The sequence below is a fragment of the Python bivittatus genome, unplaced genomic scaffold (genome assembly GCF_059951505.1).
Source record: "Python bivittatus isolate LINGU-HERP-01145 unplaced genomic scaffold, Pbiv_v1 ctg000700_np1212, whole genome shotgun sequence".
In the NCBI taxonomy this organism is placed as follows: domain Eukaryota; kingdom Metazoa; phylum Chordata; class Lepidosauria; order Squamata; family Pythonidae; genus Python; species Python bivittatus.
Window position 1 is genome coordinate 26,040,045 of NW_028277098.1, and position 135,098 is coordinate 26,175,142.

The 135,098-nt window shown below is 37.8% G+C and overlaps 1 protein-coding gene and 1 pseudogene across 1 annotated transcript; both read left to right on the forward strand.

Moving 5' to 3' along the window:
• Positions 1-26,264: 26,264 nt before the first annotated feature.
• Positions 26,265-110,786, forward strand: HFM1 (helicase for meiosis 1). The gene is made up of 36 exons (XM_088153365.1): positions 26,265-26,326; positions 26,935-27,062; positions 34,966-35,056; positions 36,117-36,364; positions 38,140-38,187; positions 38,688-38,758; positions 41,643-41,775; positions 42,818-42,969; positions 43,440-43,517; positions 43,598-43,759; positions 48,979-49,179; positions 49,268-49,356; positions 50,411-50,454; positions 50,543-50,644; positions 52,416-52,561; positions 53,718-53,812; positions 56,334-56,467; positions 68,758-68,805; positions 70,918-70,998; positions 72,320-72,411; positions 75,250-75,356; positions 78,428-78,475; positions 82,735-82,832; positions 83,271-83,402; positions 91,813-91,898; positions 94,152-94,235; positions 95,856-96,013; positions 96,103-96,206; positions 99,915-100,010; positions 101,106-101,224; positions 102,437-102,519; positions 105,296-105,588; positions 107,786-107,891; positions 108,421-108,532; positions 109,844-109,995; positions 110,711-110,786. The coding sequence occupies exons 1-36, from the start codon at positions 26,265-26,267 to the stop codon at positions 110,784-110,786; spliced, it is 4,059 nt and encodes a 1,352-aa protein (XP_088009491.1).
• LOC112542081 (hsc70-interacting protein-like) lies at positions 33,009-33,750 on the forward strand (annotated as a pseudogene).
• Positions 110,787-135,098: the final 24,312 nt, after the last annotated feature.

The window sequence follows — 135,098 nt, forward strand, 5'->3', positions numbered from 1 at the left end:
GGTCATTAACTATTGGCCTTCTAAAAATCATTTCCAGCAGTTTATGAACCATCTATAACACAACTGTAGGCATACTGTTGGAACTTTAGTTTATTACAGCTAGCAGCTACTCTTCTATTTGAATGCAATTATGCTCTCCAGCATTCGAAGCCCTGGAGGCATAATAAGCAGGCTTGTCCTCCCACATAAGTATATCCTCCAACCTATCTTTGAGTTTGCACCACCATTAATTTAGATGCATCACCATATTGCAAAACTGATGCTTGGCTTAGTTTTATTTTTATCTTCTTGACTGATGTTCTGGAATCTACTAAAACACTGTGTCCTTCCTTACTAATTTCTCAAAGGGCAGTTAATTTTGTCCCCACGAATATATAATGTAAAGGATTCTGGGCTGATCAAAACAAGTTCAAAACCTATCAACTGGAGGATCCTTACTTCGTCTAATATGTACTTTGTCTTAATCAGGAACAACCTGACCAGTGTACTTTGCAAGGAAGCTTTGAATTGGATCTTATCCTTATTGAACTTAACATTATTCTATCTAGCCGTAACCACTATGTAAAATTATATAATGCTGTTCTGATGTTTCTGTTGCTTCCATTGTATCATTGGCTATAAATGTGTACCCTTTCTATGTGACTAAAAGTAACCCGCTTCTTCTGTTGAAAAACTTCACCTGCTGATTTAATTCCAAATGGAAGCCAATGAAATTATATTTAATACTTGGTGTATTCAGAGTACAAAGCAATGGGGATGATTCATCCAGTTTTATTTGCCAGTACCTGCTTCTTTCATCTAAGATGGTAAATAACTTCTTATCTGCTAGCCCACCTGAAACCTCATTTGTGGTTGGTATCATACAACTTATCTGCAAATTGCCCTATTAAGATCTTGAGGGTCTAAACAAATGTGCATATTGCCATTATTCTTTTGAGTAATAACAAAGCTATTGACCCCCCTCTGTGGGTCATTCCATCTTAGAAAACACCCCACCATTTTCCAAATGTAGCAATGTCTCCTTAAGTTTTTTAAATACAACAAATAGCCTTTTTATATACCCATGAATTCCTGACATTATTGCAAGGTCTGTATGTGTGCGATCCTTTTCTTTAAACTCTCCCAGTCCTTGAAAACATCCACTTTTGAATTCAATAAAATATTCTGTGTCATTACTTCATATACTTCAGTAATATCCAGCAAGCAAACTAAGTCTAATTGTTAATATGCTGTTCTACCTAACGTAGAACATCTACCTAATGTAGGCCATGCAGAGATATCTACTAATGCATTCTGAATTAATTACTCCCAGTGGTACTATCAGGTTACTAAATTGGTTCGAGTTCTTGACAATAACTTTTTACAAGGTAATTGCTAAAATGTTTCTATGGGTAATACATTCACTTCTGCACCTGTATCTACCTTAAACTTTACTATCATTTTGTCAATACTTAACAAAAGCATGCCATCTCTTCCTATTTTCTGAACAATGGAAAGCCGATTTCACCCATGAATAAACTATCCATGTTTTTATTACGCAATTAACAGGATTCATATTCCTTGCTGCTTCTAGCAATATAAACTTACCTGCCTTTGCAAAGCTGTATTTATTTCCACATTTATAACCAAGTTTTTCAAATGGGGGACAATTCTGAGAAGTGTGAAACCAATGATATTGGGGACAAATTTATACCTTTTGTTGGGTATCAGCTTGATTTTCTATTTTTTTTCCTTGTAAATTCTTGATTTCCATATCATGGACACACTAGCACCAGAGCCATTGTTTGCCATGATTATCAAAGCAGTCCTATAAATGCTATGAATGGTACACCTCTTTCTTGTTCATTTGACCTCTCAGACTAGGAAGGTATACCCTGAGTTCCAACAAGAGCAAAAGTGGGCATACAGTGCCTCCTAGTGGAGGTGCTGAATATAACCACTGTAATGTTTATCAGGTTTACTGTTTTTTTTCCTGTTTTGTATGACCGTTCTTTGTCAATCTTGCAAGGTTTTGTCTAAAATTAGAATTTCCATTCAAACCATGGAATATTTGATTATTGTACGCCACCCAGAGTCACTTCTCATGAGATGGGTGGCTACATAAATTTGATTAATAAATATAAATAAACAAACAAACATTCATTTTAGATAATATATTCATTTCTACTGTCACAATGTGTCCTAGCCAAGAAAGTTTTAAATTCTTCTACCTTTCTAGGTTTTGTAATTCCCCCCCCCATAATTTATTGTAATTGTTTTGAAATATGTCTTTGTTGCATCCTGTTGAGCCAGAGATTTAGAATGGGAAATTATTTCATAACTCTCTCAATTCCTTTGCTTAGGAAAGCTTTTTCATTTGCAAAATTTGATGCATTCCCATTGGCAGTTTTAGAAAGAAGATAGTCCTGAATGTAAGTGTCTCTGTGGTGTTGGTGCTATCAAATTAATGGGGCATATATTTTTATACTGCCATTTTTACTACAACTCAGAGAGAAAGTTAATATCTTGTCTCCTGGGGAAGTTTCTGGGCACACAGATGAATTCTATGTCACCTGGCTGTTAAGTCCTTTCGCCTGCTTACATCACATATCCAGAATATGTGAATTTCTGATTGCTGAACATCATCTTAGTGGAACAGCCACTCTTTGTTTCTTCCAGAATTGATTATGTCAGACCCTTAAGAAAGCTATATTCTCACAACATTATATTAGTCAGGTTTATTGCAAGATAAAAAGGAGAAAACTGCATATGTGTACCATAGTTCTCATTTATTAGTTAGTATGTTAAAGCAGGGCCTTCTGGATGTATTTGATCCTCTTTCTGTTTCTTAATGGGGGTGGGTGGGTTGTGACTTGTTTAACAGATGTAAAAGGAATGTCTATCTGTTCTTGTTCTGTAATATTTTGGAAATACCCATTCCATGACTCAGAAAATTCCATTACATCATCTCCCTCTTCATGGCTCCCATCTTCCATATAGTCCAGAAAGAGAACCCACAGAGAGAGGGTACCTCATTTTGGAATGAGGAGCCAGGCAATTTGTTGAAGGCCCTTACTCAGCTGGAGAAGGGGCACCCCCGCCACTGTAGTTTCAAAGAAAGGCAATTTGTCAGCATCCAAGATGGGGGTGAGGCAGATATTCCCTCCCTCCAAGCAGTCTTTGCTTCTGAAAATGCAGATTGAAGTGGGGTGGGGGGTGGGGAATACACATAGAAGTCATCATTGATTTATTCGACTCCCATTCAGGGTCAGATGATTCTGTAGGAGGGAGGGTTGGTTTATGTGAATTTTGTAGATGAAATTGTGGAGAAAATGGTGTGCATGAAGATCAGCAGCCGCCTCCCAGGACCTATTTGCTCAAGGTAGCCTTTCCAGTGACATGTATTCCAAACTATTCTTTATACATCTGGAATCCCAAATACTTTCCATCTCAAATCCTGCCTTCCCCCAATAGAAGGAGGGAGGAGAAGGGGTTCCACAGAATGCAGAGCAAGATTGAAGAAAGAGTAGGGAGGAGTAAAACACTGGGTGGAGCTTCATTGAGCCTGTCAGTTGTAACTGAAAGGCAACTGAGCTCATCTGAGCTACTGTTGGAAAGTGATCAATAAATTTTTAATTCAGTTTCTTGGAGGGGTGTGAGAAAGGCAAAAATTTAGTGGAAAGGCAGACACAATCCCTTCCTGATGATGATCCACATTTACAAGCAGCCTTGGCAATAACCAGCAATTCCTTGAAAAGGACTTGTGCTGCTTGTCGCTCTTGTAGTAAGTTAGAATCCTGAGGAATAGAAGAAGAGGGGGTCTTAGACCAGGGGCAGGGCTTAAGGAGTCTGAAAAGGAGATATGCCAGTAGAAGAATGCACAGAATTGTTTTATGCAAATTCAGCTAGAGGTAAGAAGTCAGGCCAATTGTACTGCTAGCTGTTGACACAGCAACACAGGTATTGCTCTAGGGTTGCATTAGTCCAGTCCATCTCATTCAACTGGATGATGGGTAGGTGATAAATAAATCTGAACGCTGAGTAACTGGAACAAAGCTTTTCAGAAACATGATGTAAGTCAAATGCCACAATCTCAAATATTAACCAGTCTTCTGTATCAGTAAAAAAGCTTGGCATTATCTGGTACTTATGGAAGGCCTTTTTATTAAGATGGCTCACTTTGTTTGTTATAAAGTGAGTCATCTTAATCATAATATCCACAACAACCAAAATTGTGGTCAGTCTTTTAACACTTGGGGACAGTAGTGAAATTAGAGAAAAGTATGCCAAATTGATTTGACATTATTGAGTTTCTGTGCAGTCTGTAGATGATCTAGGTTCTTATGATCAGTCCAGACTGGATGTAGTATGTTGAACCCTGTAAAAGATCTTTCCATTATTGGAAAATATATGTTATGGCTAATAGTTCCTTGTTAAAAACATCATAGTTCAGTTCAACTGGTGAAAACAGCATGGAATAAATGGCAGAAGGCAAGGGATCTTTTCCCCTCTCAGTAGCATCTTAAAGGAGAATAGCACCTAAGGCAAAGTCTGAAGCATCGACTTGCACAATGAAAGAATGAGGGTAGTCCAGATGGTGCAGCAAAGGCTGGGAGGTAAAGATTTGTTTCAAATCCTGGAATGCTTCTTGAGCCAGCAATCCACTTAAACAGAATCCCCTTCTTAGTAAGGTTGAGTTAGAACTCTGGTACCTTTAGCAAAATCAGGTATAAACACCTATAAAAATTACAAAAGCCTAAGCACCATTGCACATCCCTGACAGTCTTTGGAGAATAGCAGGATAGAATGGAGTCCACTTTAGTAGAATCCATCTGTATACTTTCTGTAGAGATCCAGGTAGGGAGGTTAAAAGCACATTTTTTAAACTTAGCATATAGCCTGTATGTACACATTCTTTCCAAAACATTTCTGACATGATTGGTGTGGACAGCCAAATTTTTTTGGGGGGCGGGGAGGAATAAAAAATGTCATCTATATATACCATGATATAAGTGTCCAGGACTCAGAAAATACATTGTTCATGAATCTCATGAATACAGAGGGGTAATTAGACAGTCCATAGGGCAACCCCATGCATTAAAATCTCCGACAGCATGTGTCAAAGCCAGTTAACTATTCATGGTTCTCCTTCATACAGAACAAATTGCAAATCCCTCACAAGTGAAGTTTAGTAAAAAAAAATTGCCTTTGGAGATGTTCCAGAAGACCAGAGATAAATTACAGTGGGTAATGATGGTTACAGTTTTCAAAATTCTGAAATTGTGAACCACCTTCTATTGTCACTTTAGCATTTTTGGGTCAGATAGCAAAGAAGGAATACATAAGGGAAGACACCAGGACAATTACAATTAATTAAGATTTATTAAAAAGGTCCCAATACTTACAGCGCTGGAGAACTCCATCCCCAGACAACCACGGTGAGCCTGGGTGGCAAGGACAGCCTTCTATGGAAACAACTCACAAAAGGGTTGCTTTCATTGGGCATGTTTTATAGCCCTTCAACTTCTCTCTCTCCTCCCCACCCCTAGAGTTGCTTAGTTTAGGCATCAGCATAGAGAGCCAGATTGGTGTAATGGTTAAGGCATCAGGCTAGAAATCCGGAAGCTGTGAGTTCTAGTCCTGCCCTAGGCAAGAATCCAACTGGATGATTTTGGGCCAGTCTCTCTCTCTCAGCCCTAGGAAGGAAGCAATGGCAAACCACTTCTGAAAAACCTTGCCAAGAAACCTGCAAGGAATAGATCAAGCAGGCACTAGGAGTCAAAAAACTGACTCGAAGGTACAAAAAAAACCAAAAGGTGGGAAGGTTACATATTAGTGAGGATTAGCTGCATTGTTAAGTGTCTAACAGATATTGTTCGGCAAAAGGGGGAAATAATGTAACTTGGGTTAGTGCTGGGAGTTTGTTATCTCACAGTTCAGGCCTGGCAAAGCACAGCTGTTCAGAAAAGTAAATAGGAAGACTAGCTTGTTTAAGCAGCCTCTCTTCCTAGGGTTAATTTAAAAATGTGGGTCAATCACAAGACACGCTCAAAAAGCATCTTTCTACTTGACAAGGTAGGAGCAGAGGCAGGAGACAAAGAATTTCTAATAAATCCTTTCTTAACGTTGTCATCAAGAAATTTCTTTAAAGAAGCCAACTCTTGTATAGACAAGATATTGGCCTGAAACAGCTGCAGAAACCAGTGATAACAAAGTCACAGGAATAGGTTTGAAAGAATGCTTTTGAGACATTTCCAAAGCAGCAGTTAGTGTATATTTCCAGTAACACAGGTTGACTGCACTATAAAGCAACAGCAATGGGGGAATGGGGCTTTAGCACCTGCAACTAGTGATCTTAACACTTTTTAAATGTAAAAGACACAATTCTTGATCTTAATAAATGTCAACATTAAGAGTTTCTAGCCAATCTATCCCCAAGATAATCAGAACGTACAAGACATTAAAAACTAAGGTTTTCATACGATCATTGATGAGATAAAGGGGAGAAGTACATTCAACAGTATTCTTGAGTGGATGAGACAAATTGCTGTACAGTATTATTAATAAAATTAGCCATTGCTCCTGAGACCAATAGTGCAAAAAGATACACGACAAAGGTCATTTGAAAGTTTTGAATCGGATGCAAATGTTGTTTCTTAGTGTTGGATGTCTGAGTTTTATTTAGTTACTGGGTGGCTCCTTTCTGAATTTTTGAAAGGAGGTCTGTTTTTTCCCCCCCAAATTCTGAGGCATAGGGCACTTATTGGCAATGTAGGCTTTAATTCCACAAGTGTGGTATTTCACAGCTGATTCAGGGCAAGCAAATTTAGCAGGCTAAGCAAGGGAGAAGTGACCTGAGGCGGCACAATAAACTGAGAGCCCACCTCTGTTGCTTCTCTGGAACCAAACAAGGAGTTTCTAATTACTCTTAATGACATAGATGCAACAACAGAAGCATCCAAAGAGTCAGGAAAAAGAGGGAGCAAGTATAGAAAGAGTATATTTTTTTTTCTCAGCTCTCATAGCCTTCCATCTGTAATTACACAGTGTTGTGAATTCCTCTAAATTATATGGCTTGCCCTGTCAAACTGGTTCAGCCTGGAGCTCATTAGATAGGCCTTCCTGAAATTGATCTGCTCAACTTAATTCATTCCAACCCACATGCTGAGCATACGGGTAAAATTCTGTTATATATTCCTACACTCACCTTGATATAATCTGCAAATTTCCCAGTTAGCGGTAGCTTTTCTTACAGAGTTATCAAAGTTAGCCATAAAGCTCTGCAAAAAATTACACAGCTACTAACCATTTCTGACTCTTCTCTGCTAAATTCTTTAATAATTGTACTGAATTGAGAATTGAAGTTGATTTAATCTTGGGGAGTGGTATTACCTCTGTGCTAGATTGCTAGGTGTATTCATCTGTTTCTTAAGATGTAAAAAGGGAAGCTTTGGTAGAGAGGCCTGACCTTTTCTAGAAGTTGCTGTGTTCTGACTGGGCTTAGTAATTGTAAATCACATGACTAGTATCTATCTAACATCTGTCTATCGGAAATATATAACCAAAGAAGTATGGTTGCCTGTCCTACCTTACAAAGTTGGAGGTTCAGACCTGCTCCTACCCCAGGATTGTCACATATGCTTCACACAGATGGTTTGTTGATCAGATTTTTGCGTCCTGCATTTTATTTTATTTAGCCTACTGGTGGTTGCTTCCCGTCTTCTTACTGGAGTCCGGTGATAAAGGAACTTGTTACATTAGTAACAGTCCTCCACTGGAGAAAACTTCTATTTGTAGAATCTGATCCCTGTATTCAACCAGTTTTCAGCAAGCAACCATTTTATATCGTCATTTGCCTTTGAAAGTGTTAGCCTTATGAGGTAGACCAGACAGAAAACACAACCAGATGAACTAATTTTACTTTATTGTAAGGTTACATTAGCAGAATCTTGTAAGTCTGAAAGTACTTCTCTCCCCCATCCCCTTTACACCCCAAGAAACTACAGAGGGTCTCTTCTGAGCCTCTTGCCCCATCCACATTCCTGCTGTGGGTTAAGCTGCCTTTTATCTAACCGTTCTCTTGGCTGCATGTCATTGCCCTGTCTCCCAAGGTCATCCCCACATACCATTACAGAAAGTGAAAGGAGCTGGATTTGGGATAATTATAGATTATAACAATTGAAGTTGTAATTCTCCCACTAAGTGGTTGTAGCTCTTGCAGCTGTTTCTTTCTTATTAAGCACTGAAATGTCTTAGATTGTTTCTACATGTGATATATGTTTGCTCCTTATTTGTAATATTTTTTTTTAATGATTATGTAATCCTATACTAGTTTCCCTAGAAATAAATCTCTTGGCTTGTGTGTAGGACCTCAGGTTTAAAAGGATTATATTTCTGAATAGAACCTACAGTTCAACAAATTGTTTATTCTGCCATAATTGGATCAGATATGGCAGAAGGTTTCAGGTCAATCTGTAGGATAGTCTGTATGTCTCAACTGCACCTCGCCATGCATGTGATTATAACTGATCTGAAATACAACTAATTGGATGTGCACCTTTGTTAAGCAAATGTAAATATGACAAGATTTATGCCAGTGTAGATATTCCCAAGGATACTGTGAAACTGGGAGAGAACAAGAACCTTGAAAACAGTATACAAGATGAAATCAGCTTAAATAACAAATGATTGTTAAAAGCACTTCAATCTTTGGATTAAGCTGTTAGTTTACTTATTTTATCTCCCTTCTTATCTGCCCCCCCTCATTATAAACCTCAGTAGAAGCTAAAAATTCAAATTCTAATGTGAACTGTCTGGTGAATTTCATCTACAATGAATAAATATTCTATGAAAGTGGTAGCTGGAAGGAATGGCTTGGCATCATGATTTTTCTGAAGGGAATAATTCTAACAGTATGTTTTTGTTTCTCTTGCTATCTCTACTTCTGTTGCCCAAGGAGACATACTTATCTTAAATCCTTTCACTATTGAAATTTCAGCACCTACTTAGAATATAGGCTTAAAGTTAACCTATAGATAACAGAAGATAGGGAAGATAGGGCAGAATTTAGACAATAGGAATTCCAAGAACAGTGGAAAAGCTTGTAGAGGCAAAACAAACATCAGAGGTAAAAAAATAGCAAAGAAAGAAGAAAGAAAGAAAGAAAAAGTGGTAAAAACACAAATTACAAATAAAAAAAGAACAATTTTAAGGCCACAGTGTAATATTATATCCACAAAGTGCACTGCTGATAAATAATAGGTGCAACACAGCAGAATTGGGAAATGACTTTTCCATATGAAGTTTGGAATAAGAACTTGAAATTTCAGTAGATGAGGATCATATTAGCATTCCAAGCTAAACTCAACAAATTGGATACAGCAATTAATCCCAATGCTTTTATATCCCAAAATAGAAACACAAGTCTGCTGTTATGGGCCCAGACTGCATACTTTCAAAGCCACAAGATGGTTTACGATATTGCAAGAATAAAAACAAGGACAAACTACTATGGAAAAAAGATAATTAATGAAATAGCCCAGGTCTGCTGTCTACGCTGAAAGCTTGTCAGAACAGTATGGTCTTTACTGCTTTGCAAAAAGGAAGCAAGGTTGGGGCTCTCCATAACTCAGAGGATAACAAGTTCTATACTGGGGGGGGGCACTATCAAGAAGATATACTTCTGGTCCCTATTGCTTTCATCTCATAAGGGGTGGGAATCATCAGCAACTCTCCTTGGGTGAATGCACAGGATGGGCTGATTCTGGTCAAGAGACAGGATGTTGTAGGTACACAGTTGCTGATTCATGCATAGGTTTATAGGTTAAAGCCAGCATTTTGAATTAGACCAGAAGCCAAATGAGATGCAGCTGACAGAGAAAAAAGGCTTTTTTGGGGGGGGGGTGATCTTTTGTAAAACAGGTTTGTCTGATTATACTGCAATCAGTGAATAAATTTTCCCAGTTTTTTTCAGCTCAATTTGTTTTTCTGTGTTTTATGTTATTGTTTACTTTATTCTGTCCTTTTTTAATTATAAACCACCCAGATAGCTTGGCTACTAGGTATACATAAATATTGTAAGTATGTAATTAAATAAATAAATGTATGGATGTAAATTCTTTCTAATTTACTTTATCAAAGCTATATCTGCCAAGTACCGAAGAGAATGGCACAGAAGTAATGACCTTTTTTCATCCTAGATAATGCATTGTTTCCATTGCATACCTATAATCTACAATTACGTGCTCCTTAAATCTTTGTATTTTGTTATTGTTCTAAGAAAGGCTTGATATATATTCTTTCTGTTGGCCATTATCAACTGAGTGAAAAGACTGCATTTATGAAGCTTTGTTAATAAGATGTGAATAATTCAAACTGCTTTGACGGTGAAGAAATTGCAGGGTATCTTATTTGCATATAAATAAAATGATGCTTTAGTGTCAGAATTGGATGTTAAAGTTTTACAATGATATCCTCAAACTGATATAAATAGTAAGGTCGGAAGTCAACAATTTCTAACATCTTATCTTTTGCAAAAATGTGACTGAGAGGCTAAATCCTGCTTTGTCATATTGATATGAACTGTTCCAGAGACCAATACATGAATTAACATGTATAATACAAACAAATTCAGAATGACATTGGATTGGGGAAGACAGATACTACTCCACCAAAATTTAGAGAAATTGAGGTTGCAGAAGGGAAAAAAATGTTGAAAAAGAAACAAGTATTAGATTGTGGATGCATGACAGAATAGCTTATTTTTAAAAAGAAAAATTGTATAAAGAGTTATATCCTATGCAACTAGTTTAACTTCTGCTTGACATCTAAAATAGGTGTCTCTCATTTTTTCTTCACCTGGGCATGCCCCATATCTTCTGCAGAGGCTCTCCCAACCTCTAGAATAGTTCTAGAGTAGATGGTGAACAGTGGTAAAAGATACTATGTATCCATTCCATTAGTGGAAAGACACAATGGGATCAAATCCATAACATTGCTATGAGTTGTGTTTGAGGAACTCCATGACCAAGCAGAAGTTACTAGGACTGTCCTGGTTAAAAATTGCTCCCAAATAACTCATGCAGTTCCTAATGTATTTATGGCAGGAGTAATACTGAACCTTGGATTTGTATCATAGAACTCTATACAGTGATTTCCAATCTGTGTAGGCCAAATCCAAAGACTTTCAGTGCTTAGCTAAGGCTACCAGAACTAGGCTGCAAAAATCTAGGCAGCCATTAGATGGAGCCAAGTGATACAGAAAACTCAAACTCTTTTCTGCAGTTTAGTGGTCATGCAGCTTTATGCAGCCCTGTTCTAGTAGCTCTAGGCCAGGTCTCCACAGGAACCTATCTGGACCTAGGTTATATTCATTGAATGGTCTCCCTTAGTGAACATGGTGTGATGGAGGGTCACCACGTCTTCCTTTCAATACTAAGTGCAGACTTATTTTCCCAGGTGTTTGTTTATGTCTTAACTTTATTCTAAAACTTTATTCTAAAACATTTCTAATGTAATTGTCTAAGAGTTGTGTTGTTGGATGGTACAGAAATATTGTTAGCAAACCAACATTACTAAGTCTGTAGTTTCACTGCCTCTTGGTTCATGTTGACAATAATATCCATATTACTATTTTAATAGTCTTGGTCAATATTTCACTATGTTTTAAGAAAGTAATGTAACATTTATTTAAAAATAAGCCCTACTGAGTGAGTTCAGTGGGCAGAGTTACTCCCAGTTAAAATGAGTTCTGAAGTGCAGTTTAACTTACAATTTCCAAAATGTATAAGCAATAGTGGAGTTGGGGAAGGGCAATTTCAAAGACACAGATTTTGTTGTTACTGGGAAGGAATTGATCATTAGTTTTGATTGACTAGTACTGACTCTAAACCACTATTGCTCACAATGTTTTTTAACAGAACTAATGTGGTTTCTTTTGTATGTAGCACTTGAGATAAGTGTTATTTGAGAAACTGTTTTCTTTTCAATATTTCTCACAACCTGAATTTCACTGCATTAATCGTTTGTCTGAACAGTTTATATAGGTATTGTTGTTGAAGTATGAAATGATTTCATAGTTAGTTTTCACTGCTTTCATGTCGAGCCCCAATAGCTTGCAAACTCAAGAAGTGAGAACCACACAGATTTCAGAAAGGAATCTTTAATTCTAGTCAGGGGTAAAAACATAATCTTAAAAACTGTTAAAGTAAGTTTTCTGGCAGACTTTTAGCTAAGGCAGAGTCTCTTTGAAATGTTTCTTTCCCACAGCCCCCACATCTGGACTCAGCTGCTTATTCTCATACTTACTGAATTCCTCTGCCTGCTTCCCACACTCTCTCACATTTTGCTGTGAAGTGAAATGTTAAATGCTCTGTGTAGCAGCAGTGTAGTTACAGTAAATAAATAATTCTGCATAGGAATTAAGACCTATTGCAAAATGGGGGGAAAGCCTGTCATTTATATCAAGTCTGTAGCTTTTATTTTGCCAGTGACCTTATGTTTGAAATGGGTATTGGTTGACTTGATCCCAAAAACTAATCAGAGTAAGATTTAATAGTATTTGGATGGGAGATTACCAGAAATCTCATAGCTAAACTGGTAACTTGGGGAAAAGCTCCTAGAAGAAGGCAGTGACAAATCATTCTCTTACTGCTGCCAAGAAAACGATACGGACTTGTCGATGAAGTAACTAGAAATTACACTGAACACAAGGGAGTCTTTACTACAATATGAAGACACTTATATTTCTGGAGTGTACAGTTTTCAAAGGTGGCATTTATTTTTGATATAGTGTACAGTGCACATTTTTACTACATTTGCATTTTCAAATCATTGTGCATTGTAATTAGTGCTAGAAACTCTCTATAGGCTTATAGGGAGTATGACTAAAGCTATTTTACATCTGTTTAAAGTATGGCAAACACATAATAAAAGGGATTAACTGATTTACTTCAATGAAATTATTTTAGTGGCAAAATAAGTTGTTACTCTTGGGCATGTCAGTTATGCTTTCTCCTGCATATCTTTGTGCATTGTTTGAGTAACACAATGGATTCTGTTAAGACAAATTAATACACCATTGCTTTTGTTCAATACTTATAAGTAGAACCACCAAGTTTCCTAGCATCTCCCCCCACCTCCTCATTTCTCAAATGTCACAAAATTCTTCCCACAGGAATATACTTTGAAATGAATATACTTTCATTTAGAATATACTTTCTAAAATGAAGCTTTTTTCATACTTAATTGCTGCAATTGCAGGGATCTTAGTATGTATCTGTATCTATGTAGTTATGTATGTCTATGATTCCTTTCAGCTAAAAGTCTCTATCATATCACAAACTCATTCTGTTGAGAACAAATGCAGTGTGTCATATGTAGTGACCATATTTTCTTGGAAAAAATAAAGGACTAACCTGAAAAAGAGGCAAATCTGAAAGAGGTTCATAAAGGTTAAAAAAATTGTTTATAACTTTGCTTTACAAAAAACCAAGAAAATAAACAATTAATTTAAATAAATCTAAAGGATAGCTTTCTGAAATAAAGGGCTGTCCTTTATAATAAAGGATGTATGGTCACTATAGTTATATGGTATTTGGTCACATATTAAAAAGGAGCCCAAATTCCAGTTAAGTGCCTGAAGCTAAAGTTGTTATTTATTTATCAAATTTATATGGTCACCCATCTCACAAAAAGTGACTCTGGGCAGCGTTCAACAGTCCAATAAAACAATAAATTACATAAAACCCTTATATAGTAACTATTAAAAACTATAAACACAGAATTAAAACAGAAAAGGAAAATAATAAGTGAAGGGATGTTAATAATAGAGTCACCTCACTAGTTCTTTGGCCTGCAGCTGTAATAGCCCAAGCCTATAGATGACTAATTAGAAATAAATCTCACTGAGATGGAAAGAGGACAACGCTGTTACACAAATGAAGCAGAAGAAAACAAAGCCTAAGGGGGCAAACCCAGCTGGGCAGTAGTGATGGATGTGTGTCTTTTAGGCATTCTGAACAGAGATTTGAAGTAGGCAAGATTGAACAGTTTTACATACAACGACAGGTACAAAGAAGGTTAATTTAAAAGTGGTCAAATACCCTGTCATTGAATACTGTATACCATCATTGGGGCATCCACATAACCATGTTTTCCATCTCTGTCAAAGCTGGGAAGAAATTATGTTGATTTAAAATAGGCAACATATCCCTCCCAGGAAGATCCCCCCCACAAGTGCTCCTGTGCTGCCTCATCATGGTGGGGGAGGGACTTCCCGGGAGGGATAAACGAAGAATACTGGGAGTGTACACCAAGAATATATACTCCCAGCAGTGTCACCCAAGTGGTAAAGGTAATCCCAGCTGCCCAGATAAAACAAGCAGGCACCTATATTGGGCAGCAGTGATAGAGGAAGATGCTGAAGATGGATGATTACTTTAGTGAGGACAGCAAAGTCATCATTTCATACCACACAAGAGAAGACAATGATAAAACATTTCTGTATTTTACCAAAAGCACATCTAGAAGCAAGATAAAATGACTGATGATATAGTGCTAGATGATAAGTTCCTTGGGTCAGAAAGTACTCAACTTGCTACTGAGAAATTGCTAAGGATCTTTTTGAGTCCTAATGATGTTTATGATGCTGCTAAATTAAAACTTTCTGGATGTCTAGTTGTTGATGTTGCCATGCAGGAAAAGATAATCCAAAGCTGCAGACAGAATTACAGTGGGAATGTAAGAAGCATAAATATGGGAAGGCTCAACTCAGTGAAAAATAAATGACTTATCTCTTGACTCTTTAAGTTCACAATTATGTTGTGTAAAATAACCTCTAATAAAACTCTTACTTGCATCCCAAACCATTCTTAAATCAGTGGCTTAACCTAAATTATTTTTAAAAAATTCTTTTAATTTCTTTTTATAATCCTCCACTGTTGCTTCTTTTTGTAGCAATGTTTTGTTTAGTCTTCATCTAAAAGAATTAGATTTTCTTTTATAAGAAAAGATTATGATCCAAAATGTATTTGGTAATATCTCTACTTTAGAAACCTTAGTAGTCAAGTTCTTTGAAATCCAAATCATGTCTATTCTTGAAAAGGATCTATGTCTTTCAGAAAAGTAGGTATACTCTCTTGAATTGCCATTTTTCTCTCTCCATATATCAACCAGCCCTAAATTGCCCATCAACTCAAAGAAAAAATTTGGTAATTTGCCTTGAGTGATTTTAATATTTTTCTTAGAAGTTCTATCCAGTTGTGGGGAGGTCACTCCATTCCAACCCCCCATCAAGTACCAATTTTCATAAGAGAAACCTATTAATCTCTCCAAAAGTCATTTATAAAATAATACTTTGTCCTCATTTGGGGCATTAATTTCTTTTATGTATCAAAGTCTTAGTTCCATGCAAATTAACTTCCATCCCAACAAACAAAACATTTCTTTCTTTTTTGTTTCTGCTGAAATAAATTCTTCACCCAAATTTTTATCAATCAAATATTTTATGTCCTTTTTTGTATTATGTCTATTGTAAGCAAATTATATCTTTAATTTTTTCAGATAATGATTTTTTTTTTCTCCTTTTAGGAGCATTTGCTCCATTTATATTCCACATTAAGCATTTGTAATCCATAGTCAAGTTAAAAATGTAGAAAAATCAATACCTGTAGCGCCTAGTTCAGTATCATCCCATTCAGTTTCCTGTTGCACCTGTTGGAATTTTGTGTAGTTTCCTCTGACACCTCCATTTGAATCTCCTCCAATTCTTCTTTGAATTTTTTGAGAAATTCCCTCGCCTTCTGGACAGAATTCAACTGAAACCTCTGCTGTTTAAAAGTAAAAATCACACTTACCAATTTTTCTGCTTTAATATCTCAGTCAGAAAAGAATACTCTTTTCTCTTAGGCAAGATTCTAATAGGAATTTCTTTAAGAACAATTATATCTATATTATCAATCTTCAGTCTTATATTAAAATGCTGCTGCAAATCTTGATCCCTCTTCTTTCTGATGAAGTGCACCAAAATATCCCTTGGAACATTTCTTATTCTTGCAAATCTTGTATTTATTCGATATACTTTATCAATTTCTGCCTCTGTATCCTCCTCCAATCCAAAAAATTTGCTAAGATTTTAATAATCTTTAATATCTTCACCAGAATCCTCTGGGATTGCTCTAAATCTCAAGCAAAATTCCTTCTCTCTCAATTCCAATAGAACCGGATTATCTAGTTCTTTTTCCAACGCTCTGTTTTACTCTCCAAGATTTCCACTTCGTCATTAATTTGTTTTACATCTCCAGACAATTGTTTTATGGAGCTTTCCATCTTCTTAACAATATTATTCCAATTTGTATAAAGGAAGTGACATCTCTCTAGAGAAAATAGATGAATATCTAAAGAAACAAAATTTACCAAAGATTCAGAGGAACAGAGACAGATTATGAATGGACCTATAACAATAAGAGAAGTTTTTTAAACTATAAAAAAGATTAAACCAGGAAAGGTGTCTGGACCAGATGGATTATCAGATTCTTATTATAAATTTTTTGAGGATGAACTTTTACAACCTTTATAAAATGCAATAAACTCTATCCTACAGGGAGGAAAGCTACCAGAAAGTTGGAAAGAGGCCAATATAACATTGATACCTAGCATTGATACCTAAAGAGGGAGAAGATTTGACTTTAACAAGAAATTATAGATCAGTATCATTATTGAATAATAACTACAAGTTGTTCACAATGATTCTAGCTGAAAGACTGAAAATAATTTTGCAAAAATCTATTCATGAGGATCAATGTGGGTTTTTACCTAAAAGACAGTTAAATGACAATGTTAGAAATGTGTTGGACATTTTGGAATATTTGGAGTGACATAATGAAAAACAAGCCACATTGATTTTCTTAGATGCAGAGAAGGTCTTTGAACTGGGCTTTCTTGTTCAAGGTTTTGGAAGATATGAATTTTGGAGAGAACTTTATAAAATGGGTAAGATCGATTTATACTTCACAGAAAGCACAAATAATCGTTAATGGAGATCTAACAAAGCCTTATGAGATACAAAAAGGAATAAGACAGGGACGCCCACTGTCTTCTCTCTTGTTTATTTTGGTTCTTGAAATACTGTAAGAGATATAAGACAAGATGAGAGGATTGTGGGAGTAAAGATTAAAAAATAAACTTAAGGGCTTTTTCAATGACTTGGTGTTGGTTCTGGAAGATCCTTTAAAGGGAATTGAAGTATTAATGGGCAAATTAAAAGAATTTGGTGCATTAGCAGGTTTCAAGATTAATAAACAGAAGACAAAGGTGTTAACAAAAAATATGAAAATAGAAGATCAAACAGAATTGATGAATAAAATGGGCTTTAAGATTGAGAAGAAGGTAAATATCTGGATATCACTATGACAAATATGAATTGTATCTTATTTCAAAATAACTGTTAAGACATGGAGTGAAGTTAAAAAAGACATGTTAAGATGGGAGAAACTACAACTGTCATTGTCGGGGAGAATTTCTGTGATAAAAATGAAAGTCTTGCCTAGAATGATATTTTTGTTTTAGACAATACCTATTTTGACAACTGATGCACCATCTAAACAGTAGCATAAGGATATCTACATTTGTGTGGTGTGGGAAAAAACCACTAGTTAAATATAAGGTGTTACAAGATGCAAAGGAAAGAGGAGGATTAGGTTTATCTGATTTGAAATTGTATTTTGCAGCTTGCTGTTTGGTTTGGATGAAAGAGTGGGTGTTGCTGAGAAATAGAAGCTTTTGCAGTTAGAAGGACATGACCTGAGATTTGGGTGGCATGGTTATTTGTGGTACGATAAAGTCAAGGTTAATGTGGATTTTAAAAATCATTATGTTGGATGTGCCATATTAAGAATATAGAATAGATACCAACATACATTGGGCCCAAAAACATCTTTGTGACTCTCAGCACAAGAAGCATTTTAGAGATGAGAAATAATAGGAAAACACAAATGGCTAACTTATCGTGAAATACTAGAATTTTGTCAAGGGGGATGTAAAATAAAATCAAGAGAAGAACTAGTGGCAGAAGGATATAGTTGTCAATGGTTCTGAAAGTTAATATGCACAGAATATTCTTTGACTACAGTACTACCAAGTTTGTTTTTTCATCAAATATGAGCTATACTTTTCATTTGTATTTCAAATTTCAAGTAATATTATTTCCTAAATATAAACCAATCAGCCACCACCATCATAATAATCTCCAAACTGCGTCTGGATTTGAGCCTGTGTACCTATCCATTCTAAACATGTATTAGCAAAGAATCTGCATAGTTTAGTGTCAATATATTCTGTACCAAATCCAATACGTTGTGAATTCCAGAAAATCAACATGCTATTTGAGAACAAGGAATTGTTGGAAGGGGGCAGAATCAACCGCATAATGGTGGGTCAGATTGGAAAACAAGAAAGTAATATTCTTTAAATTCTGGCATTGGTTTTGGTGGTACATTCCTCACACAACAGAGTGAGCAACAGAGTTTTGAGGATTCTTTTGCTCATACTATTTGTGTTTCTGGGCTTTTGTGGGACTGCTTAGACAATTGTCAGACAATTGTCAGAAGTGGAGTACAGCATGTTATCACAGAGTGAGGGGGATTGGAGAGGTGCTATTCCTTGTGTTTCACATTTCTTGAAGACACAAGAGCACCAGCTGCTGGGGTTGGTGCCACTGGACTGATTGCCACATATGCAACAAGCAGCTTCAGTTACTGGAAGATAGTGTGGCTGAGGTGAGCAAGCTGGCGAGGTGCTGCCAGACGCTGCTTACCTGATGCAGGAGGACCTAGCATGTAATTCATGCTCTCATCATCACCAATATAGACTACTGCAATGCACGTTATAGTGGATTACAATAAGTCTAGAATGCAGCAGTCAGTATCTTGCTCCCAACATGGGGAGCATATTACAGCTATATTGTGGGCCCTGTATGGTTACCATATACAATTTAAAGTGCTAGTGTTAGCCTATAAAACCCTTCTTGGCTTGGCACCTGGATATCTGCAGGTCTGTCTCCTCCAGTCTGTTAGATCATTAGGGAGGGGCTCCTTGAGGTCCAATATTTCTGGGATGTCAGAGGAACTGAAGCCAGAAGGTGCTGCTTTTCTGTAGCAGGGCCAATGCTATGGAAGAGCTTCCCTCTGAAATCAGACTGGTCAATCCCTGGTAGCTATTGGAAGTTACTGAAAATGGAGCTTTTTTAAAAGGACCTTTTGGTAACATCATCAGTACTTCTTATTGTTCTTATTTCTCTTTCCTACTTTGGTTTTGCTTTTGCAATTTGGGATTGTATATTGTTTAAATTTTGTTGATATTTTTATTGTGACATTGTGACTGCTGAGAGCTGTGAGACTGTAGCAGGATAAAAATCAAATAACTAAATAAAAATAATAAACTACTACAATAAATATTAGGTCTAGTGATTACAATTGTACATAAGAGAATTTTATAGGAGTAAATGAGAGTCTTGTAACTAAGTTGTTAATAATTACAGTATTTGTTGAAAATCTTTTTCTTGATTGTATGGAATAAGAAAAGGAGAACATAGGATTAGCTTTTGATTCTTTTAGTTCAGACTTCTATCACTAATCCATGGTCTGCATTTTAGAAAGTTTCATACATCAGCTCCTGTTGTTTTTGAGAACAAACTATTTTGATTCTATAAACCAGAAATAAAATTTCAACCCCCTTCTTTCTTTCACATTTTGCCTATTGGGATAAAATAGACATCAAGTGTTTTTAAAGTTCTTCAAGCTGTCTGACTCATAGCCACAGATGTATTCCTTAAGGAAGTAGCACATGTGATAAAGCTCAATTATCTTTTCGCAAAGCATTATGTGGCTGAGTAAGTAAATACTCAGGTTTCCAATTTTTCCCTCTGAGCAAATATCCATTGTTATTTCATAGTCCAAGAGTGCAACTCCTGAGTGAATTTGAGGCTTGGCACCTCTTATTTTCAATATTTTCCAAATAAGTAGTGTATGCATGAAATCATGGCTGTAGGTACAGATTGTAGGTATTTCTGTCTGTGGTACAATCTATTGTGGCATTTTGGTAATTAACCATAGTGATTATAATAATGTGGCCCAGACTTCCTTTTATTTATGAATTTACTGACAGTATTTCTTTTGGGGGAGCATTTATTCAGTTGTTAAGACAGCATCTTAGGGGTTATATAAGAATTAGGAGATGAAAACACGTTTGTCAGAGATGGGGCATAGGAGTCAACAGGAGACAAATGGATGGCTTGCTGAGGTTCTGATGGAATCTAACCCTTTATTCCACCCGGTTGTCCCTGATCCAGGACTTGCCATGGGAGAAAATTTTATCAAAAAAGAAACTGCATCAGAAGAAAATGCAGAGACCCAACACCTCAATGTCCTCATTTTGGCCATATCAGCCAGCAATATATTAAGCTTTTAGAAGGACTAATGTCCACAAAAGGCAAATAAATATGTATATGTATTTTTTTCCAAAATGGGAATAGAGGTTAACTGAAAATTACAAGCTTTGGGACTTGAATTTCTTGAACCAGCAGAAGTGAAGCAGTCCTGCATAAAATGTGTTTTAGCCCCTGGAGAGGAGAAGGTTGTTGCTTCACTCCTGGGAGATTCCCTCTGGCGAACATGCAAACAGTATTGGTAGGGTCCAGAGGGAGCTGTGTTTAGTTCTCTTAGGGCCCAATTTGGCAAACACTTACACACTTGGCTAACTTGAAGGAAGTCTTTTGCATGAACAATCTTACTCACGTGTGTAAGTGTTTGCAGGACACAGGAGTCAAATTGATGGGTATTGAGGTCAGTAAACATTCTCAAATCACCCCATCATGATGCCTCATCCAAGCAAACTATCTTGTGTGTATTTGCTTATTGTAAAACCATTAAAAATGCATGGAAGAGGAATATTTTGAATAGTTGTGGCGGCTTGGGGGTATTTTTCATTTAAAAGGGAACAGTATATAAAAATGATCTCTTAGATCTAAGCATTGAAAACAACAGCCAAGGACAGTCGAAAGTCGTCAGGTAGTAATGTTTCATTTGTAATTAATAGACATTATTCTGAAAACTTAAAATAATGTTTAGATAGAACTTGCAGGGTTTTAAAAAGACATGATTCTAAAAGAAAAAAATTCTCTACATAAGGAGGTGGAACCTCTTTCTTTATACAGATTTCTGCTTGTAATTTTTTCTGTTGCCATGGCAATTTAGTCTTGAATACTTTGGGCATTAAAAAAATTTTTTATTTGTTTTTCTCAGTGACAAAGTTCCTCAGAACTTCTTAGTCTTTTCTTCACATTTATTCATAGATGATATAAATCTTATACTATTCTTGAATGGACTTGACTTTCTGGTGGTTGAGATTTTTCTGTTGACATTACTTCAGAAGATACAGGTTTATGACTTGTTATGTGGTCTCTGTGAGGCAAAAAGACTCAAAACATATGGATGATCAGATGTTAGGCTTGGGGGAAATCAAAAATTAAACTGTCTCAGAGCTGTTAAGAGTCTCCTTTGCTATATATTTTATGTGATGTGTGTGTATTTTATGGGTGTTGAGGGAGATGTCATCTTGGGGAAAAAACTCTGAGGAAAAGAATTGCTCTGAAAAATGAACTGTTTATATGGTTGCTTTAAAATCTGGTCAGCTAAAAGCAGATGTTACAAATTAAGATGGAAACTAGCCTGAAGCCAAAAGGATTGGAGAGCATACTTTTTAATCATTAAAAAAGCGGGACTGCTTTTGAAAACTATGATGGATGAAATCCAGTAAAAATTAAACACTTTAAAATTCAAGTGACTTCAGCAGAAACTCTGTTCCTGAAATAAATACTGTAGTTTTAAAAGTGCTTAAATTGGGTTGTGTCAGTTGTATTTGTATTCATTGTAACCAAACTATGACTGTTTGGGTGTTGTGTATTGTATATAAAAGAATTGTTTCTGATAGCTAATGTTTTAGGAGTTTACTAAAAGTGATTCAAATGTTAATTAAAATCTGAACAGACTTCAAATAATCCATGGGCCTGCTACTATGAATCAGTGTTAACGCCTTCACTCTGAGGGACAGTGTTATTCCTGTAATTATTTGTTCTACTGTTTGATCGCTTTGTGGTAAAGAAGACATTTTTATCGCAATAGGAGCACTAGCCAGATCACTGATTAAGAATACATCTAGAACCGTTTGTACAACTTTTTTTCTGTGAAGGTAGTTTGCTTTTTACTGGGTGAAATAGCTCTACATCAAAAGGATGGAGGTACATTTGCCTCAGATCCTACATGATGAATCTGGGGTCAGTGTTCATGTATGATTAAACTGTAATTGCTTCAGTGTTAATTTCTGTTGATATACGGAATCAACTATTAGAATAACAATGTTGAGAGATCATTGTTGTTTTTCCTAAAACACTAAACATATATAAAAGTTCCCAATTTAAATTATGCAAATGATTCTTAATTACTCAAACCCAAAACCAAAGAATTAATCAAAATAAATCCATTTTATTTATTTTATTTTAAGCCATCCACCTAAAAAAATCTGGTTAGATTACAAGAAGTTAAAATCATGTGAGAAATTCAGTATTACTTCAGCTACTTTTCTCTCACTCCCAGTTAAAATTGCCAGATCACAGAGCTGCAGTTGTGGTTGAATCAACAACATGCTCCCTATCTCTAAATGTAACCATCTTCAGGCCTAGACTTAGTAATCTAGTGTTTTTTGTTGGCTACCTGGACCACAGTCTTAAAGATTTTCCTTCAGAGAACAATCTTTCGCACATGTTTTCCCTCATGCTGAGGTATATTACAACATTGCTTGTTTGGTTTTTCTTTAGTCCCTTTGGGGTCTCTGATATTTGCTGTTTAGTTTTTAGCTCTCACATTTCTTGGGTATCTTCCCAGTCAGCCCCTCCCTCCCTCCCATCCATCCATCCATCCATCCAGAAATAAAACAGGCCATGATGGCTACTAATTCTACTCTTGATAATACATCATGTTGTGACTTGCCCTGTCCTTTGGCATCTACCAGCATGAACGTGTGAACCAAGAAAACAAATATGTGTGACACTGGGGTATATTAGTGTTTCCCAACATGGGCAACTACCAGAAGTGGGGACTTCAACCACCTGAATTTGCCAGCCAAGATGACCATTGCTGAAAATTCTGGAAGTTGGCCCTATTGGGAAACTGGGCATTGGGCTAGACCCCTGTTTCGTGGGTTCCACATGTGAGTGGTTCTGAGGAGATGTGCCTGTTCCACACCATGATAATAGCTCACTGAGTCAGTGTTACGCCTCACTGCCGCATGTAGTGTAACCTAAGATTTAGGGGAAGATCATTGGTCATGCACTGATAACTTTCCATCCAGACTATCACAGTGCTCTGTGTGTAGAGCTGCTCTGGAGTTTTGAAAACTGCACACAAAGGAGTATGTAGTGCCTAAACCGCTGCCAGAATATAAAAACTTATGTCCATGTCTGGAGAGTCCTGTGTTTTTTCTTCTTTTTTATTATTGTGAGCCGCCCAGAGTCACCCATTGGGGGAGATGGGCAGCATACAAATTTGAAAATAAATAAATAAAAATAAAAATAAACATCAAATTTATAGAAATTAAAGTGGTTGCAAATAGGCTTCTGGTCAGAGTTCAGGTTATTACACTAATTACACTAAGCTCTGAACCAGTTTCAGGCCTAAACATCTGAAATGTATATTTCCCTAAATACTTCTGGCCAAATATTGTATTCCACCAAGGTGGGGGGGGGGTCACTGTTGACAACAGTACATTATGACTAGGGTTGCATGTCACACTATGGCAAGCTAAAATGGAGCAGGGTAATTTGTGATTCCCCTTGTTGTGAAATCTAATCATTGTCTTCGCAAATTGTATGGATCAGGCCATCAGGTTAAGCCATATGGTTTGTTGTTTGGGAATAGGTGTTATGTGAACACAGCAACTGTGGGTTTTTGTTTTTTTTAATTTAGGTTTAGGATTTAGTGTGGGTACATGAATCTAACATAGAAGTAAATGTGAGGATGGTCTTTTTCAGTGGTATACAAGGAGAAGGCTATATATTTTTCTCTCCCTTGGAGGCTAGACCGCCACGGACATTACCATTATTTTGGCAGAAAGTTAGCTTAGTGGCTAAAAAAGATTTTCAAAGTTAAAAGGATTCAAATAGCTAAGGAGTCAATTATATTTCTACAGTTTTCCACATGCTGCAATTCAGCTTTTAACTTTCTTGTCCCTGTCCCTCTTCATTTGTTCAGTGATACATTAGAGATAAAGTACTTGAAATGAGACCTGAAGAAGAAACTACACTTCCCAGAATTCCTCCCCAAAGCTTCCTTTAACATGAATATGTTCCTCTCCTCTCCTCTCCTCTCCTCTCCTCTCCTCTCCTCTCCTCTCCTCTCCTCTCCTCCATTCTTTACGCAGGTTCTCTTTTGTCTCTTCACTACTACTAAGTTAGATAAACTGCATAGTACCGTATTTTTCCGACTATAAGACGATAGTTTTTTCTAAAATCCTTACCCTAAAAATTGAAGGGCATCTTATTCAAGGAAGTCAGCCTAGGAGAGAACCGCGCAGTTGCAAAACTGCCCATACTTTGTTTCTGCAAAGAGGCTTCCTCCTATTGCTAGCCTCCAATCACGAGTGAAATAGCTTGTCTCCCAAACAGACTTCCTCCAATCACGAGCCTTATGTAACTGACATCAGCTGATGCTGAACAAACCAATTAGAGGAAGGCTGTTTGCAGAGACAAATTATCAGCAGTTTCACTCGTGCTTGAATGTAATCAGTTATGCAAAAGAGCATGGAAATAGAGATGCAGAGAGACGGTTTGGATCTCCTCCCACCGAGTGTATCAGGTAAATGTTAACTAATTACTAAATAAAAATGTGTTCTGCACTATCTTTAAAATATTGATTTCTTAATTTTGGGTTGGAAAAGTGGGGGTCATCTTGTACATGGGGGTGTCTTATTGATGGAAAAATACGGTATCTATAGGCAAGCCATTTGTAAGGGAAGAATATATATTTGAAAAAGAGAAAAGTTGAGAACTGTTGATTTAAAATACTATCAGCTTGTCTACCCACAGTGCTTAACTGGCTTGTTCATCAGGTTTCAAAATGCCAGTAGAGATTCTGAAAACGACTTGAGGTGGCGTTAGATTTATCTCTTCCCAAATGGGTGAGAAGGAGACTGTATTCTCCAAAGTCACCTAGCTCATCAATCAGCTGTCTCAGATGCATTAATGGACAAAATTGGGACTGTTCTACTTGGAATTAAAGTGACCCCTATGGCACTGCATGCAGCACAAGAACAAGCATTACACCCTTAAATTTACAGAAGGCTTCCCAGTTTTCCTAACAAGCCCTGAAGGCATACATAGTTATTTAAAATGACTAGGGTAGACATTTTAAATGATACTGGATTTAATACTATACTTATTAGATTAGAACATGTACAGCATATTCTTTGGTGAATATGTATATATGGTACAGAGTATGTGGGATTAAAACATACCCAGATTAAAAACAGTCGTGAAACTTTTTATCGCTACCTGCCAGCCTAAACTTCCTCACAAAGTGGCTATGAGAATATTTATTTATTTATTAAATTTATATGCTGCCCATTTCCCCCAGAAGGTGACTCTGGGCAGTTCACAAGTAAAGTAAAACCCGAAAACAGTTAAAAATATAAATATCCATATTAATTTAGTTAAAAAGTCAAACTATATTACAAAAACTATATGCATAAAAAAGACTAAAAACATTCAAGATGATGGGGGAGGGGTAGAATCAATTACCCCACAAGCCAATTCCAATGGTGTGAGCCCCCATCTGGCCCCAGGCCATCTGGCATAGCCAAGATTTCACACTCTTCCTGAAGGCCATGAGAGTGGGGGCACAACGTACTTTGGTGGTAAGTTGTTCCACAGAGCGGGGGTTACAGCAGAAAAGGCCCTCTTCCCAGACCCCACCAGTCGAAATTCCTTGACTGGTGGGGTCCGCAACATGCCCCTTCTGCTGGACCAAGTGGGGCAGGCTGATATAACGGGGGCGAGACAGCTCCTCAGATAACCTGGTCCTGTGCCATAAAGGGCTTTAAAGGTAATAACCAACACCTTGAATTGGACCCGGAATATAGTGGTAGAGGGAGGATTATGAACATAAACTGACATGGAATACAAAGAACATAAATATTATTTATTGTGTTTTTACAGCTTACTGAGAAATCAGATTTCAACAATGACAGAACCTGCCTTTTCTTTAGATAACTTGTTTTTTGAAGGTCCAGGTAGAAAGCAAATGTAAGTTGAACAATATCAATAATTTAAAATATGGTGTCAAAGTTGGCAGCTGAGTAATTAGTGTAGTATTGGCTCAATACTGAGCCAATCATGCATGCTTTCTGTAGAATGAAATACCAATCTCCATTATATTAACTGAACATCTTTATTTAAAAATGGTTCTTTTAGAAATAATTGATACCTTTTACTTTTATCCTTTAGATTCTATAAGCTATAATAATACAACATTGAATATTTATTCCACAATAAATGATTTATTCTATGTTATATTCAATACTTTCTTGAGTTTAATTCTCTTACAAAATTAGTTCTGCTTCTAAAGCTTTTTTCAATGTGCAGTATAGGTTAGCTGTACAAACAGAAAACCCTGGGGTCTTTAGAATCATGGCTGCCCACCTGTAGGCTACTGCATAGCAAATTCATATTTAACTAAGTGCGTTGACAGAAGCCTTAAATGTTAAATATAACACTTTTTTAGTCAAGTGTAATATTAAAAGAGAAAATTTAGAAGTGACACAACAGTCAGTATGTTCTGTGGTTTGTCAGCAATTTGGTTGGAAACTCTTAAAGGTTTTTTTATTTGTGTCATACGCATATGTTCAAAACAGATATCTAGAAAATGAAGAGCCAACAAACTGGGATCTTGCACCTGTTCCATCTGTTTCTGAAATTCCACCTACTCAGGAGCTACAAATGTATTTTGCAAAATGTAACCAAAAAGGTAGGATTTGTGGTAGTATTAATATGGTAACATATGAAACTTAAAATAGAAAATAAAATTTAGTATTTTTGCTTTAGAGCTTTAGATTTCTCCTGAAATTCAAGGGAATTAAATCACGGCCAATATAGATGATATGTGATGATGCTTCTCTACATATATTGAATCTGTAACTCCATTTAATACCCCTATTTGCTATTTATCCTAGGAGGACACCTGCTATTGGCATCAGTGGTAATACCTTTCCTTAGACAAATACAGCTAGAAATGGGAAGAATTTTTATTAGAACCACAGCATAGAGATAATCTAGATCCTATACATTGCAGTCCCATTTTTTCCCTACAACTGCTATTTTCCCATCCCCCAATATTATTATTCATAATTATTGCCTATTCATTAATCATTATTATCTAGTTTGGCCCTAAATTTCAATGTCAACATTATGTAAAGTAACCCAATCTAAATGGCAAGTTTCACAAAATGTTTGTTCTACTTTACAACTTTTATTTTATTTATTTATTTTTGTATTTCTAAAATAAATCCATCCATAGGAATAATTACATTTTGCCTTTTTAGTCTCTGTGTGAATTATCAAAAGAAGGCATAAAACTGACCACACTTAGCACAGTATTTGAAATTTGTGGGCTGAAGATCATCACAGGTAGCAGTATAAAGTAAACAGGATCAATACATAAAGAAACCTATGCTAATTCAGACAGCAACAATATTTTTTTTTAATTGTGTGTTATAAATCTTGATACATCGTATTATTTCAGTACAGTGATATACACACACACAGAGTAATTAAAAATGATTGACATTCTGTTACTTAGATAACTTGGAGTATTAAAAGCAGAAGAGAAAAATATATTCTATCAATATTAATCACAATTTTGAGTATAAATATTGCAAGCATTAAAATTATGTGAGTTTTTCATTCAAAGTTGAGTATAACATTAAAAAACCCCCACTGTGACTCACATCAAAGTATTTGTTATATAATAAAGGTTTTGGTTCTAATCTAATTACTTAATATAAAAATCTCTATTGTATTGTTACTTGATACACGCACACATACACACATACATACCTGCACACATGTACACACACATGCACATACATACAGCTAGTCCTCGAGTTACAATGGCAATTGGGACTGGAATTTCCATCGCTAAGTGATGCGGTCATAAAACCTGATGTCATGTGACCTCATCACTTAGCGACGACAATCCTGGCACTCCTGTCATTAACCCAATCCCATCGGTCATTAGCTGAGGACTCACTCCGATCCAAGCCATTCCCAGTTTGGTCCCTCCCAGCCCCGAACCTCGGTTCTTCCAAGGTAAGGGACTATCTCCCCTTCAACTCCCCACAACTGCCTGTCCTCTCCCATCTCTGCCCTTTTGGCTGCCATGCACCCTGCTTTGCAGGGCAGCAAACAGCCTTAGAAGAAGAAGCCCCTGAGCCGCAGCACAAAGAGCCTGAGCTGCAGCACAAAGCTGCAGCCATCCCAGGAAGCCCCAGCCACCCCAGCCTGGCTGCACGAAGCCGTAGCTATCCTGGGAAGCTGCAGCCACACCAATTCAGCCCAACAGCACAGTGCAAAGCCCCAGCCACCCCAACCCAGCCCAGGCTACAGCTGCCCTTGCCACCCTACACTCTGAGGCCCCTGCCACCCTGTGCTCTGCTCCCCGAGCTCACCTTCACCATCTTCTTGCTCCTGCTGCCAACCAAGCATGCATGGCCTGGCCCTTTTTTGAGGTAGTTGCTGGTCACGTAAGGCCTTTTTCCCCAGGTTTCACAAGGAAACCACTGCAGTCAACCTTGGGAATAAAGCCTTGTGTAGCCAGCAACTGCCTCATGAAGGGCCAGGCTGGGTGTGCTTGATCAGCAATGGAAGCAAAAAGACAGTGAAGGTCAGCTGGAGATGACAGAGTGCAGGCGGCCAAAAGGGCTGAGATGGGCGGGGGATAGGCAGGTGGGGGAGGTTGAAGCACCCCTGCAAACATAAGTGCGGACAGGCTACCAAGCACCCAAATTTTGATCATGTGACCTGAGGGTGCTACAGTGGCTATAACTTCAGGCGTATGTACCATTCGTTCAGTGCCGCTATAACTTCAAACGGTCGCTATGAATGGTTGTAACTCAGGGACTTCCTGTATATATGCACATATACACATGCATACATACATACATACATACATACATATTAATGAAAGGAAAAAACAGATGAATGAAGCAAATTTAACAAGAATTAAAATACCAAAAAGTAGAAAAAGAAGGAAAAACTAAAATCATCATCATCATCATCATCATCATCTATTAAGTTTCTGACTTCCCCTCTTTTATGCATCTGCTAATTTGCAATATTGTAGACATTTAGGCCCCCTTAGAAGCCAAACTGTGATTATATTTCCCATGCTACATGATGTGTTGTATGTATGAGAACCATTCTACCTTAAATTTAGTTAAACTTCTAGTTGTGTGTATGTGTGTGTGTGTGTACTGTTAGTTTTGCCATTGCTGCATATTCTCCAAGTTCAAATTCCCAGTCAGATATTGTCAGAATTGTGTCTTTCTTCCAGTGTTGTACAAAATTTATTCTCACTGCTGTAAGCGTATATCTCAATAAATTATGATGTTTCTTATTTATTTTTTTCTGAGATTATACCTAGTAAGAAAAGTTGTGGTTTCATTTTGAATTTAAATTCCAACATTTTCTGCATTATAATACAGGTAGTCCTCACTTAATGACCCTAATTGGGACCAGAATTTCTGTTTCTAAGTGAAACAGTTTTTAGGCAGACCACGTGACTGCACTCACTTAGCGATAGCAGTTCCAGTAGTCTTGGGTGCACTCATTAGGCCAGGGCTGCACTGTTGTTAGGTGTTGTTAGTGTAGGCCAGGGCTGCACTCATGTTTCTCCTGCCCTGTGCAAACTGCCAGCTCTGTCCCATTGCCTCCTCCCCAGCTGGGCCTACAAGCTCCCTTTGGCAGACGAGGCTCCATTGCCCTGCGCTTAAACTCCTCCCACCACCTACCTCTCCCATCTCTGCCCTTTTGGTCACCCTACACTCTGCTGCTGCCTACCCCTGCCACTCCCTGCCCCACCAGCTGACCTTTGCTGTCTTTTTCCTCCCGCTGGTGACAAGGCATGCCCAGCCAAGGCAGCTGTTGACCTTTTGCTATGCCTTGCAAGGCCTTTGTGACAGCTGCCACCCCTGCCACCTGCACTCCACCCTGCACCCCTGCTGCCCTGCACTCTGCCACCCCTGCACCTCATCAGCAGTAGGAGGAAGAAGACAGCAAAGGTCAGCTGGGGGTGGTAGCAGGGGTGGTGGAGTGCAGGGCAGTGGAGGTGCAGAGCAGAGTGCAGGGTGGCCAAAAGGGCAGAAATGGGGGGAGATAGGCAAGTGGGGGTAGTTGAAGCACACACTGAGGTTGTAAATACAGGTGGACTGCCAAACACCCAAATTTTGATCATGTGACCATGGGGGTGCTGCAATGGCTGTAACTTTAAGGACTGGTCACAACTACCATTTCTTCAGCATCATTGTAACTGAACTGTTGCTGAACAAATGGCTGTTAAGTGAGGACTACCTGTATGTATGTCTTTCCAATACTTTTGGGGTTTTTTTACATGTCCACCACTATGTGATAAAATGTTCCTTCTGTTTCATGACATTTCCAATATTTATTACCGTATGATTGATAGAGCTGTATACCATCTGTAAAATATTTTGTACCAATTTTCTTTTAGGTTATAATTTGGTATGAATTTTAATAATACCACTAAAACTCTCATGTCTGTTGGTTTGTAACCTTCAATTGGGTGAAAAGGTGCGTCATAGGCCAACAATTTTTGAAGAAAGGTACCTCAAATGGGCTAACTTATAGAATGCCAGGACCCATTACTCCTGTGGGAATGAAATTTGGGGAAATTGTGGCCACTTCAGCAACGCCACTCTGCTTCTGCTTTTGATTAGCATCGCAACACTGCCACAGTCACATGATCCTCATTTCCAGTGCTCCCTGACAACTTCCCACAAGTCAATGGGGACGCCAGCAGGGAAACTCGCATCTCCTTTCCTGGGCCTCCCTGCGCTCACACACACACGCACACCCTCTAGCACCCTCCTTGCTGACCTTCCTGTGCTTGCACACACCCAATGCCCTCTTTCCCTGCATGCACCACAGCACCCTCCTCCGACAACTTGTATGTGGCTTGCCAGGGCCTCCCCCACCCCCATCCCTTGCCGTACCCCTGCACTCCTTACCTGGGACTTCCTCCGCTTCCCCCCCTGCAGAACCCCTGCAGCAAAGGTATGTGCACATCACACCAAGCCAAACTCAAGTTCAGAATATAAATATGATTTGCGATACAAGTGAGCGTGTGCGCCAGACAGAAAGGAAATGGCATTTGATGGCATATTCTACATATTTATAACAATGATTAAGAAGACAGAAATATTAAAATTGGAAAAATAATGTTTTAGCCTTCATGTTTTCAGTGCTCTACTCTAAACAGCAACTGTTTTTTCAGTCAGAGGAGCTGAAAAAGGTAAAAAGGGGTATGTGGATTAAGCCATTTCAGGAATTTGTAAAAATTAGCATGAATGATAAAAATAAGCAAGATAATATTCAGCAGTGGATTTCACTGAATTTAATGGAATTTATGGAAAAGTGGTTACAAGTTTATTAGATCATACAGACAGCATTTGTAGGAACATTGTATGAATTCTAGCAGTTTATTTCTGCTATTCAGGATTTAAACTTTAAGTATAATGAACATAGTTTTCAAATATGTCACTAATATTGTACCCCAAATCCTACATTCCAATCTGCAAATTTCATATATTTTTTCTTCATTGAACTGGTTAATATATATGCTTCTAATACTTTATACATTACTCAACAACTCTCTCTTTTGGAGGAATAAAGTAGGATTTTTTTTAAAAGTTCCAATTCCAATTTAATTAGAAACATTAGACAAATTACTACCTTTAGCTTTCTGGGTTTTTTTAATGTACACATTTAATTTTAATGCAAATGAATAAAGCTAGTAACATTTTAAAAACAATTTAACATACATATGTCTATCTGTGCATGGGTCCACACTTGCTATCTCAGTCTCTTCCTTTAACTTCAGTATTATATTTAAAGTTTTGCCTCATCAGATATTCTGGATTGTGAGGCCTTGATGAATTCAGATTATATACCTATACCACTTTGTACCTCTGTATGTACAATAGAAGAGGAAAATCAGATGTGCAGAAAAGCTGGATGTGAAATATTTTGGATATAATCCAAGAAAGCAGGAGAAGGGATAGTTATCAAAACTGCAAAACTATATCAATTTTAAAATTGAATTGTCATTTAGTTTACAAAGGTCAAATCCATTTTTCCATTAAAAAAATTCAAAATACACACAAAAAAGCTAATAATTTAAGCATACTCTTTATAATGATAAACAAGTAATTAAAAGCAATAGGGCCCCTAATTTCCATGATAACTCAATTGAAGGGAAGGGAAGGGAAAGGAAGGGAAGAAGTTGTCAGCCTTCTCAAGTAAACCAGACAGGAAACATGACTATATGAGCTAATTCTACTTTATTGTAAGGCTACATTAACAGAATCTTGCAAGTCTGAAAGTACAAATTTCCCATGTTTCCTATTTACCACCTGAATAGTTAGGGCGAGTTCTTCCTAAGTTTCTTTGGCTCTTACTCTGTTGTGGACTCTTTTCTCTTTTATCTGATTGTTCCCTAGGTGGCATCTCTTCTCCCACCCCCCAGCCTCTAAGGTCATCCTCACATTCCATCAGGGAGGGAGGGAGGGAGGGAGGAAGGAAACTCAATGGGGAAGCCAGCACGAAGTCGAAAATCACTCCCACTCCCACTGCTTTTTTGCCTGCCCATGGTAATTCTGTTTCTCTGTTTGGGTAAGGAAATATCTCTGAAATGATGACCCAGTGGGTCACGGGTTGTCTAGTGGATCCTAAAAGTGTTGGTGATCTTCAAGCCTTGCTCAATCTATACAAACAAGACCCAATATTCCTAAGAGCAAAACAGTTAAGTTTCCTAAGAGATTCACTGGAGAGTATGGGGGACACCATTTCAGGTTTCCTATTCACAGAAGCTGTTAAGTTGAATCCACAGTCCTCAGTCTTGTGTATCAACCTAGCCAGTATCTTTGTCAAAATGCAAAAGCCCAATGCTGCCATTAGAGACTGCAACAAAGCCTCAGAGCTCAATGTTGATGATGCACAAGCATACAAATGGAGAGGGAAAGCACATATGCTTCTGGGCCACTGGGAGGAGGCTGCTGAGAACCTTGCTTTAACCTGTATTTGGGACTACGATGAAGATATGAATACCTTGCTCAAGGAAGTACAACCCAAAACCCTGAAGATGATTGAACATCACAACAAATATAAACGAAAGCATACACTAAAGAAGAGCCGGAAGATCCAGGATACAGTAAACTGGATCAAAAGTATCTTGGAAGAACAAGAGAAGGCACAGAGTGAGGAAAATACTTGGCAGTGGATGACCTGAATTTTTTGGATGTATTTGGATTTTTTATGGCAATTATGGATCCAAGGATTATACTGGCATGGTTGGATGTGACCTGGAATTCAGACAATTTCTCCAAATACTGAGACAAGTTCACAAGTTTATGAAGGTCATTGGTCAAGTTGATTGAATGTTCAGACCATCCATAAATAAGTCTTTCATTAAATTAAAATTGTAGTGTGTGGCACCACATGATGTTTCCTTTGAATGACTATGAGTTGGCTAGTTCTTTCTGAAATTTGAACTGATGCTATTTGAAATAAATAATTTATCTTGGGCAATACATTAATTTTGATAATTGCAGTAGATCTTAACCAAGATAACTTTAAGTTCCTCCACCTTTCAAGGTCTCTTTTAATCTCTTGCCATAATTTATTATAGTTGTTTTGATATATTTCTTGATTGTTTCTTTGATATTTTGCTGAATAGGCTATCTGACAACCAGGTTCTTCTTGCAAAAAATTAATTTCTTGTTGAGTTAAAAATCTTGTAATAGCAATAATGATATTGAACATACAGAAAGTTGGCTGAATTTTCTAAGTAAAAATGTGGTTGACTATTTGTATTTCAAGGTGTTGTGTGAATCCAGGTGATTGATTAATTCAGTAAACCATGGTTCAGCTAACCAAGTGCTAGTATATTGTACAAACATGGACAATGTGCAAATGGATTGAATTATACATACCCAGAGAGAATTGTAAAGCATGATGAGCTAAAGCTCTTCCAGAATTGTTCCAGAGAGCTTTGGGGGATTAGTTGTGATATTGCCTATTATTATCATTCTTGTGGCAATACATAAATTTAATTGAATAAAATAAATATATGTTGATATGTTAAAATCATGCTATATGATACTTTTTTGGGGGGTGGGAATTAGTTCAGAAATGGTTTATTCTGAATGGAAGGTTCATATTATTTGCTCAAATGTATGAATTTCTTTTGAAAAGTGTCAGTCTATAAAAATAGAGGAGGAAAATTTTTTTATTTGAATTCCTGTATTTTAGATTTTTTAAAGATATTCTACTGTGGTGTTTTGAGATTTATATAGTGCAAAGTTTTTTATATTTTATAGAATATTGTACATGAGATATGCATGTAAGATATAAGAATGTTATCCATGTGAAAAATAAAAAAGAACAATGAGAACAATACAAGCTTTACTGAACTGACAGGCTAATGACAGGCATGATATTCTGCATTTTTTGGAAGACTGTTTACAAAGAGAATTGTAGTAAGTACAGCCTCAAATTGGGCAGGAAGATAAAAGCCATTTTTAGGGCAATAGCTTGGAATTAGATCCATTGTTCTCCATGACCTTGATTAGAACATAAGTAGAGCTTGTCAGCTGACTTATACAGCCCTTTAGAAAATAAAGTATTAATTAATTTTCCAGAAGAAGATTGTGATGAAAGTGCTTGCTCAACATTCAGGAAAAGGTACGATTGTAAGCCAATTTTAATAATTAATTATCAGACCCATATTAGTTTAGATATATTTGTCAAAACGTGAGTTTTTGATCTCTGAAATGGAAGTACTTAATTGGACTCCAGTTGTATTAATATTCTTTTAAATGTAAGAAAATCTGGGAACAATGTTTTAGTACAATAGTTGGATTTGCTTTAGGCAAAATGCCTTTTATAAGGATTTAAACACACAATTTAATTTATTATTTAGTTAAGAAACAACTGATTTGCCATCACTCTTCAATTTGCTCACAAGGACATAGTCCTGTGGCATCTCGCAGAATATAGATTTTGTAATCCAGTCCTTGTAGAAGTTAGTCATAAAATTCTTACTACTTTAATGGGATGCCATAACTCATTATCCCATTACTTCTCATCCTATTACTCTGGGATTAAAAAGTAATTTTTGCTGATTTGTTACAGCTCACTAGAGCTGTCCTTTTTCAGGAATTTGTTCTGAATGTCTAAGTAACTTGAAGCTATGTAGAGTTCATTTGAATGCCAACTTGATGAATGCTGATAATCAAAAAGAGATGCATCTAATTTTTGATTAAGTGTATAGCATTCATTGAATTTTTCCTTAATTACTGAGATATAAACAGTGAAAATGAAAACAAGAAAAGAGTAAGTTAGAAGTGATCAGTTTTTTCCTTCACAAAGGGAAAGGTTTTGCTACCTTCTGATTTCTTTTTCAATTCTTTGAAAACTTTGAAATACTGCAACCTGCAATACCCAAGTTATATAATTGTTCAGAAGCTCAGTACAAATGGTTTTGGATGTTATGCTGACCTGAAAAAAGCAGATATACAAGATGATCTGAGTAATACCTCCCAGTAAGAGAGCATACAGTACTTCTCTGTACTGCTAATGGACTATGTTCAGCTGAATAGTCAAAGTTATGCAAGTTGTTTTTAAGGTTTTTAAAAATTAGTTTCTGTAAACAGTGCAACAGACCAATAGTATATAATTGTCATATAAAGAGATGTGTGTGTTTTTGTATATTATTAAAAAAAAATCCTTTTATTCCTTACAGCTTATTTAAACCAGCCTGTTATACATATGCAGACAATGCCAGTGCAAAGATAGAAATGGATACATATTGCAATATTATTAACAGCAAAGAGATGAAAAAAGACTTGTGGAAAAATAATATGCAGATAGCCCAAAATTCAGATTTTAATTGTTTTTCTGCAAATAATATTTTTTCTGCTTCTGCAAATACAGAAGGAATTAAAAAAGCACCATCATTTCCATATATTTCAGAGACCTCTAGTATGGAAGGTAAATTACACTTTTTTTCTATACTTTTTTCCTACAAAAGGTACTTAAAATACAGCCTTCATGCAATAACTATGAATAATGTATGTTCATGAACAGAATCATAGATTCAGAAATATACAAGAGTTAAATCTGTTAGAGTAATGTAAAACAAGGGTTAGGGTTATGGCTATACTATTTATGTAAAAGACAAGCAAATTAGAAAAAGTGAATCACAAAAAGTATACATAAGCTAGATAAAACTGAAATAATTGTAATAGGGTACAAGAAAATGTCAGTCACATAGACTTTTGTATTCCACTATTTTAAGACCAAATAAAGGAATTGATGAAAGAAAAATATTTTTTGTACCTTCACATATTCCTTCCTCTTCTGCTCCCATTCCCATCAGTTTAATCTAGCTGTATAGAAATATTATATTCTGTAAAGAAATATTAAAGTAAATATAAAATATTCTGTAAAGAAATATTAAAGTACAGGTGGTCCTTGCTTAACAACCACTCATTCAGCAATTGTTCAAACTTACAACAGTGCTGAGCTGGTACTTACGACCGGCTCACAATTACGACGTCACAGATCACCATTTGCGACCTTCACTGCTGGCTTCTGGCAAGCAAAGTCAATGAGAAAGCTGGCAGAAGGTCGCAAATGGCGACCCATGACATTGTGCCTAACGATTGTGTGGGATTCACTTAACGACAGCAACGAGAAATGCTGGAACTTGTGACATCATGTGATTCTGGTCCCAATTGCTGTTGTTAACCGAGGGCTACCTGCATGACATTAAAAAAAAACCCTCTAACTGTGCAGTAAGTGAAGATCTGGGGTGCTTTCAAGTGCAGTGCTACCAATTCAAAGACATTTATCTTTTCTTTCTTAGAAGTTTACTTGGTAAGAAAAGAATATGGAAGAAATAGCGTGAAAACACAGAGGATTATAAAATCCTGTAAATCATGAAGGTTGATTACATCAGAAAAGTCTTGCTTAGAAGCACCCATCATATGCAATAGTTATAAAGATTAAGGTGTTGTAAGAGACCACTTGAATTGGAAAAGGAATATATTTTATTAATGCCTTCAAAGAAGCTTTTTACAAGCATTACCTTCCTTCTTCTAAACTATATTTGTGAATATGTTTGTTACACTGCATAAAGTATGGAATCATAGTTTGCAGATTTCAAATCAATACAGAACACTTGTCTTGCCAGATAACCTTTTTGGAAATTTTAGACGTCAAGCAAAGTTAGTCCAAAATATATATATTGTCTGGCAGTCCTTTCCAGTTCATGTACAAAAGTTGACTGAACTGGAAGTTAAAAGTTTCTCCAACATTGGAAATGGGACACTTTTTTATCATACCAGGAGACAGCTGACAAGTAACCTTTTCCTTCAATACTTCATTGCTGTTCCCAGCATTGGCTTCCTCTGCCACTTGCTTCAACCACCACACCAACATCTTTACATCATTGCCAATAGGATTACAGCCTGTCCTCAGTATGTCCTTTAACACAGCAAGCTGTAATAGAAAAGATAGTTACTATTTATAGAAATCAGTATATTAACACAAGGTATTGCCATTTTTCATGTTATAAATTATCAAGATTTATTCTAGCTTCTCCCAGTGATTTATTGCACAATCAAGTACAACTAGGTCAGAATTTAACCTATTTTGATTTTTATTCCTGCTGTTTAAATAAACATTGGCTAAGATCAAGTGTAATGTGTATGTGAATGAGAGAAAGAAAATTAAAATCAACATTTGTTTTGTTTTGTTACTAGTAACATCTAAAAAGGACTTAATGGTTTTGAGGCCTGTGACTGAAATCCGTATCCTTTTACAAGTTATAACATTTCTTGGATGTAAACAATAGTACTTTTAAAATCCAAAAAATAATCATGTGGCTGAGGAATTCCTATATATGGCTGCATAGTCTCAGGAAAGCTAATTGAGCAAACTCATTATACTTAGAGCCATGACCCACAACATTAATAATAAGCATCTCTATGTTATTTTATAGATTGAGGTATTATTGTATGGCTTTAGTGGGCCACTAACATAGCAGGGCCATTGGATTATTCTACCCATATAATGAATAATGTTTAAGCTTGGCAAGTTAATCAGTATTTTTATAAATATTTATTACAGATTTTTCCCAAGATATCCGTTTTCTTCTTTCAGTTTTCTCCTGCTTTTCTCCTTTGTTTCAAGACCTATTTTATGAAATGCAGAGCAAATGGGGAAAATTAGAAGGTCTTTATTCTTACGTTTAGATGAAATTATATCCGTACTTCACTAAGGTGTCTCACTCCTTAATATGAGTTTTAAGCCATTCAGTTTAGAAATATTTTCAAAGAGTTCCCTTATTTTAATTATATTCAGTCCAAGGCTTTGGATGATGTAAGTATGAGCTAATTTTAATAATGCTGGTATTAAACTATCCTTACATTCTTTGGAATGTGCAAAGTAGTATCTTTGTTGTCAATTTCATAGACATAATTCATTATCATATTACCATAACTCCAATTTATTTATTGATACATGATTTTACTTATCACTGATTTCCTGGGACTCAAGGCAGTTTACAGTAACTACAGCAAAAACTAAAACACAATAAATAATTTAAAAAACTCAGAGGTAGCCCTTCCATCCTCAGCACCCAAGTGCCCTGCAGAATAGTAAAATCTTAAGCACATTCTTCAAAGGCAGGAGGTTAGGATCATTCTTTATTTCAGGAGGCAAAGTATCATAGAGTGTGAGGCATCCACTGAGAAGAAGCATCATCAGGTCACACATCACTTCCCATTAGGTGGGAACCCTCAGCATCCCCTCCCTCAAAAGAGTGTGTAATATGGGCCGAATCTTGCCAGGAAAGATGGCCCTATAAGAATCCAGGAATCAAGTATGTAGGGCTTTAAAGATGATAACAAGCCTGGAAGTAAAATGGTAACCAATGCAGTGACTGCAGCATTGATGTCATATTGCTGAATCTATAATCCAGTTAGCAGATGGGCTATCATGTTTTTGACCAGTTATAGTTTCTGGTTTATCTTCAAAAGTAACCCATATAGATCGCATTATTTTGGTCTCACCTTTCTAATTCAGAAAGGCTCTCAAATGACACACCTACCAAACTTGGACAAAATGCCCCTGACCATTGCCCCCACTCACTGCTTCATCAGGGACTGCACTTCCAGGAGGAATTTCAAGTCACACACCTGTTTTTTTAGGGGAAGTGTAATCCTATTCTGAGTCAGTTGCAACCAGTAATAAGCCAGATCTATCAGCAACAAACAACAGCTTCATGCTGCAGGGATTTAATCTGAGGTGGTTTAAACCCATTCAAGCCCTAACAGCTTCCAGACATCAGGCCAGGATTTCAACTGCATCTCCAGTCTGGCCTGGAGTGTTATACAATTGAGTAACATCTGCAGATGATGACACTTTACTCCAAACCAATAGGTGACCTCACACAGCAATTTCAAGTAGATATTATATAGCATTGAGGAGACAGCTTGTGGCACCTTACATTGGGGCAATCATGGGTGTGGCCATTCCTACCCCTTGCACATTGACTGGAACCACCCACTCAAACAGGAACAGAACCACTGCAAAACATGCATCTAAACCCCAATTGTCACAGGAGCTCTGATGGATGCCATAATTAATGGTATCAAATGCCACTAAGAATGCTAATAGGACCAGGAGGGGTGTACTCTCTCTAGATCCCAATAAAGATGGTCCAGCAGGGTAACCAATGAGATTTCCAACTCAGTCTGAAAAGAGTCTAGAAAATCCATTTCTTCTAGGACTCTCTGTAGTTCTGGCCCCACCACCATCTCCAAAACTTCCCTAAAACCAACCTTCACCTGGAACAGCTTGCCCAATGCCTCCCATCATACTTCCTGTGGCCTGTCACCATGGAAATACAGCCTCACCCTATATTATGCTCCTGAGATTTGCACAATTTGTTGTCTTCTGTTAAACAAAGATAGACTACTGCAATGCGCTCTACATGGGGCTACCCTTGAAGAATATCTGGAAGCTTCAGCTGGTCCAGAATGCGGCTGCACGAGCAATTTTTGGGGCCCAAAGAAGGACCCATATAACACCTCTGCTCCGTGAGCTGCATTGGTACTGGTTTGCTTCCGGGTCCGATTCAAGGTGTTGGTTATCACCTTTAAAGCCCTACATGGCATGGGGCCTGGTTACCTGAAGGACCACCTCGCCCCCACGATCTCAACCCGTCCCACCCAATCTCACAGGGCATGCTTCGGATCCCCGCGGTAAAAGAACTTCGATTAGCGGGGTCCAGGAGGCGGGCCTTCTCTGTTGTGGCCCCTGCCCTTTGGAACATCTTGCCCCCGGAGGTGAGACAGGCCCCCTCACTCCAGGCCTTTTGGAGGGATTTGAAGACCTGGCTCTGCCATCTGGCCTGGGGCGGGGAGGGAGAATATCAGAAATGGAGTTGGCTGGCCCCTTAGCGGCCTGGTGTGGCCCCTATCGGCCTCTTGGATTTTTTAGCTTTCTTATGTTTCTAATGTTTGGTTTTTATAACTTTTAATTGTATTTATGTTTTTAGTGTGTTGTAAGCCGCCCAGAGTCCCCCATTGTGGGGAGATGGGCAGGGACAAGTTAAATAAATAAAATAAAAAATAAAATAAACTACATGACCATTGTTATTACAGCAGCCTGCTAAAATTTCAACAGACCTCCTTTTCTTGCTGTGATCTGTGACCTATGGTCAGATACAGTGGCAAAGAAATAAATATTTTTAGAGTGTAATGAGCAAATTTATGAGCTATGTTTTCCAAAATCTCTTTGAATGTCATAATTGCCCAAGGCTGCAATCTTATACCTTCCTATTAATGGGATTTACTTTTTGATAAACATTATAAGATTTTACCATAAGCAATTTATACAGGAAAATAAATATTTCAAATTCCTACATTGATAGGAATTTATATGATTAAGTTTTATTTTTTTATTATATGTTTTTAAAGACAGATTATTGCATACAAGCTTTTCTCCTATGTGTACTATTTCCTCCTGAGACTTGAAAATTGGTTTTATATTAGCAACACTATTGCAGACCATGCCCCATAATGATTTTAGATACTATATATTCTTCACAATTGCTCAGTGGCAAATACAAAGGAAAAATAAAATATTCTGGCTTGAGCTCCTTTATTTCTTCTCATGTTTAAAAAAACATCTTGTTTTAAAGTGAAAATGGATGTGTTTGACTGCTGTGCTATATTTACTATCTGTTACTCTTTTCTAGCTCCTTTACACAGACAGAAATTTTGTAATCTGTGCACCAACTGGTTCTGGAAAAACTGTAATGTTTGAGCTTGCAATTACCAGATTATTAATCAAGGTGCCAGTACCTTGGTTAAATGTTAAAATTGTATATAGTAAGTATGCTGCATGTTGAAATTATTATTATCGCTGATAAAATTATTTTTGCTTGATGTTTTATGTTGTGTTTTGGTCATTGCATATAGTCTTATGGCAGCAACAACACTATGTTTATACATCTTAAAGATGTTTTGTTTTTTGTTTTGTAGTTGTGCATAATGTTGTCGACTTATCCTTTCAGAAGTTTTGATTTGGAAGGCCTCTTAGGACAGCAGTTAGAAACCTATGCCTCCTCCCAAATTGATTCAGTGGGCAAGGTTGCAGATATAGGAAGATCTTCCTCCAAAGCTTAGTCCTCTGGGCTAAACTTTGCTTACTGTGTCACTTTATACTGGAAATTTTTCCTGCACAGAGAAAGGTGACCCTTGTTCTAGGCAGGCAGTGATATGTAATGATTGGACTCCACTCTTTCTGCGGTACACAGAGAGGCAGAAACAGATCTGCACAGAGAGTGGGATTTCCTTTGCATTCATTGCCTTTTTTCTGTAAAAACATTTATTTTATTGGTTTCAATAGCAAGGAAAATAAATCCAGAAGCTTCAAGTTTGGCAAATATTTTTGTACTTTCTGGCGGCATGAGAAATAAAGGGGCTTGGATCCAGCAGATGTAAGGTCTCACCTAGTCCTTCTCAATATGTCAATTTCTGTACTGCCATCAGAATAATCGTTCTTTGCCGATGACAATGAAAATCTGCTGCAAAGAAGAAATTCTTAATATCTAACGGCACCACAGCTAATCTCCCCAATAATGTAGAATGGCTGTCTTTAAATGTTGATTTATTATAAAATTAATAAGTATTCTAAAACAAAAATGTATGCTTTTTTAAAACTTTAGAGAAAACTTTAAGATTTTGAAGAATATACAGGTTTCCTGAAAGAACTAGAAGACATATATGAATAATCATTGGAGTATAGCCCTGAAAGTAATTGTGACATTCAAAGGAATTTAAGATCTTAACTTGTGAAAAAAAAAGTGGAAAGCTCTGGAAATATTTTGTGGATGCCTTGTTCTCTCACAACACTTGGTATTGTTTTTAGTGGCTCCAATAAAAGCTCTATGCAGTCAGCGTTTTGATGATTGGAAAGAAAAATTTGGACCCATTGGACTCATCTGTAAGGAACTAACAGGAGATACAGCAATGGATGACTTATTTGAAATACAGCATGCTCACATTATTTTGACTACACCAGTAGGTTTCAAAATCTAGTTAATATTGGTTTTGTTGACTGGAAATATTCAGTACCATTCAGGTTATTTTATGTTTAGAAATAAATCTGATCAGTCTCTAGTTGATTTACCTGTAGCTGTACTATGAATTTGTCACATAGCATGCATGAGAGGTTTCTTTGCTGCTACGTAGAATAGAGTTATACAATAATTAAATCTGAAAAGTTAAAATGCAGCATTGCTTTGTACAATGTATTGGATTACTCTGAAATTCTGTTTGAATTTGATCTGCAGTCCTTTTTTTTTTATAAAAATGCTGCTAGCTTGGAACAGAGACATATTGAAATAATTGTCAGTATTTATAATGCTAAAGTTAATTGCTGGCTGTAGTAATAATATTGATTGACTGTATCAACAGTATCTTTTTAAAATTCCTATAAAATTGATAATTTAGATTGTACTACAATGTTATTTTTTTCTATTATCCTTTAGGAAAAGTGGGATAGCATGACTAGAAAGTGGAGAGATAACTCTTTAGTTCAGCTAGTGAGGCTTATTCTCATTGATGAGGTAAAGTAGTAACAGATGACTTAAAATATAAAGAAAGAAAGGAGTAGATGTTTTATATACAGTTGTATTTAATTCCATAGGTACATGTTGTAAAAGATGAGAGCCGAGGTGCTACTCTTGAAGTTGTGGTCAGCCGGATGAAAACTGTTCAGTCTTCTTTCTCACAAAGTTCTGACAATCCTAATTCAGTATTACTCATGAGATTTGTGGCAGTTTCTGCAACGATTCCAAATGCAGAAGATGTAAGAATTATGAATTAACTTTTCTTTTTATACTTCAAAAAGCTTTTTTCTCTCTGTTCCACTGCTTGCTATCTTTGTTAACATCCAAAGAAGAGAAATGTTGACAATTGTCAATTGATTTCTTTATTGTTGTAAAGGAAAGACAGTTGTGATAGTTTAAAATTAATGAGATGTTCTGGGATTCCATTTTCCTAAGGACATTCCACAATTCGACAATCAAAGACCTTTCCATAGTCAATTAAGCACATATTGATTTCTTTTTGCTATTCTTTGGCTTTCTCAATTATCTAGCATGTATCAGCAATAATGTTCCTTGGTCTTTTCTAAAACCAGCTTGAACATTTGGCATTTCCCTTTTCAGATAGAGCTCTAATCTGCATTGATGATCCTAATTATTTTGCTAACATGAAATTAAGGATATCGTGGGATAGTTTGCGCACTCTGTTAAGTCTCTTTTCTTTGGTATTGGTATGTAGACTGACCTCTTCTAATCTGTTGGTCACTGTGGTGTTCTCCAGATTTCCTGGCAAAGTTTGGTTAGGAATTTACAGATATTTCTTCTGTTGCTTGCCATATTTCTGTAGATCAGTTCCTGTAGCCTTCCAACTTAGTAATGACCAGAGAGCTGATTAAACTTCATCTTCTAGTAGTACGAGTTGTTGTAAATAGGGAATATCTTCTAAGGTATCTTGTATGATCCTAATTAGTTTGGACATCCTTACCGTACAGTATACTCCTTCCATCTTTGTTTAATCTTCTGTGACTCACTACTGGCATCTTTTAGCATATTAATTTGAAGTTAGAACCTCCTTCTGAATTCAGAGTCTTCTGGAAGACTTTCCTTGCTTGTCCATGTTTTTCCATCTTCAATATCTTTACAGATGTAGTTGTAATACTGCTGCTTATCTTTTCTAAGCTCTCTGAAATTCTTCTCTTTTCTTCTTGGTGATTTCTACCTTTTGTTCTGACATCCAGATCAAAGTTTGCTTTCCTTCTCTTGGTCCTTGGCAGTTTCTTTTCACATCCATCTTTGCTTCTTTAATTTCATTCCACAGTTCCTCTGGTTCCTTATCAGTGAATTTCAGTACTTTAAATTGACTCCTGATCCTTGAAATGATGATCCTTGAAAATGATGAGTATATGCTCAAGATCATATCATAGAAATGGGTGGCTTTGTTCTGATTTAGCTTGACTTAGACATGCACATGAGCAGTTTGTGATCTGTTCCACACTCAGGCCCTGCCCACATCTTTTGGTTATAACTGTTTCACCTCCTTGTAACAATAATATAACCAATTTTATTTCTGTGTACTTCATCTGCTGATGCTCACGTATATAGTCACAATTTGGTCATTTGAGATCTGTTAGCTATGATGAAATCATTGGATTGGCAGAAACAGATGTTGTTCGTCCACTTCATTTCTGTTTCCTAGGCCATATGGTGCAACTATATATTCCTTCTTACTATTTCCAACTTTAGCATTCCAGTCTACAATCATAAGCAGCACATCTTGCTTGCATGTTTGCTTGATTTCAGGTTGAACTTGACCATAAAACTTGTCAACATCTTCTTCTGCTTCAATGGTTGGAGCATAAACTTGGATAATCATATTAAAAGATTGTCCACAAAGTCTAATTGATATTATTCAGTCATTGACTGCATTGGACCCAACTATTGTCTTTGTTATAGCCTTCCTATGACAGCAACTCCATTCCTTCTTTGTTGTTTTTGTCCTGCATAGTAAACATTATGATTTTCTGACCTGAACATGTCCAATTCCAGTCCATTTTGATTTGCTGATGCCTTAAATGTCAATCTGTAGTTGATCCATTTCATCTTTCACTGTGTTGAGCTTTCCTATGTTTATGCTTCTAACATTGTGTGTTCCCACAGTAATTCTGTCTTTGTAGCTTTGGATTTTCTTTCCTGTGTGGTAACATTAGCAACTAGATATCTGGAAGGCTTTAATCTAGCTGAAGCATAAATATCAATAGTACTCCAAAAAATCCTGAGCTCTTCCTCAGTAGAATGTTGAGTGCCATCCAACCTAAGGGACCCATCATCCAGCACTATGTTATCAATCACTTTATCTTGTCTATCCATGTGCTTTTCTTGGTAAAATATATGAGTGGTTTACCTTTGTCTTCTTCCACATAGTATAAAATTATTCCTTTGCTGTTGTCACTAAAATGATTATCCACCACCAGCATCTTCCTATATCACTGCTGCTTGTTTAGCTAGGATGACCTGCATATCTTGGATGACCCTGTTGGGACTTGGCATACAATCCTGACATTCTTCACTTCTCCCTTGCAGGAACACTCCCCACTATGATGAGGGAACACAGCAGGACCTGAAGGGGGAATTATATGTTTACAGCTGCATTTTCTTCCTAGAACCTCAGTCAGCATGGTTTCCATGGTTGCCAAAATATATACTATTGGATTGTGAATTTCAATCCAATAGTATGTATTTTGACAATTTCAGCCCAAAATATAGCAAAAGGATGAGTCAACATCATCTGAATTAATATTCAAACTTTGAATTGCATCCAAATACAAGGCTATGGCAACTAACCCTTATTAGACTTTTTCTAAAGTACTGTATATTTATGAGACAAAATATTATGTTTTATTAACCAAATTTTAAGATCCAAACGATAGTTCCATTATTTTCCACTGTTTTACAAATACCATTCAACTTTTCTTTTTCAAAGGTAATTGCAGCAAAGTGCTGGGGCCTCTTCCAGAAACTTCCTGGGTCTTCATATCCTGATCCTTTCTCCTGCTTTGGGGAAAACCATTTGGAAGTTCTTGCTGCCACCACCTATCTTCCAGGGGACACTCATCTGGTGTCCATGCCATGAACCACTGCACTTGCAGCTTGTTCCACTGGTTAAAAGCTCATTCAATCACTATGTCCCTCTTGATGTCTAGCCTGAACCTGTTTCACTGTAGTTTTAACTGTTAATAAAGAATACGTTCACTCCCTCTTCTGTGTGACATGATATTCAGATATGATATTTAGACTGCTGTCATCTCTCCTGATCCTTTAACCATTCTTGTAGGGTTTGGTTTCCAGGTGTCTCATCTGGTAACTTTCTGCACTTGCTCCAATTTGTCACTGTCTTTTTTGAACTGTAGTGCCAAAAGCCTCTATGTGGAGTTTGATCAGCCAGGGAAGAATGGAACAGATACTTCCCACGATCTGGATTTTGTGCTTCTTTAAATGCATCCCAAGATAGCATAATTGAAATTCTCCATTATCACTGTTCTATGCTTCTTTGGGAAAAAAAAATTAAATGTAAAAAAAAATTACTTTTAAATATTAAAAATTACACTTAATATCTGCATTTTAATATTTAAAGTGTGAAAGGAGATAATTACAGAGTAATAGCATACATGAGGGAAGGAAGGAAGGAACCAAAATAAAATAGCATACTCTGTCCTCAAGATGGTGCAGGTCTGCTACCCATAAAGTGCTCTTTACCAGGCTCTTTGAAGTCACTGGAGAAGTTTCAAATTTTACAGATTACAAAAGGTTTCTAAAGAAAAATTAAAACCCTGTCTCCTTTTGAGGAAGTGAAACAATGACCAATGTTGAATATTGTAATTATTAAAAATAGACAGCTAGGTGGTCAAATATCCGGACAATTAGAATTGGATGGAATAAGGCATTTAGTGCTGATAACATCGTAAATAGCACTTTACATATAAGATGCTTTGACAGGACTGAACACAGATCAGGAGGGATTCACACAGATCTGTGATTCAAAATAATTTAAGATGACACAAAACTTGCAAAAGTTGATTTAGCATAAAGGAAAGTAAAGCTACTGACACCAAAAAGGGAAAATTTCTTGAAACAATTATCAGACACATTCAAAATATCAATCACCATGCATCAGACTAACATACCTTAAAACAAAAGAATCTAAAAGCAAAATTTTAGCCTAATCTTACCTAAGAGAGGAGGGACTTCTCTTACTGTGCTTATCCAGCTAGTTGGTCCTAACTAATCCCTGACTCCCATAGATTGCAACCTTTAGTCAGGGTTGTAGAAGCACTTCCTGTTAGCTCCTGTTGGTTCCCTAAATAATTTTGGCTCATTGTTCAGTGCCTCATCTCACCTCCAACCCAGAAACACTTTGCCCTGCTTTTACCATGGGTTCCACTCTGATCACGTAGAAATCTTTGTGTTCCTGCAAACAGTCCTTTTATGCTGCCAGAAGATTTTCTTAGCTCTGACTTGTCACCCTTCCTCACTTCCAGTATCAGAAATGGTTAGCTTTACTGTTGCCACAATCCCTCCTGCTCATGCATTTCTTGTCTGTCTGCTTCTCCTGGAAACTAGCCTATCAAACCCATGTGGCTATTTCCAGTCTTTATCTTGCTTACATCTTTCTGCAATCACTCTTTCTCTTCTGTGCATTCTTTCTCCTTGGTCCTTTCTGAGTGTTCTGCTCCCTTTCAAGTCTAGCTACATCCCTCTTATTTGTTTTAAGATAGATTTTTTTAAACAGAAGGGGAAACAATGGGGAATCTCCTCCTGGTTTTGCTCAGGAAAATTCTATCAGCACTATTACTACCTCCCAAAGGCCAGAAATACCAAAGTGTTCTCTCTAGCTAAACAAGAAGTTGTAGATCATCCCAGGTGTACATACTTGCATTTGAAGTCATGGATTCACCTGTCTGTTTGCTTAGGCTTCTAGGATATGTGTACTGGCTATTTGGTTGAATATGGAGGAGTGAAGGGTTTGTCATCTCCTACCTGAGTGAATAAGGGATCACTCATTTACTACATTCATGTTGATAACTTCTGATTCCCATGTTGCATGGAACAGCCAAATAAATCAGTGCAAATGATCTTTGAAATTGTATTGTTCTATTTTTCTCATATTTACAGTTACTGCATTTTCTACTGTTTTTCTGACTGTTATGCCATGGATGTATAAGCATTCTGTCACAGCAGAAAGACTGTGTAGGCAGTCTTTAGCAGTATTAGCTGGTAAGTCATGGTAAAAATTCTGGAACAGTACTTTGTATTCATAACACAGATAAGCACACTGAATACCCAGTACAGTAAATCTAAAAATATTTGTGCCAGTGGAGCTTTCATGATTAAAGTACAGTTCCTCTTGAGCAAGTACTTTCAGGACCGCAGCCCAAGGCACTTTTTTCCAATTTCAATCCTAACATGTTTTCTTTTCTCTTTAAAGATTGCAGAATGGCTTTCAGATGGCAAGAGGCCTGCTGTATGCCTGAAAATAGATGAAAGACATCGTCCAGTGAAGCTTCACAAAGTTGTGCTTGGATTTCCCTGCAGTAGCAATCAAACTGAATTCAAATTTGACTTAACACTTAACTATAAAGTGTCTAGTGTTATACAAACATATTCTGAACAAAAGCCAACACTTGTGGTATGCATTGTAATTTTCCCCTTAACAATTGTCATGTTCTAGTGTATATTTCAGAATTATTATAAACAATGGATTTTCTTATTTACAGTTCTGTGCCACAAGGAAAGGAGTGCAGCAGGCTGCTTCTGTACTAGCAAAAGATGCTAAATTTATTATGACTATAGGACAGAAACAAAGGTACCTTGTAATGCAGGCTTTCTCCTAGTTACTACATATGCATACTCATATATGTAGCAAAATCTCTGCCTTCTCATCAATTTATAATGGTCTGCTATAGAATCAGTACCACCAAGTTCACAGCATGTGTTGATTAGATAATGAAGTGATTTAGCTAAGGATATTTTTCATAGCACTATTTCAGGGAATGCAAATTAATAACATCAGACCACTTGCTTATGATTTAATTAAATTCATCCTTTTGTAGAGCAATTGCTTCTTGAATGCCTAAAGTAAATCTTCCCTCTGTGCTCTGCAGTTGTCATGTAATAGACACCAACAACTAGAACATTGGTACTGAATATTTTCATTGTTTTTCTAGTCTCCACATAATAGTCTTAAAAATTCCTTAAAAATACACTTCATTGATTTGAAGTCAGTTTCTTCATTGGTAAACTTACTGCTTCAGTTGCATATTCCATATAGATCTTTCTCTGTATGAGTACAGTAAAAGTATTTGGTTGGTTGGTTGGTATTTCAATTTATATAGCTGCCCATCTCAAATATATGACTTTGGGCAGCTTACAAATAAAAATGAAACAAAAAAGAATTACAGTATAAAGCCATATAAAAATCATATAAAACCATATAAAAATCATAAAACATAATCTGCAGCCATGGTATACAAAAAGTCAACAGCACTCAACCACTGTACAGGTTCTACCACACACCCAGATTTCCAAGCCTGCTGACAAAGTGTGTATTCATTGAAGAAGGAAGAAGAGTAGTTGTATGAGAAGAACAATATGCAGTTTAAAAAAGTGGAAATTTTATTTGTAGCCTTTTCTGAACTACTAATGTTTGTTTATTGCTGACATGAAATGGGTGAAAATATTTTAGTAACACTTACTTCAGGAGATAAATGGGGTTCTTCTATTTTTCATACCTGTCTAGTTTGAAGTATATCATTATGATGAAATCAAGTGGGGGGAATCTGTCAACAAAACTGTTACCTTTTTTGTATTTATTTAATGACTTATTGTAAGTGCCATATTTTCTTGTTCTCCCCTTTAAGATTACAAAGATCTGCAAATTTAATAAAAGAAGCCAAGCTTAGGGGTACGTAGGTTATGCTTACTGGAGAATTATAATTATTTATGTATAAGGAAAAAAATAATAATATTTACAGTTTGAATTTCATTTATAGATCTCTTAATTTGCGGAGTGGCTTATCATCATGCTGGAGTAGAAGTGTCTGATAGAAAAATAATTGAAGCAGCTTTTAATATGGGAGACATACCTGTTCTTTGTGAGTACAAGGCATTTCAGAATAAAAATAATTTTGATACTTTATTCTTTTAAAAAGTTAAGGGGCTTGTAAAAGTCAACATGTGATTGATTGAGTGATTATGTGCCATCATATCAGTGTTAATGCTTAGTAATCACATGGATAGAACTTCTCCATGACGAACCTGGCCTTTCAGGTCTCCCAACAATGCATTCATCACTATTGTAACTGAGTCCATCCACCTTGCTGCTGGTTGTCCTCTTCTCTTTCCTTCCACTTTCCCCAGCATTAGAGTTTTCTCCAGAGAGCTAGATTTTTGCATAATATGTCCAAAGTAGGATAATTTGAGCCTGGAGTTCATTATTTTTACTGGGATAATCTTAGTTTAAGAAATGTTAACTTGTAAAAATGGAATTTGCCATGATAGGTTATAAATGTGGTGAGTGGGCAGGAGGACAATTTGGCTCACAATTCACTTTCAAAGGTAAGGCTTAGATTTAGGCGTTTTCCCCTTTTTCACTTAAAAATATTGAAGTTAAGTCTCACTTACAGTGAGGTGTTTTGTTTTGTTTTTTGCACTGTATTTTTATGTGCTGTCATTTTTATTTTTTATTATATTATAACTATGAGATTCCAAAGCTGGAAATGCTCTGGGTTTCTATGAATTTCTAAGAGGGCCTGCTTGTGAATTAATAATTATATATAAAAAAGATTGCTATTCAAGGTTATCTAAATGCAAAGGCAGCACAGCATGGGAAAGTGAATATGGTTATGGACATGAACAAGAGGGCTTGGACTCAAATTCCTATTTAGCTGCATGTTTTCTGAATTTTAGTTTAGCTAATTCAGGACAATCAGGTTTACAGGGCTAAAACAGTATAACTGCACATATGCTACCTTGGAAGAATATGAATAAATAAATTATATGTGTATTTCTCATTAATCCTTTAAAAACAGTTGATAACTAGTTTTCCAGTAGATCTTTAGAACAAATATGTAACTACTGTCCAAAGTCACTGAAAGATATGTTATAGCAGGTGGAGCTGGATATATTTATTTAATTATTTCATTCCTATTATATAATAGGTCCTATTATATTTCCAAAAGATAGCTAGTAGAATATATTTGTACAATGTTATGGTCTGTGATTTTCTGGCAGGTGGTATTTTTTGTATGATTAGCAATAATTTATTTGTGTCTAAAGCTTTACTGCTAATAATACTTTCTAGTATTGGGATCTTTTTGTTCACTGAATTTGGTTTTCTTCTTATAGATGTTTCATTACTAAACTAGTAACATCGTCAGTGTTTTGACACAAGCAAGTGGGGTTTGTTGGCTTTTATGTGTGTAAACTGTACTCCCTTGTGTCAGAGCACTGATGATGTTAGCTAGTTTGGTAATGAAACATTGGAAGAAGAAACCAAGCTCAGCAAACATCAGCATCCCAACATTTTAACCCTGAGCTACAGATGTTCTCCACTTTCCAGTGTTTTAGATTTGTGTGCCAACAGTGGACTAGATACTTACACTGTTGCTGCATATGATATATACAGAATAAAATATCTTGCTACAGCATGACACAGTATACTTGGTTGAAATAATAGGGGTTGTGTCAGCAGAATATAATATATAATGTTATAAGATGGAGAATTGAATGAGTAAGCTTAAAACTTTTTTGTGTCACTCCATTGTATTGAAAGAGAGAAAGTTCAATGCATTACAGAAATATACTTACATCTACTGCTTTCTAAACCTCATCTCTTGTAACAGTTTGATTATTTGATGTTTACAGTCACTACTAGTACACTTGCCATGGGAGTAAATTTACCAGCACATCTGGTAGTTATAAAATCAACAATGCATTATGCTGGAGGAATGTTTCAGGAGTACAGTGAAACTGATATTTTGCAAATGATTGGAAGAGCAGGAAGACCTCAAGTAAGTTGGATTTTTCTTCAAGTTTTATATGGAACTAGTAAAAGTTAGCATTTTAATATATTTGCTTTTTTTTTTTTTTTGGTGCTGATTTTGTCATTGCTAACTCTTAGCAACTACCTGGACTAGTCCCTGCAGTTTTCCTGCCAAGCTTTCAGAAATGGTTTGCCATTGGCTGCTTCCTAGGGCTGAGAAGGTTTGATTGGCCCAAGGTTACCCAACTGGCTTTGTGCCCAAGGTGGAATTAGAACTCACGGTCTCCTGGTTTCTAGCCCATGCCTTAACCACTACATCAAACTGGCTCTCATATTTGCTATAGTAATTATGTTTTAAGTGAATGTTCTACCATCTTATTTTTAAAGTTTTTTATTACCACTCTAGAGCTATTGTTGAATAATTAATATAGCTTTGTTTACTAGAAAACTCATAGATGTTGCTAAGATTTGAAACTGCAGATTAAATATGTTTCTGAATTAAGAATAATCTGTAAAACATCAATAGAAAAAAGAATTCTCATATAAGTATCAGCAGTTCATACTGTTTGTTGTAACATTTGGCTAGAGTGCTCTAATTTTACATGTTAACTTGTGCAACTGACAAGCAAGGCTGTAAGGAGTGTGTATATGAAGTGTATTACTCTGTAATGGAACCAATCTTCTATATGTTTTTGTTCCTAATACTGGTAACTTTAATATTTTGTGCAATTTTCATATAATTCTATTCTTAGACAGAACCAAAACTTGATACTTTTAATGTTCTTTCTGTGAGCTTATTGAAGAAATTATTAGAGCAGTGTTCAGCCCATACTCCTTATCAAACATATATATTTCTTAAATGAGAGCCCTGGTTTTATACTTATTTATAATATTGTAATACAGGGTGAAGCATAATCCTTGCTCATTATCTTTGTAAAGTGTTTCTTTAACTGAAGTGAACTTTAAACTAAACACTTTAAAGTCAAAGTGTTTCTTTAACATATTTGAGCTTCAGATGTTCCCTATTATGATTTTCAATAAAAAATAATAGACTTGGGAAAATAGTTCCTTGATTTAATATTATAATAATCTTTCCTAAAGCCTTCAGAATTACAAACCCCAAAGACTTCAGTTTACTTACTTTCTATTATGCTTGAAAGTGTACTGTATATATTTTTCTGCAGTTTGATACAACAGCAACAGCAGTTATTATGACAAGGCTAAGTACAAGAGACAAGTATGTTCAAATGTTAAATGGTGCAGATACAATAGAAAGCAGGTAACTTAAATTGTTTTTAGTGTGCAGTTAGAAATATTGTCCACATTTGTTTGATTATCAGTAAGAAATGTTTCTTTAGGATCATGAAGATTGGCCAGTGAGGAAAAAAGTTTGGAAAAACTTTGTCTTTCAAGCATGTAGCAGAATAGTAAGCAATAAGGCAAATAATTCACGCAGCGTTTTCACTGAAAGTTTACTGTAATAATCTGAATAGAAGAGGAACAAGCTTTTGTTGCAATTCTTCATATGCATTTTAAGGTTATTTTGCTGCTGCTAGATGGGAAAATCAGCACTGGATACTAAAAATGGTGATATGCAAATTCTTTATTGTCCTACTCCCAAAGTATGAAGTAATTTGAATCTGAATCTGGGCCACTATGTAGTCATGTCAAATTATATAAAACCCTGCATATGTAAGTCATGGAAGACGTGGAACTCATAAAACCCTGTTTGGGAATCAACCTGCCCTGTATAAGAGAGATATGGTTGGGCCCCAGCTTCTTTCCAGTAGGATACTTCATAGTTGAATAGGCTAGGGGAAGCAGTATGTTTGGAGTCCATAAAAACTTATTCCTTACCAAGATAGCTATATAAGAACTAGTTCATACTGAATATGTGTATATCAAGCTTGCGTCCAGGAATAATTGGGGATTATATTAGTGTACCAAATATGATATTATCTAACAGAGTACATGACTGAGCTGGCAGAATGGGTTTTTAAGCCCCTTGGGCTTATGGTGCTAAATAACTCTTCACAATGGGCCTGATACGAGTAAGAAGTATGAAGCTATCCCAAATGATCACAGGGCCAATATGTTGTTTTAATTTTTTGTTTGGCACATCTATAAGCCATCTGCTACCTTAACAGCCCAGGGCAGCATCCAGAAATATAATTAAAACAAAACACATTAAAACAATAAAACAACACAATTTTAAAATGTTAAAAACAGTTCAGATAAAAGGTTAAACAGGTATTTCTGAGCTCTCTCCTAATTTGTACTGAGGGGGCTTCTTCCAAAGATAGTTTGTTCCATAACCATGTCCTGCCACAGAGAAAGCAGCATCAATCATTGATGTCAGATGCATCCTGTTGGTAATCTAAGCACGGGGGATGGACTATACAATATAGACAGTCCTTTAAGTAAGAGTTAATACACCATTATGCACCCCTTCAGTTGGGCTCAGGAGGGAACCAGCAACCAGTGAAATTGTTGTAACGTGGGGTTATCTGACACCTTTGAAAGGCATCAGACACTACTTGTGCTGGGTACCTATTCTGAGCCAGCCACAATTTCCAGAATACCTTCAAGGCCTACCCCACAAAGAGTGCACTGCAGTATTTCAATCCTAAGGTAACAAGTATGTGAGTCATCAAAGCCAGATTTCCTTCCCCCAGATAGGGATATGATTTATCAGCTTCAGCTGATAAAAGCCCTCATCACCACTGATGTTATGTGCCTCTTTAGCATCAATGCTGGATCCAGGAAGACCCCAGAATCATATACCTGATCCTTAAGGATAAATGCATCACTATTGAGGACAGGCATTTTTCTCAAATCCTGAAGTCCAATTCTGGACCCAGAAACAACTTCATCTTGTCCAAGTTGAATCTCAATTTATCTCTTATCCAGTCTCTTACTGCCTGGTGACTTTCAGAGGCCCTGGAGACACTCCAATCTCAAGCTCCCAGAAAAGTAAAAGTAAAGTAACACTGTTGACAATGATCCTTCAATGGATGCAGTGTTTTTCATCAAGGTATTAAATCATACTGAAGACAAGATGAAATCTTATAGAACCCCACAGGCTAATTCCCAGTGAGTTGAGCATAAGTCTCTTTGTGCTACTGTTTAGTAGCACCTGGAGAAATGGGAACAGAACCTTCAGAGATAGTAAAGCAGCATCTCCAACCCCCAGCTCCATCAAGAACTCCAACAAAATACCATAATCATCATTATCAAAAGTTACCAAGAGATCAAGAGGTGTCAACAGGATTGCATTCCTGCATATGTCATTAGGGTAACCAAGACAAATCCATGTTTAAACTCAGATTGTTTCATATTTAATTTCATGTTTAGAGCTGCAGTGTCTCAAGCTTCTACCACCTGAGTAGAATATTTAGCGTACCTGAGGTCTTGATAAGGATTGCTACTTAGACTGGAAATGTTAGTTAGAGAATTCAAGACCCAGACTGGTCTCTGGAAGAATTCAGGCCATACTAGGCCTGTGCTGAAGGCTGCCAGGTTTTTTTCCTGGATGACATACAAAATTTCTTTAAGCTCTCCCATGAAGAAATGAAACCAAATATTGATCTTTTAATATTTAACTATTACTTATTTAAACTTATTATTCTTTTAAATATTTATATTTTAAGGGGTTCAGCACTAGATCCCAAATCACTAGTTATCTATTTAAGAATAAATTGTATTGCTAATAATATATATTTTATGCATTTAATTTGTATCTTGTTACTTATTTTCTTTCTCTCTGTGTATGTGTGTGGGTGTTTGTGTACGTGTATTAGTTTGCACAAACATCTAATTGAGCACCTAAATGCTGAAATAGTGCTTCACACCATCACTGATGTGAACATAGCTTTAGAATGGATGAGATCGACTTTCCTCTATATCAGAGCTTTGAAGAATCCAGCTTACTATGGTAGGTGGCATTTAAACTTTGTGAACTGCAGTAGACAATTAAAATGTAGGGTGGTGTGATGTAATGCTTCGATTAAGGCTGCGCTCAGGGAGATAAGCATTGCCTTAGCCTCCAGCAGGAGCATGGGAAGATTAAGAAGATAAGACTGGCACCACCCTAAGGAATTTGCAGGGTTTTGCTTGCTGGCTTGAGGAGTTTAGATTCAGTCTGGCAGGATTCTGTCTGTGGTTGGAAGCTAATAAAAGCTATCGAACTAGACCTGTACTGTCTCGTGGAGTTCTTTGGGCTGAACCTGACAGGTGGTACTTTCTTACGATAAAACAGTACAGGTAATCTTCAACTTAAGACCACAATAGGGATTGAAAATTTGTTGTTAAGTGGTATGGTCATTAAGTTAGGCATCATGTAACCGCACCCAATTTTACAGCCTTTTTTGCCACATCACATAACCACGACTTGCAACTTTCCCTGCTGGCTTCCCCATTGACTTTCCTTGTTGGAAGCCAGCTGGGAAGGTCACAAATGGTGATCAAGTGACTGCAGGATGCTGCAACTGTCATAAATGCATGATAGTTGCCAAGCCCCTGAATTGTGATCATGTGACCACGAGGATGCTGCAATGGTCATCAGTGCAAGGACCGGTCGGAAGTCACTTTTTTCAGTGCTGTGGTAACATCAAATGGTTGCTAAATGAATGGTCATAAGTTGAGGACAACCTTTATTGTGTTGGGAAATATTTCATAGAAAAGATTAATGGTATTTTCTTATGCATTTCCCTTTTCAGTAGAAATCTAGGCAATCAGAATATCTAGTCTCTCATCAGTTATGTTCATATGTCTCTTCCTGCATGCATGCACATTTTTTTTTTTTAAAGAACACCCTGAATAAAATTCAAGAAGAATATTTTTGGACAGAATCTGAATGAAAATAGCATGAGGGAGCAGGTAGGAAAAAGGTCCAGCAATGTCATTTTGATTGCTTAGTCAGGAAATGTATATATTTATAATTAAACTTTCTGTTTTCTTATGCATTGTTTTTCAGTTTCTTGGAAGATTTGAGACTAAAATTCTTATCTTCACGGATTTGTTATCAGGAAGAAAACATGTATCTGAAATGTTTAGTCTTTTTGGTTTTCAGTTGTTTGATGCAGATACATCTGCTCCTGAGCAGATTTCAGCATCACAGGCCAATAGTCTTGTGATAAAAAGATGGCAGATCTTGGCCAGTTTTTAAAAAGACTAGGGAGATAACAAAAGCAAAATAAAGATGGTATCTGCAATTTTTTAGGAAGAAATAAATCTTACCCAGTTTTTAATTGTTTCAAAGAGGCAGGCTTTCATTTGTTGGGCACAATCATTCATCAAGGGAACAGTGCTTCACATGTGCTCCTGTCAACAGACTCTTAAAATTACTTCAGCTTCTCACAGACGTAGTATGAGCTACTATCTACAATTTCTGAATCTTGGTTTTTGTGATAGTACAGGTACTCCTTGACTTATGACCGCAATTGGGACCAGAATTTCCATTGCTAAGCAATGTGGTCATAAAGCGAGATGTCACATGACTACATTGCAATGGCAACGGCAATCCTGGCATTCCCTGTTGCCATTGTTAAACAAATTCCACCGGTCGTTAGCTGAGGACCCACCCCAATCCAAGCCATTCCAGGCTTTATTCCTCCTAGCCCTGAGCCTCAGTAAGGTAAAGGACTGCCTCCAACTCCCCCCCACCTATCCTGCCCCCCACGGGGCTCTGGGGCTTCTTGTGTGCTGCGGCTTTGGGGCTGCAAGAAGCCCCTAAGCTGCAGTACAATGTGAAGCCACGGCCGCTCCTGGAAGCCTCAGCTGCCCCAGCCTGCCCCAGCAGCGTGGCACCAAGCCACAGCACCCAGAAGCCCCAATAAGCTGCAGCACTTGGGAAGCCCTGGGAAGTGTGGTGCCAAGCCTCAGTGCCCAGGAAGCCGCAGCAAGCCCCAGCAAGCCACTGTGCCTGGGAAACTCCAGCAAGCCCCAACAAGCATTTGTTCGCCCAGCTGCCTTCTCTCCCAGTTCCCTGCACCGACCTTTTCCGCCCAGCCACTGTGGCCGAACTAGAAGCACAATGCTGCCTTTGCTGTCTCCTTTTCAGACCCATGGACATCATGCTATCCCAGGGGCTCCAGCTTCTCCGGTAAATGCTTCCTATACATGGCTCCCTGAGCCAACCCCCAGCGCTTTCCCATTGGGCGAAACTGCTTCTAGCTATCCCCATTGGCTGGCGTTCTTATTTCCACCTTGTTGCTGGGCCAGGCTGGGGAGCCACATGTAGGAAGTGTTTGCTGGAGAATCTGGAGTGCCCAGGGTAACCCTAACCCTAACCCTAACCCATTTTGTCCCTCACTTCAGGGAAGCCTAACCCTAGCCCTAGCCCTAGCCCTAGCCCTAGGTGGAGTTATAACTCTGAAATAAAGGTTTTCCCATTCATTCTGCCCAGAACTTAAAACTAGGTAGAACAAAATGATAAGAAGCTCACTATCTATAAAGAGCCTTCATGAATCTTGCCATGATATTAAATTTTGGCTCTGACTTCAAGGAAGCCTTACCCTAACCCTAACCCTAACCCTAGGTGGAGTTTTCTTCCCAAATAGGATTTTCCCATTCATTTTGCCGAGCACCTGAAACTAGGTAGAATGAAGTGATAAGAGGCTCACTAGTCATAAAAAGTCTTGTCAAATCTAACTGTGTTGTTTTATTTTGGTCCTGATTTCAAGGAAACCTAAGCCTGACCCTAAGCCTAAACCTAGGTGGATTTTTCCTTCCCAATAGGATTTTCCCATTGCTTTTGCCCAGAAACCAAAACTATGTAGAAAGACATAATCAGGGGCACACTATCCATAAAGAGCTTCCCTCAGTCTAACTGTGATGTTTGATTTTGGCCCTGAATTCATGGAACCCTAACCCTAACCCTTATCCTAGATGGAGTTTTCCTCCCAAATAGTATTTTCCCATTGATTTTGTCTAGCACCTAAAGCTAGGTAGAATGAAATTATATGAGACTCACCACTTCATAAAATGTCTCTAAAATTTCAGTTAGAGTTTTCCTCCCAAATTGAATTTTCCCATTGATTTTTCCTAGCTCCTCTGTATTCTTGTATTCTGTTCTATTGCTGTGTTTATACTATTACTATGACAATTATGACAATTCCTATTACTAAGGCAATTACTATATCCTATACTATTAATATTCAATATACTATACTCTATTACTATTACCTATTACTCTATTACAATTACCTATATGCTATTCTCTACGCTATTATTAGTATGCATCAACGTTTCTTTCTTAAGCCTGTTCTGCCTTAAGTTCCCTCTCTCTGAGATTTCTTCTTCTTTTTCTCTCTTGCACCTTTTTTACATTGTGCTTTCTCTTGCTGGGTCTCTACTTCTTTTCCTCTTTTTTGGACCATCCACTCCTTCTGAAGGAAAAACACCCTTCTTTTGTTTTGCTGCTGTACTCAGTTTGCTGGTGGCTGCAGAGCTCCAAAACACACATCTCCTCCATCCTCCTCTCATCTCCACTCCCACCTGTGTCAGTGTTGCTGCTTTATTGGCAACTTGGCCATGCTGATGCTGGGAAGAAAGGCTCAAATGGGAGGGAAAGGAAAATGGAGGGATCATCCCATGTATTATATCAGTTTGAGCAGAACATAAAGCTGACAGGATACTATTCGTATACTTCCTCCCAGAAACTAAAAATGAAGTTCATGTTAGTTCCTGACTTTAAGGAAAACTAACTCTAACCTTAGCTAGACTTCTAACAAGGAGGATGCTCATGGATAGTGGGCTTCTTATCGTTCTATTCTACCTATGTTTAAGCCCTGGGTCAAATGAAATGGAGTACACTATTTTCAGGTAAAACTCTACCTTGGGTTTTGGTTAAGTTCCCTTGATGTGAGGGCCAAAAACCAAGCTCATATTTAGATTTGCAGTCTGTGTTTATGGATACTGGTTCTCTTAGCTTTACATTCTGCCCAAATTTAGGTCCTTGACATAATATATGGGATAATGCATGGGAAAATCCTATCTGAAAGGAAAATTTCATCTAGAGTTTCAGTTAGGCTTCCTTGAAGTCAAGGCCAAAGAAGAACTTCACAGCTTAATTTGTGGAGGATGTTTATGGCTAGTGAGCCTTTTGGAATTCCATTTACCCCAAATTGAGCCCCTGAGCAAAATGAATGGTAGAATCCTACTTGGAGGGAAAACTCCACCTAGGGTTAGGGTTAGGTTTCATTGAACTCAGGGCCAAGAACCAACTTCATGGTTAGATTCGGGGTGGGTGTTATTTAAATATTTTAAAAATAAATAATAAATTCATTCATTCATTCATTCATTCATTCATTCATTCATGGAATTTTCCCTATTGGAAAAGTTAAATCTAAAGAGAAAGTTAGGGGGAAAAAAGAAAGAAAAAAAGAAAGAAAGAAAAAGGTGCAAGAAAAATAAAAAAGAAAAGAAACTGAAGTTATGAAACATAATGACTTCCAATCTTCTTTTCAACAGATAATTACAATCTTATAATTCTCCCTCCCTCTTAGATGCTATACAAATCCCTTCAACCCCTCACTTAGTCCATAACTGTTTTTTGTAATCCTCAACCCCATAAATCATCATATCATTTTTTTTCTTTCAGCAAAAAGTCCATTTATAAGGTTTCTACTCTTTCCGAAAAGGTTTTGTTGTTTTTCTCTGACCAAAAAGGTCAGCTTTGCCATCTCAGTGAGTTTCGACATTTTCACAATCCATTCCTCCACTCTGGGAATTTCATGATTCTTCCATTGTTGAGTACACAATAGTCATGCTGCAGTTACCATATACAAAATCAATCAATCATGAGTCTTTTATAGTTCATTGTCCATAAGCCCCAATTAAAAAATCTGGTTTCTTCACAATATTTAAGATCCTTTGCATCATTGTGTGAATTTGTATCCAAAAGTTCTTAGCTTTCTCAGAAATCCATTGTTAGTGTTGGGGAGGGTGTTCATGGATAGTGATCCTCTCAGAATTCCATTCTGCACAAATTTAGCTTGTTAGCAAATGCATGGGTAAATTATATTTAGAGCAAAAACTCTGCCTAGGGCTAGGTTTAGGCTTTAGGTTAAGTCAGGACCAAAATAAAACATCTGTGGTAGGTATTCCCAGCCTTGAACTCTGAGCCTCTCGCAGACCTCTCCTTCCGCTTACATTTCCCAAATCCCTTTCTTCCAGTTCCCTCCTTCTACTGCATTATAACCTTTAAGGAGATGCCCTGAGTTCCATCCTTTTATTGGCAGTTCTATCTTCACAGTCCCAATAAGAAAACCTGGGTGATGTCAACATGTCAGCCCAGCTTAGGGGTTCATATATCAACCACATTCCCAGGTAGCAGGAAGAGCCTTACATCATTAGTCATACTAAGATCTGGGAGCAAGTACCTATGTCATTCCTAACATTTGGTCCACAGGGGCGCTCTGATGACCAAATACTTGCTCAATACTATACCACTGAAAAATCAAGGAAAGCAAGAGACTTTTAAAAGAGATTTTATTAATTCAGAATTTATCAGATTTATTTCTTTACTTATTTTTGCAGTTTTGTCTCAAATAATTTTGCCTGTATTATTTCATAGAATTAATTCAAATTATTTCTTGTAATATTAAAAGCCTTTCTTTGCATCTTTTTTTATTCTTTCCACCAATGGAGTGTTGGAAATAAAGTATGTAAAGGGACTCTGTCTTTCTGGCTTAGCAGGATAACTTTCCTAAAATTTAACACAATGAGACAACATTTGGTAATGGTGGAAGAAACTAACAAAAGCAAGAATAAGTAAGAAAATGAGCTGGAGCAGGCTGGGAAATGAGAAAAACATTCCAGAAAAAAGTTTCCCAGTGCATCGCTATGAGAGATTCAATTGGATGGTAGTTTAGCATGCTGCTAATTCCTCCATTCTAAACTCCCCTCCCTCATTCTTCCTAATCATATGACTCAGAGCAAAGAGTATACAGCCTGCCTTGTGCATCCCAGTGCCCATTAATATACATACACATAGATACACCATGTTATTTTGTTACATAGATGAAAATACAGATGCCTTCTACAGGCACAGTTGGTAAAAGTGTTGGAAAGATTTACTGAAGCCCAAGCAAGCTATGTACACTTTTTGTAGCTATATAGGTAATTCAAAACAATATTTTATGTGAATGTATTGCTTACTATCTCATAGTCTCCAAGGCTCTTGATAAATTACCAGCCTGGATTGCAAATTAGAATTTTACCAAGCACATGAATGGCATGCTTGGATTTAGGCAGTAGAAATGGGAAGTCAAAATTACACTAGAGAGCTTTGGAAACAGAAAATCAGTTTGTCTTTGGGATATTGCATCTGAAGCTCCTATTTTACCTTGTTCTATAGATGGCCTTGAGGATACCTAGACTTTTAACAGATTTATTGCAGATTCATATTGCAATTTCTTTTTTAAAAGTCTGATACTGTTTTTCTCTGCAACATCTTAGAATATTAAAATGTCAGCGGCATATTGGAAAATGGTACAGATAGTATTTTGTTCCCTGCAGTAAGTATTAGGTTGCCTGTTTTTGAAGAAAATGAATTCACTTTATTGAATACTGTATAATCTTTCTAAAGTTTTCAGCTAAATAGGCTTGTTTTTATAGAGGATCAAATGAGAACATTAAAATTCATAAAGTATTTCATATCAAGTGAATGCAGATCTATTTTCTCCCAAAGGCAGAATTTCTGTTTCCTCACTGATCCTTCTTGCTGTCATCACCATAGCATAAGGCATTCTGCAGTGTTCAGCACAGTAGGATCTCTCTGTACATGGAACAGCTGCTTTTTAGAACTGTGAAAGAAAGGGGGGGGGGAAGTGGTAAATGAAATACTTACTTTCTTGAAATGCCCTTAAATGATAACAGTTAGGACATTTAGCACCTTTCACTACATCTGTTTTCACACTGATTTTGTGTATATGTGTGTATGTGTGAGAGAGAGAGCAAGAGAGATGAAGGCACATATAAAATCTTTGTAGTAGTCACTGGAAAAATATTCACAAAAATAAGATTTTTAAAAAAATAAAGATCTATATTTGTTAGCACAAATATAAGGGAACAAATGTTAATGTTTAAATTCTGTCTTGCTTTTTCTGTAATAAAATGAGATTTTAAAAAATAGAGAATATAGGGGAAAATGTCAGATCCTGAAGACATTTAAAACTATGAAAACTGAACATTATTTTCTGAGCCATTTTTATCTCTAGAACAGATTCTTTTGCTGTCTCATGAATAATGAACAAATATTTATATGTGCAATTAGGATGTTTATGTTAAATGAGAAAAGAAGAATTCAGAGCTATGAGAGGAGGGTGTTTACTTCCTAAGAGGAAGCACTATGACGGATTGCTATATGTGTGAACAGCAAGCAACAGTTACTTTGGTCCTACAAGCTACAGCTTCTTTCTTTCTTTTTGTAATATTTTTTATTAAAGATTAAACTTAGGAAAAAGAAAAACTAATATAAACTACAAAAAATATAAGAATAAAAAGTGTAGAAAAGGAAAAAAGGGGAAAAAGTATATAAAGAAGTAACTTCCCCCTTCATCACAAGAAGTATAAGCAATTTTAGTAATTTATCACCATCTCTTAAAATACAACGAATACTCTCTTCATCCCATATCTCATCTCTTAACTATAAACAAAATCCAAAAGAGAGCCAGGTTGGTCTAGTGGTTAAGGCACCAGGCTAGAAACCAGGACACTCTTGAGTTCTAGTCCTACCTTAGGCATGAAAGCTGACTGGGTGCCTTTGGGCCAGTCACTGTCTCTCAATCCAGCTCACCTCACAGAGTTGTTGTTGTAGGGAAAATAGGAGGAGGAAAGAGTATTAGGTATGTTCACCACCTTGAGTTATTTATAAAAAATAATAAATGTGGGATAAAAAGATCTAAAAAAAAAGCCTCATCATTCATTCCTTATCAGCAAAAGTCTATTAAGGATTACCAGAAATAACTACAAATAAGCCAACCCTATATTTCTTTCCTGTACTTTTAACAATCTTGGTTTTTAATCCCTTCAAATAATCTCTTAGAACTTGATTTCTTTTTTTCTTTTTCTTTTGGTCCCTTCTTAGCAAATCCTTCAAGACTTTAACAGATCCTTTTTATACATCCAGTAAGAAAATGTTATCCAAATCACTCTTCTGGTTTGATACTTGTATGTCCCCTTTAAGTATTAAGATATCAACCAGTTTCATTTCTATGTCCAGTATATTACCCTTTTCCATGTCGTTCTTGTAACTTGTCATATTTAAATCCACATCAGTCTTATCTGGTATAACTTGTGCTTCTTCTGTGACATCATTAACACACCATTTATCTACGGTTTCAGACATTCTTAAAATAATTTCTGAGTCCATTGTTCAACAATATCCTTCAAAACATTCCCTGTTAAGGTTTTTTGCTCCATTCTTTGTTAACAAGTCAAATTTAAGTATTTTTCTCCTTTAAATGTAATCTTTATTTTCTTCTAGTTCCCTCTAGTGTCTAACCTTCAAAGTTCCATCCTATCATGTTTTTTTTTTTTCCAAAGAACCCAAACAACCACAGTTTCCAACAGGAAGGATTTTTATAATTAATTTCAAATTTTTATACCAAATCCATCTGGACCCTTAGTCCATTTTTAACTTTCCAAAATCAACACACTAAACACCTTTTTGCCATTTATTCCAAAAAATAATATTTTTCAGAGTCCTTAAAATCATATTTATACCTTCTTTCTCTAAGGAGAAGGAGACTCACCTAGTGAATGCAATAAAAACTTGCCACTCTGAAGGGTCTTAATATTTCTAAAGCAATAAAAAATCGTTCCAATGGTAATTAAGAAATGAGGCTCAGTTGAGGTTTTTATCTATAAAAGGCTGCATTACAACTGTGAGCTAAGATGGTATCCCTCAACTCCCAGCTGTTTGACTCATAAGCCGACTGCAAAACCTCAGTTCCTGTGGTCTACTCATGAGAAGCGGCTGTCTGGAATGTGTGTGGGCTATCTCGCAATCTCTCCTTTCTCCAGAGAGATTTCACCGGCCAGGATCCAGCATCCAGCTGCTGATCTCAGCTGTAAATGCTGTCCTGCTTTGGCAGGGACGTCTGGCTCACCATGGTGCTCACCATAAGTCCAGGTCCTACAAGCTACAGTTTCAAAGGAAACTTGGGATTTCTGGTAGATCTGGGTCATTAGCTGATCATCTGTTGACTACAGCATGAATTTGTGGGTCGATCCATTCTAAAACATAGTGCACGCTACCTAGGACTTCTTATCCACTGTTCCTTTTTTATGGGAAGAACTACAGTAGTCAGTGTGGTATTGAGAGCACGTTACTAGCAGGTACTGGAAATTTACTCCAGAAGTTTGGAAATTATACAAAAAGAGACATAGATGGTGTGTGTGTGTGTGTGTGTATAAAAAAGATAGAAGAATGATAGGAAGTCCCATTACAGTACAGAAGTCCACTGATATAAAGTTGGTTATAGCATTGATTGTTCTGTACATTTTATGATTCATTTGAATGCAGTTTGATAGTATAGCATTCTGCATTGCTGGATGATGATAGAGGGAGATATCAATAATGAATATACTGTAACTGTTTTAGTGTGTTAACATACATGTAGCTATATGTTGTTTTTTCCAGTGGTGAAGCTGCCATCTGAGCATTTCACTATAAGACTAGATTTCTCTTTAAATAGCACTATGCTCCAGTGGTTCACCTCCTTCCTCAGTAGTCGGTTCCAGTTGGTGTTAACAAGGGTAGAGATCGCATCTGCAGCCCCTCTTGTGTGGGTTGCCTTAGGGGTTGACATTCTCCTCTCCTGTTTAACATCTACATGAAACCATTGGGTGAGGTCATCTGCCAGTTCAGGGTCCAGTATGTGGTGGTAAAAGTACCCCCCCATACACACGTAAACTGCATTCGCTACCAAAACTATGAGATGCCCCCCATACATATGAACTGCTGAAAATGCCCTTGTAAGAAAACATTCATAGCAAACTGAACTGACCCTGAGTGGTGACATAGAGAAGACTCAGTCAGGAACCTGTGGCCCAGTAAACCAAATTGTTTCTATTCACTGACCATATCTCACAGATAATATGGCTAGCATGCTGACCTAGTAGGAAGGAATAAATAATAATGTCACACGGATGGGTTTATCTAAAATATTCCAACATCACACTGTAATTTCCACTGTGTCTGCCTTTTTCTTTGTTTGCCTTTGCCTTTCTTTGCCTTGTAATGTAGCGGGCCAAAGGTATATAAGCCCTGGTTCTGCTTTTGCTCATGGCCGCTCACCAAAGTATCAAAGCTTTGCTGCGGGTCCCGTATATACTGTATTATTGCTTGTATGCATGGAAATAAAATTATGCTGTATCTTCAAAGTGATTTGGTTGCTTTAGGCGAGCCAGGTTTTGGCCACAACAGGTATCATCAGTATGCTGATAATACCCAACTTTACAGCTGCACCCTTAGTGGAATAGGTGAAACTGTCAATGTATTGACCCAATGCCTGGAGACTGTTCGGGTCTGGATGGGGCAGAACAGACTGGCTCAATCCTAACAAGACTGAGTGGCTGTGGCTGTTTGGACCCCCTGGGTCGGGGATGAAACCAACTTTAGTCTTGGATGGGGCTACACTTCCCCTGTCAAGACTGGTGCACAACTTGGTCCTTCTGGACTCATAGCTACTGCTTGAAGAACAGGTGGCAATTGTGGCCAGGAAGACCTTTGCACAGGTTCATCTTGTGTGCCAGTTGCACCCTTTCCTCAGTCAGGAGGCCTTTCAGACAGTCATTCATGCCCTGGTGACCTCCTGATTGGATTATTGCAATGTGCTGTACATGCACTTTGAAGGCCACACGGAAGCTACAGCTGGTTCAAAATGCAGCAGTATGAGCAGTAACAGGTGCCTCTTGTCACCACTGACAAGAGGCACCTTGTCCATGTGTCACCACTGCTACACAAGCTGCATTGGCTGCCACTTGGCTTCCAAGTATAATTCGAGGTGCTGGTATTACCTATAAGCCCCTGTATGGCATAAGGCCTGGATAAATGAGAGGTCACTTATTTCCTATAGTTTCTGCCCACCCAGTATGTTCCAACAGAGTGACTATGCTCTAGGTCCTCTCTATTAAACATTGCCATCTTGTGGGACCTAGGAAGCATGCCTTCTCTGTTGCAGCCCCCACCCTCTGGAACAGCATCCCTGCAGAGATAAGGATGGTGCCCTCTCTCCTGGGGTTCTGGAAAGCTTTGAAAACCTGGCTTTTGTCCTAGGCCTGAGGTTGATGTTTATTATTTGTTCAGTGGCCCCTGTTTTGTTTTACTGTTTTTGCTGTCCGTTAGATTATTTTAGTCTGGGCTATCTGTGTGGTTCAATGCTTTTAGCTGTTTCTATGTTTTCCCTAGTTTTGTACACCACCCAGAGTCCACTGGAACTGAGGGGCCAATAAATTTAAACAAATAAATAAATGTTGACTGAATATACATTTATATACATTTATATACATTATATACAGCAAATATACATTTGCTGGAGAACTGCACTTATGGTGAAACAAGCCCATGATTGCACAGAAGTAAAACCAGCTAACATATGACATGCTTGAAAGGATTAGAACCTTACTTACTTACTTACTTATTTATTTATGCTGCTTCTGTTATGATTACTTATGTTTACAATAAATAAAAAAATATCTGGCAAAATGAGCATGGAAGCATTCCTTCTGTGAAACAGCTTTCCCCTTGAAATGCGGACTCCCTACTCTATTGGCCTTTTGCAAGGCTGTAACGACCTGGCTCCTCCCCCAGGTGTTAGTTTGGGAGCTTTGGCATGCCTGAGCCTCAATGCAGTTTTAATTGGTGTTTTTTTTAAATGTAATTTTCTGTTTTTCTTTTTTTTCCACCCAGAGTTTCCTCGATAGATAGGCGGCCATATACATTGGATCAATAAATTATACATAAATACATAAATAAAAGCCCAAATTGTATAATGTGTGTTTTTTGTGTTTAAACTTAGAAAATATTTACAGTTAAAATTAATAATTAATTTATAAATCTCTATAGGCATCCTTTTGTGTCACATAGTAAATTGTGTGCTTAATATACAAATCTGTTGATTGCAAAACTTTGCATAGGTTTCTATAGGAAAAGAGATGCAACTTGTTATTTTACAAACTAAGCATTAATGATCAAATGTATTTTTTTTAACCAAGGGTTTTCAACTGGACTGGACAGAAATGGAATTGAAGCAAAATTACAAGGTCAGATGTTTTTCAGCTTTCTTGAAAACAGAAAAAAAACAATGTATTTAAATAGGCTTTAACTTAATACATTAAATCTGTTTAATCATTCTGCCTCACATCCTAGTACTTGTGTTAATATTCGTTCTACCAATTCCTTTGGTTATTTGTTAGTTATATCCAGCTTTTTCTTCAGGAGCTTAGAGAAGCACACATAGCATACATAGCACTCTGTCCCTTATTTTTCCTACAATAAAATCCTGTGGGATAGGTTGGGCTGAGAGAGTAACTGTCATATCTAGTGAACTTCCACAGCTAAGGATTTGAACCTAGGTACTCCTGGTCCTAGTCCACACTGGCTCTTACAACATGCCAGTAACATTCAATAACCCTAATAAAATTGATTCTCCTTTTCATGATAGATGTTTTATCTTTGGAAGATCTGTCATCATCTATTCAATCAGATTGAATGGAATTTAAAATTATTAACTTTAGTTGAACAATTAACGTAGTGTTTAGCTAACTGTGGAGGAAGGAAACTCATCCCTCTTGGCCACACCTTTCAGCCATTCTGGTTATGGATTGGGTTGTATTTCTACTGCCACCACTGATTTTCCTGAAGAAAGGAAATATATTGACCAAGTTCCTCCTCCTTAACACCAGCTTACAACAGTGATGGGGCTCTCACAGCCTGAGCAACTTACCTGTAACCAGGGAATCATTATTAAGGAAAACCAAGTTTGGTCCTAATAACTCTAAGGCATGTGGTCAGGGAATAGCAGTCTTGTCTCCTTTTGAGGAGATGAAAACAAAAGCATATAACTTATAAAAATAAGTTTTATTAAAAATAACAAATGAGAATTGTTCTTTAGCTTCTGTAGCCAAGTGCTCAAACAATAACAATGGGATGGAATAGGGCACTTAGCACTGATAAAAATACAAACAACATTCTAAATATCCATCTGTGACTGAATACTAAGGGAGGACTTGACATTGTGATATATAGGATCTGAGTTTCAAATAGCTTCAGTGGAATAAAACATATAGTACAATACAATAACACAGCATTTGCATAAGGAGAATAAACTTCTGATACAAAACTCAGGCAAATTCCATGAAACAATTAATTAACACTTTCCAACTATTAAAATCTATAAAGCAGACTAGCGTGCCTGGAAAAAAAAAAATCTGAACACAGGTCCTGACCTAGAACTTTTACTTTACCTCTGAGAGGAAGCATTTTCCCCCAGCTCACTTCTCCAGGCTGAATAATCCCCCATGCCCATAGACTGAAACCTCCAGTCAAAGTTGTAGGAGCACTTCCTCTTAGCTTCTGTTGATTCCCTAGAGGTTTTTGGATCACAATACAATGCCTTTTCTTCCCTCCAGCCCAGAGACAGATAGCTCTGCTCTTACCATGGGCTCCAGAATCCATCTCCTTCACCTACAATCTCTGCCTTCCTGCATAAAGCAACCCAATTTCTCTGCCCCCAAAGATGTTTTTGGCTCCAAGCCATACCTACTCTCACCTCCAAAGTTCAGCTCTGCCCCTAGTATGATTCCTCCTACCTCAGCATTGCTTAGCTTCCCGCTTCTCTTGGAAACTAACTCACCAGGACCATGTGGCCATTTCCAATCTTCATCTTGCTTACATCTTCTCCCTGTTGCAGGTGTTCTTCCTTTTTGGTCTTTTCCCAGAAGATCCACTTTCTATCATCTCTTTATGCTGTTCCCCCTTGACCCAAGACAAAGCTTTTTTCCAAGCAAAGGTGGGGCTGAGGACAACCTTTTCAGCAAGTCTGGACAAGTTTATTCCTCCCCACTTTTATGTGAAGCTACTTTAAACTCACCAAGAATCCTGTTTGTCTTATCAGGGCAAGTCTAAGCTTGTTTTTCTTGTCTGCTCACATGTTCATAGCCATTGCATGGGCACTCAAATGAAGAAGTTGATTATATGTCTGGGAAATAGCTATCAATCTTGGGTGAGTGAATGTGGGGGATGGAAGGGCTTGCCTTGCCTGAGTTGAATGGGGGTTTCCCTGTCACAACAAATAGATAAATTTTCTGCTTTTCCTATCTGCAAAAATTATTTTTTTCCCACATGTCAAACAATTATCACTTCAACTTGGATAGAACTGTGTTTGAAGAATCTGAATAATTTGTCATCACTTGATTTGATCAAGATGGATGATAATCTCCATTTCAAGCCCACAGGTAATATTATATAACCTGTATTATATGAATGTTCAGATTTAATTTTTTAATATTTAAAATGTTTTCTGGGGCATGCATCATCCTCATAAAGGCTGTCTCCTAGGAAAATCTGCAATTGTAAGACTTCATACAGCCCTCAAGTCTGCCTTTTATGTGTCCAGAGTTCTTTCTTTCCATGATGACTGAAAATTGACAGTGTAGTTTTTGCCATTTTCAGTAAACACCTGAAAATTGTAATATCAGCCTTAAAATAGGCTTAACAGTATTTTTTTTTAAAATCCAGTAGAAAATATAAATCAGAAAAAATGTAACTGTAGCCACATTTATGGTGTCATGGTTCTGTGTATCATGGTACCACTCACTGCAACTCTCAGTCTCAGAAAAGTGTTATCTGTGGCCCACCACAGTTACAAAACTTTACTCTTCCTTACCTTAGAGCATTCCATAAATTAAGAGCAGTTTCTTGATAAGATATCTGTATTACAAGCATGAACTAGGAGAATTTGGATAATGACTGCAGAAGCTTGAGACTTTAAGTCACTGTATATATGTATGAAAGAGAAGCATCTAGACTCATTTTCCTATGGAAAAATCCCATTGATATTCACATTTCTTCTGAAGATCGTGGAATTCAACCATAAAATTAGCCAATGGACAACCAAAAGAAACAAATGGTCCTTTCCAGATTTGTAGAAAGGCATGATTATAGGCCAGAGCAAACAGAGGTGGCAGTATTTCTCAAAGCTCTGTGCCATAGAAGAATTCTTCCAGTCCTTTCATGCTTACTTGGGAGCGTGGAAAACTCATGAACACATATCTCTTAAATGTTTGTAAATAGTAATAATATCTTGTCCTTGAAATGAATACTGAACATGTAATTAGAATGCCAATTAATAGAATAAACCATATTTTGTTGTTAAATCTAATTTATGGTATGATGTTCTCATTCTATAAAGATGAGTAGCTAAAAATACTAAAAAGCCCTCTTGAGTTAAAATCTGTATCATGGAATAATAGAGTTGGAAGATTCCTTTAGGCCATTAAGTCCAATCTTCTGCTCAATACAAGAATCCAAAATAAAGCATCCCAAACCAATGGCTGTCTAGCCTCTATCTGAACCCATCCAGTGAAGGGGAGCCTCCCACCTCTCTAGATAATTGTTTCTAATGAAGAACGGGACTTACTGTTAAAAAGGGTTTTTTCCTAACATTCAATCAGAATATGTCTTCTTGTAATTTAAATTCGTTATTCAAGTAGAAAAATTGTCTTCTATATTTCACTTATTAAAAATATTTGTTTTATATATTTATTTTTTCCTCAGAAACTGGACGACAGATGGCTTGGTATTATATTGCATTTGACACCATAAAAAAATGTTTTGTGATTAATGGAACAGCTACTTTATCTGAACTGGTAATTTTATTATTCATATGAAGAATTAATACTCTTCAAATTATCTGAAAACTCATTTACTGTTTCAGATTTTTGAAAGTTGCTTTTATTAAAACTTTACATAATTCATACCATTTGGCTTAGATCTGTGATCAGAGTTGTGAGCTGGCGGAGAAATGACATTTCATTAATTATTTTGCAAGCTAGTAGAAGAATTTGTACAGTATAGTTATATACAGTTATCAGGAATGGCATTAAACTCTAATACAGAGTTATTGGGAAATAACTTGTGCTATTTGAACTTTTGTGGATCTGGATCACTAATTCTCTGGCTCTCAAAAGAGTGGTCTACTTGAAGAAGACCACCATTAGATTCAACTCATTATATCACATTCTCTCTCTCTTTCTCTCTCTCTTGCCTTCAAGTAATTGTTGACTCCTGGTGACTGCCTGGACAAGTCCCTGCAGTTTTCTTGGCTTTGTGCCTAAGGCAGGACTAGAACTCATGGTCTCCCAGTTTCTATCCTGGTGCCTTAACCACTACACCAACCTGGCTCTCTTTATATTAACCTATTATAATATTTTACCTAAAGTTTTTGATGTCAGATTGTTGGGCCTTAATAAATTTTAAATTTTAAATAAAATTTAAATAAAATTTATTTAAATTTTAATTTTTTAAATAAATAAATAACTATAGGGTCATACTGAGTGGATGTAATTTTTCATCTTCCTTTTTTGCCTTTACTACTTATACTATTTGTATGCATTTATTGTGGTTTGGCCTAAGCACTTAGTACAGACTAGCTAAGTGGATATTATGGATCTGAGGTTGCACGTATTGTCACCTATGTTTATTTTTTTAATGTTTTTATATGTTGTTAGCTGTTCAGAGGTGCTGTGGTATGCTGGGTGGTCATACTTACTGACTAAATGAATAAATAATTAAGCTAAGTGATTTTTAAGACCAATCTGGACAAAATGAAAAAAAAAATTCCCCCACTCAATATCTAAATGAAAAATTAATTTCCTAAAAAAATGGGGAAAATTATCCATATTGCTTAGGCATTTTGCTCATGAAATACTTATCCTGTGGAACAATTAAATCTTACCTTGCCTTATTCATCACACATAATTTTCCCTGTGCTTGGACAATATTTGGTCTAAAAACCCAGTGAAAAGAAATAAGGAAAAGCCTTTACTGTTTTTACAACAGGGTCCTTTGTGCTGAAGCATATTGTTTATTGAGAACCACAGCAGTACATGCAACACTAACTTGAAGTGAGATATTAAAACTGCTGTGTATTGTTAATTATATGTAACACAGATAGGCATTTCCTGGCAAAACAAACATTTTCCATTGCTTTTCTTGTTTGTATGTGGTGTTTTGTTTATTGTTTTTTCATTAGACCACTGAGAAACTTTATTTTGCAATTTTGTCTAAGTGCATGAGAATTTGAACTATATTCACTGAAAGCTGATTGTGGTATTTGCATGGCAGCAATAGGTTTATGTATCAATGAAATTTAATTCCCATTTAATTTTGAACGTATTTGATGTTATATGAATAAATATGGGTTTATGATGATGCTCTGTCAACTATAACTATCTGGTATCATCCTGATTTTCAGAAGGGTCAGTCATACTTTGCCAGTCTGTTTATAGGAAAAATTAAAGGTATTGAATGAAATACAGCATTGAGAGAAAGAAATATGTGAAGCCAGGTTTTATCCCTATAGTACAAAATTGTGGTACATATGAACCACTCAAATTTTATTTATTTATACAATTTATATGGTCTCCCATCTCACTGCAGTGATTCTAGGTGGTATACAAAGTTAAAAACACCAGTTTAAACAACTCAAATCATAAATGCCTGAGGTCATAAAGAGCTATTCCAACTCATAATAAAACAACACTACCTGTCAGAGCTTGTTTAACCTCTGGCCCAAACGCTTAGGGGATTTTTAAAAGCAGATGCTTTGCTTTTCAGGGTATTACATACTTCTGTAGGGACTCTATTAAATGTACAAGTAGTCCCCAGTTTAAGAATGAGTTCCCAAGGTCTGTCGTTAAGTTGAATTTGTATGTAAGCTGGAACAGTATTATTGTATAATACTGTATAATTAGTATTGTGTAATGAACTCAAACCATTGTATATTTAACTCAAATCATTGTGTATTTAACTCAAATTTTGCTACAATAGGCTCCATTCTTGACTATGGGTTGTTCTTAAACCAGATTTCTTAACCCAGGGGACTATGCGGCATCTTGATATTTACATTTTGGATAAAGAAGATAAGAAATAAATAATAATAACAACAATATAAGCAATATATTTTATTCTTGGATATTAATTACCAAATTGGTTAATACAGTTCTCAGTTCTCCAGCACTAACCCATTACATGAATGTATTGTTTTTCCTCCTCCTCCTCCTCCTCCTCCTCCTCCTCCTCCTCCTCCTCCTCCTCCTCATAAAAGTGTTCAGTTGCCTTCCAGGAAAAACTATAGACTATCCTTTCATATTTGGTAATAAAAACAATAACAACATAATCCAATGCTTGTCCATTCAAAAGTAAATTCTACTGAAATCAATACATCCTGTTTTCAGATAAATATGGATAAGATAAACAATCATATAAAAATAACAGGCACAAATAAAAACAAGCTAAATAATACCTCCATCATTCTCAAGTCTTTTGAACGATTACAACTGAATTGCCACGTAGAACTCTGAACCTGTTTCTCTGCAACTACATCTAAGCAATTAGATAATTTAAAAATAAGTGCTTAAAAAGTATTAAAATAAATGGAAAGAACAAAAATAGAAGAACAAAATTAATGAAAGAAACTATTGCAGGTCATATTGATATCTGGTTGCAGTGAATTTTCAGACATCAAGTTAAGAACAAATGAGAAAAAAATACTGAATTCCTTGAACAAAGACAAGAAGAGGATGAACATAAGGTACAAGCTGAAACTTAAAATTATTTTTGAGTGAAATATAATTTTTATAACAGCAACATTTTTGTCCTGTGCATAGTGGTATATGCTTATAACCTAAGTGCTATGTTGTTATAAATTCTGTCCTACTTAGAATTAATTCTAGTTCACCTCAGAGATGTCAGCGCCTGGGCAAAGACTTTCCTGGCCATACCCTCTATCTGGTCTTCCAGCAAGAGCCCCAAATTCAGAAGGACTCCCAGATTGCAAACCTGCCGTTCTTGGGGGAGCACAATCTAGTCAAGAAACTATGATGGTATTTTTCTGGAATCAGTAGACTTTAACCCAAACTTGCTTGGATTGAGTCTGAGCCTGTTTCTCCCCTTCCAGGCCTCCAAACACTAGATCATAACTTCTAACACATCTCCCATTTGGTAGGATGAGACAGCTTTGTTTCATTCACATGTTGATGTTGCCTCACTGAACTGTAGTATAATCTCTCCCGGCACGTTTGGATATTAAATAAGATTGGGGAAAGCACTGAGCCCTGAGATACCCCATACTGGAGGGGCCCACCTGTCCCCTCCAACCACAGACTGGACCACTTACTCAGTAAGGGATAGAAATGCTGTAAAATGGTGCCTTCAAACCCATACAGGTGGTCCAGTAGGATACTGTGACCAACACTATTGGAGGCTGCTGAAGGGTCCAGTAGGCAAGGATGGTTACTCTCCTCCCATCCCAATGAACCCACTTCTTCCAATCCACAGGATCAAAACCATCTTGGCTAACATCACAAGATGATACATCTGTCATCTCAGATTCTTTCTATCCAGCTTCCAACTTAGAATGAATAAGAACAATTTTATATTCAAAATGCTCAACAAAAGAAACACAAAATTTACAATAGCTTGATCTTCTGGCCAATGAGGACCCAGAGCACTCTAAACCGTGCACCTGACTTTCCACAGATGCAATAAGGTAGAGAAGCAAGCCTGCTCTGCTGATTGTATCACAACAGAGTAAGCTCAGATCTCAGCTTTGTGTCCAGTTGTACTCACTACATTTCCTGCCAGCATCAGCCCAGACATCTCTTTACCTGTTTTTGAGAGCTCTCAAAAAACTAGTAGCTCACAGGGATCAGTGGGTGGGGAGCCATCTCTCATGGGTAATCCTATCTAATGCCTTTGTTGACTTCATATTAGATAGGCTAACAAAGCTCCCAATAGAAATGCCCCCCCCCCCCCAAATCTCTGAGGAATTCTCCAAGCACTATCTGTAAAACCTCTGGATCCATCCTCATTCTTTCACTCAAGTCTATCCTCTTTTTTTTCCTTTGGTTCTCTTTCTTCTTTCCCAATTTCTTTCACCAATGCATGATTGATTGATTATTTATATATTAAACATACTTTTATACCGCCACAATAAAAGTTGGTGGTTTACATAAAAAATACAATACCATATAAAAATAAAAAATACAACTGATTATGTGCCATCAACTTGGTGTTGACTGTTAGCAACCACATAGATAATCTTCAAGATGATCTGTCCCCAACCTTGTTCTTCAAACCTTCCAAAGGTGCATACATTGCTGATGTAAATTGAGACCATCCATCTTCCTGCTGGTCATCTTTTTCTCTTTCCTTCTACCTTTCCCAGTATTATAGACTTCTCAAGAGAGTTAGGTCTTTGCATAATGTGTCCTAAATATGATGATTTGAGCCTGGTAATCTGTGCCTCAAATTAGAGTTCTAGATTCATTTTTTCTATGATCCATCTGTTTGTTTTCTTGGCTATCCATGGTATTCTCAGGAGTCTTTTCCAACACTAACGTTCAAAAGTGTTAATACTCTCTCTATCCTGCTTCTTCAAAATCCAACTTTTGCTTTCATAAACTTCATAGGGTAAACCGTTAGTTGTATGATTCTGATACAGTGGTACCTCGGGATACGAACACCTCTACTAACGAACTTTTCAGGTTACGACCAGCTCCGGCTGCAAAAATTTACCTCGACGTGCGAACTCCGCCTCGGGGTATGGTCATTTTTCTGCCCTGACATGTGGTCCGCGGCCATTTTTCTGCCCCTGACACGTGGTCCGCGGCCGTTTTCCCGCCGCGCCCAGCCATTTTCCCGCCGCGCCGCGCCCGGCCGTTCTCGCACCGTGCTGTGCCGCCCCTGGCCATTCTCCCGCTGCGCAATGCCCGGCCTTTTTCCCACCGCGGCGCCCGGCCGTTCTCCCACCCCTGATGCATGGTCCGCGGATGCCAGAACGGATTAACGGTAATTACATTGAACCTTATGGGAAAATTTGCTTCGGGGTGCGACCACATTCGGAGGGCGGAATGGATTAACCAGATTTACATTGAACCCTATGGGGAAATTTGCGTCGGGTTACGACCAACTCGGGATACGCCCAGAGTCACGGAACGCATTAAGTTCGTATCCCGAGGTACCACTGTATTTGCAAGTGTTCAACAATATATATTTACAGTAATTCAAACTAGGGAAAATGGGCCAGTGCCGCTCTCATTTGGTCCATTTCCCTCTTTATCCACTTGATGGCTTAGACAAAATGACAGCAACTCTAGCTCTGTAGCTTCAGCTCTCTGATGGGCTGGTGGCAGTCCTGGAAGCTCCCATAGCCCATTTGGCTTTCAGGCACAGCATTCCTCACCTTTTCTCTTCCCTTCTATTCCATATCTTGCTATGATTCCTCTTGGAATTCCTCAAAACTGCATGTGATTTCTACCCATTAGAACTTGCAGTGTTAAAATGTGCACATTTGAAGCTGTAAAGTATGGAGAATGTTTATCTTCCCAGAGATTGGCAAACCCCATCTCAAGCTCACATGGTCAATACTGAAGAGCATATTTCAAGAGCATCTGGAGGACCACAAGTTCCATAACTCTGCTCTGAAGCTGTAACTGTATAGCAATTTACTGCTAAATAAGTCTTATTGAATTCAGTGGGACTTATTTATATGTATGATTCTGGTACATCTTTTTGTTAATGGGAAATACATCCCATTTTATGTTCTAAACTAATGCCCTATATTTAGCACAAGTAAATAAAACCTTGTATGTTCATGTACAGATATCCAATGGAAGGAAAAATAAAAACAAGAGAAATGAAAGTAAACTGGTAAGCATTTTGTACAATATTATTATTATTATTATTATTATTATTATTATTATTATTATTATTATTATTATTATTATTTTAAAATAGAAATAATAATGATTATTGGTAAATTATTGTATGGTGTTTGTGGTGTCCTTGGGGTTCTCTAACTCCTCACTACAGTGCCTACAGAAAATCAAAGATGTACACATAGATGAAGATGAAATTATGATCTCATGTGATGTCACAGCACTCTTTACATCCATAAACTGGGAACTAGTGAAAGAATCCATATTAGTAGTACTACACAGCACACCCGACCTAACCAAATACACCCAGATCAAAATACCCAGAATCATGGACCTCATCAACCTCTGCCTCACTACCTATTTTCAGTTTGATGGATAAATATACCAACAAATCAGAGGCACACTCATGGGATCACCCCTGTCAGGACTCATAGCAGAGATTGTAATGCAACGCCCAGAAACTATAGTGCTCCCATGCATACAACCCAAGGTATGGATCCAGTATGTAGATGATACCTTTGTTATAATAAAAAAGGACAACTAGAGAAGACACATGAAACCATCAAAATCTTCGAAGGAATAAAGTTCACCAGAGAGGAAGGAAACAACAACACGCTGCCCTTCCTGGATATCCTTATCAGCAGAGGAAACAACAGCAAATTAGAAGTCCAAGTCTATCGGAAGACAACCCACACTAATCAAGTACTCCATTACCAAAGTAACAACCCTTCCTCCCACAAGAGGAGCTGTGTAAGAACATTATTCAAACGAGCACAAACGCATTGCAGCAACCCAGAACAGCAGAAAAAGGAAACAGACCACCTATACAACATCTTCCAACAAAATGGACATCCACACAACTTTATCAAAAACTCCTTGACCATTCAACCTACTGCAACACAACCAACACAAGCTATGAAAAGGAGAACACTGCCATACATCAGAAATGTCTCAGAAACTACCAACAGACTATTATAACCACATGGCATCTCTGTAGCACACAAACCAACTAAAGCCCTCCAAAACATCTTAAGCAAACCAGAAGACCCAGTAGCCCAAAAAGAAAAAACAGGAGTCATCTACAACATATAGTGTAAGGACTATAACAACCACTATGTAGGACAGACAGGCAGAAGGCTTGCAGAGTGCATCCATGAATACCAACTAGCAGTCAGAAGACATGATGAAAACTCTTTAATCTCACAACACATGGACAGACTTAACCATAGTTTCAACTGGGAAACTGTCAGCATCTTAGACCAAGCTAAATCCAAAAATGCAAGAGAATACTTGGAAGCTTGGTATTCAGGCAAGGCAGCCATCAACAGGCACATAGAGATAAACAACATCTACACACTATTCAAAAGAGACAATAAAAAGGACACAAAAGACCAGAACATCTCCTCACCAGCAATCATCACCCAGATAAGCAGAGATTAACACTAAGATTACCACCAGACATACAAGCAGTAAACAATAACCTAATCAAGGAACTACCAGAAGAAAAAAATAGAACAAAACAAAACCCACACCCCCACCAACACTGGCAAGGCATGCCACAATATATAAACAGAGAGCAAACCCCATTCCATTCTAGCACTGAAGATGTTACCTAACCTGGTAATGAAACGTATTGTCGAAGGCTTTCACGGCCGGCATACGATGGCTGGTGTGGGTCTTCCGGGCGGTGTGGCCGTGTTCTTGAAGTTTTGTTTCCTAATGTTTCGCCAGCACCTGTGACCGGCATCTTCAGAGTGCAGGAGCACAGACAGGAGCAGTTCTCTCTGTGCCCAGGGTAATGTGACCCTTCTGTGGGTATTTATAGAGATCTGGGGGGGGGGAAAGGGGGGATTGGGTGTGTGTGGGGGGGGGTTGAGTTACTGAGTGGCTGCTTGTTTTGGTGTCAGCATCTGTGTGTATCTTCCTGGGGATTAGGCAGGGTTTTTTCTTCTATTGAATTGTTAACGAGGGGCTGCTGGGGGTGATTAGCAAGTTCATTGTGTGAACTGTTCACATGTCACAATTCGGACCCCGACATCATCATCCTGCCGGCTGACAAGGGCAACGCCACGGTAATTATGAAAACAGATGAATACAAAGACAAAGTTAGAGAACTACTAGACCCCACCACATACAGAAAACTAAAACGGGATCCAACCAGCAAAATCATGAAACAAACCAACACCCTGACGAGGAGCTCCTCCCTTCACCCCAACGTACTTCAACGCATATGCAAGACCGAAGCCCTTACACCCAGACTATACGGACTCCCCAAAATCCACAAAGACTCGATCCCACTCAGACCCATCGTAAGCACCATTGGCTCCCCGACATATGAATTATCCAAACATCTGGCCACCCTTCTACAGACCCACGTTGGACAGACTCCAGCCCACATCAGAGACTCAGGACATTTCATTGACAAAATCAGCACCCTGAAACTCAACCCCATGGACAAACTGGTCAGCTTTGACGTGGTCTCCCTGTTCACCAAGGTACCAGTGAGGGACACCCTGGCACTCATCAAACAGATCTTCCCAGAAGACATAACAGCCTTATTTCAGCATTGCCTAACAACCAGTTACTTCCTATGGGATAATGAGTACTACGAACAGATGGACGGTGTCGCCATGGGAAGCCCCCTGAGCCCAATCGTAGCAAATTTCTACATGGAACATTTTGAAAAACGGGCTTTAGAAACCGCACCCGCTACCCCAACAGTCTGGTTCCGATTTGTGGATGACACCTTTGCAATTTGGAGTCAGGATGAAGAAGACCTAGAGAAGTTCCTGAACCACCTAAACAGCGTCCACCCCAATGTACAATTCACCATGGAAAAAGAAGTGGATGGCCAACTTCCATTTCTAGACACGTTGGTCATACACAAACCAGACCTCAAATTAGGACACAAAGTCTACAGAAAACCTACCCACACAGACCGGTACCTACACAAAAACTCCAACCACCACCCACATCAGAAAAGAGGCATTATCAAAACCCTCATGGATCGTGCCAATCGGATCTGTAAAACCCAATTCCTAAACTCTGAACTTAACCACCTTAATTAGGTCCTACAAGCGAATGGCTACTCCAAAAATGAAATAAAAAGAGCCATCAAACCAATAAAGCAACATGCGACTGAAGAAGAAAAACAGCCACCCACCAACAAAGTATTTCTGCCCTATATCAAAGGGGTCACAGACCGCATGGGAAAACTGATGGAAAAACACAATTTCCAAACAATCTTCAGACCCACCAGAAAAGTACAAGAAGTGCTAAAATCAGCAAAAGACAAAAGGGATCCCCTCACCACCGCAGGAGTATACCGCATACCATGCAGTTGCGGGCAAGTATACATCGGGACCACAAAACGCAGCATCCATACCAGGATAAAAGAACATGAAAGACACTGCAGACTACAGCAACCAGAAAAATCTGCAGTAGCTGAACATGCTCTCAAGCACTCTGGACACAAAATCCTATTTGAAAACACAGAGATACTGGACAACACCAACAGCCACTATACCAGGCTATACCGGGAAGCCATTGAGATTCACAAACACCAGCACAGTTTCAATAAAAAAGAGGAGAGTCTAAAAATCAACAAAACCTGGCTACCAATCCTGAAAAATACAGCCTGCAAAAGGTCAATGAACTCAGCTCAACCACCAGGACATGTGAACAGTTCACACAATGAACTTGCTAATCACCCCCAGCAGCCCCTCGTTAACAATTCAATAGAAGAAAAAACCCTGCCTAATCCCCAGGAAGATACACACAGATGCTGACACCAAAACAAGCAGCCACTCAGTAACTCAACCCCCCCACACACACACCCAATCCCCCTTTCCCCCCCAGATCTCTATAAATACCCACAGAAGGGTCACATTACCCTGGGCACAGAGAGAACTGCTCCTGTCTGTGCTCCTGCAGTCTGAAGATGCTGGTCACAGGTGCTGGCGAAACGTTAGGAAACAAAACTTCAAGAACACGGCCACACAGCCTGGAAGACCCACACCAGCCACTGGTAATGAAACATTTGCAGGAAAACAACCAAGCTCAGAGAACACCAAGGACTCCACAATTCAACCTTGAGGTACACATCTTCGTTTCTGTATGGTGTTTCCTTACACTTCATTCTCTCTAGATTTTATCTTGAGCTTGATTTTTTTTAATCAGTGGACTTCCTGGTTATTATATTTATATACTGGTGTTTTCAATATTTTGAAGAATTTACAACTTCTTTTTCAGTCTTATTCAGGCACAGTTAGGATGCATTCCCATCCAAGATTTCACCTTGACGCAAGATATAGGAAAGATTTTTAGAAATGGCATAAGACTTACAAAATGTATGGTAAAATTTAAAATTATTCTTTTTATTATTTATTTACTTACTGGTAGTCCTCATTTGGTAACCACAATTGGGACTGGCAACTCAGTCGTTAAGCAAAGTGGCTATTAAGTAAAACATCATGATTTTACAATCTTCAGTTTTCCTTTGCTTTATAGACCTGCAAAGGTTATAAATGCAAGGACAGATCACAAAGTTACTTTTTCATCACCATCATAACTGCAAATGGTCAATAAATGAGGCAGTCGCTAAATGAGGACTACCTGTGCTTATAATTTAAATTTTTAGGGCCACTCATTTGCTAACATGCTAACAAGTCCAAGTTGTTTACAAGAGTAAAAAATAGAAACAATGTATTAAAATTAATAGAAAGATACATAAGCATGTATTCTTTCTCTCCCTCTTTCTTTTTACCCTTGTTCTTTTTCTTGTGTAGGGTTGTCTGAATTTCTGGCTACCCGTCCAAACAACTTTATTGTATTATTAAACTCCTTGATTTTAGCAAAGTGCTTCAGATGTAGACTTTGGGAAAATTCATTGTATGTATCCAAACAGCTAGAAAAAATTGGTAGGTACCATAAAAATTATTCTACCTTTGAACTCAGGATACAATACATGTTGAACTTTTTCCTGTTTGGGGTAAAAATCTGATCATTTCAATCTACTAGCAGAAAAAATAGTAGGATAGGTTTTTCCTTTTCTTCTTCTATCCTCAAATCGGAGAAGGCTCTCCAGAATAGATTCTGAGGAGAATTTAAATGGAATCCATGCACAGTTCTTAGAGCTTTCTTCTATTAATTAATATGCTGCTTAGCTTTACAAAAGGAAGTAGCAGCAGTGATGACAACTTTGTAGAGCAGTCTATTATACATAAGAAGTACAAATTACAAAAGAAAGTTGGAGATATTTGTATATGCTGCCAAGAGCTCCTACAATCTCAATATATATGTTTTTTCAAAATGACAGATTTGAAATAATTATTTTAAAATATGAGGTAGACACATTAACTACTTTAGGCATTTATGCCACATATACTTCAGAATAAACTATATGAAACTTGGGAACATATTTCTGAACCAACGTACATAGGATAGCACTGTTAGTTTAGATACTTTCTGTTCTAAGGATGGGAAAGTTTGCTTATTATCTTTCACAGCCAGCGAGATGCTGACAGAAACATAAAACTTTAAAGTATAAGAACAGTCTAGTAGTAACATAGCAAATAATGATAGCAATATAGCAATGTATCTCAGAAAAGGGGACGCGGTGGCGCAGCGGCTTAATGACGCTGAAAGTTGCTGGCCAGAAATGGTCGATGCTTCAGCGGTTCGAGTCCAGCCTTCGCGTTGAACAGGGTGAGCTCCTGTTTCCTCCCCAGTTCCTGTCAACCCAACAGGTTGAAAACTTACGTGAGTAGACAAATGGGTACTCTCACTCCGGTGGGAGGAAAAATGCTGGTGGTGCCTTGCAAAAAAGGAGTTGGGAGCAGTTGCCGGTAAGCGCGAAAAACCGCGCGCGCCTGAAAAGGGCGCGAAGCAACGGAAACCCCACCTCCTGCGCTCGCCAGCTGGGCTCTGCCCTAGGAAGGAGGCTCTGGCAAACCACTTCTGAAGAACAGTTGCCTTGAAAACTGCAAGGACTCATCCAAGCAGTCACTGCAGGGTCAGCAATGACTGAGCGCAGACCAAAAAAAAAAAAATGTATCTCAGAGTTCTCAGTAACCAATGGTAGTCAGGGCACTGACCTGTGATTAAGAATAATGTTTATAATTTCTTTATATTTCATCTTTACTTGTTGTGCAACTTAATGGGAATTGTGACATTTTATTTATTTATTTATTGAGAAAATTTATATAGCCACCCATCTTAAGCACATAACTCCAGGCAGTGAAATTATGTACAAAAATCAGTATTAAACCCCTAACTCATTAGAATTTTTGAACATCACAAAAAACAAATAACTGAGGTACCACAAAACAATTCATATAACACAAACACATATATTGGGTTTCTTTAGCATCCTGGCCCTAATGCTTGGGGGGGAAAGCCCAGTTTTAACAGACTTCTGAAAAGCCAAGAAGGCCAGGCCATCTGAATCTCAGGGGGGAGGCTGTTCTATAGGGCACATGCTGTGACAGAAAATGCATGCCTCCTTGGTCCCACAAGATGTCACTGTCTAAGAGAGGGGATCTGAAGTGTGTCCACGCTGTTGCATCTGGTGAAATGGGCAGAAACCCTATGAGACAGATGGTCCCATACGTGGCCCCATACCATGTAAGAGCTTTAAAGGTGAAAAACAGCACCTAGAATTGCAGCTGGGAGCATATTGGAAGCCTGTGCAGGTCATAAAGCAGGGTTGTTGCACAGGTGAACTTTGAAGCACCCAAGCCTATGCAAGCCACCTCATTCTGCACCAGTTGAAGCTTCAGAGTGCTCTTTGTGGGCAGCTCCATGTAGAGCATGTTGCAGTAATCCTGAGTCCAGGAGGATCCCTAGATTGCACACCAAGTCTGGCTAGGGGATTGCTACTCCATTAAGATTTAAAGATGAAGAATAACCAGATCCAGGGGCCTCCCAAAACCCAAAGCTGCTCAGTCTTGCCTGGGTTGAGCTGCACCTGTTCTCCCCCATCCAGGCCCTCACAGCTTCCAGTCACTGGGTAAGAACCTCAACAGTGTCACTTGTGTGGCCAGAGTGGATATAAAAAAACTGAGTATCATCAGCCTATTGGTGGCATTGCACCCTATGCTGATGGATGACCTCACCCACAATTTCATGTAGATGTTAAATAGGAGTGGGAAAAAATTCAGGCCCTGAGGTACCCCACAAAAGAGAAGCTTAAGGCTAGACCTCTCCCCCCACTATGAACATCGACTGAAACCAGCCCCAGAAAAAGGAAGAGAAACACTTCAGAACAGTGCTCCCACTCCCAACCCACAAAGCCAATTCAGAAGGACAACATGGTCAATGGTATTGTAAGCCACTGATAGATCTAGAAGGGAAAGGATTGATGCACCACCCGTATCTTGAGCCCTCCAGAAATCATCCACTAGTGTGACCATTGTTGTCTCAGCACTATAATCCATCCTGAAACCTGACTGAAAAGGAACCAAATAATCTGTTTCAAGAACCCCCAGAAGCTGTGCACTTACCATCTTCTCCATAACCCTCCCAAAAAAGGGAAGGTTGGAAACTGGATGGAAGTTGTCCACTACTGTTGGATCCAAGATTGGCTCCTTAAGGAAGGGATGGACCACTGCTTCCTTCAAAGTATATGGAACTATTCCTTCCCTCAAAGAAGCATTCCACTGCTTGGACCCAACTGCCCAGAGTTTCTGGGAGTCAGGCAGCATATACATTTAATAAATAATAATAATAATAATAATAATAATAATAATAATAATAATAATTATTATTATTATTATTATTATTATTATTATTATTATTATATGCCACCTCCTGGCTGGCCTTGGCCAATCAAGAGGGCATGAATCTAAAACAGGTGGCAGGACTCACAGCTCCAAGGACCTTTTCCAATTCCTTAGGGCTAACCAGGTGAGATTCCTTTCCATAGGACCTGCCTAGCTGCTCCAGATCTGAGCTGATCCAAGCAACTTTGTCTAACAGATGCTTAGAATAGTCCTCACAGTGACCCTGCAAGGGATCCCCTATCCCCTCCTTACCAAGGAGAGATCTGGTCACCCAAAACAGGGCCACCAGTTGGCTAACTGCAGACACAGTAAAAGCAGAGGTGAGCCTGCTTCATTGCTCTTACCACCACAAGGTAAGTACTAATAAAGGCTCTTACCTGTGCTCAGTCAGATGTGCTGTAGGTATCTCTTGTGACACTTCATCACCTGGAGCAAATTGGAGAACTAGGGAGCTTGGCAGGATTCCTGATCACAGAGTCTCCACATGGGTGCAATCCAATCTGAGGCCATCACCTGCTCATTCCAAACAGCAACTAACGCCTCTGCCAGAGCATGCAACAGAGTTTCAGGAATAACTTAAATTCCCTCTGAAACTCAGCTGGGTGCATCAGTTGCCTGGAGCAGATTGAACAAATAGGTTCATCCTCCCTGCAGTGGGGGGGGGGGGGAGAACTGCAGAGAGGATGAACCTATTTGTTCAATCTGCTCCAGGCAACTGATGGGGGGAGAACTGCATGGAGAACTGCAAAGGTAGAAGGGAGTGATCTGTCCATGGCAAGGGACTAGTGATAACATTCTCCAACACCAGTTGACATCACCGCTGCCCTGAGATAAAAAGTCCAGAATGTGACCCTTGCTGTGAGTTGGATCATTGGTAACCTGGATTAGGTCCATAGTTGTCATGGTGGCCATAAACTCAAAAGCTGCCTCTGACTCCAGACCCAGAGAAGGCAGGTTGAAGTCTCCCAGAACCATCAATCTAGTTAACTCCATCACCAACCTGAACATGGAATTGAGGAGCTCAAGCAGGGAGGTCACTACACAGCAGGGAGACTAGTAAACAAACAATTCAATCTGATCCTTACAGCCCAGCTTCAAAAAAAAGGTTTCATATCCAATTACATCTGGAGCAGCACCCCTAAGAGCCACCAGAGATTCCTGGATAACAACTCCCATACCTGCCATGGGGCCATGGCAGGTGCCATACCTGAAACTTGGGAGGGCACATTCTGAGAAGGGAATCCACCTCTTCTGTGCCCAACCAGGTTTTGGTAATGCATACCAGATCAGCCCTTTAATCCAAGATTACATCATGGAAGATCTGGGACTTATTACATTCCAACCTCACATGAATGAGCAACAGCCAGAAAACCAGGACCACTGAAACTCCAAAAACGAGGCCTTGGGCTGAGCAAAGTGGCTGGAATGAGGCATTGGTATTAAACTCTGAGGCTGCCTTCCTTGAGAGCAGGCTGCTCCCTGTCTCCCGCCGTATCCCCCATGCCTGTTGCCACCCTGATGTTCCTGTCTGCCCTTTTCCTCAACAGCATTGAGCCTCTCCAACCTTTGCCTAATGTCTTCCCATCACAGTCTTCAATACTTTCCATGAAAGCATGAATGCCTAGGTGCTTCTGATAATCACTCAGCACTTAAGCCAGGAGAGCCTATCCATGTCCCACACTCCACCCAAGCACCAACCACATTCATACCAACTCCTGGCAACCTTGCTCTCACTCAGACCACCAGGGAAGTAAAATCCAACTTACAACCAAGGTAGGTGGGCTCAAGCCCCATGCCCCTGTCTCTCACCTGGGGGGGGGGGGTGGCAAACAGTTCCAACTCCACCAAGCTTTCACTCATAAACCATCTAATTGAAATAACCAGCGCTGCTCTGTCAGTCCTCCAGAGTCCAAGATGTAATCTTTTCAGGTTTACCACAATAGGAAACTAACCAAACATACCCTAGTCCTTCCAAGGCCTGTGTCCAGAAAACAAAACCAAAAGAGCAGCCAAGATAGTTATGGCATTGTGTGGCCAGAGAAAGAAACAGCCACAGAATGTGGTTCAGTTTTCCTGAAGTTTCTACTCCCACTGTGCACACCTGTGAATCCCAGCCCTCTGTCACACTAAGGGCTACCAATTTCAGGTTGCTGCTGCCACTTCCAGTGAATTGAAATGGATGGGAATGGGTGAATTTAATTCAGGTGACCATTATATCTACTACTGTGGCCAAGAAACCCTTAGAAGAAACGGAGTTGCACTCATAGTCAATAAGAGAGTGGGAAAGGCAGTAATGGGGTACAACCTCAAAAACGACAGAATGATCTCAGTGCGAATCCAAGGCAAACCATTCAACATCACAGTAATCCAGATCTATGCCCCAACCACTGATGCCAAAGAAGCTGAAGTTGACCGGTTCTATGAAGACCTACAACACCTTCTAGAACTAGCACAAAAAAAAGATGTCCTTTTCATCATAGGGGATTGGAATGCTAAAGTAGGAAGTCAAGGAGTAATCAGAATAACAGGCAAGTTTGGCCTTGGAGTACAAAATGAAGCAGGGCAAAGGCTAATAGAGTTCTGTCAAGAGAACAAGCTAGTCATAGCAAACACTCTTTTCCAACAACACAAGAGACGACTCTACACATGGACATCACCAGATGGTCAATACCGAAACCAGATTGATTATATACTTTGCAGCCAAAGACGGAAAAGCTCTATACAGACAGCAAAAACAAGACCAGGAGCTGACTGTGGCTCAGATCATGAGCTTCTTACTGCAAAATTTAGGCTTAAATTGAAGAATGTAGGGAAAACCACTAGACCACTCAGGTATGACTTAGATCATATTCCTTGTGAGTACACAGTGAAGGTGATGAATAGATTTAGGGGATTAGATTTGGTAGACAGAGTGCCTGAAGAACTATGGACGGAGGTCCGTAACATTGTACAGGAGGCAGCAACTAAACCATCCCAAAGAAAAAGAAATGCAAGAAAGCAAAATGGCTGTCTGATGAGGCTTTACAAATAGCTATGGAAAGAAGGAATGCAAAAAGCAAGGGTGAAAGGGAAAGATATAAACAACCGAATGCAAATTTCCAGAGAATAGCAAGGAGAGATAAGAAGGCCTTCTTAAATGAACAATGCAAAGAAATTGAGGAAAACAATAGAATGGGGAAGACTAGAGATCTCTTCAAGAAAATTGGAGATATCAAAGGAACGTTTAGTGCAAAGATGGGCATGATAAAGGACAAAAAAGGCAGGGACCTAACAGAAGCAGAAGAGATTAAGAAGACGTGGCAAGAATACACAGAAGAACTATACAAGAAAGATCTTAATGTCCCTGATGTCCATGCTGATGTGATCACTGACCTTGAGCCAGACATCCTAGAGAGCGAAGTCAAATGGGCCTTAGGAAGCATTAGTAACAACAAAGCTAGCAGAGATGACAGTATTCCAGCTGAGTTATTTAAAATACTAAAAGATGATGCTGTTAAAGTGCTGCACTCAATATGCCAGCAAGTTTGGAAAACGCAATGGGCCACGGGATTGGAAAAGGTCAGTTTACGTTCCAATTCCAAAGAAGGGCAATGCCAAAGAATGCTCAAACTATCGCACAATCGCGCTCAGTTCATATGCTAACAAGGTTATGCTCAAAATCCTACAAGCTAGGCTTCAGCAGTAAATGAACCGAGAACTACCGGATGTACAAGCTGGGTTTCGAAGAGGCAAAGGAACTAGAGATCAAATTGCCAACATTCGCTGGATCATGGAGAAAGCACGAGAGTTCCAGAAAAACATCTACTTCTGCTTCATTGACTATGCAAAAGCCTTTGATTGTGTGGATCACAACAAACTGTGGCAAATTCTTAAAGAGATGGGGGTACCAGACCACCTTAGCTGTCTCCTGAGAAATCTGTATGCGGGCCAAGAAGCAACAGTTAGAATCGGTCACGGAACAACCAATTGGTTCAAAATAGGGAAAGGAATACGACAAGGCTGTACACTGTCACCCTGCTTATTTAACCTATATGCAGAGTACATCGTGAGAAATGCCAGGCTGGAAGAATCGCAAGCCAGAATTAAGATTGCAGGGAGAAACATCAATAATCTCAGATATGCAGACGATACCACCCTAATGGCAGAAAGTGAAGAAGAACTAAAGAGCCTCTTGATAAGGGTGAAAGAGGAGAGTGCAAAAGTTGGCTTGAAACTCAACATTAAAAAAACTTAAGATCATGGCATCTGGACCCATCAGTTCCTGGCAAATAGAAGGGGGAGAAATGGAAGCAGTAACAGACTTCATTTATTTGGGCTCCAAGATCACCACAGACGGAGACTGCGGCCATGAAATTAAAAGATGCTTGCTCCTTGGGAGGAAAGCTATGGCAAACCTAGATAGCATATTAAAAAGCAGAGACGTCACCTTGCCAACAAAGATCTGCATAGTCGAAGCTATGGTTTTTCCAGTAGTAATGTATGGCTGTGAGAGCTGGACCATAAAGAAGGCTGAGGGCCAAAGAATTGATGCCTTTGAACTGTGGTGCTGGAGAAGACTCTTAAGAGTCCCCTGGACTGCTAGGTGGTCAAACCAGTCAATCTTAAAGGAAATCAACCCTGATTGCTCATTGGAAGGATTGATAATGAAGCTCAAGCTCAGATACTTTGGTCACCTAATGTGAAGAGAGGACTCTTTGGAAAAGACCCTGATGCTGGGAAAGATCAAAGGCAAAAGGAGAAGAGGACGGCAGAGGATGAGATGGTTAGATAGGATCACTGAAGCAATGAGCATGAAACTGAGCAAACTCAGGGAGGCAGTGAAGGACAGGAAGGCCTGGTGCGATATGGTTCATGGGGTCACGAAGAGTCGGACATGACTTAATGACTGAACAACAACAACAAACTGCCACTTCAATTCAATTGTGTCAGCCCAGACAGAGAAGCCACTGCTCCAAAGTTACAAGCAAGAAAGAAAGCAAAATGGAGGGCAGAGTTGGTGTCTTAATGTTCCCACTGCCTCTTTCTCGAAGCTGCTGCAGTTCCTGTGTTACACTAAGTGCCACCAGTCAGCTGATCCACAAACAGCTGATCTTTGGTGCCACTAAAGTTGCTGCGGCAGCACCAGCTCTTCCAAGGTTCTCCATGGCAACATGACCCAGAGCAGGGCAAAAACATGGCTATGTTTCACAACCACTGCCAGCCACCACACCATGCTCCAGCCACTCAGCTGGATATTGCTGGTGCTTCAGGCTTCACCAACAATCTGTGCTGCTGTTGGCGCTTTTCCCATTACCCTGGACTTCAGTCCAAAACACCTCCAGGGATGAACCACCCAAACTGCAGTCCAGCCAAACCTCACCAACTACAGAGGCAAACACTAAACCACCAGGCTCAGCACTCTGACAGATGGCCATTTTGAAACATATTTCAGAGTAGATATTACCATGCTTAGTTTAAATGATATTTTATATTTGCTTGCCAGTTAAGATAAGTTATAAGGAAATGCAACTGGAAAAATTAAGATTTAACACATTTCCATTTTCAACAGGTATAACTTTATCAAATGCAATGATGAATGCAGGACTGACATCCTTTAAAAGAATAGAAGATACAAATGCAAGAGAACTTGAATTGGTATTTATTTTGTAATTTTTATTTCTTGTATTACAGGTACTATTCTACATTTATTCACATATTATGTTACCTGATTTGTATTCTGCTGTTTTCTAAATAAAGGCTTCAAATATCTTGAAGGAACATACAGCTGTTTTTTCAGACAGCTGTATTTCCATCTCCAGAAGTGGTAATAAGGGAGGTCTGTTTCCTATATCACCTTCCACATACTTTCAAAAACTACTCCAGATTTTTTGATAGCCTATATAGGGAGGAGGGGTAGATAAATGCCTGTAACACAAGTGACTTTCTGTTCACACTATACTGGATTCATTCCTAGTCCCTTCCTAGAATTCTGTATAATGTTCTGGAAAAAAAATACTGAGTCATGATCTCAGTATGTTCAAAACATTCTATTGCCAGGAATTCATAATTCTTCAAGTCCAGATACTAGTATGGTAAGGTATCAGAGATGAGGAGAACAGAAAAGGAATTCACACTGCAGTGTTTCAAATTCCAAAATCATCTGTAACTGATAGAAGAGTTGAACAAAAATGTAAATATGTGTTACAGCTGTAGTATATAAACATAGTGTTTACAATTTTTATTTCATCTGATAAATTCAGGCAGTGGATAACTGCAATATAGTAATTGGTGGAGGGGAAAAACAATAATAGCAGAAAGTAAGAAAGGAAAGTAAGTAGCTGGTTGAATATGGGACGTTCATTTAGATCATACTAAAGGCATATCCAGATAGCCAGTTTTATGTTCTGTCCTCCAATCTGTATGGTGGGATATAAAAGGCCAGAGTATATTTGCTCTTTTTACATAGCTGCCTTTATTCTGCCTCATTAATGAGGTTGGAGAATGGTGCTCAGAGTTTTCCCGCTGGGCAAGTTACATTGCAGGGACTATTGGATTTCATTCCCTGACCAGATCTCTGCCCATAACTGTGTCATCAGTATAGAAGCTGCCAAAACATCATATATCATGCAAGGCTTGTGTTGGGATTAGATTGAAAACAGCATTTCCTCATCTGTTTGTATAAATCTGAAGTTAGTTGCTTCAATCATAGGCTGGGGATGAGGGGAAGACTATCATTGAGATATACCTTTAATGAACATTCAGCAAGGCATTTTCAAGCCAGTGTTAGAGGTTTGTGTGGATGTGCCCTAAACAAGACAGACCTCTGTTTTCTTACTTACACTGTATTGTCAAGGATACATGATGCCTTAAAGGAGGGCTGGCCACCATTCTGGAATCAGGGGCCATTTACAATATTTCTGGGTGCTCACATGAAGTGGTTGCTAGTGGGGGGCTTCCCTCTCTATAAAATGGCTACTATAATGTACACAGTATTCCTTTTTCTGAGGGCAGGCTGGTGATGTTGCTCTATGCTGCTCTCTGTAGCCTCTGCATTAGCCCAATAACCTTTAACAGTTCTATGGGTAAGAGAGTACGTTTCAAAAAAGAGAACTGGACTTACAGCCCTCCCTCCCATGCACAAACAAAAACATATACCTATGTATCCTGTGTTCAGTGATGTGGTAAGTGCAATTTGCAGCGTGCAGTTTTCTCCTTTTTATAATTAAACAAAACTAAAACCCGATAGGGAAGTCATGCAGAGCAGACCCCTCTATCTCATTTCTTTCCAACATTCCATTGGGTTGGAAATAATAAAAAAGTCAGGTGGGGACGGACCCACTAGGTACCAAAGGAAACGACTGCAGGCACATAGCCTACTGCTGCCTTGCAAAGTCGAATGAACTGGCACTATGGAAATCCAGGTTCAAGTGCACTGTCAGTCACTGAAGCTCATTGGTAACTTTGATTTGGTCTCTCTCAGCCCAACCAATCTAAAAGAGTTTTTGTTGTGGGGAAAAAAATGGAGGCGGGAACATGATGTACTCTGTTTTGAGCTCCTAAAGCAAAGGCAGATTATAATTTGAACAAATCAAAGTTTACCTTGTGCTGAATTTTTAATATGCAGAAACAGTATCTTTAGACTACTGTTGTTTATTAAATATTTATTTATTTATTTTAACATTGAGTGCTTTATTATACTTAATCGAGATTATAAACTGCCACAAATTATCCCAGAATGGTATTGTTGCAATTTTGATTAATTTAAAGAAAAATGGTAACATTATAATACCAGGAAGACTATGTTTTGTAAATATTGTGCTATGTTAGGGTGTTTAGTAAATGTTAGTGTATGTTCTGAATTAATATGAATGCTATCTGAATTGCTATTAATATGAATGCTATTTTCAGATTTTGAACAGACATCCTCCTTTTGGAAATCAGATTAAAGAATCAGTAGCACACCTTCCAAAATATGAACTTAACATTGAGCAGGTACATTTTTGTTCCATTATTTCTGTTCTGTGCTCCCACCACAAAACAACTGAATTGAAAAGAAAACTTAGAAGATACTTTATTTCCTAAATTCTGCAAATATTCATTAAGTACACTTGAGATTTATGTCCTGCATTAAATAATTACAAAAAAAAGTCTTCAAACTATGGAGCCAATAGTTCATGAGGATTTCATGGAGTCAAATGTAGTAGCTAGTAGGGTAGGGAAAGTGATAGAATAGAAAGCCCATAGTGAAGATTTCTAATCATAAATTGGAAAGATTGAGAAATGATGTCTAAAATTTTGTCAATAAATGTTTGTCTTTTATAGATTTATTCCTATATCTCTGTATAGCCCTTTTCATGTTTGTAACACACATAAAACAGTTCAAGAAAAATTAAAGATTAGCAGACCCCCAAAATAACAATGGATTAGATACCATGCTACTTGGACTGACTGATCTGTTTCATGAATAGAACATTTTTTGGAACAGATGTTCAGTTTGACCACCAACAGCTGGAGAGTTAGTGCCCTAGCCTAATATTTGAACTGACAATTTTGAAGGTATCATTTTGTCCATTATGTCTATTTTTATTCTAGACCATAGGTATTGCCCAGAGTCGTTGGGGGTGGGGTGGCATCCTAATTAATTAATTAATTTTGTAGATTTGTTAGTACTTTTCATGAGACTTTTAATTAAAGTCCATCCAAGAGCAGATGTAGACTACACCAGATGCTTCTGATGCCTATGAGCAGCAGGTGGTGCAGATACTCTTTAATACTATTCAGCAAACTTAGCACCAAAGCTGATGTTTAACTCAATTTTCCTCAGTCTTAACTGAGTAGTCAGTTTGCTTCTATTCTGATAACTCAGTGGTAGCTTTGGGGATATACCTTTATACCATACTTAATTCATAACTTAGTGTTTGTGAATAAGCATTGGGATCATGATATACTATCCTGTAATAGCTAAATGTTCATGCAGGAAGTTGACTGTAGTATAAATATTTACTGAAAGGGAACAGTCACAGCATGGCTCTGAGCAGAGCTGTGTAGCAAGAAGAGCAGATGCTTCATTACAACGTAGCAAGATAACACCATTTGGTCCTGCTGTCTGCCACATCACTAATGAGTGATCTTTCTCTTAAAGCATTATTGTCTAACTCTGCAAGGGATTATTTAATTCTATGGTATGGAGGGTACAAAGAATGCACCAGATCTCAAGGGCCATGAATCCAGCAAAGCAACATAAATAGCCTGAATGATCTGGGAACTAGATATAGCAACTCTTCAAGAGGCACCTCCTCCCCATCCATGTTTTCTCCTGAGTTTGAATATGCCTTGCTTTTCTAAATGTTGGTTAATACCGTGGGTATATACAGTGGGGCAAGGGAAATGATGACATGAATGACAACATCATCATACAAATGCTACAATTTTTGTATCAGACTTTGGGATGCAAATATGTAATGGTGGCATTTGTGGGATGATGTTATTATACATGTGTCATAACACTGAACTAGCTTAGCGTGGTATCTGACTCCAGCCAATATGAATTTATAATCATATCATATTCCAAAGTTAGTTTTATTTTTGAATTGTATGTCATTTATTTTCAAGCTGGCAAAGTACAATGAAACAGTAGCTGAAATCATAGTGACAATCATATTAACCAACTTTGAACAGCTGCAGATAAAAAGAACTGCTCCAGATTCTCACTATGCAACCCTAGTAATAGGCGATAATGATAATCATGTGATTTTTAGACAAAGGATTATGTGAGTAAATTTAAATCATTTTGAAACTTTAAAAATTGTACATTTTTGTATATTTAATATTAAGCTATTGATTCATTTATACTTTGCAGGGATTCTGCTTTGATGAAATTTGGAAATTGGGCTAAAAAGATTGAAGTGAGAAGAGCTGTTAATTCTGATGAGCTTAGTATAAATCTAATCAGTTCTGAATACGGTAAATTAATTTATGGAATTGGGTTTTAAAAACAAGTCTGCTAAGTTTTAAACTGAGAACCTCTTGGTTTACATTTTCATTAAATTAATATATGCTTATTTTCCATGGCACTATATTGTGTCATGGAAAAAAATGTTATCCACTGAATATGAACCAAAGCAATGGAGATCTGAAACAAAGGTTATTCATTGAAATACCCTAAAACAATGATCACTGGGCTCCCAGCCAAACTGAGAGTCCTAACAATAGATTGACAAAAGTTTTTATAGGAGATAGAAATGGTGCATGAACAAGTAATTACATTACATAAACAGGAAAAGCCACCGAGTCTATATTGGCAATAAGGTAGTCAGCCAGACCTAGCTCTGAGGGTGGCACCTTGGTCTTGTCATCAACCCTGATCTACATTCCTTTCAAAGGTGACACTTTTCCATACTTCTTCTCAAAATGCAAGTCCACAACTTATTATTTGTCTTCCCTTCATTACTCAGAGTCATTTTAAACTGAATTACAGTTTCAACAGGCATCCTGAATTCCAATAGGGATTCTTAGTTCTACATTATGCAGTTTTCTAGTGACACAGGAAACATGGTTTAAACATAAAACTCAAAGTCTTACTAAGAAAATATACTTTTAAAGAATTTTAACTTTTAAACTCCACATTCCCCCATTTCTTTTGTCTCCGCAACAAGGATAAGTTCATAAGAAGAGGGTTCGTTGAGTAATGAGACCTGGCAAGGAGTGAAGATTAATATGGGAGGGGTGATAAAAACATTGGAAACAAGAAAGACAAAAAGAACAAGTACAACACATACCATAACAACTAGGAAAACATAAAACACCCATATACAGTCAAAAGCAACAAAAAGATATTTTTGATCCATTTCCAAATACTAGTCAAATTAGGCATATAGCCTTTCCTCTGTGGAGGTGTCTAATACAGCTGCCTGAATGACCTCATGAAAAAATGTAGGCTTATGATAAATTAAATCAACATGTATCTCTATACAGCTATGCTCGTTTACAAACTTACAATGCTTGCTCATCTAAAGTGTTTGTAAAATACATAAATTGATTCTGACACTATGAATTTCCAATATTGTTCTCATTATATTCTTCCAGAAATGGAAATCTGTTATTTAAAGGGAAATTTTTATATCCAGATTGAGTAAAGTTATTTTCATTTTTAACCTGGATGATCAATCCAACTGGTCCAAAAATAATGGCTATAATACTGCTGAATTTTTGACACTAGAATTACTATATTGATCTGGATAGTAAATCCAAAATCTAGGTTGAGCAATATCAACTAAGATGTCACAAAACAATGAAACGTTTTTAATTTCTCTAGACATCTTTATCAGGCTGAATATTAAGCAAGGCAGCTGGGAAAAGAGAAAAATTCTGACTTGAAATCATAAAATTTGTTGCTAGTCACAGAGATAGGATGGAGAATAGGAAAAAGATTTCATTGGATTAGACTGGATGTTGTGCAGAATTCATGTTGCTGTCAGGATTTTCATTCTCATGGGAAAGGATTCATCCCGTTATCTTTACAACAATAACAAATAATATTTTGGCTACAGAGATCATGTGAAAAACACCTGTTATTGTGTGTTGTGTATTGTGCTATTTACTGCCACCTATTGGCGTGTGTATGCTAGTTACCCAGTGGGGGTGGCATAGAGCTATAATACAAGGAGAGGAAAATGTGCAGTCTCTCTGAGTAGTTGTTAGTTGTTTTAGTGTTAGCCACTATGTAGGTTTTATAGGCTACATAGTTGTAACAAAGTACCAAGTAGTGTACCTCTTCTCTAAGAGTTTGTAGCTAGAGATTTTGTTAAGCTTGTGTTGCTAAAAAGTCTTGGATGCTACATTACATGGGAAGATGTGTTTTTCTTTATATTTTGTATGATATTTGCATTTTATGGATTTTTGCATTTGTATCAATAAACACCAGTTAGTATATCTTTTCTGACTGGATTTCTTTGGAAAACAAGAAATGGGCATTGCATTGTGTTTGCTTTCATGGCTAATATTTTCCTGGAGTTTTTGCTGCGCTCTGCACAAACAGGAGTGTTTGTGATTATCACTCTGCCTGACAGTTGCATCAGGGCTCTTTGGAACTCTGACAAACACAAAGGTAGAAAGTCAGAAAAATCCATACCGAACAGCATTTCTTAATGGTTGGAGGGTTCTACCTTCATGTCTGTATGTGCAGTGGCAGACGTATGTAACTGCTTTTTAAGGAAGGAGCTGGGAATGAGGCAGAAACTAGGATTTTTTTTTTTACAATGGTAAATATGTATGTATAATATGTATGTTTCAGCTGGCATACAGCTCCTAAATCATGTGGACCTGTATGAATATTATCATTATCTAATAGAATGCACACCTATATTTTCCCCCTCTTTCTGCTGCCTTGTTGGAAAATGCAATCAATAGAAAACAAAACATTGGAAAAGGAAAAAGGGAGAGGTATATTTAAATATTAAAATTAACTTCTGATCCAGTATTATATTCTTTTACCTACCATTTACCATGTAAAATACAATGAAGTCATAAAATTCTGTTGGCCAGAAAGTATAAAATTGTTTTTTTTCTTCTTCTCCTTCCATTCATTTATTTAAGAAATACTAATATATATGCAGATATATTTGTAAAACTAAATATATAATTTTCTCCCCTAATAGTTGGACTGGATATTCAGCAGAAATATACACCATTTTACTTAGGACCAAAGAAGGTTGGAAATCAAATTATGAACATTCATGGAAAATTCAAAGATTGCTATTCATCTGATAGTTATCACACTTCTTCAGTAGGGTCATCAAAACTAAGAACAAATAAAGGCAAGCAAAAATTCCCTACTAAATACTGCTAGCAGCCAAATAGGTTTCAGGTATGTGCTTGATGTCAGAACCCAGTCTGATGGTGAGAAATGTATGAATATAAAGGGTACAGGCCTACTTCAGAAGTTTTTGTTTGCAGGGTATTAAAATAATTATGAGATGAGTTGGCAAACAAGAAAGATCAGTGTACTTTTGGGTTAGTATTCAAAATAAATGCAAATTCCACTTTTTCAGCAGGCATTTGAAATTTGCCTGAGGTATTCTCTTTGTGGTTATAAATAGCGCTAGAATTCTGTTGGATTTTTGTTTTTTAAATGTTGTTTCTAACACTTTAAATGGCATGTGACATTCTTATGATTTCAAGCCAATTCGTTAAAAATAATATATGAAATAGATATCTAATGTATACGTATTTGATGTTTTTTGAATCTGAATATTTTTAGTTGGTTTTGATTTAAATTGTAGGATCCTCAGATCAGTTTTCCAGTGATAGCCCTATTGAACACAGTGGGATTTATTTTGGCACAAAATTTTTAGAAACAGAATATATACGGTATGCCTTACCCTTTTGTTCTGACATTAAAGTTTCAGTGCAAGTAGATTAAGGATAAATCACTTAAATTATAACAAACTTTCAGTAGGTTTATCACCTCATAGCCTGTTTTCTATGATGATCATTTTCAAATGTTTTCTATGTGTTTCATCTTCACTTATGATTTACCTTATGAACTTTGTGGAAAGAACAGTAAAATAATGTGCAAAGGCTGCAGTTTTTCACTGATTACCATGTACTGGATTGCGATACAATGTTTAAAGTTTTTTTCTTCTATGTCATCAAATTAACATAAAACAAAAGGAGCCACTTGTAGCCAAGAATCACTAAGCATAAAGAATGGAAATAGAAAATGCAATCACCACTGCAAAAATAAAGAAATATGTGGACATGACTGCTGTGAGTTTCATTCATTTTTTTGTTATTATAGCTTGTGAATGATCCAGTTTGCAATGAAAGAATTATGAGGAGGATTCACTCAGTCTCTTGAGTTTAGCAAATGTGCATATGTAGACATGTGCACACATGTAAACACTTTTGGATCCTTTAGAGGTGGGTGTATTGGAGGGAATTTCACATATCGAACATCACAGACAGGAGGGTAGAGGAATGAGGTGAGGAAGTATACAGTATTGTCCCATAAGTCATAATATGATTACTTTTTAAAAGATTACATTTATAATTAAAAATTATATATAATGTTGATGTCTTTAGTTTCCTGTGTAGAATCCTTATTCCACTCCTTAACCTGACATTTGAGGAGTAATTTGGTAATTAGACATATGCCACTGGGACTAAATTCATCTCAAAATACAAGATCAGAAACTACCATCATCAACTGGATTGTAGAGCAATAGAGCTTTTGTCTTTAAGAGGCTCCTCAGGATGTAGCTATTTTCTCAGGTCTTCTCTAATTTGCTGTTCAAGTAGTAGATTATTTCATACTTGCTACCAATGTCCCATAGCATGTCTAGGCTAGCTAGAGAAAATATTGATGGTCTAAGCCATTATATATTCAGAGATGGGTTGTTGGGTTTTTTTTTTTTCAGCTGAGGCTTTAAATTAAATCTGCCTTATTCTGGGAATGTTATGGCATTGCCTCAATATTTATTTATTCAACTTGAAGACTGCCTAACTCCCTACTCTTGGTGGCTTACAATATCCACCAAAAAACCATGAACAATTTTTAAAAATGTTCATCCAGAAGAGTAAAACAACAAAACAGACCCAAAGTCAATAAAAATGATCATCATGTTTTACTCATAACTCTGCTACTGCTTCTGTCTTTTTTCATTAAAATGCATTTAGGAATTATTTAGAAATAATTGGTATATGCAGTCTTGCCATATAAAATAGAAGTGGTTGGGTTGTTCAGATATAAACATACAGGAGTTTATTTGAAATTTCTATAAATTATTTTTTCTTTATTTCTAGTTTTCTATGACAAAAATAAAATATAAATATAAAACAAAAACATATGTTACATTTTTAAAGGTAAAATTGGAGTTTCAGAGAAATCTAACATGAAGAATGAGTCAGCCTTTTCTTCATATCTTACTGATTTGAGGAATCGGAATGCTGAATCTGCCATTCCCCCAGTCAAGCGATTAAAGGTATATAAATTTGGATGGGTGTATGTGTCCTTTTTTAAACAAAATAACTATATTTGCAATTAAGAGCATTTTTGTTAATGAAATATAATATCTCATGTTGAATATTTTCTGCGAAACAGAAAAAGAGGCAGAACATTATATTAGGATTAGAAATACCCTACAAAAAAGATTAAGGTGACAGTAGAAATTATCCCAGAAAAATTATTGGAAAATAAATGTTTAAAATCTTCTAAGCAATTTATTTGGAATCACAATAGAAGCTGGTACCAGTATTCCACAAGAGGTAGCTTTGAAATGAAAATGTTATATGCGTTTTGGCAATATATGTCTTCTCTAAACAATAGTGGCTAATTTGAATATGGTTGTTGGATTGAATAGCAAACCAAGATGGGATATCATACATTGTGCTGCTTTTTGTGGACAATAGTCTGACTATGCTTCTTACCGGCCAGTTTAGCAGGGTTTGGGGGATAAGCTCTGTGCTCTGTTCTTAAGATTTCAGAGTAGAATAATTTTTATTTATACAGAATTGCCATCTGTTCTTCCTCTTTGGTAAAATTAGACAAATTTACAGATTTCAAACTAATCTTCTCTCTTGTAGAAATTTTCTCCTACATAAAGTGACTACAACAATTATAATAGGAAATGAAATATGGTTAATAAACTATAGATTTATAGCCACCCTGAGTTTGCTGAGGTCTTTGCATAATTCAAAGCTGCCATTCACTAAAATCATCATCATCATCACCATCATCATCCCAAAACTATCGATTGCAGTATGAAGCCGTCTTCATTGAAAGTTATGCCCTGTCATCTATTATGTTGGTTTAGTGCATGTTGGTAGCTAGATATTTTTCAGCTTCCAGGTCTAAGTCTGAGAGAAAGTAACAGGTCCAAAATCACCCAGGTGGCTTCTAAGGGAGGACTAGAACTCCCTCCTCCTAGTCCAGCACCTTAACCATAGAGAGCTCTCAATCAATAGATAAGTAGATCTCTCCGTCCCTCCCTCTCTCCCTCCCTCTCTCTCTCCACACATACACACACAGAGAGATATTTTCTACCATATAAAAACGTATCAAGTAGAGAAAATAATGTTCATGTGTAATGTTTGTGTTTCTGACAAAGTGATGGGTTCTCATTTTCTAGTTTTATATAAGAAACAAATATCTGTATACATGTATATTATATTAAGAATCTTTTTCTACATTTTAGATGCAAATGTCAAATAAATCTCAAAAAGTGGATCTTAAACAATATAGTTATATTCCAAAAGGTTTTCTTCCAGCATTGCCAAGGTACTGTACAAATTAGTAGGAGTCATCTATCATTATCATCTTTCTTTATTATGATTCAAGATTAAGAAAACATAAATTAAAATAACACTGGTACAATCCCAAAATATAATAACTTTATAACAGTTTAATACATGACATACTTTTAGTTACAAATCTGGGTATGACATTGCTTTATGGTTAAGGCACAAAATTTGAACATTAAAAATGTGATTTCAGGACACCTGTCATTTAAGAAAACTTCTAAATAACATTGATCAGGGTGGCCAGGCAATCTTTCCAGAAGGTAAATTAATTGATAGCACAGTTATGCATAGAATTTACACCTTAGAAAAACATGTTCTAGGGTTTTAGGTTCACCCGAAAAACAAGGGATTCCTTTATATCTGCCAGCCATAACTGCAGAAGGAAGGGCATTAAAACATGCTTTGGAAAATGAATATAGGATAACTAGAATAAATAGCATGCAGGTTGTGGTTCCCTTGATTCACTGAGGAGATGATATAATCTGGGGGTGCTGCTAATTTACTATATACTGAAGTTCAGCATCTGGAAGAAATTAAGGGACATCCCAAAGTGAAGCAGTGTGTTAGCTAGATGACTATATATCATCTAGATTTAAAGTGAACATTCCTAAACTAGGAGGAAGCCCCATGGGAGATAGAGTTTAAGCCAGTAAGACCCACCCACACACCCATGACAGCAGGTGTTCTTCAGAGGAATGACTAAAAAACACTAGGCATAAAGATCATCCCAGCTGCCCAGCTAAAGCAAGCAGGCACCTATATTGCGCAGCAGCAATACAGGAAGATGCTGGAGGTGAATGATCACTTTACCAACAATGACAAAGGCATCAAGTTGTGCTGCACAGGAAAAGGCACTGGTAAACCACTCTTTATTTTTACCAAGAAAACCACATGGATAGAGAATATGAAATGATTGAGGATATAGTGCCAGAAGATGGGCCCCTTAGATCAGATGGCACTTAACATACTACTGGAGTACATAGAAATCAAACTGACTATATTGGTAAAAAGAGGTGGAGGAGCTCAGTTATAGTAGCAAAGACATGGTCAGGTTTTATCTGTGAAACAGATTATGAACTGCTCTTGTGCAAGTTCCAAGTTAAGCTAAAAGAGGAGGAGGAGGCCAATTGGTTTCCACAATATGATCCTGAACATGTACCCACCATTTTCAAGGAAAACATCAGGAATTGCTTTGAAGTCCTGAACCTCATTTATAGAGAACCAAAGGAACTGTGGCATAAACTTAAAGAAGTAATTAAGAGTGAATGTGAAAACAGCCTGCTATAGATAGATAAACAGAAAAAAGCATACTGGATGTTAGAACAAACCATGGAAATTACCAAGAAGAGAAGTCAAAGTTAAAACAAAAACCTCAGGAAGGAACTTAAGTAAGAATTTCAGAGAGCTGTTAGAAAAAACAAGAAGCAATATTACATTAACATCTGTAAAGACATTGAAGAGGGAAACAGACCTGGTAAAATGAGGGAAGTCTGGACACATTACGCAAAGGCCTAGCTCTCTGGAGAAGGCTCTAATGCTGGAGAAGGCTCTAATCCTGGAAAAGCTAGAAGGAAAGAGAAGAGGAAGACCAGCAGCAAGATGGATGGACTCAGTTATAGTGGTGATGGGTACACAACTGGAAGACCTGAAGGACCAGGTTAAGGACAGATCATCATGGGAAAAATCTATGAGGTTGCCAAGAGTCAGCGGTGACTTGATGGCACATAATCAAGTAAGGAAGCAAGCGAGTAAAATATAGTGGTCTTTGCTGCCCAGAGACACATGCAAGTGAGATGGACAGCCATATAAATTTAATAAATAAATATGATTACTTGCCACACTTTTGTTGTGATGCTAATCAGCCCAGCCTCTAGCCCAGGTATAGCACTGGAGAAATTTCTAGGAGTAAACAGTCAGGGTCTCAGAAAATAAGATTATATTCTTTCATACAGATGGAATACAATGTCATAAAGAAGCTGTGCTACTGATTTTGCAACAAATAATCTGATGGTTTTGGGTATACAATATCCATCCTGATTCCTAAAAAATCTTAGAATAGTCACCATGCTTCTCTGAGCTTTAGTGTTGACATAGTGGATATGTACCATTTGATGACTAGAGGCTTGAAAAACTACCCCTTATATCATCCAGATTGTTTCTTCTTTTTAATAAAAATCTCAAATTTATTTCACTATAAAATTGATTCTAACTATTTCATTTTTCTAAAGATTAGAGTATGTACAACATCCAAGATCCCCTTCATTAGAAGAGGTCTACAGTTCTAATGTCTGTCAAGGATTTCAGGTGGAACCTGAAGTTTGCAAAATGAATGGTAAATTTCTAATGACGTCTAACATTTATTTTACTGGGGCCACAGTTTAGTCACAGTTAAAACTAATTCTTGTAGTTTCAACAATAGAAATTAATTGTATTTGGAAGCATCGCGCTACTTTACTTCACTACATGGTAACATAAAGGAACAACTGGAGTATCTTTATTATCCCAGTACCTTCTTATTTTGTAGATTTTGACACAAAATAATACACTTAATATCCAAGCCAGTGTCATAATTATCTGACTATGAATGTTTCAGGTCAGTATATAATAATTAGAAAAGCTTGTATAAACAAATGCAATCAGTTATAAATTTTATAAATAAATATTTGCTCCCTATTAGAAACATGATACCTGCTTCCAAAAATAGTATTGTGGATTCATGTGTCTTTTTGTTTAAATTGAATAAATGTATTAAGTATTTTTAATAGTGTAAGAAAGTACATTGTAAGATTATTGTTATGCTCAATTTTAGGTTTCTTTGCTATCAAACACTCTGACGAAAAGAATAACCAGACAATGAGTTTAAACAAAAGTCTCGAAGAATCTTTAATGAGCAACTTGACTGATGCAGATAAAAGCATCTCTTTGTTTTCCGAACCTTTGAATGTGAATTTTGAATTAGGAAATGAGATTTGGGATGATTATGATGATGGGAGTTTAGTACATGGCAGTGTTTTTACTGCTAATCTGCAGAAGTCAAAAGATCCAGGTAAATCAATTAAATGTCACACCTAATTTTAGTTTAAACTAATTATTAGTATTGTGTATACAAAATCCATATTATTAGCTTCAGCTGAAAAAGAAAACCTCTCCAGCCACAAAGACAGTGCAAAAAAAGTTTTTTAACGTGACTCAAATATTATTTTTGTTATATAAAAAGGGATAAATAAAATGATACAATACAGTTTCTAAAACATAACATGGCATACTCATACCTGCATGCCCAGTTAATTCATAATATTTTGGAACACTGGAGACAGATACACTTAATTGTCATATCTGGCCTTTTTGTGCATTGATTTTAGGAATATAGACAAGCAAGAAGTTAAGAAAAAACATTTAGTTTGAAGTATATCGCTGAATAAAATGTTAGATTCAAGCCACAAGTTGTTAGCAGTATGATTGATTAGATTTTGTGGAATCCTTGGGGTTCTCTGAGCTTGGTTGTTTTCTTGCAAACCTTTCGTTATCTGACTAGGTAACATCTTCAGTGCTAGAATGAAGTGGAGTTTGCTTTCTGTTTCTATACAGTGGTTTGCCCTGCCTGTGTTGGTGGGGGTTTTTTCGCCTGGAAGTTCCTTGATTAGGGTATTGTTTACTGCTTGATTGTATGTCTGGTGTTAATCTTGGTGTTAATCTCTGCTTATCTGGGTGATGATTGCTGGTGAGGAGATGTTCTGGTCTTTTGTTCCCTTTTTATTGTCTCTTTTGAATAGTATGTAGATGTTGTTTATCTCTATGTGCCTGTTGATGGCTACCTTGTCTGAATACCAAGCTTCCAGGAATTCCCTTGCATTTTTGGATTTAGCTTGGTCTAAGATGCTGACAGTTTCCCAGTTGAAACTATGGTTATGTCTGTCCATGTGTTGTGAGATTAAGGAGTTTTCATCATGCCTTCTGACTGCTAGTTGGTGTTCCTGAATGTGTTCTGCTAGCCCTACATAGGGGGGTTGTTACATCTATCTGTCCTACATAGTGGTTGTCACAGTCCTTACACTGTATGTTGTAGATGACTCCTGTTTTTCCTTCTTGGTCTACTGGGTCTTTTGGTTTACTTAAGATGTTTTGGAGGGCTTTAGTTGGTTTGTGTGCTACAGAGATCCCATGTGGTTGTAATAGTCTCTTGGTTGTTTCTGAGATGTTTCTGATGTATGGCAGTGTGATCCTTTTCATAGCTTGTGTTGGTTGTGTTGCAGTAGGTTGAGTGGTCAGGCACTTTTTGATAAAGTTGTGTGGATATCCATTTTGTTGGAAGATGTTGTATAGGTGGTCTGTTTCCTTTTTCTGCTGTTCTGGGTTGCTGCAATGCATTTGTGCTCGTTTGAATAATGTTCTTACACAGCTCCTCTTGTGGGAGGTTGGGTTGTTACTTTGGTAATGGAGTACTTGGTTAGTGTGGGTTGTTTTCCAATAGACTTGAGTTTCTAATTTGCTGATGTTTCCTCTGCTGATGAGGATATCCAGGAAGGGTAGCATGTTGTTGTTTTCTTCCTCTCTGGTGAATTTTATTCCTTCAAAGATGTTGATGGTTTTATGTGTCTTCTTTAGTTGTTCCTTTTTTATTAAAACAAAGGTGTCATCTACATACCGGATCCATACTTTTGGTTGTATGCGTGGAAATGCTATAGACAATAAAAAGGAAACAAAACACCAGAACATCTCCTCACCAGCAGTCATTACCCAAATAAGCAGAGATTAACACCAAGATAATCACCAGACATACAATCAAGCACTAAACAATACCCCAATCAAGGAACTACCAGGAAAAAAACCCCCCACCAACACAGGCAGGGCATACCACTGTATATAAACAGAGAGCAAGCGCCACTCCATTCTAGCACTGAAAATATTACCTAGTCAGATAACGAAACGTTTGCAAGGAAACAACCAAGCTCAGAGAACCCCAAGGACTCCACAGTTCAATCCTGAGCTACACATATCCTCTTCTATGGGATTAGAATTTGTTTGGATAAAGATTCTGTTCTTACAGGATTATTTTTTACTTCCCAATTTAATCTACAGCCATTTGATTTTTTGGCAGTTTTCCCATCCAAGGGCCAACCCTACTTATCTTTTTCAAAATCAGCCAAGATTTTATTATAGTACTAAAATGTTGGATATCAGATCAATTTCAGATATCTTTGAATACCATTTGCAAGATATTTGGGGTTATTTTTGTGTTTTAGAATCTTCTCACCTGGAATCCATAAGCATGTGCATCCAGAATTCAGGAAAAAACACATCCTTTTGTCAAAATACCCAGAATAAACCTCCTGGCATACTTGTTAAAAGGTATCTATAATGTAATACAATAATTACTTACGTATCTTCAGATATGTCTGCATATAAAAAGATTTCCAGTGGTAAATCCCCCAGGGATACACTACCCCGTTATCTTCTGTCCATCAGTTACAGACCACTTCTCTGTAGGAAGATATGTTTATGATTTTAAAAATGGGCATCCCAGAGAACATTTTAGTATTCTTGGTTCACAAGAACAAGAGTTAAATATGCACAAAAAAAATTTTTGCACAAAAATTTTCTCTTTTACGTAGATTGCACAGCTAGTATTTTTCTTGGTATCAAATGAATCTTGTAAGTAAACCTTCTGCAAAAATACCCTAAATATATACAATAAGAGTGGAATACAGAGATGTATATGTTGCTACAGTTAGAACACACCTTCTTATATGTATAGAATGAAAATGCTCCAAAATGTTGCATAACTCATTGGGGTAGCACCTTGCTGCCTTTTAAAACCATGTAAACCCCTTCTTTTATAGTATTTAATTTTGTTTTGGATTCTATTTCATTTTTTTAGTTATTCCATAGATAAAATGAAACCTGATATCTGCCTACAAAATTCTTACTCTCCCTCACTGACTCCACCATCCAGTACCAAATTACTTGCAGAATATGGAAATCAAAATATTGTAAGTGATAATATACAAATCTGATCATCTTGCTGGTCTAACATTATGCTAAATGCATATTGAAAACATGCATAGTTTTTATTGTGTTTATTACCAATTACTTCCAACAAACGTCTCTGCCATTTGTGTGTGTGCATGCACGTATTTAGGTGTGTGACTGAGACAGGGACAACAGTTGCACATACTTGGATGCCTGTGATTCCATTACAATTTCTGAAAGATTGTTACTGTCATGAAAAATTCAGAAGAAAGGGGCACAACATTGAGCAGAAATAACCAAGCATTTATTCAATGACTGTTGAGTCCCAGTTTTACAAGAAAGAGGAACCTCAAAGAATGGGCAAGCAAAATTCTATTTTTGTAGAAGCTGAAGGCTACAGGTGGGAAATCCTAAGAATCTGATTTGTTGGTAAATTTTGGGGAAGCTAGGAAGGTCTTTGACTATGTGCTTGGGGCCATTTCTGTTGTTAAGCAAAAGCCGTGCTTTCAGAAGAGGCAGAGGCACTGGGGAAGTACATTGTTAAAGAGATGGTAATCAACTGCCTGTCCTTGATTAAGGATGAAATCTTAATTGCCTAGTTTCTATGTTGCAATGCTTTATTAGGGCTGCCCTCAGGTTATAGTGCAAGTGGATGAGTGAAGCTTCTATTCCTTGGTTGGATGGGATTACGGGGGTGGGGGGTGGGGAGGCTTTCTCTGGAGGCAGGGATGGTCCTTTCTGGGTCTGATGGAATTAAGCACAGTGACGAACTGGGTTTGGCCCTAGTCATGTCCACAAGTTTGGGAAGAAGGGGCTGCAGCAATTTTTTTGCTACCTTTATGTTTTCCACCAGTTACTTCTGTAGTCGATCTACTATGTTATCATAGGAGGACAGCAAGATGCCAGTCTATGGGACCAATGTGGCCTTCAGTGCCTTAAGTATCTAGTCAAGGCTTACCTCCTTGGCTTCTCCTATAGTTTTTTTTTTTTGGCTGAAGAAGTATCTGCTTTAAGTTTTACTGGGGCATTTTACAGGGAAGATACCTAGGGAAAAAGATTAATTGTGTCTTTGTCGTTTATTTGATGTTTGGAGAATGGTAGAGAGAAAAACGATGGGAAACATTTTTGAATTTAGTGCCACTCACCTCTGATACATGGACCCTTGAGAAACTTTCCTCATGGAACATAGCATAGAATCACTCTAGTACAATATTAGGCCCTAAGTTTATATTTCCAAGACTCAATTGTATAAATTCCTGTAATATAGAAGGAAACTATTGATTATATGATGCTAAATGTATCCATTTGTTCTTGGGGTTTTTGTGTTACAGTTTAGATTTCAAGAAGAATATAATCCTCCAGAAAAGCTGAAAATGGCACAGTTAACTACAACCTCAGAAACACCTTTGAGATCTTACCAAGTTGCTGGAAAGGGAGACTTTTTTATTAGTAACAGAAGTATGATGAAGAGGGCTGATCTTAGGTATTAAGAAACATTTTAGTAGAACCACCAGAATCTGAACTGAAATTTGCATAATTGTATCTAAATATGTATTTCAGAAGTCATACACTCACAACTAACCAACTCTTTTTATCTTCCTACAGTATATGTCAGACTTCTCTCAAGCGTGGCTGCAAATCTGAACTCTCTAGATACTAACCCTTTATTCTGGAACTGCTCATAGACATAACTCAGCTAGTTAGTTTCTTTATTTCAGACAACAATAAAACCATAAACACAGAAGATTGCCTACTGTAGTACACAGGAGTCAAAATGTCTATGTGCTCCAAAGTATAGATTCTAAACTTTTTCTTCCTACCTGAGTTAATGGATATTTGACTGTTCTCTTTACAGCCTTGAGATTGCTCATTGCTGACATGAGACAAGACATGCATATAATTAGGGATGTACAAAACTCATTGATTCAGGAATGAAATATTCTAGAAAACACCTTGGTTCCTCCTCTGGATCAATATCTGGACCATGCCATTCTGGAATGATTCAGAGGTTTCCAGAAGTAAATTCTCTATTCAGATTTGCATATGCTACTAATATTTATACTCTAACACAATAATTTGGTTTAACAGCTGTTCCATATTCAAGAAATGTATTCAAGAAATATTTAAGAAAAATAGTAATGTTTATAAGGTTTAATATAGTAAAAATAATATTTCCTTTGTGCTTTCTTTTCTCCTAGGCATCAGTTTTCTGATGATGGTGATGGTGATGATGATATTAAGCCTTTTCTTGGCATATTTGATGGCATTTTTTAATGCTCATTAACATAGTACATTATCAGTGGTGAAGAATAAGTCCTAATTTTGAGGAGAGAGCTTCAAATGCTAATTGAGAGTTTTCTATCTTTTTGGTTTATAACAGTCCATTGATAGTCAGTTTTGCTATATAGATGACATAGTAATGATCAAAATTTTATATATTTACTTATACACAATATGTAATGTTATTTAAATATCAAAATATTTCATTAAATATTTCATTATATATTCAAAGCATGCTATTTTGTTTGTTTCAAATTTATAGTTTTATTCTGGAAAATAATATTATCTTTGCCAAATATATCTCCTAAATAAATACTTTTGTGAACTACTCTTTATTTATTATTTCTGTGCCTTCTAGAATCTTTCATTCCTGAATCAATAACTTTGTATAACTGGCAACTGCCTGGACAGGTCCCTGCAGTTTTCTTGGCAAGATTTCAGAAGTGGCTTGCCATTGCTTTCTTCCTGGGGATGAGAGTGAGTGACTGTCCCAAAGTCACCCAGCTGGCTTTGTGCCTAAGATGGGACTAGAACTCACAGTCTCCCGGTTTCTAGCCTGATGCCTTAACCACTACACCAAACTGGCTCTCACTCTTAATTTATCCCTGAAAAAATACTTTCTTTTTCAGATTTTTATATTTGTCAGTTACTTATATTAAGTTGATTTTATTATGACTATGCATTTTAAAATTAAGTGTGTGTGTGGGGGGGGGGGGTGTATTGCAATCTCAATGTTCTTTTAAATACTGTTATCTCACAACATTAAGAATGGGGTGGATCCAAATATTTTTTTTCTTCATGAATGAAAGAGTTTTCCTATCATAGAAAATGGTTTCTGTGAATAGAAGGAATCCTCCTGTAAGCAGAACTCTTCTTCCATAAGCAGAATAAAATCTTTGGATTCAGTCAGTCTAATGTATTTGCATCTTAATTGGAGAAAGGCACTCAGAACAATGCAAAATGTATGTTTTAGTTGGCCATTAGAACATTACCACATGGAATGGAATGGTGTTTACAAAAAACGTAAACATATTATCCTCCTGGGGGTACCTGGAGGTTTCTCAGCTGTTCCTTCTGCATGCAATTCTGGTGACCTCTAAAAAGTCCTTTCCCAATATCAGAGCTTCTCTGGAGTTAGCCCATTGGTTCTGTTTAAAGAAAAAATAGAAAAATATGCAGTAAAGAACAAAAGGCAATACATATAGCGATGTTTGGACATTTATATTTATAAAGGTGACAGTCATAAAAACACAGAAATTAACTGCTAGTTTTATCAGTTAGGTGTATAAATAGTTGGTTACATCAACCATAAGAAGTACTGCTAAGGTGTTTATAAATATTCCATGATCACTATCTGAATCTTACTATGTGTCTAGTTTGTATGCAGAAACTTAAGTGCCATAGACAAATTCTTTGAAAAATGAAATTAAATTTCTTGAGTTTTAACAGATACAAGATCTAAGAAATGAATTCAGTAACCAAATAGCCAAAGAAACAAGCGTTTTCAATTTCGGTGGGGCAATTAGTATACATTAGACTCAAATCTCTGTTCTTTCTTCTAACCAGAAATCATACCTATTGCTTGTTTTTCTCTTCAGTCATTTGTGGGACTCCATGACCATCATCTCAAGATTAGATGATAAAATGATTTACAGCCTACAAGAGCTCTCCACTATCATAGTGGAAACAATTGATCAGTATAAACAGATTTAGTCCTATACTTATCTACCTGGGAGAAAATCCACTGGCATAAGTGGGGCTTAATTCTTAGCAGATATATAAGGAATGTCAGTCTGGCTCTAAGATGATATGAATGGAATATTATCCTCCCACCTTATATTTTGGGTAGATTTTATAGCAGATAGCATCGTGGGGGGAAAAACTCTCTAAGTTACTTTCTTTTTCTTCTCAGATTAAACCTTGCCCAAGGGGGGGATTAGTGGTTATTAATGTTTTTATTTCAGTCTTAAAAGTGATTAATGTTCAAAAGATAAATTTAAAGTTTCTTCTTACAACTTTTTCCTTGTGTAATATTGCCTTCATTTTTCATATGCTGCTCATCAATAATCTGTCTTACATACATTAGGGAATAGCTTCAGTTCTTTTTGCAATATACTTTACACTGTTCTTTTTATTTTAAGAGGCTTTAATTTCCATGTTCTTCCATAGGATAAGAGTAAAATCCACCAGCAAGTTCAGGTTCTTGGAGTAACTTATGAATGAGTAGAATATATTTTTGGTAGAGTATGTCCAATAAAACTTTTAACAATTTCCATTACATCCTCTAGTGACTATATTTACTGTTGTGAATTTCTTATAGTAAATATGAACTCTACAGGAGAAATAAAATCTGTGTTATACCAAACAAAAAGTTGTGTTGTTTTCCTTCACTGATTAATTTCTGCTGGTTTCATGTTTCTTTTAAAGTCTAATCTCCCTCCATAAAATCTATTTTAAAGGAATCTTTTATATGTACTGTTTCAATACTTTCTTAATTGTTTATTTTTCTGATTTTTATTTATTAAATTTTTACACTGCTGAACTCCCAGCAACTCTGGTTGGTTCACAGATTAAAAACACACAGAACAATAAAATGATACAATGATAAAAACAAAGAACAAAAGATGGCAAAAACTGGGCAACAGCAGGAAACAAACACACACTGCCCAGAAGGGGGCTTCAATAACCTCATCAAACGTCTTCAAGGATCTCTGGAATACCAGCAGGATGGGGGCCATCCAAATCTCAGGGGGAACCTCATTCTAGAGGGCAGGCACTGCAACACAGAAGGTCCACTTCCAGGTCATGATTGATGGCATTGTTTAATTGAAGAAACCTGGAGCGCACCAACTCTGCTGGATCAAATCGGTCAGGCAATACTATGAGAGAAAGGCAGTTACTCAGGTAACCACACTGTATGCCATGTAGGTCTTCACAGGTAGTCCTCGCTTAATGCCCATTCATCCAGCAACTGTTCAAAGGTACAACAGCACTGAATAAATGATACTCATGTTGGTCTTCAAAGATGGCTGTTGGAACACCCCTGTAGTCACATGATCAAAATTTGGGTGCTTGAGCAGCCTGCCCACATTTATGATTGCAGGGTGCACTTCAACAACTCCCCTGCCTATTTCACCCCCATCTCTGCCCTTTCGGCACCCTGCACTCTGCCACCCCTGCCGCCCTATGCTCCACCACCCCCAGCTGACCTTCACCATCTTCTTGCTCCTACTACTGATGAAGCATGCCTGGCCTGGCTCTTCACAAGGCAGCTGCTAACTGCACAAGGTCTCCTCCTCCTCCTCCTCCTCCTCCTTCTTCCTCAAGGTCATTTGCAGAGGTTTCCCTGCAAGACCTTGGGAAGAAGGCCTTGCATGGTCAGCAGCTGCCTTGCGAAGAGCCAAGTGGACTTGAGTGATTTTATCCATCAGATAGTCTAAATAATCTTCATGGTGGCCCAGCGGATGTTCCAAGGGGCCTTCCTTACCCAACAGGAAACAGGTCACCCTAAACAGGGCCACTAGATGGCTATCAGCAGATGAAATAAGGGCAGAGAAATATTGATGTTTCGCTGCCCTTATCACCACAAGGTAATCCCTAACATGGGCTCTTATTTGTCTGGTCAGACTCACTTTGAGTTTCCCTCCAATAGTATTCTAAGTGTCTCTTCTAGTGCTTCATCTCCAGGAACTTCTCGATAAACCAAGAAGCACGCTGGGATTGGCACGTAGGGAGAGGCTGCATAAAGGAAATGTGGCCCGAAGCTTCAGCCAAACCACTCACCAAATCTTTGGGGGAAACCCCAAGTTCTCTCTGAAACTATACCAACATTTCTTAGGACAGTGGAGAAAAGTAGGCAGCATCCAGCACGTTTTCCTGATTAGCTCCCGAATTTCCAGGATCACTGTTTGACCCAACCTCAGCTCGCTCTTGTAGTTACGCTTGAGCTGGTTTTATGAGCCTTATTCTGGTGGTGTTGCACCCTCCCATCAAGGATTCACCAGAAATAAACATAACACTGGGAAGAATATACTGTGGAGAACTGCAGGATGTCAGAGTCAGCCGGCATGGAACGGCAGGGCGAACGCACTGCTCAGCTTCGCCTAGTTAGTTTCACCGCCCGGGCGCTAGCAGAGAAAAAGGGGAAGTGAAACTGCAAACTGATTGCTGACAGGTGGCTCAAACCGCAAGCAGATACTTTGTATCAGTGAGGCTTCCCTCCGGCGCTGCAAACAAAGGAAAGCGCAGAGACTCAGAAGCGAAGCAATCAACGAGCTGAGCGATCGAGAACTCCCAGCTTTGCACGCAAACAGGCAAACCCAACCAAGGCAACAACAGCACAACCCATAGACTGCAACCAGAAAGACAAAAGCACGGGACTGAATCTGCCATTTGGGCAAGGGGGGATTACTGCGGGTAATCTGTAACTAAGCAACGGGTAAAGCGCAGGAACGGGGAAGCTATAAAATACCATGTAAGCTATGCCAAGCCAACCCTGGCTTTGTCTGTACTTATGATACGCTTGAGTAAACTTCTTTGCTGAATATACGTGTCACGAGAGTTTCTCTGAGACGAACGGGGTAAACCTTACACAGGGTACCACTGTCCTAAACCTTCCCCAGGTAAGAAGGCAAAAGAGAAACGTCCACCTTGCATGTCTTTGATCGTTGCTCTGTTTTGCACCCTTGTCAGCAACAAGGGGGATACAAACCAGCTAGCATACTTGTTACCTTTTGCCAGATAAGTCTGTTTCGGTCAGGAAAACAGAAGAAACAGATCCTTCAGGTTATTCCTACGTGTAATTTTGCAGTAGTGGAAGTTTCCAAGACTGTTTAAGGGGTCAGGTAGGGAAGGATGAAATAGCCATGGCTTGTGATTTTAAAGCAGGGGTCCCCAAACTCTTCAGCTGATCGACCCCTTCATGAAGTTTCAGATTGTTCATTGACCCCCAAACATTTATTACATGAAAATAATTTAACATTATTAGTAAGAATAGTTAAATCTTACTTTAACTAATAGTAGTATGAATAACAACAATCCTCCTCCTCCTCCTCCTCCTCCTCCTCCTCCTCCTCAACTCCTTGGATAGTCCCATTGACCCTTGGGGGTTGATATTGACCACTTTGGGGAACCCTGTTTTAAAGCCATGAAAGAAAGTTTGGAAGTCTGCATGCCTTTATAGTGTCTCCAAAGGGTTGTTACCGGAATAAACAGTTTTACTACAGTTACATGGAACTCATAAGAGGCAATGATCTAGCTGCTACAGAAATTACACCAACTGAAGATGCTTAAATCATTAATATCATGTATTTCTTGAACTGAAACATAACATTGTATGGAGTGCTTTATTCAGAAAGAAAAGAAATAGGATATCTAGTTCTCAGATGATATACTAGAATGCTATAGCCGTTACTCAACAGAAGATTCTATATAATTTGCATCACAACTATATTTTTCTCATAACAATGTAGACAAAGGAAAATCCAATATAACAAGAGTCACATTTACCATCATATTGGTCTGAGTTTGCTAATAAACTACATGCTGATACCTGCTTTTAATTTTATTTCAGCACCATTTCATGTTTTCTTTTCTTACCAGGTATATTGATTTGAAGTATAAAGTGAGTTTGACAGAATCTGCACCTGAACATTGAAGGGAAACAAAAATTTCATTTTCTTTCCCTGAAAAATCAGGATCTCAAAGGAACTGCTAGAAAAATACCTTTTCTTTTACTGCTTAGACACACTTCCAGTAACACATCGGAGCATACAATATCACACATCAGATAAGCTCAGCAATACAGAGGGACACCATTTTAAGAGCAAGATGCAATTTTATATTTTGTAGTTTATTTGAAATATTTTTCAAACTTTAAGAAATAAATTCAAAATAGAAATATAAAATAGCCAGCAAAGTGCTTTCCATTTTAACTATAGTGCTCCAAAGTAAATGTTAAATAAGCAGAATTAATTATACTTGCTGTCTGATATTCATTACTATTTTACAATTAGTTCTAAAAACATGGATAGAATGCATTGGTCATCTTACACTATTACTGCTGTTAGTGTTAATTTAGGCTGAGTCATACTTACACTGAATCTGGTGCAATAAGAATAGCATATAGCTTGGGCAAATTACAAATAGCAGCTTGCTGTCCTAGAATACTATATCAGGAAGATATCCACTTCTAATGTTGAGAGGTTTCAGAGGTTTTGGAGTTAACTTTAGTATTCAGTCTACTTAGAAGATGGTCAGTGGATACTTGAGCATTTCTATGAAATTTACACACAAGTATACATAACAGTATGTTTTTGCACACTTACACAGGTTGACTATTATGTGGGTATTCACAGCATTACAAACACGAATAGATTCTTGGAGGACACTGACGATCAGTCTATAATTTCAAATGCATTTTCTGACACATGAAAAAGACTTCCTGGACAGTTTATTAAAATCTGATGGATGGGTGTGTCTTAAAATCAAAGTATCCATTTATTAAAATCAGGAATGCCAGGATTATGTAGTAACTTTTCCCTAATGTTCCTGCTATGTCATCTTCCTCAACTAAGTCTGTTACATCACATTTTCTTAATTCTTTCAGCAGCACCCAAGTCTTTATGCCAGACCCTGTTCAGCTGTTTGTTTTTTTAATCTCCAACTCCCACAGCTTAATATTCCCCTAATCCAATTTGCCATGTTTGGGCCAAATATTTTTATGCACTGGCTGGAGAATTCTGGGAGTTGAAGTCCACACCTCTTAGAGTTGCCAACAGTGAGAAACACTGATCTAGATAATTCAAGTCATGGTTCCAGAAACCAAATCTCTCCTGTCATGGCTATTTGCTTAGTCAGTTTCTTGCTTCCCTTTCTCATCTCCTTCCATAGACTACAAGAATAGATGAAAACACCATCTGAACTTCCAGAATCTTGTACTTCCTTCCTAGATCTATGCAATATATTTATAGCTTCCTTATCTCCTCATGAATTAGCAGGAAAGGACAGTTTTTAATGGGCCTGATCAATTTTAGAATAGGAACATTGTTTCTACTTTTTCTTAAGTGTAAGCCACCGAGAGTGGCTTGGAGTCAGGCGGCCTCTAGAATGTATTAAATAAATAAATGTTGAAAGTTGTTCTGTCATATTCTTGCTTTTGTCAGACTGTACATTTCACAAACCAGTGGTATTGGTTGGCACACATTTGTTCCAATGTCTTAGACTAGTGAGTCATCAACTACGCCAATACTTCTGTCTTACTACAGAGCATAGCTGCTCTCATAGTTCTCTTCTATTGGCATAGTTGCTTCCCTAATTCTATAATGTCTTATTTTCTCCCCTTGAAGACTCAGAGCCTGTTTCTTCTGCGGGCTTTCTGAATTGCAGGGGAACAGAGACCTCTTCTATGTCTCTTGCTTATTCGCTTGTCTTTTGTAGAGAGTGTGTTCTTTGCATGTTTCTGCTGTAAAACCTTATTTGATGTGACAAATCTTCATCCACCGCCACCTGAAATGGGGCCATTCACTTCAAGGAGTGCTACAAGATTGTACTTGTTGCAGATACATCCCTTATTCTCGGGCAGTAATACAAACATACCACAAGAACTGCTAAGTGCAACTGCAGAGTTCTGTTCCTTTTCCCTTGTCTCTGGAGGCATTACTAGTAGAAGCCTTATATTTTCTTTATTCCCTTTTCAGGATTAAGCTCTTGATTTAAAAGGGAAAATTGGTTAAAGACTTCCTTTAGCACACTGCCTTGACAAACTCATTAAACCTTTCTCTGTAGAATCTGGGTGCTTTCTATTCCTTCTATGTTCTGCTTGCTCAGTAGGAACCAATCACTCTGAATGGGTAATCAGCAGCTCTTCAGGAGATGAATCTTCCTTTGTTTGGATTTGTTCAAGAATATGTGTGACCAGCCATGACAGTTGTAAGCCATGGCTTATGGGTTCAGATGTGCAATCCCAGCATACCTTGATGAAGAAATCTTCTATAGTAAAAGGAAATGATTTGAGTTAAATAGTATGTTTTTCTCCTACTATTATATTTTGTAATTTAAAACTGCACGCACATATAGCTGCACAGATGTTACTTTCTTTGTACATATTGTGATTTGTTTGTTCTCCAGTAAACAGTTCCCAGTTTGGATTTCCTACGGTGAGTAAATACTGTTTTTCGTGAGAAGCAAGGATCTCAAATTTTAATTAAAATGAAACTGACTAAGCAGAACTTGTTAACCATGTATTGTCTCTGAAAAGACAAAGAAAGAAAGGATATTATATTATCCTAACTTTTGTTTCACAATTGCTCCATTCCAGGTTTCTAGGTATCTCTGATTTGGGTCTCAAACCAGAGATTGAAGAAGTCCATCTCCTCTCCCCAGAGTGCAGCCACTTGTTTTGAGTGTCTCTAGATCTGCAGGATCCAAGTTCCAACACTGAGAAGGAATTTTATCATAGTGTCTTTCATAGGTAAACGTTTTAGATAGTAGATCTCAAGAGAAGCAGCACAAAAAGAGAGAGGGCCAAAAGAGAAAATAATATGGATTGCACATTAGGATAGATTAGGGTAGTTCATATTCATATTAGCATTTGATGTAGGTAAGAGTGCATGAGTAGATATTCTTATGATTTAGATAAAAATAAGCAAAAAATTAACAACATACAAGTAAGCATAGAACAGATCTAGAAAAATATTGCCCTGCTTTCATAATACTGGCTCACCCCTGAATGCAGAATTCATTTTGCAGGGAAAAACACTACCTACCCAGTTTTGGGGGTGGGGGGAGGAAGAAAGAACCCTTCTTCAGATGTAGTGGCAACTATCACCAAATAAATACAGGACCTGCAAAAGAAAAACCCTGTAATTTTTGTAGGAAATGAATTATTTGGCTAAAATGTGCTACAGAGAGGACAAACCAACCACTGGAGCAGTAAATAGCTTTTTGGAATAAAGGCAGAAATGAAAGAACACCAACCTTGTCTGGGCAGTAACTAAAAAAAAAAAACAACCCATCTGCAAAACTGGCCTCATTCTATTGTGCTCCCTGAAAATGTCATTTTCTGGAGAGAGATTTCCTTAACGCATCCATCTACCATTCCTGGTTCTTAGTAGTCTCCCTACTTGAACAACCCAAACAGTTTGGTACAAGTAATATATAATACTTCAAGCAAGTAAGCCATGCGATGGAAAAATTCAAAATCTCTTAAAGGTCACCGTCCAGGCTGCTTAGAAGATGGTGGTCTTTTATGCCACCCCAGGAGGATGGCTCATTTTATAAAATGTCAAATATTACAACATTTAGAATTGTGTTTTGTAGTGTGTTGTTTTTCTAAAAAGCCTCCTTCTACTTGATGGTAAAATAATATATACATGGGGAGAAAGCTTTTGTTTGTGTAAATGAAATTGTGATTTCTTTTGTAACTGTGAAACTTTCTATTAAAAGATGCCTGGTTTCAAAATATGAAAGAAACTTGCAACTGCAAATAGATATGATCGATTTGCTACTCCCCCACCTGTTTAAAGCCAAAATCTATTTATGAGACATTATTAAGTGCAAATAATTCCCAGAGCTTCAGCAGAGAAGATACAGCTGCAGAATGTGGTCTCATTTGCATATAAATGACATGGTTTCAGCTCAGAGAGGAATATTGAAAAATATACATTTCTACAGTGAAAGCCTGGAGAACCACACATATTAAGGTCAGACTGTGTCATTCCCATTCCCCCACCCAAGTTTCTTCTTGCCAGTGGCAGCAATTGATTGCACTTCCAAGTGTGTGTAGGTGGTGTCAATTTTACCCACTCAAAGACTGTATATTTTTAAATATGTTCTAATTAGGCTACCCTTTTTAAGCTTGCATACACACACATATTAAAAACAAAAATAAAACAAAACACCATTCCCAATCTGGTGATTGCCAGTGAATTAGTCCAAGTCCCATCATTCCCCAGCCAGCATGGGGGGTGATGAGAATTCTAGTCCCATAGAACTGAAGAAGGCCATGTTAGGAAAGGATGATTTAAAAAAATAATTTGAAAAATGCTAAAAAGAATTGTAGGAAAGTTAAACTTTGATATGCTTCTTTCTAGTTCTAAAAAGACAGTGATTTCGGACTGGGCAAAGCTCCAGATTCAGTTCCAAAAAGGAACTGGAGTGTATAGGAGCATGAATGTACCACAAATCTGTGACTCATTAATGCAGCAGTGACATTTTGCAGCATTTTATACCTGCAGTGAGGAGGCTTCTGCTATAGCTGCACAATCCTGGAAAAAGAGGTAGCTGCTTTAGCTACCTCTGCTTTAGAGGTAGCTAAACAGAATCAAAGTGGGTTTATCTTGAGATTCTTTATCATCCCTTCTTTCCCAGGATTGTCACTTACTTGATGGCTCTTGCATTCTGTAGGTTGTCTCCATACTCTTCTACAACATTGCACTGTTAAAACTTTGGGGGCCTTATCTAAATGCATATTTTCTCTACTATCACAGGTTGTGTAGCACTTTGTTTTTGAATCCACAAACGTGCTTCTGATTGCCTGGGTCAGACAGGTGGCATGTTTGTTCTCCCCAGGCAATCAGAAGCACGTTTGTGGATTCAAAAACAAAGTGTTACACAACCTGTGATAGTAGAGAAAATATGCATTTAGATAAGGCCCCCAAAGTTTTAACAGTGCAATGTTGTAGAAGAGTATGGAGACAACCTACAGAATGCAAGAGCCATCAAGTAAGTGACAATCCTGGGAAAGAAGAAGGGATGATAAAGAATCTCAAGATAAATCCACTTTGATTCTGTTTAGAATTAAAGGGGGTAGAGGGATAGTCTGGCACAATTTCAAGATTCTGTTGTTGTTGTTGTTGTTGTTGTCGTTCAGTTGTTAAGTCATGTCCGACTCTTTGTGACCCCATGAACCCTATCGCGCCAGGCCTTCCTGTCCTTCACTGCCTCCCTGAGTTTGCTCATTGCTTCAGTGATGCTATCTAACCATCTCATCCTCTGCTGTCCCCTTCTCCTTTTGCCTTCAATCTTTCCCAGCATCAGGGTCTTTTCCAAAGAGCCCTTTCTTCGCATTAGGTGACCAAAGTATCTGAGCTTGAGCTTCATTATCAATCTTTCCAATGAGCAATCAGGGTTGATTTCCTTTAAGATTGACTCGTCTGACCTCCTAGCAGTCCAGGGGACTCTTAAGAGTCTTCTCCAGCACCACAGTTCAAAGGCATAAATTCTTCGGCGCTCAGCCTTCTTTATGGTCCAGCTCTCACAGCCATACATTACTACTGGAAAAACCATAGCTTTGACTATGCAGATCTTTGTCGGGAAGATGACGTCTCTGCTTTTTAATATGCTATCTAGGTTTGCCATAGCTTTCCTCCCAAGGAGCAAGCATCTTTTAATTTCATGGCCGCAGTCTCCGTCTGCGGTGATCTTGGAGCCCAAATAAATGAAGTCTGTTACTGCTTCCATTTCTACCCCTTCTATTTGCCAGGAACTGATGGGTCCAGATGCCATGATCTTAGTTTTTTTAATGTTGAGTTTCAAGCCAACTTTCGCACTCTCCTCTTTCACCCTCATCAAGAGGCTCTTTAGTTCTTCTTCATTTTCTGCCATTAGGGTGGTATCGTCTGCATATCTGAGGTTGTTGATGTTTCTCCCTGCAATCTTAATTCTAGCTTGTGATTCTTCCAGCCCGGCATTTCTCATGATGTACTCTGCATATAGGTTAAACAAGCAGGGTGACAGTATACAGCCTTGTCATACTCCTTTCCTTATTTTGAACCAATTGGTTGTTCCGTGACCGGTTCTAACTGTTGCTTCTTGGCCCGCATACAGATTTCTCAGGAGACAGCTAAGGTGGTCTGGTACCCCCATCTCTTTAAGAATTTGCCACAGTTTGTTGTGATCCACACAATCAAAGGCTTTTGCATAGTCAATGAAGCAGAAGTAGATGTTTTTCTGGAACTCTCGTGCTTTCTCCATGATCCAGCGAATGTTGGCAATTTGATCTCTAGTTCCTTTGCCTCTTCGAAACCCAGCTTGTACATCCGGTAGTTCTCGGTTCATTTACTGCTGAAGCCTAGCTTGTAGGATTTTGAGCATAACCTTGCTAGCATGTGAAATGAGTGCAATTGTGCGATAGTTTGAGCATTCTTTGGCATTGCCCTTCTTTGGAATTGGAACGTAAACTGACCTTTTCCAATCCTGTGGCCACTGTTGCGTTTTCCAAACTTGCTGGCATATTGAGTGCAGCACTTTAACAGCATCATCTTTTAGTATTTTAAATAACTCAGCTGGAATACTGTCATCTCTGCTAGCTTTGTTGTTACTAATGCTTCCTAAGGCCCACTTGACTTCGCTCTCTAGGATGTCTGGCTCAAGGTCAGTGATCACATCAGCATGGACATCAGGGACATTAAGATCTTTCTTGTATACTTCTGTGTATTCTTGCCACCTGTTCCTAATCTCTTCTGCTTCTGTTAGGTCCCTGCCTTTTTTGTCCTTTATCATGCCCATCTTTGCACTAAATGTTCCTTTGATATCTCCAATTTTCCCCATTCTACTGTTTTCCTCGATTTCTTTGCATTGTTCATTTAAGAAGGCATCTCTCCTTGCTATTCTCTGGAAATCAGCATTCAATTGTTTATATCTTTCCCTTTCACCCTTGCTTTTTGCATTCCTTCTTTCCACAGCTATTTGTAAAGCCTGATCAGACAGCCATTTTGCTTTCTTGCATTTCTTTTTCTTTGGGATGGTTTAGTTGCTGCCTCCTGTACAATGTTACAGACCTCCGTCCATAGTTCCTCAGGCACTCTGTCTACCAAATCTAATCCCCTAAATCTATTCATCATCTTCACTGTGTACTCACAAAGAATATGATCTAAGTCATACCTGAGTGGTCTAGTGGTTTTCCCTACGTTCTTCAATTTAAGCCTAAATTTTGCAATAAGAAGCTCATGATCTGAGCCACAGTCAGCTCCTGGTCTTGTTTTTGCTGTCTGTATAGAGCTTCTCCATCTTTGGCTGCAAAGTATATAATCAATCTGGTTTCGGTATTGACCATCTGGTGATGTCCATGTGTAGAGTCGTCTCTTGTGTTGTTGGAAAAGAGTGTTTGCTATGACCAGCTTGTTCTCTTGACAGAACTCTATTAGCCTTTGCCCTGCTTCATTTTGTACTCCAAGGCCAAACATGCCTGTTATTCCGATTATTCCTTGACTTCCTACTTTAACATTCCAATCCCCTATGATGAAAAGGACATCTTTTTTTGGTGCTAGTTCTAGAAGGTGTTCTAGGTCTTCATAGAACCAGTCAACCTCAGCGTCTTTGACATGAGTGGTTGGGGCATAGACCTGCATTACTGTGATGTTGAATGGTTTGCCTTGGATTCGCACTGAGATCATTCTGTCGTTTTTGAGGTTGTACCCCATTACTGCCTTTCCCGCTCTCTTATTGACTATGAGTGCAACTCCATTTCTTCTAAGGGTTTCTTGGCCACAGTAGTAGATATAATGGTCACCTGAACTAAATTCACCCATTCCCGTCCATTTTAATTCGCTGACTCCTAAGATGTCGATGTTCAATCTTGTCATCTCATGTTTGACCATATCCAGCTTGCCTTGGTTCGTAGTTCTTACATTCCAGGTACCTATACAATATTGTTCTTTACAGCATCGGACCTTCTTTTTGCTTCCAGATACATCCACAGCGGAACGTCCTTTCGGCTTTGGCCCAGTCGCTTCACTCTTTCTGGAGCTACTTGGAACTGCCCTCCGCTCTTCCCCAGTAGCATGTTGGACACCTTCCGACCTGAGGGGCTCATCTTCCGGCGTCATATCTTTTAGCCTTTTGACATTGTCCATGGGGTCTGTTGTTATACCCTGTAACAATAGAATTCCAGTAATCCTTGCATTGTTTATTCCCTAACTTGACCTGCTCCAAAGAGATGACAAATTTTATGCATGTCTACCTAAAGCGACATAAATAAATAAATAAATAAATAAATAAATAAATAAATATTTTCCCCCAAAGTGCTTACAGGTGTGCAATCTAATTCCACAATTTAAGTCACTGGAACATAAGTCTCTGGACAAGTGTACAAAAGATAAAGGAGCCTTAAGAAGAACTTCTATTTTCCAGGTGGAATTCTAGCAATGTAAGGAGACAAGACATACCAGAACCACAGCCTTGGAAAGTCTGCCTTATTTTCAGGCTTTTAATCCTCCAGTCACTTTTTATGGTGTGCATTTGTGTAAAACATAGTGGCTTTTTTGGCCTAGGAGAAGAAAGAAACCAGATTGACTTTCTTGTTGGGAGTTTCTTGGTAGAGCACACAAGAGAAACTGGTAAAAATATTCTATCCGATCTAAAATCTCACTTTTAAAATTGATGGGGAAGATCTCTTTCTATACTGTGTCCCATATCTTCCTCTCCCTAAAGTTCCAGTGCTAGTAAGTAAGCTTCCTATGGCTATTAATTTTTTGGATTTAGCAGATTTATTCCTCCTCCTCCAATTAACATTTTGAGACAATCTTAGTAGCCCTCTAAATAAATTTCCTGGTGCTTAACAGTGAGTTATGGAGTGACTTCATGGTTGTTTAATACTGAAAGAGAGACAGAGAGAAAGAAGGTTAGAAAAAGAGACAGAAAGAGAGAGAGCCTTCATTTGAATCTTCTTCAGTTGTTTCTCCTATTACGACCTGGGGCCTTGCCACAGCCCCAGTTCTGTGAATTCTCAGGTTATTTCTAGCTGATTGCCACATTCTGCATACATTATTGAACATCAATTTTTATTGCCTTGATACTGTTAGTCTCAAATATTAGTTAATCAATTGTTTGCCTAGTATAGTTTTGTTTTTGAACTTCCAGAAGTCCAAATGTTCGACAATATATGGAGAATGTGGCAATCAAATAAGTAGAAATAATCTGAGAATTCAGCATGTTATTCAACTCAATGAGAGAAAGGCATAAAATTCAGAGAGTAGCACTTTTGTTTCAAAGAAGAAGAGAGAAGGTTCAGAAAGTGTCATTTGATGGGAGAAAGCCAATGAGTTTGGAGAGTAGCAGAGGAAATGGGAGAAACTTTCAAGAAGTGATCCACTCTACACAGTGTTCAGCTATAGGAGAAGGTAGAAAGAGAATCAGAGTCTCTTGCCACCACAAAGAAAGCCAGTGTCTTAGACCTTCCTAGCATAATAGAGAGGGAAAGAAATTTACCAGATGCAGCATTCAAACATATATACTAAGGAGAAACATTTTGTGCACGAGTACCACTTCACTTGGAAATGGAGAACAAAATAGAATGTTTCTAACTGAAGAGATGGAAGAAGGAAAGGATGGAAGAAAAATCACAATTGCTTTGCAGCCTGTACATGGAGTTCTGGTTCTCAACAGAGTTAGATGGAGCCTCAAACAGTTACTAGAGAAGGAAATTGAGGTGGGAAGCGGTGTTCCTTAGCCAGTGTTTTGCCAGTGCTCTATGGCTGGATTTGTTCAGTGTGCTCCTTGGCTTCCTGAAATCACAGATCTCCTCAAGCTGGTGACTCAGGGTAGTTTAAAAGGTGGGTATTGGTATACCACACCTCATCTGATTCTGGATCCAGCTGAAGCTGGCTGGCTCTTCCCAGGCTGGGAAACCCAAATCAGCAGGTCTGCTTCAGAGACCCAGGAAAACTGGGCTTCTAATGTCTAAGAAGGCAAAGAACTGGAGGGGGCTGGTTCAGCTCCTGTAAGGCTCTTGGAGCTGTACTGTAAATCCAACTCAGTAGTAGACCCAGACAGGTCTCTCTGCCTGCTACAAGGTCACACCGCTTGGACTCAAGTTGTGTGTGTGTGGTGGTGGGAGGTTGGTCAGAGGGTCAGGAATAAGCAAAACTCTAGCAAGTGAGGGGGAAAGATGAGGGCTGGCCTGTTGGCCCTTTCTGCAATTCTCCTGAGTGACTTCAGCTATGGATAAAAAGAAGAGAGAGGACCATAAAAGCAAGAGAGAGAGGGGTGGAATTTACTTCTCATTTCATAAGAAATTTTTGCCCAAAGCAAAAGTCAGACTGACCTTAGAAAAATGGGGGATAGAAGACTAACAAATGGGGGACAGTCAAGACTAACAAAACAGAGTCTGATAAAAATGCTAAGAAGGGAAAAGTTGGAGCTGGTGAACAAAACAGCTCTCCTGGCCTGAACAAAAGAGTTGCCAAAAGGTTGATGGCCCTAAAAAGGTGTTCTTTTGGTTAACAAAGAGATTCCAAGGAAGAGCAGATGAGTCACTGAAAAGCATATACCTATTGCTCTGATTAACAAAAAGAATGACCCAGGATGAGCTCATTCCATAGGGAATTTCCTTAGGGATACCTGTCTTTGTTTTACCAAGACCAGCAATCAGTGATGCTTGAGCTAAGTGGAGGGTACAATTCTGGGGAGAGGGGATAATCATGGAACACCTCTCACCAATTCTAATTACCTTGGTAGCTTTTTTTGATTCTATGTCTCCTCCCAAAAGTCAATTCCTCTTGGCCCTTCATGAACAATGAGAGAGAAACTGTAGCTCTCCAAACTTTCCAGAACACTTAAGAAATACATGTTTGGATGGCTTGATGGCAGATCACATCCCTGGCAATGCTGTTTCAAGGGAAGCATGTAATATAGAGAGCCTATAATGGCCACAAGGGAGAATACTGGGCTATAAATTAAAATAGGCAGATCTAGTTTAAGGCAGCTTCTGTGGTTTCCCCCTAGAAGCATTGCTACGCTTGTGCAGACAGCTCTGTTGAGGAAGGAGAACACTGAAAATCCATGAATGCTAACACTGGGAACTACAAGCATATAATTTTAATATGTTGCTTTTTTTCTTCGCCCAGTGAAAAAGTGCAAACAATGGAATTCTCATTCTTCAAAGTCACTTGCCTGAAAAGGTGCATTCTCAGGTCTGAAATGTTGAGGAAGGGTAAAAGAAAGACAGAGAGCTGATTTAAAATCTGCCTCTCTTGCTGGGATAAGTTTGTCCCAGGCCACTGGGTTAGGAGAAGCTTAGCCACATTCTCCCTTTTTAAAAAACAAAACTGAAATGCCAACACACATTGGGGATAATGGTGATAAAACAGTTTTTGTGTCCTGCAAGGAAATTAAATTGGCAGGTTAGTTATTGCAAAACTGTTTGTGATAAGCTTGTTATTCCATAGAAATTAATCCCAACCTCTATAATTTACATCAGCCAATCAGAATATTCTTAAAAGTTCAGGCAATTAATAGTATCTCACATCTTGGTAGCTTAAGGGATACAGTTTTCAAAATTACTGTAGTGGGGGAACAATAAATTCCTGCAGCAGAAAGGCTGCATGCCATATAATTTATTTTAGATTTCCATCTAGGGTATATTATGACACTCTGCTTGAAAGTCAAATTGTCCATGTAAAATGTTTTCCTGGTGATAAGTTTACCCCGAGGGTTCCAATAAAATAATAGATTCAAAGTTCTATCTGACTCCCACAATTTAAAAAGGCTGGTTATCAGGTTTTTTAAAGCATCTTATGAGCAGGAGCAAAAAAAAATAAAAAATAAAAATTAAAAAGTAACATTTGGAGACCAACATTTTTCTCATTAATAGGAGAGCCATTAGCTCCTTCTGGATTTGGCAGTAAATATTCCACTGACACATAGTGTAGAGTTCTGAGTGATTCAAAATGGGTTTGTCTAATCTTGTTCAGAGCACATTAGGCTATCGGCCATTGTAGTGTTTTTGCCAAGTAGATTTTTAAAACAAGTTGTTTACTGTATTTTTACTACTTCTCAAATTCCAAATCATTGCAATTTAACTATTGGATTCTATCAGTTACATCAGGATACAGACTAAAAAAAAAATCATCTTTTTTTTTTAACGTTGGGGTAGGGAGGGAAGGAAAGAGACAAAAAGCTTTTGATCAGCAATGTCACTTTCATTGTATTGTTTTCCAAAGTTGCAGTCAGAATGATTAACCTTTGTGTTTTGAAATGCGATCTTGAACTGTTTATTGCCCCAGTTCAATTGAGCTGCAAGCAATATTATTTTTCATGTGTGTTGCTTTGAAATTTGTTTGCTTTTTAAAGAAAAGTAATTCACAACTCTTTGGAAAATATAAATAAACTAGATGGGGATATTAATCTGCTTCATAAGACATATCCAGCTAGCTCAATAAGATTGGATCGGCCCTAGAATCGAGGTGGTCCTCCATCTTCCCCATGGGCTATGCAAAGAAGCCTGCAGAGATTAGTAGAGCGTTTCCCTTCCTGAATGAGGCGCATGTGCTCAGATGGAGAACTCATCCTTTCTCAAGGGTTCAGGAGAACAATCAGTCATTTTTAGGAAGAAAGCAGGCAATGACTTTCTAAGTCATGATCTCTACATTTTTATTTCCTTTGCCACCAAATGTTTTTGCATGGGATTACTTAAAGCAAAAAAGGGCTTCTTGCATTCTCTATTTTTTAAATAAAGTTTGATTTTATATCTCTTGTGAGGCTGATCTGTTTCCCCAAGTGTTAGATGTGCACCAACACTTACTACATTAGGGGAAAAGATGCTTGTAAAATGCCTGTATTTGAAAAAGTCAGTACAAATATGTCTATTTTGGGGAACATATGCATGAAATGTATATATGACTTTGCATGATTTGAGACACAGGCAGAGTGAAACCAAAGATTCCTTCTAAAACTTGTCATAATGTCACAGCTGTGAAAATTATATCTGGTAACTCTTTCATCAGATTCTCAGAATACTATGCATGCAAATTTGGGTCTAGTTACTCAGAGCCACATCTGAAATGAGCCCATGTGGCTGTGCACCCTTCAAAAAATATTTTGAACAAAACTAAAGAGAGTGAACAACCTTCTCTCTTTCCCTCTCTTCTTTTTCACAGCATTTGTTTTTACTCCTCTGAAGAAAGACCTGAAAGCATCTCATCACTGCATTTATATTCTCATTTGTTACAGAATTGAAATGAGAGGCATATTTGCTAGGAAATGTCATTAGCAACATCATTTCATGTCCTGGCTAACATCTGTAAACATCTGTGCTTGCCTGCAGATTTCAGTAAGAGGTTTCAAAACATATTTGTTTAAAAGGTCAAGGAGGAATACAAGCCTCATGATGCACCACACACTAAGTGTTTTAATATGGCTTTCATACAGGTCTCATATTGGACATTTTCCCTTCCTAATTATGCTAACAGCCTCCAGCCTGAGGCATGCTTAAGAATCCTCCATCTGCTTTGGGGGAAAAAAAAGCAAGCAACCTCTCTCTCTCTCTCTCTCTTTTGAAACTAAGTGTTACTTTTTTCCTTTCTGATACCAGCCATTAAAGGAACATGACCTGTTTTTAAAAGTGGTTTTCTGTTCAGTCTCCTCCTGGCTTTCTAAAAGAGCTTAGCACAGTGTTTCTTAACCTTGGGAACTTTAAGATGTGTGGACTTCAACTGGACAAAAGATGCCTTGGTGGTGCTAACTCATGCCTTGATCATCACCCACTTTGAGTACAATAATGTACTGTACATGGGGTAGCCTTTGGAGATGACCCAGGAGCCACAGCTGGTCTAGAACAAGACAGCAAAGCTATTTGTGGGTCAATGGTGCCACTGTGGTGTAATACAACTCTTGAGGTCACAGCACTGACTACCAATAGGCTTTTGGCCCAACTCAAAGTGCTGGTTATGACCCATAAAATCCCATTCAGTGTGCCTTGTCAGAATAAAGCCTACTCATATACTGAAAACATCTCAGGAAGGCCTGTTAAGAGTTTCTTCTCTATCTGAAGCTGGGGGGAATGGACGAGATGACAGGCCTTCTTAGTAGTGGTCCCCACAGTCTAGAACTCTTTATTTCCAGAGATTCATAAAGTCTGTTCTTTCATAGCATTTAGAAGATGATTAAAGACAGTTTTATTCCACAAGCCCTCAACTCTGATTCAGTATCACTGGCATCCATCTTTGGGAGGTGATCTAGTATTTTTGTTGTTTCGTATCGTAACCCACCCAGAGTCTTCTGATTAGGGTAGGCTATAAACACCGTATGAACCATACATACAGTATGTACATATGGAATTCCTCTCTAAAGTAAGACACAAAGCTATTCCAATCAGGAATCGCTGAGGACTAGTGACTAGAACTCAACAGGCCAATTAACCTTCACATCTTCATTTGTCTTTTAAAAGATAATTGGAATATTAGAAAATCCTGTCAAAACATAATAACTTAAATCCTAAATTCTTTCCATAAATTGAACAAAGTTCCTTTTCCCCCCCTATTTGTAACTATCTGCTCCTGTATATTATGGATAGAGTCCAGGTGCTAGAATAAAATTGCCTGAAATCATCTCTGTTACATTGGTACAATTCAGTATTGGTACAATGTTCAAGCCAAAGATATTAGCAGCTGATAGACCTTGCATGCCAAGAATCCACTTGCAGTACCAATAATGGATCTAAGATTATGGACCCAGATGGGGAGCATCTCCTGCCCCTACTTAGGAACTGAACTGTTATTACTAGGTGTATATTGTCTAGATCTAGATAAAAGAGGTGATCACTGTGATCAGGCCAATTGGCAGAATATTACCTTGTTCAGGGTCTGGATGAAAAATGAGTCTCTCATGTCTTTACAGTTACCTTTGCTCACCTGAAGTTCCTGAAGAAGTATTAGGGAGTGTATTTTATGAACAATAGAAAAAGCAGCAAAAACAGGAAAAAAATGGTATGTTAATAATATAGATGAATCCAGCAGTACTATCTAGCAGTCTGAAAGGCCTCCAAAAGTCAGCCTTTTATGACAGTCAGGTGAGCAATGATGAAGCGCCAGATCCAAGGTGTGGTACCATAATCCAAGTATCTCCTGCCTTGTATATCTACCTCACTCCTGAAGATAGCAGAACGTGGAGCAGGTCTCTAAGCAACTAAGTCTCACCTGTCACTGCTTTTCTTTTCTTACCCTTTGCTAGTGATTAGAGCAGCCTTGCAGAAGTGCTTCCATCAGCCCAAGCAGTCCAGCTGCCATGCTGATTAGGGAGCTGTAGCTCAACAGATTGGGGCAATGGGCACCATTAGATGGAAGTGAAGGTTCTTTGGCCAATAAAGCTGCAGATTCAGATTGGAAATACAACAAAGGTCAAACAGGTTAAAACCCCTTCGATTTGATTGCCCAAATGTTGGTGTGGGTGAAATGGTCAAAAAGTAAATCATAGCAATTGCACCCCTTGAGAATTGTTTGAATTGCTGACCTCCATTCAAGTACTAACCTTTAAAGCAGGGAGGAGGAGACAGGGCTGAGGATTTGCACTGGTGTGTTAGTGACAGGCCAAGGGCTATACTCCAAAAAGTGGAACAAGGTGAGACAAAGCTATTTATTTATTTAGGAGAAAAATAATTTGAGATAATTTATATTCAATACACTTAATTAAATAGTTGATATTACTTCCCCTATACTTAACAATTAAAATGTTAAAAATAAAAATTGGCATCTCCTTTGGGGTGGGGGGCTCTGAGGACTGCAAGTTGCATGTGCCTCTTTCAAAGCCTTAAATAATTTGCACCAAGTTATTTGATTGACCTCAACCTAGTAAACACTCTTTCTTCATTTTAGGACCTGAAAGAGAAGCTCTCCTCGCTTGCGCTCCTGGGAGAATTGTAAATCTGGTTAACAAAAAGGCAGGGCTTCCCCACACCAATAGAATGTGCCATGAGGTCCCAGACTGTCAGCATTTAAGAAATGCTCTAATGACCTATTTGTACTTCCTTCTATTGTTAATATCATTTTAATGTATGCCATTTTATTATACATTACATACATACATTGTAAGCCAGTTTCTTGTTTGTTTGTTCATCCAAATAGGCAGCCTAATAATAGTTTAACTAAAACCAATCCAATGTCCAGCTCCATAGGGAAGCCTCTAGGTTGGCTATGCAGGCTATGCATGAAAGGAAAAACTTACTCTCAAAGACAAAGCACATGATGAATGTCAAGCAGCCCTCAGCAAGTGCTCCAGACCACTTCCACATAGCATTTTGGCATGGAAGTTCTTATACAAAAGGAAACAGGCCATACCAAGGTCATATCATCCAGTTGCCTTCTGTGCAGAAGGCAGGGTCATATTGGTAAACGCTAGAGCTGAAGAGGGGGCAGAGAGAGCCCTTGGGCTCTGCATCCTTGTTTGAGTGTTCATCTTTTATTGGGACTGGGGAGGGGGGAATCACAGACCTGTCCTTTTAGTTCTGGGTACATAGGAAAATCACAGGTGCAATTGTATTCAATTATCCACTAGGAGGAACCCTTCTCCTGCAATCTAACTTCCTGGAAAGGCATATCACACTACAGGTGGTCCTCCTCACTTAGCGACCACCAGTTCAGTGACTGTTCAAGCCTATGACGGTGCTGAATGAGGGGGGCTTACGACTGGCCCTCAAAGCTCCAGCCATTGCAGCATCCTGCGGTCATGTAATCTCCATTTGCAATCTTCTTTGCCAGCTTCCTACAAGCAAAGTCAATGGGGAAGCCAGCAGGAGGTCACAAATGGCGACCACGTAATGTCCTCACTTAATGACCTGCAATGATTCGCTTAATGATGGCAATCAGAAGTGCTGGAAGTTCTGACACTAAGTGGTGCAGTCACATGACATTGTGCTTTATGACTGTGTCGTTTAGTGATGGAAATTCCAGTCCCAATTGCCATTGTTAAGCAAGGACTATCTGTACTGGGATACTTTGCAAACATTTAGGCACTGGGTTGAAATATTTTATTACTATTGAATTACATTTTATTTATTGGCCTTGTAATGACTTGCATTTAAGATTTACTGTTGCAAATAAGCCTCCCATTCTATTTTTTTCAAAACAAAGTGCAGGACATCCTCATACACAACTACTTAGACTATACTCCTTTGAGTTCACTAAGGTAAACATTACAGAAGAATAAGTGTAGTGATTGACTGGGCAGTTCTCTACGTCTGTACTATAAAGTAAGCCTTTCTGAATTCAACAGGTTTTACTGCCAGCCATGTGAACTGTTGTGTAGACCACAACGAACTATCATTAGCCCTTAAAGACATGAGTGTACTGAGCAACCTTATCTGCCTGTTGAAGAATTTATATGATGAACAGAAAGCAACAGTTAGAACAGGATATGGGGCAGGTAAATGATTCAAAATTGGGACAGGAATATGCCAAGTTTTATCTGTCACTCTATTTATTTAACTTGTATGTAGAATACATCATGAGAAAAACTGGATTAGAAGAAATAGAAATTAGAATTTAAATTTCTGGGAGAAATATCAACATTCTCAGATATGCTGATAATACCACTTTTGATATCTGGAAGTGAGGATTCTTTATCTCTTCCTGAAGGTGAAAGAAAATAATGCAGAAGCCAGTCTTTGTGATATAGATAGATATAAATATAGATATGGATGGATGGATGGATGGATGGATGGATGGATGGATGGATGGATGGATGGGTCAATAGGCAATACCAGTCCAGTGAAACAAATGTGGAAGAAGTTGATATAGTAATTGATTTTGTCTTTCTAGGCTCAAAACGTAGCAGGGATGGTGACTGTGGCCATGAAATAAAAAGACATCTACTGTAAGAGTATGAAAGAATATTGAAGTGCAGGAGAACATATTGACAAGTGAAGTATTGTAAAGGCCCTGTTTTTCCAGTTATAACATATGGCTGTAAAAGCTGGACCAAGGATAAAGAAAAGAAAGTACATTAATAAACAGAATCTGAATTATATTTCAGATTGCAGAGTGTTTAATTTGTCTGAACAATGTAATGGGAGCCAGTGAATATCAAGTCTGCTTCTGTATAAATGTCACAGTCTCTTGAGCTATGTAGCTTTATCCTCAGTTTAATTTTTTGATAACATGATAGTATGACACAGGGAAATATCCCCTGTATATGGCACACATACATTCATGTGTTCATCTTTGAATTAAAAGCTTCCATATTAAACTTTCAGAGACAGAATGAATTAATCCTAATGCAGTTGTAAATACTTAGACAATCCAAAGGAAAGCTTCCATAGTTTTCTCATTTCTTTTTTTCAATAAAAAATAAAGCCTTCTGCAGTATGATAGCAGAGAGAACAAAACTCGCATACTGGCATACATAGAGGTTGGTTAGCTTGGGAAAATAATGAGAATACTAAATGATTACTAATAATACTTAATCAAGATGCCAGTAAGCCTTTCCTATATTAATTCTCTCTTTTGAGGATAGTTTGAACCTCACCTTATTAAAGAAAAGAAAAAGTAACTCAGGAGTAACTCTTTAATCTTCAAATGGAAAATGCAATTTTGAAAA

What these genes read in the sequence shown, in the direction of transcription:
- HFM1 (XM_088153365.1), top strand. Translation starts at nt 26,265, where the DNA reads ATGACAGAACCTGCCTTTTCTTTAGATAACTTGTTTTTTGAAGGTCCA. An exon ending in AATTGAAGCAAAATTACAAG is followed by an intron (nt 68,806 to 70,917) that starts GTCAGATGTTTT and finishes CAACTTGGATAG; the next exon opens with AACTGTGTTTGAAGAATCTG. An exon ending in ATGCAAGAGAACTTGAATTG is followed by an intron (nt 91,899 to 94,151) that starts GTATTTATTTTG and finishes TGCTATTTTCAG; the next exon opens with ATTTTGAACAGACATCCTCC.